Source organism: Vespula vulgaris, chromosome 21 (assembly GCF_905475345.1).
Source record: "Vespula vulgaris chromosome 21, iyVesVulg1.1, whole genome shotgun sequence".
Classification (NCBI taxonomy): Eukaryota; Metazoa; Arthropoda; class Insecta; order Hymenoptera; family Vespidae; genus Vespula; species Vespula vulgaris.
The window spans coordinates 258-122,153 of NC_066606.1; the positions used below are offsets into that span (position 1 = coordinate 258).

The 121,896-nt window shown below is 39.3% G+C and overlaps 14 protein-coding genes, 3 long non-coding RNA genes and 3 other non-coding genes across 48 annotated transcripts; 11 read left to right on the forward strand and 9 right to left on the reverse strand.

Moving 5' to 3' along the window:
• Positions 1–14,557: 14,557 nt before the first annotated feature.
• LOC127071233 (uncharacterized) lies at positions 14,558–21,892 on the reverse strand. Of its 2 annotated transcripts, XR_007784946.1 has the most exons (12): positions 21,670–21,684; positions 21,469–21,601; positions 21,206–21,288; positions 18,847–21,117; positions 18,509–18,663; positions 17,642–17,727; positions 17,319–17,469; positions 16,455–16,534; positions 15,546–16,372; positions 14,997–15,141; positions 14,738–14,817; positions 14,558–14,655 (listed from the first exon to the last, which is right to left on the reverse strand). XR_007784946.1 is itself a non-coding variant. In XM_051010275.1 (4 exons), exons 1-4 carry the CDS (start codon positions 21,875–21,877, stop codon positions 21,083–21,085), a joined length of 339 nt encoding a protein of 112 aa, XP_050866232.1. In that variant the 5' UTR covers positions 21,878–21,892; the 3' UTR covers positions 20,376–21,082. The 2 variants fall into 2 exon arrangements, 1 of the variants encoding a protein (XP_050866232.1); XM_051010275.1 differs by lacking the exons at positions 14,558–14,655; positions 14,738–14,817; positions 14,997–15,141; ... (4 more) ...; positions 18,509–18,663; positions 21,670–21,684 and adding an exon at positions 21,790–21,892 and having other exon boundaries at positions 20,376–21,117.
• Positions 20,049–24,282, forward strand: LOC127071238 (uncharacterized). The gene is made up of 3 exons (XR_007784947.1): positions 20,049–20,178; positions 21,921–21,992; positions 22,361–24,282. It is a non-coding gene; the product is annotated as an uncharacterized LOC127071238 (long non-coding RNA).
• On the reverse strand, positions 24,187–57,788 carry LOC127071224 (serine/threonine-protein kinase S6KL). Of its 3 annotated transcripts, XM_051010261.1 has the most exons (10): positions 57,593–57,771; positions 57,272–57,487; positions 57,043–57,137; positions 56,701–56,935; positions 56,506–56,590; positions 56,329–56,436; positions 56,082–56,240; positions 55,891–55,979; positions 24,613–24,837; positions 24,187–24,513 (listed from the first exon to the last, which is right to left on the reverse strand). In XM_051010261.1, exons 2-10 carry the CDS (start codon positions 57,326–57,328, stop codon positions 24,400–24,402), a joined length of 1,167 nt encoding a protein of 388 aa, XP_050866218.1. In that variant the 5' UTR covers positions 57,329–57,487; positions 57,593–57,771; the 3' UTR covers positions 24,187–24,399. The 3 variants fall into 3 exon arrangements, with proteins under 3 accessions (XP_050866218.1, XP_050866220.1, XP_050866219.1); XM_051010263.1 differs by lacking the exons at positions 24,187–24,513; positions 24,613–24,837 and adding an exon at positions 34,192–34,338 and having other exon boundaries at positions 57,593–57,785; XM_051010262.1 differs by lacking the exons at positions 24,187–24,513; positions 24,613–24,837 and adding an exon at positions 54,088–55,794 and having other exon boundaries at positions 57,593–57,788.
• Positions 33,879–39,866, forward strand: LOC127071240 (uncharacterized). 2 transcript variants are annotated; one of them, XR_007784949.1, is made up of 5 exons: positions 33,879–35,134; positions 35,487–36,195; positions 36,280–36,524; positions 36,845–36,887; positions 37,882–39,866. It is a non-coding gene; the product is annotated as an uncharacterized LOC127071240 (long non-coding RNA). The 2 variants fall into 2 exon arrangements; XR_007784950.1 differs by having other exon boundaries at positions 36,280–36,887.
• On the forward strand, positions 47,824–53,918 carry LOC127071220 (uncharacterized). 3 transcript variants are annotated; one of them, XM_051010256.1, is made up of 4 exons: positions 49,837–49,873; positions 51,145–51,217; positions 51,302–51,887; positions 51,996–53,918. In XM_051010256.1, exons 1-4 carry the CDS (start codon positions 49,852–49,854, stop codon positions 53,085–53,087), a joined length of 1,773 nt encoding a protein of 590 aa, XP_050866213.1. In that variant the 5' UTR covers positions 49,837–49,851; the 3' UTR covers positions 53,088–53,918. The 3 variants fall into 3 exon arrangements, with proteins under 3 accessions (XP_050866214.1, XP_050866213.1, XP_050866212.1); XM_051010255.1 differs by lacking the exon at positions 49,837–49,873 and adding an exon at positions 50,448–50,577; XM_051010257.1 differs by lacking the exons at positions 49,837–49,873; positions 51,145–51,217 and adding an exon at positions 47,824–48,146.
• Positions 55,234–55,307, forward strand: Trnan-guu (transfer RNA asparagine (anticodon GUU)). Its single transcript has one exon. It is a non-coding gene; the product is annotated as a tRNA-Asn (tRNA).
• Trnaw-cca (transfer RNA tryptophan (anticodon CCA)) lies at positions 55,679–55,750 on the reverse strand. Its single transcript has one exon. It is a non-coding gene; the product is annotated as a tRNA-Trp (tRNA).
• A 273-nt stretch (positions 57,789–58,061) lies between the features above and the next one.
• On the forward strand, positions 58,062–58,954 carry LOC127071234 (cytochrome c oxidase subunit 6A2, mitochondrial). Its single transcript, XM_051010276.1, has 3 exons — positions 58,062–58,221; positions 58,519–58,664; positions 58,743–58,954. Exons 1-3 carry the CDS (start codon positions 58,152–58,154, stop codon positions 58,821–58,823), a joined length of 297 nt encoding a protein of 98 aa, XP_050866233.1. The 5' UTR covers positions 58,062–58,151; the 3' UTR covers positions 58,824–58,954.
• Positions 58,955–59,392: 438 nt separating this feature from the next.
• LOC127071214 (MATH and LRR domain-containing protein PFE0570w-like) lies at positions 59,393–69,279 on the reverse strand. Of its 6 annotated transcripts, XM_051010232.1 has the most exons (5): positions 68,942–69,279; positions 68,531–68,782; positions 67,311–68,468; positions 66,039–66,136; positions 59,393–64,587 (listed from the first exon to the last, which is right to left on the reverse strand). In XM_051010232.1, exons 3-5 carry the CDS (start codon positions 67,422–67,424, stop codon positions 59,424–59,426), a joined length of 5,376 nt encoding a protein of 1,791 aa, XP_050866189.1. In that variant the 5' UTR covers positions 67,425–68,468; positions 68,531–68,782; positions 68,942–69,279; the 3' UTR covers positions 59,393–59,423. The 6 variants fall into 6 exon arrangements, with proteins under 6 accessions (XP_050866189.1, XP_050866191.1, XP_050866193.1 ...); XM_051010234.1 differs by lacking the exons at positions 67,311–68,468; positions 68,531–68,782; positions 68,942–69,279 and adding an exon at positions 66,953–67,293; XM_051010236.1 differs by lacking the exons at positions 66,039–66,136; positions 67,311–68,468; positions 68,531–68,782; positions 68,942–69,279 and adding exons at positions 64,673–64,762; positions 64,896–66,018.
• Positions 69,280–69,699: 420 nt separating this feature from the next.
• LOC127071227 (phytanoyl-CoA dioxygenase, peroxisomal-like) lies at positions 69,700–98,463 on the reverse strand. Of its 2 annotated transcripts, XM_051010266.1 has the most exons (7): positions 96,987–97,378; positions 72,336–72,534; positions 72,038–72,274; positions 71,735–71,942; positions 71,493–71,651; positions 71,243–71,408; positions 69,700–69,827 (listed from the first exon to the last, which is right to left on the reverse strand). In XM_051010266.1, the coding sequence occupies exons 2-6, from the start codon at positions 72,476–72,478 to the stop codon at positions 71,268–71,270; spliced, it is 888 nt and encodes a 295-aa protein (XP_050866223.1). In that variant the 5' UTR covers positions 72,479–72,534; positions 96,987–97,378; the 3' UTR covers positions 69,700–69,827; positions 71,243–71,267. The 2 variants fall into 2 exon arrangements, with proteins under 2 accessions (XP_050866223.1, XP_050866224.1); XM_051010267.1 differs by lacking the exons at positions 69,700–69,827; positions 96,987–97,378 and adding an exon at positions 98,321–98,463 and having other exon boundaries at positions 70,789–71,408.
• LOC127071225 (SREBP regulating gene protein) lies at positions 69,811–71,167 on the forward strand. Its single transcript, XM_051010264.1, has 5 exons — positions 69,811–69,950; positions 70,022–70,146; positions 70,233–70,478; positions 70,548–70,766; positions 70,853–71,167. Exons 1-5 carry the CDS (start codon positions 69,938–69,940, stop codon positions 71,165–71,167), a joined length of 918 nt encoding a protein of 305 aa, XP_050866221.1. The 5' UTR covers positions 69,811–69,937.
• On the forward strand, positions 72,593–92,147 carry LOC127071218 (uncharacterized). 4 transcript variants are annotated; one of them, XM_051010249.1, is made up of 11 exons: positions 72,593–73,323; positions 73,505–73,656; positions 83,095–83,378; positions 83,463–83,659; positions 84,951–85,088; positions 85,238–85,544; positions 86,608–86,856; positions 87,028–87,259; positions 87,339–87,578; positions 87,926–88,221; positions 88,711–92,147. In XM_051010249.1, the coding sequence occupies exons 3-11, from the start codon at positions 83,277–83,279 to the stop codon at positions 89,005–89,007; spliced, it is 2,058 nt and encodes a 685-aa protein (XP_050866206.1). In that variant the 5' UTR covers positions 72,593–73,323; positions 73,505–73,656; positions 83,095–83,276; the 3' UTR covers positions 89,008–92,147. The 4 variants fall into 4 exon arrangements, with proteins under 4 accessions (XP_050866206.1, XP_050866205.1, XP_050866204.1 ...); XM_051010248.1 differs by lacking the exon at positions 73,505–73,656 and having other exon boundaries at positions 72,593–72,990; positions 73,251–73,323; XM_051010247.1 differs by lacking the exon at positions 73,505–73,656.
• Positions 92,174–100,347, forward strand: LOC127071219 (scoloptoxin SSD14-like). Of its 3 annotated transcripts, none has more exons than XM_051010252.1 (10): positions 94,412–95,942; positions 96,320–96,522; positions 97,441–97,677; positions 97,866–98,089; positions 98,378–98,570; positions 98,653–98,853; positions 98,947–99,196; positions 99,322–99,515; positions 99,602–99,842; positions 99,971–100,347. In XM_051010252.1, the coding sequence occupies exons 1-10, from the start codon at positions 95,910–95,912 to the stop codon at positions 100,232–100,234; spliced, it is 2,040 nt and encodes a 679-aa protein (XP_050866209.1). In that variant the 5' UTR covers positions 94,412–95,909; the 3' UTR covers positions 100,235–100,347. The 3 variants fall into 3 exon arrangements, with proteins under 3 accessions (XP_050866210.1, XP_050866209.1, XP_050866211.1); XM_051010254.1 differs by having other exon boundaries at positions 95,605–95,942; positions 97,581–97,677; XM_051010253.1 differs by lacking the exons at positions 94,412–95,942; positions 96,320–96,522 and adding an exon at positions 92,174–94,373.
• Positions 100,348–103,299: 2,952 nt separating this feature from the next.
• LOC127071236 (nuclear protein 1) lies at positions 103,300–104,938 on the forward strand. Its single transcript, XM_051010280.1, has 2 exons — positions 103,300–103,663; positions 104,232–104,938. The coding sequence occupies exon 1, from the start codon at positions 103,441–103,443 to the stop codon at positions 103,651–103,653; it is 213 nt and encodes a 70-aa protein (XP_050866237.1). The 5' UTR covers positions 103,300–103,440; the 3' UTR covers positions 103,654–103,663; positions 104,232–104,938.
• LOC127071215 (uncharacterized) lies at positions 104,807–109,743 on the reverse strand. 4 transcript variants are annotated; one of them, XM_051010239.1, is made up of 7 exons: positions 109,598–109,743; positions 109,439–109,537; positions 109,191–109,289; positions 108,903–109,085; positions 106,080–108,816; positions 105,622–105,933; positions 104,807–105,534 (listed from the first exon to the last, which is right to left on the reverse strand). In XM_051010239.1, the coding sequence occupies exons 1-7, from the start codon at positions 109,688–109,690 to the stop codon at positions 105,323–105,325; spliced, it is 3,735 nt and encodes a 1,244-aa protein (XP_050866196.1). In that variant the 5' UTR covers positions 109,691–109,743; the 3' UTR covers positions 104,807–105,322. The 4 variants fall into 4 exon arrangements, with proteins under 4 accessions (XP_050866196.1, XP_050866195.1, XP_050866198.1 ...); XM_051010238.1 differs by having other exon boundaries at positions 109,439–109,690; XM_051010241.1 differs by having other exon boundaries at positions 106,080–109,289; positions 109,492–109,537; positions 109,598–109,695.
• Positions 109,597–113,273, reverse strand: LOC127071216 (methylcrotonoyl-CoA carboxylase subunit alpha, mitochondrial). 6 transcript variants are annotated; one of them, XM_051010243.1, is made up of 10 exons: positions 113,129–113,273; positions 113,002–113,065; positions 112,552–112,936; positions 112,152–112,486; positions 111,742–112,038; positions 111,451–111,660; positions 110,871–111,365; positions 110,609–110,794; positions 110,433–110,537; positions 109,597–110,229 (listed from the first exon to the last, which is right to left on the reverse strand). In XM_051010243.1, exons 1-9 carry the CDS (start codon positions 113,164–113,166, stop codon positions 110,436–110,438), a joined length of 2,112 nt encoding a protein of 703 aa, XP_050866200.1. In that variant the 5' UTR covers positions 113,167–113,273; the 3' UTR covers positions 109,597–110,229; positions 110,433–110,435. The 6 variants fall into 6 exon arrangements, 5 of the variants coding, with proteins under 5 accessions (XP_050866200.1, XP_050866201.1, XP_050866199.1 ...); XM_051010244.1 differs by lacking the exon at positions 109,597–110,229 and having other exon boundaries at positions 110,331–110,537; positions 111,742–111,881; positions 111,972–112,038; XM_051010242.1 differs by lacking the exon at positions 109,597–110,229 and having other exon boundaries at positions 110,331–110,537.
• Positions 113,274–113,724: 451 nt separating this feature from the next.
• Positions 113,725–113,798, reverse strand: Trnai-aau (transfer RNA isoleucine (anticodon AAU)). Its single transcript has one exon. It is a non-coding gene; the product is annotated as a tRNA-Ile (tRNA).
• Positions 113,739–115,513, forward strand: LOC127071239 (uncharacterized). The gene is made up of 2 exons (XR_007784948.1): positions 113,739–113,846; positions 115,198–115,513. It is a non-coding gene; the product is annotated as an uncharacterized LOC127071239 (long non-coding RNA).
• Positions 115,514–117,368: 1,855 nt separating this feature from the next.
• Positions 117,369–118,449, forward strand: LOC127071235 (mitochondrial import inner membrane translocase subunit Tim10). Of its 3 annotated transcripts, XM_051010278.1 has the most exons (3): positions 117,386–117,404; positions 117,560–117,668; positions 117,755–118,449. In XM_051010278.1, the coding sequence occupies exon 3, from the start codon at positions 117,928–117,930 to the stop codon at positions 118,216–118,218; it is 291 nt and encodes a 96-aa protein (XP_050866235.1). In that variant the 5' UTR covers positions 117,386–117,404; positions 117,560–117,668; positions 117,755–117,927; the 3' UTR covers positions 118,219–118,449. The 3 variants fall into 3 exon arrangements, with proteins under 3 accessions (XP_050866234.1, XP_050866235.1, XP_050866236.1); XM_051010277.1 differs by lacking the exon at positions 117,560–117,668 and having other exon boundaries at positions 117,369–117,535; XM_051010279.1 differs by lacking the exon at positions 117,386–117,404 and having other exon boundaries at positions 117,546–117,668.
• Positions 118,450–118,887: 438 nt separating this feature from the next.
• Positions 118,888–121,336, reverse strand: LOC127071222 (regulator of chromosome condensation). Of its 2 annotated transcripts, none has more exons than XM_051010260.1 (6): positions 121,209–121,336; positions 121,018–121,101; positions 120,260–120,600; positions 119,787–120,153; positions 119,407–119,679; positions 118,888–119,297 (listed from the first exon to the last, which is right to left on the reverse strand). In XM_051010260.1, coding segments are annotated over exons 1-6 (1,257 nt in total). In that variant the 5' UTR covers positions 121,210–121,336; the 3' UTR covers positions 118,888–119,106. The 2 variants fall into 2 exon arrangements, with proteins under 2 accessions (XP_050866217.1, XP_050866216.1); XM_051010259.1 differs by having other exon boundaries at positions 120,260–120,639.
• Between the last annotated feature and the right edge of the window lie 560 nt (positions 121,337–121,896).

Sequence of the window (121,896 nt, forward strand, 5' to 3'; positions counted from 1 at the left end):
CCAGACGCAACCCAGACGCAACCCAGACGCAACCCAGACGCAACCCAGACGCAACCCAGACGCAACCCAGACGCAACCCAGACGCAACCCAGACGCAACCCAGACGCAACCCAGACGCAACCCAGACGCAACCCAGACGCAACCCAGACGCAACCCAGACGCAACCCAGACGCAACCCAGACGCAACCCAGACGCAACCCAGACGCAACCCAGACGCAACCCAGACGCAACCCAGACGCAACCCAGACGCAACCCAGACGCAACCCAGACGCAACCCAGACGCAACCCAGACGCAACCCAGACGCAACCCAGACGCAACCCAGACGCAACCCAGACGCAACCCAGACGCAACCCAGACGCAACCCAGACGCAACCCAGACGCAACCCAGACGCAACCCAGACGCAACCCAGACGCAACCCAGACGCAACCCAGACGCAACCCAGACGCAACCCAGACGCAACCCAGACGCAACCCAGACGCAACCCAGACGCAACCCAGACGCAACCCAGACGCAACCCAGACGCAACCCAGACGCAACCCAGACGCAACCCAGACGCAACCCAGACGCAACCCAGACGCAACCCAGACGCAACCCAGACGCAACCCAGACGCAACCCAGACGCAACCCAGACGCAACCCAGACGCAACCCAGACGCAACCCAGACGCAACCCAGACGCAACCCAGACGCAACCCAGACGCAACCCAGACGCAACCCAGACGCAACCCAGACGCAACCCAGACGCAACCCAGACGCAACCCAGACGCAACCCAGACGCAACCCAGACGCAACCCAGACGCAACCCAGACGCAACCCAGACGCAACCCAGACGCAACCCAGACGCAACCCAGACGCAACCCAGACGCAACCCAGACGCAACCCAGACGCAACCCAGACGCAACCCAGACGCAACCCAGACGCAACCCAGACGCAACCCAGACGCAACCCAGACGCAACCCAGACGCAACCCAGACGCAACCCAGACGCAACCCAGACGCAACCCAGACGCAACCCAGACGCAACCCAGACGCAACCCAGACGCAACCCAGACGCAACCCAGACGCAACCCAGACGCAACCCAGACGCAACCCAGACGCAACCCAGACGCAACCCAGACGCAACCCAGACGCAACCCAGACGCAACCCAGACGCAACCCAGACGCAACCCAGACGCAACCCAGACGCAACCCAGACGCAACCCAGACGCAACCCAGACGCAACCCAGACGCAACCCAGACGCAACCCAGACGCAACCCAGACGCAACCCAGACGCAACCCAGACGCAACCCAGACGCAACCCAGACGCAACCCAGACGCAACCCAGACGCAACCCAGACGCAACCCAGACGCAACCCAGACGCAACCCAGACGCAACCCAGACGCAACCCAGACGCAACCCAGACGCAACCCAGACGCAACCCAGACGCAACCCAGACGCAACCCAGACGCAACCCAGACGCAACCCAGACGCAACCCAGACGCAACCCAGACGCAACCCAGACGCAACCCAGACGCAACCCAGACGCAACCCAGACGCAACCCAGACGCAACCCAGACGCAACCCAGACGCAACCCAGACGCAACCCAGACGCAACCCAGACGCAACCCAGACGCAACCCAGACGCAACCCAGACGCAACCCAGACGCAACCCAGACGCAACCCAGACGCAACCCAGACGCAACCCAGACGCAACCCAGACGCAACCCAGACGCAACCCAGACGCAACCCAGACGCAACCCAGACGCAACCCAGACGCAACCCAGACGCAACCCAGACGCAACCCAGACGCAACCCAGACGCAACCCAGACGCAACCCAGACGCAACCCAGACGCAACCCAGACGCAACCCAGACGCAACCCAGACGCAACCCAGACGCAACCCAGACGCAACCCAGACGCAACCCAGACGCAACCCAGACGCAACCCAGACGCAACCCAGACGCAACCCAGACGCAACCCAGACGCAACCCAGACGCAACCCAGACGCAACCCAGACGCAACCCAGACGCAACCCAGACGCAACCCAGACGCAACCCAGACGCAACCCACACGCAACCCAGACGCACCCCAGACGCAACCCAGACGCAACCCAGACGCACCCCAGACGCAACCCAGACGCAACCCAGACGCAACCCAGACGCAACCCAGACGCAACCCAGACGCAACCCAGACGCAACCCAGACGCAACCCAGACGCAACCCAGACGCAACCCAGACGCAACCCAGACGCAACCCAGACGCAACCCAGACGCAACCCAGACGCAACCCAGACGCAACCCAGACGCAACCCAGACGCAACCCAGACGCAACCCAGACGCAACCCAGACGCAACCCAGACGCAACCCAGACGCAACCCAGACGCAACCCAGACGCAACCCAGACGCAACCCAGACGCAACCCAGACGCAACCCAGACGCAACCCAGACGCAACCCAGACGCAACCCAGACGCAACCCAGACGCAACCCAGACGCAACCCAGACGCAACCCAGACGCAACCCAGACGCAACCCAGACGCAACCCAGACGCAACCCAGACGCAACCCAGACGCAACCCAGACGCAACCCAGACGCAACCCAGACGCAACCCAGACGCAACCCAGACGCAACCCAGACGCAACCCAGACGCAACCCAGACGCAACCCAGACGCAACCCAGACGCAACCCAGACGCAACCCAGACGCAACCCAGACGCAACCCAGACGCAACCCAGACGCAACCCAGACGCAACCCAGACGCAACCCAGACGCAACCCAGACGCAACCCAGACGCAACCCAGACGCAACCCAGACGCAACCCAGACGCAACCCAGACGCAACCCAGACGCAACCCAGACGCAACCCAGACGCAACCCAGACGCAACCCAGACGCAACCCAGACGCAACCCAGACGCAACCCAGACGCAACCCAGACGCAACCCAGACGCAACCCAGACGCAACCCAGACGCAACCCAGACGCAACCCAGACGCAACCCAGACGCAACCCAGACGCAACCCAGACGCAACCCAGACGCAACCCAGACGCAACCCAGACGCAACCCAGACGCAACCCAGACGCAACCCAGACGCAACCCAGACGCAACCCAGACGCAACCCAGACGCAACCCAGACGCAACCCAGACGCAACCCAGACGCAACCCAGACGCAACCCAGACGCAACCCAGACGCAACCCAGACGCAACCCAGACGCAACCCAGACGCAACCCAGACGCAACCCAGACGCAACCCAGACGCAACCCAGACGCAACCCAGACGCAACCCAGACGCAACCCAGACGCAACCCAGACGCAACCCAGACGCAACCCAGACGCAACCCAGACGCAACCCAGACGCAACCCAGACGCAACCCAGACGCAACCCAGACGCAACCCAGACGCAACCCAGACGCAACCCAGACGCAACCCAGACGCAACCCAGACGCAACCCAGACGCAACCCAGACGCAACCCAGACGCAACCCAGACGCAACCCAGACGCAACCCAGACGCAACCCAGACGCAACCCAGACGCAACCCAGACGCAACCCAGACGCAACCCAGACGCAACCCAGACGCAACCCAGACGCAACCCAGACGCAACCCAGACGCAACCCAGACGCAACCCAGACGCAACCCAGACGCAACCCAGACGCAACCCAGACGCAACCCAGACGCAACCCAGACGCAACCCAGACGCAACCCAGACGCAACCCAGACGCAACCCAGACGCAACCCAGACGCAACCCAGACGCAACCCAGACGCAACCCAGACGCAACCCAGACGCAACCCAGACGCAACCCAGACGCAACCCAGACGCAACCCAGACGCAACCCAGACGCAACCCAGACGCAACCCAGACGCAACCCAGACGCAACCCAGACGCAACCCAGACGCAACCCAGACGCAACCCAGACGCAACCCAGACGCAACCCAGACGCAACCCAGACGCAACCCAGACGCAACCCAGACGCAACCCAGACGCAACCCAGACGCAACCCAGACGCAACCCAGACGCAACCCAGACGCAACCCAGACGCAACCCAGACGCAACCCAGACGCAACCCAGACGCAACCCAGACGCAACCCAGACGCAACCCAGACGCAACCCAGACGCAACCCAGACGCAACCCAGACGCAACCCAGACGCAACCCAGACGCAACCCAGACGCAACCCAGACGCAACCCAGACGCAACCCAGACGCAACCCAGACGCAACCCAGACGCAACCCAGACGCAACCCAGACGCAACCCAGACGCAACCCAGACGCAACCCAGACGCAACCCAGACGCAACCCAGACGCAACCCAGACGCAACCCAGACGCAACCCAGACGCAACCCAGACGCAACCCAGACGCAACCCAGACGCAACCCAGACGCAACCCAGACGCAACCCAGACGCAACCCAGACGCAACCCAGACGCAACCCAGACGCAACCCAGACGCAACCCAGACGCAACCCAGACGCAACCCAGACGCAACCCAGACGCAACCCAGACGCAACCCAGACGCAACCCAGACGCAACCCAGACGCAACCCAGACGCAACCCAGACGCAACCCAGACGCAACCCAGACGCAACCCAGACGCAACCCAGACGCAACCCAGACGCAACCCAGACGCAACCCAGACGCAACCCAGACGCAACCCAGACGCAACCCAGACGCAACCCAGACGCAACCCAGACGCAACCCAGACGCAACCTACTCTGCAAAAAAAACCTTCAGTCACAATCTCGGACACAACCTCGGACACAACCCCGGACACAACCTTCAGACACAACCTCGGACACAACCTTCAGACACAACCTTCAGACACAACCCCGGACACAACCTTCAGACACAACCTCGGACACAACCTTCAGACACAACCTCGGACACAACCTTCAGACACAACCTTCAGACACAACCTTCAGACACAACCTTCAGACGCAACCTCGGACACAACCTTCAGACACAACCTGCAGACACAACCTTCAGACGCAACCTCAGACACAACCTTCGGACGCAACCTTCGGACACAACCTTCAGACGCAACCTCAGACCCAACCTTCAGACACTACCTTCAGACACAACCTGCAGACACAACCTCAGACCCAACCTTCGGACGCAACCTTCGGACACAACCTTCAGACGCAACCTCAGACCCAACCTTCAGACACTACCTTCAGACACAACCTGCAGACACAACCTCAGACCCAACCTTCAAACACAACCTTCAAACACAACCTTCAGACACAACCTCAGACACAACCTCAGACACAACCTTCAGATAATACTTTTTTTACAACTTTTATAGAATTTTCTCACAAGTTGTACGCACCTTTTATGTAAGTCTCACACAACTTTTACACACATTTTGGACATCTCACACAACTTTTGCACAACTCTCATACAGTTCTTATACGTCTCTTTTACAATCTTTCCACAGCTTATGCCGCATAATTTAACATGAAACAGAAGGAAGTCTGATAGAATACTGAACGCAAATCAGACGTACTGCAGGCGGAATGTCATCGAAGCTCAGTCGTGTCTCTTATTCAATAAAGACGCAGGCTTGATGTAACCGTTTTCTTTTTAGACGATTATTCAAAGGCGTCGTATAAATGATCAATCACAAACATTCAAATTCTGATGTCTACTTATAGTTTCTCCTCTGTTTAATATTATATAATAAAATCACACAAATATCATGCAATAAAATTAAACAAATAGTATATATTAAAATGAGACAAATATTATACAATAAAATCAGGCAAATAGTATACAATAAAATGAAACAAATATTAGACACTAAAATCAGTCTGAGAGTGATTACACGGATATTACGGAGGCCTGCTACCTGTTTTAGAAAATGGCCGGTAGAGGCACTCTACGCTCTCATTCGTACGTACACACTTACGTTCACACCCATATGGCGGTGCCCCTGGGATTATGCAAATATGTTGTCATTTATCGATTCTACGTAATATTTAGAAAAATAAGCTGGGCATTACAGATAAACAGGAAAAACCAATCGATTACCTAAGAGAGAGGAACATAAGAAAAATAATTACTTCATATCACTGAATGGTTTTTATGCGATTACTGTGGAATTACGTCGAACCACTGTAAACCACCATAATACGTACTAGAATTTTTGCAAAATTTGTAAGGGTTACATAGAAACGAGCTTTATGGAAATGCTGGTGGTTACGCCGATTTTTCGATAATAACGCAAACGCCCCACGGACTATGCTAATTGCTGTTTATTAAATAACTACGTTAATATCTAGGATTAGTAAGTTGGTGGATGAAGATACCGTGGAAATTACACGGACATCTAGGAATTATGCAAAATTGACAAGCATTTTGACAAGCGTTAGGTAAAAACAAATTTATTCGCTTATGCGGACACTATGACGTTACGCCTGACGCTCGGAGGCCACCTAAATACGTTCTAGGATTGACGACAAATCTATGAGGATATACAGAAATGCTGCACTTTATGAAGACGCTGGTCGTTACTTGATTCGTAGGAAATAACGAATATGCCCCTGGGATTATGCAACGATGTTGTCGTTTAAGTAACCTCTCTAGAATCTAGGGAAATAAGATGGGTACGACGGATAACCTAGAAATTACGTCGGTATATTAGTAATTATTGAAGACAGATATTACATAAGAATAAAAAATAAAGCACAAATACTTACTTCAAATCGCCAGTCGGATAAGCCAAAATCTGTAAGGGTTACCCAGAAACGATGAGCTTTATAAAGATGCTGGTAGTTCGTATAGTCTACGTAAATAATGCAACCGCCTCAGGGACTATTCAAAAATGCTATCGACTAAATAACCTCGTTAATATCTAGAATTAATAAGCTGATCGTTACAGATATCCTGGAAATTACACGGTCATCTAGGAGTTAGGAAAAATCGACATCCATTACGGAAAAACAATATACTTGAGCGAAATCACGAGATGGTTATGCGGAAAAAAATGATATTACGGAGAAAGCTCGGAGGACAAAAATATCGTTTAAGTAACCTCGCTAGTATCTAAGAAAATAACCTGGGTATTGCTGATAAACCTAGGAACTACGTCGGTACGTTAGGAATTATTGAAAAACCGAGGGATTACCTAAAAAGAAAACGGACAAATACTTCTAATCACCGGATGGTAAAGCGAAGACAGTGGGGTTATGTCCCACGCTGTAGATTGCGTACTTAGATTTTTGTAAAATCTGTAGGTTACGCAGAAATGCCGGACTTTATGAAAATGCTAGTAGTTACGCAAATTCGTCGGATATAACGAGTGCCCCGCGGATTATGCAAGAAAAAAATGCAGTCGATAAAATAACCTCGGTAATATCTTCGATTAATAAGCCGACAGTTGTAAATACACGGGAACTACACGGTCATCTACGAGTTATCGAAAACCGACAGGAATTTACACAAGTATTACGTACAAAGGCAAGTACTTACGCGAAATCACAGGGTGGTAATGCGGAAAGAATCAGATTACGCCGCATTCTCGGAGGCCACCTAAATACGCCCTATTACCGACGCCAAATCTACAAGGATTACACAGAAACGCTGCATTTCCTGAAAACCCTAGTATTTACGCAGATTCGTCGGAAATAACGCGAGTGCCCCTCAGATTATGCAAAAAAAAAAAAATGCAGTCGATCATATAACCTCGGTAATATCTTCGATTAATAAGCCGACAGTTGTAAATACACGGGAACTACACGGTCATCTACGAGTTATCGAAAACCGACAGGAATTTACACAAGTATTACGTACAAAGGCAAGTACTTACGCGAAATCACAGGGTGGTAATGCGGAAACAATCGGATTACGCCGCATTCTCCGAGGCTACCTAAATACGCCCTATTACCGACGCCAAATCTACAAGGATTACACAGAAACGCTGCATTTCCTGAAAACCCTAGTATTTACGCAGATTCTTCGGAAATAACGCGAGTGCCCCACAGATTATGCAAAAAAAAATGCAGTCGATCACATAACCTCGGTAATATCTTCGATTAATAAGCCGACAGTTGTAAATACACGGGAACTACACGGTCATCCACGAGTTATCGAAAACCGACAGGAATTTACACAAGTATTACGTATAAATGCAAGTACTTACGCGAAATCACAGGGTGGTAACGCGGAAACAATCGGATTACGCCGCATTCTCGGAGGCTACCTAATACGCCCTATTACCGACGCCAAATCTACAAGGATTGCACAGAAACGCTGCATTTCCTGAAAACCCTAGTATTTACGCAGATTCGTCGGAAATAACGCGAGTGCCCCACAGATTATGCAAAAAAAAAAATGCAGTCGATCATATAACCTCGGTAATATCTTCGATTAATAAGCCGACAGTTGTAAATACACGGGAACTACACGGTCATCCACGAGTTATCGAAAACCGACAGGAATTTACACAAGTATTACGTATAAATGCAAGTACTTACGCGAAATCACAGGGTGGTAACGCGGAAACAATCGGATTACGCCGCATTCTCGGAGGCTACCTAAATACGCCCTATTACCGACGCCAAATCTACAAGGATTACACAGAAACGCTGCATTTCCTGAAAACCCTAGTATTTACGCAGATTCTTCGGAAATAACGCGAGTGCCCCACAGATTATGCAAAATAAATGCAGTCGATCATATAACCTCGGTAATATCTTCGATTAATAAGCTGATAGTTGCAGATACACATGAAAGTACACGGTCATCTACGAGTAAAACCCTAGTATTTACGCAGATTCGTCGGATCTAACGAGTGCCCTACGAATTATAAAAAAGAAAAATGCTGTCGTTTCAATAACCTAGCTAGTATCTACGAAAATAAGCTGCTTAGAGTATTCTACGAATAACGCAGCTGTTAAGAATGTCAAAAAGAAAAACCTCCGACAAGCATTATGAAAAAAGAAAAAAGTACTTTCGACAAATCTCGGGATCGTTATGTAAAAATACGTTACGCTACGTTACACTAGGGCTTTCAAATCGTGCAAAGGTTTCGCAAAATCGCTTGGCGTTGTAAAGAAGTTGGACATTGCAACGATTCATCGGAAGTACCCCTGGGACTATGCAAATATTCTGTCGCGTAAGTAACCCATCCAGTATCATGGAAAATAAGCTAGGGCTCTAAATACCCTCCAAATTACTATATACGCGAAGAATTACGCGACGAATAGAGATCACGTTAAAAAAAAAAAAATATGGTCGATAACTAAGTGATAATGTGGAAACGTTAGAGTTAAGTAGACACGCTAAAATGAAGCTAAATACACGCCATGGTTTACACAGAGACGTTAGGCTATATAAAAACGCGGATTCTTCGGATAAAACGAAAATATCCCGAACTATGAAAAAAAAATGCCGCAGTTTAAATAACTTCGCTGGTACCTAGGAAAATGAGCTGCGGGTTGCAGATACTATGCAATTTACGCAACACGCGTAGAATTACGGAACGAACATAAAGGCATTAAGTGAGAAAAATACTTACTGCAAATCGTTGGGTCGCGTCTGGATTACACCGAAGTTAGACCACAGAAGTTCGGCTGAATACACGCAAAGGTTTACACAAAATTTGTAAGGATTATATAGATACGGTGGGCTTCATACAAAAAAAAAAAAGAAACTACTGATTACGCGCATTCGTTCAAAACGACGCAATGCCCTTAACATTATGCAAAAAAAATACCATCGCTTCAGTAATCTCGATAGTATGTAGGTAAATAAATAACTCCGAGGTTGCAGATAACCTGAAAAAGACAAAACTCTGGGTGTCCACGTCGGACGTTGCGAAAAATCGATAGGACTTACGTGTAAAAAAAACCATACCTTGCCAAATGGATACTTACGCCAAACCACGTAGTGGGCGAAATCGCTGCGTTGCGTCTGGCAGAGCCAGAGAATTTACCTAAATAAGGGTTAGGGGTTTACGCAATATTTCTAAGGGTTACGCCAATCTGTTCGGAATTACGCAACACGCTTAATTACGCACGAATGGATTCACGGTAGTTGAAACGCTCTACCATGCCCTAAAATTTCCGGTACACGCGTTGGACCGCGTTGAACCGCGCTAAACCTAGATCATTTTTATTTTTTGTCGTTTTACAATCATTTAAGCAATGTACGCTACATATGTACGCTCGGTAGTATCAAACTAATATTTACAGAATACAACCCCGCCGCTCAAGCTTTATACCGCTCGTAGTACGTAGAAAATAATTTTAATCGAACGTTTCGCAGAACAGAAATCTGCTTACATACTGCCTTCCTTTTTTTTCGACGCTTTCTTATTACAATGATAAAAATATTTTTTCTTTTTTAGTATATGAGCATTTCAATTATTCGCGAAGCTGGGGTCACGCGATATCCTAAGAATTGTCTAAAAAGATGTTTGTTGTTACGGATAAATACTGGACGACGGTTTTCGATACGCCCAACGGTGGTCTAAAATTCTCTTAACGCATCAAATTTATGTATGCTTTCTATCACTTTACAATTATTTAAACAATTTTACAATATACGTTTGTTCGGTATAAAATTATAATTAAACGATAATTCTCTCAACGCATCAGAATTTATGTATACTTTCTATTAGTTTAACTAATTATTTGAACATTCTATACTATACGTTTACTCGAGTTAAAATTATATTTAAATATTTTTCTCAACGCACCATTGTTTATATACGCTTCTTATCACTATACAATTATTTAAACGGTTTACAATATACGTTTGTTCGATATAAAATTATACTTAAATAATAGTTTTCTTAACGCACCCAAGTTTATGTATGCTTTCTATCACTTTACAATTATTTAAAGAATCTATAATATACGATTAGTCGATATAAAATAAGATTTAAACAATAATACAACCGCTTAAACGTTGCACCGCACGTAATATCTTGTGAAGTATAAAACAATTTTATGTTAACATTCCGGAAAGAAAAAATCAACTGATGTACTACCTTCCAATTGAAGTTTCATTTTTTCAACGCTCTATAAACTCCAACAATATTATAACAATGATTCTAACAAATTTGTTTCTATCTTGTAATTTTTCGTAAAACATCGCAATTATGCGCAAGACTAAAGCAGGGGAATCGTTTGAAATGCTGGTGGTTACGCAAAACGCTGAGAATTGAACAGAATACGACGTTAGGGATTGCACAGGTACGCTGAGGGTGTCGCAGAAACGCTCAGGGTATCATGCAAGATCGCTTAGGGTATCCAAGGTACGCTCAAGGTAGTGTCGCAGAAACGCTCGGGGTGTCGCAGAAACGCTCGGGGTGTCGCAGAAACGCTCGGGGTGTCGCAGAAACGCTCGGGGTGTCGCAGAAACGCTCGGGGTGTCGCAGAAACGCTCGGGGTGTCGCAGAAACGCTCGGGGTGTCGCAGAAACGCTCGGGGTGTCGCAGAAACGCTCGGGGTGTCGCAGAAACGCTCGGGGTGTCGCAGAAACGCTCGGGGTGTCGCAGAAACGCTCAGGGTGTCGCAGAAACGCTCAGGGTGTCGCAGAAACGCTCAGGGTATCGCAGAAATGCTCAGGGTATCGCAGGATCGCTTAGGGTGTCACGCAGAAACGCTTAGGGGTGCGCAAAATCGCCGAGAATTACGTAGAACGTTGGAGCTTAAGCAGATTTAAAGAAGCAATACGCACGAAGGAGAGGCGAGTCTTCTTTCGGTTCGGTAAAATGAAGGAAGCGTTGTTTTCTTGCTGATTTTAACCCAATGGAAGATTCTTCAAGATTCCATCCTTCGTTATTGCTTCCATCGCATCTTCCTGGCTCCTTTTCTTTCCTCTCTCATCTTCATATTCATGATAGATCCTAGAGGAAGGAGGCTTTCCTATTTTAGGAAAATAATAAAAATGCAGTATTGAGACCTATAATAAAGTACATGGCGATAAAAAATACTAAAATATCATTAAACAATGCTAACCGTGAGTCGCAATTTTACAAAGACCATTTCCAACTAGAGCGTTGAATTGTTCTTTTATCCGTATCCAAACAGTAGAACGAAATTACAACATAGGCTTCCTAAAAGAAAAAAAAAAAAAATTAACAAAGTTAATAAAAATAGTGTTATAATAAAAATATCAAAATGTTAAGTATTCCTCATCAGACAAGAGAATAAAGAACCATCTTGCTCTAACGAGCGTGATACTTAGGAACTGCTATCCGGGAATCCACGACCCAATTAACACATATATTTCGATTTAAGCAGTGTTCGTTCTGTCGTATACTATCGACGAAAAGCCTATCGTTTCTATTTCGCAGCGATATTTCAAGAGAGACCATATGATTCGTTGAAATAGTGTTATTTAAGACGCGTTCGCTTACATAGATTTTTTCATCGATTAAAGGAATGAAGTTACGATAACGTTATCCAACTTGAATAAACTTTGAATTATCAGCTACTCGATGTATATTAAATGAAAAATGTAATCGGAAGAAAAATATACTCCGATGTAAAAGTATCGTTAATAGAACACTGTTTAATCGAAGAATGAATGTGTAAACAGATGTCAATTCTGTTCGACTGTAACTAAATTCACCATGCTTATTTCAAGGAACACGGGCCACGATGCATTGTTAACAATAACGGACGAAATCGCAATGCCTATACCCTGAAAAAATAAATGTAGAATTAGCTAAACGTTATCGTAAAGGGTAACGTGAAAATAAATAATAATATATGTCAACTATTGCTTATCAGTTGTCGTCCTGTGTCCAATACCATTGCTTATCATAGATAAGTAAAACTGATGACGAAAATTTTGAACTTCATACTTCTTTCTTTCTATCATCGAAAATAATGATTCCTTAGCTGGTTGTTAGATCAAGGAACGCTTCCTTCCACGATTTAAGTAGCGTTCGTACTGTCAAGATGTCAATTCTGTTCGAATGTAACTAAATTCATCTTGCTTATTTTTAAGAAAACTAGCCACGATGTAATGTCAACAATAACGAAAGAAATCACGTCTACATCCTGAAAAAGTAGATATAGAATTAAGTAAACGTTCTCGAAAATATTATAGTGACAATAAATAACTATTTTTTTCAACTAACGCTTACCAGTCGTTGTGTGTCGAACACCATTTATTATTGTAAATAAGTAAAATTGATGACGAAAATCTGGACGTCATACCTCTTCCATTCTATAATTGAAAGTAACGATGACTTAGATGGTTATGTTACGTTAAGGAACGTAGTAAAATATGTTATATTTCGTAATTGAGCGTGATCGATGTTAATAAATTTACCAGCGAAAATTGTTTTCGATATTCTAGCGGTATATAACATAGGAGTGTACGTTAAATAAAATATTCCAATTACCTGCAATCAACGAGAGAAAAAAGCTTGGTCGTAACACGTGCCAATAATTATTCAAAATGGTGAATTCTGAGGCAGCAAGGGAGCTGTGGACCGCCGCACTTGCGCATTACGTCACCTTTGCAATGGCTTCCCCACGTGCTTGTAACATTTCGATCCATTTGTACGAAAATATCGGAATATTAAAAATATGATATAAATTTTTCAGTTTAATATCTCTCAAAATAAAGCTCCTAAGCGTGAAAACTATATTTTTAAGGAAAATGTACATAAGCCTGCATGCAATTACATATTTCTCCTAGATCATTACTATATAATATCTTGTAGAATTTCTTCTAAGATCATATCTAAGTAGAACGCAGGTCTGCACTATTAATGGTCGAAAAAAAGAAAAAAAAAGAATGAAATCAAGAAGATCGGTTTTCTGAGAAACCCACAATAAAATAAACTGTTGAATACAAAACGAAATACAGCTGCAGTAAAAGTATGAATAATTCAAAAATATCTTACGGCTAAAGAACTGTCAACCGCATTACAGCAATCAGGAAACGATCCGTCGAATGATACATCCACTCCGTGATTTAAGCAGTATTCGTTCTGTCATGTACTATCAACGAAAAGTCTACAATTTTTATTTCGCAGTGATATTCCAAGACGGACGACGACTCGTTAAAATAATGTAGATTAAGCGCGTTCGCGTACATAGATTTTCCCATCGATCGTCCTCGACGTGAGATCAATTAACGACATCTGAAGCAGGTCTAAAAAATAAGGAGGAGAGTAGAATGTCCTCGGTTATTTTATAATGCTGGACGAAGGCAGAGCAACCAGCGTAAATGCACAGAAAATGGTACGAGACAAATCTCGACCATAAACAAGTGCTCGATAAAAAGTGGGTTGCGTCTAGAAAGATTCAACTGCGCGGTGACGACCGTGCACAACTCCTCCCTATCCTGATGATGTCGATTATTAATCACATGACGACGATGAAGGTTGAAAGAATCCATGTAGAATCCACTAATGTAAAATTAAAGAAATAATGTTACATCAACGTTAATCAATTTGAATGAATTCCGAATTATCAACTATTCCACGTATATAAAACGCACTTCCCAAAAAATGTACAATCGAACAAAAAATATACTCTGACGGCAAATTACTAAAAGAAGTTTCGCTGAAAGAACACTGCTTAATCGAAGAATGAATGTATAAACTTAAACGGAAGACGTCTACTTTGTTGAACTCTAGCCAAATCAATCTTGCTTCTTTCTAGGAACATGGGCCACACTGTGTTGTTAACGCTGACGAACAAATTTACAGAATCTACGCCCTGAAAAGGTAAATATAGAATTAACTAAACGTTCCCAAAAAGATTACAGTGACAATAGCAATATTTTTTAACTACTGCGCACCACTCGTCGTCCTGTATCGAATATCACTTCTTATCGTACGTAAGTAAAATTGATAATCCGAACATCGTACCTCTTCCATCCTATAATCGAAAGAACGATGGCTTAGATGATTATGTTAGGTTAAGGAACGCAGTAGAATAAGTTATATTTCGCAATTGAACGTGATCGATGTTAATAAATTCACTTGTGGAAATCGCGTTTTCGACATTCGATCGGTACATAAAATTAGAGCGTACGTTAGATAAAATATTCTAATTACCTGCAAGAAAAAAGCTTGGTCATAACACGTGCCAATCATTATTCAAAATGGTGGATTCTGAGGCAGCAAGGAGGCTGTGGACCGCTGCGCTTGCGCATTACGTCACCTTTGCAATGGCTTCCCCACGTGCTTGTAACATTTCGATCTATTTGTACGAAAATATCGGAACATTAAAAATATGATATACGAATTTAAAAACTATCTAAATTGATATCAGACTACTCCATACTATGAAAATTAATCGTTTCACTTTAATATCTCTCAAAATAAAGCTCCTAAGCGTGAAAACTATATTTTTAAGGAAAATGTACATAAGCCTGCATGCAATTACATATTTCTCCTAGATCATTTCTATACAATATCTTGTAGAATTTCTTCTAAGATCATATCTAAGTAGAGTGCAGGTGTGCACTATTAATGGTTGAAAAAAAGAAAAAAAAAATGAAATTAAGAGATGGGTTTTCTGAAAAACCCACAATAAAATAAACTGTAGAATACGCAACGAAATACAGCTGCAGTAAAAGTATGAATAATTCAAAAATATCTTACGGCTAAAGAACTGTCAACCGCATTACAGCAATCAGGAAACGACCCGTCGAATGATACATCCACTCCGTGATTTAAGCAGTATTCGTTCTATCATGTACTATCAACGAAAAGTCTACAATTTTTATTTCGCAGTGATATTCCAAGACGGACGACGGCTCGTTAAAATAATGTAGATTAAGCGCGTTCGCGTACATAGATTTTCCCATCGATCGTCCTCGACGTGAGATCAATTAACGACATCTGAAGCAGGTCTAAAAAATAAGGAGGAGAGTAGAATGTCCTCGGTTATTTTATAATGCTGGACGAAGGCAGAGCAACCAGCGTAAATGCACAGAAAATGGTACGAGACAAATCTCGACCATAAACAAGTGCTCGATAAAAAGTGGGTTGCGTCTAGAAAGATTCAACTGCGCGGTGACGACCGTGCACAACTCCTCCCTATCCTGATGATGTCGATTATTAATCACATGACGACGATGAAGGTTGAAAGAATCCATGTAGAATCCACTAATGTAAAATTAAAGAAATAATGTTACATCAACGTTAATCAATTTGAATGAATTCCGAATTATCAACTATTCCACGTATATAAAACGCACTTCCCAAAAAATGTACAATCGAACAAAAAATATACTCTGACGGCAAATTACTAAAAGAAGTTTCGCTGAAAGAACACTGCTTAATCGAAGAATGAATGTATAAACTTAAACGGAAGACGTCTACTCTGTTGCTAACCTAACTCTAGCCAAATCAATCTTGCTTCTTTCTAGGAACATGGGCCACACTGTGTTGTTAACGCTGACGAACAAATTTACAGAATCTACGCCCTGAAAAGGTAAATATAGAATTAACTAAACGTTCCCAAAAAGATTACAGTGACAATAGCAATATTTTTTAACTACTGCGCACCACTCGTCGTCCTGTATCGAATATCACTTCTTATCGTACGTAAGTAAAATTGATAATCCGAACATCGTACCTCTTCCATCCTATAATCGAAAGAACGATGGCTTAGATGATTATGTTAGGTTAAGGAACGCAGTAGAATAAGTTATATTTCGCAATTGTGCGTGATCGTTATTAATAAATTCACTCGCGGAAATCGCATTTTTGGTATTCGTCGCTATATAAAATCTGAGTGAACGTTAGATAAAATATTCTAATTAACTAATAATTCTAATTAACGAGAGGACGAAGCTCGAGTGCAACGCTTGACACGAGACAATTTAGAATGGCGGATTAAGCGGCAGGAAGGAAGCTATGGACCGTCGCGCGTACGCGTTACGTCATCATTCCAATGGCTTCCCCGCGTGTTTGTTGTTTCGATCTATTTGTATGAGAATATCGAAACGTTAAAAATATGATATACGAAATTAAAAACTATCTAAACGGATATCTTGTTACACCAAACTGTAAAAATTATTCGTTTCAATTTGACGCCTGTATAACTAAACGTTCATGTAGAGACTATTGCGACGATAAAAAATAATCTTTTTCAACTAACGCTTACCAGTCGTCGTTGTGTGTCGTACACCATTTATTATTGTAAATAAGTAAAATTGATGAGGAAAATGCGAACGTCGTAGCTCTTCCGTTGTACGATCGTAAATAACGATTGCTTATATGGTTATGTTAGGTTAAGGAACGCGGTACAATTTACGATTCGCAGTTGGGCGCGACCGATGTTAACAAATTTTATCGGAAAAATCGCGTTTTCGGCATTCGATCGGTATATAAAATAATGGTGCACGTTAAATAAAATATTTTAATTACCTGCAATTAACGAGAGGACGAAGCTTGGTTGGGACACGTGCCACGAACTGATTCAGAATGGCGGATTAAGCGGCAACAAGGAAGCTGTATCGTCGAGCATGCGCGTTACGTCAGCTTTGCAATGGCTTCCCCACGTGCTTGTTGTTTCGATCTATTTGTATAGAAATATCAAAACGTTAAAAATATGATATACGAAGTTAAAAACTATCGAAACGGATATCTTGCTACATAAAATTATGAAAATTAATCGTTACGATTTGATAAAATGTTCGAGTAAGGATTACAGCGATAATAAATAAGAACCTTTTTCGACTAATGCTTACCACTCGTCGTCGTGTGTCCAACACCATTTCTCATTGTAAATAAGTAAAATTGAAGACGAAAATCCAGACGTCGTACCTCTTCCATTCTATAATCAAAAGTAACGATGGCTTGTACGGTTGTTAGGTTAAGGAACGCGGTAGAATAAGTTATATTTCGTAGTCGAGCGTGATCGATGTTAATAAATTTACCCGCGGATATCGCTTTTTCGACGTTCGATCGGTATGTAAAATAATGGTACACGTTGAATAAACTATTCTAATTAACTGCAATTAACGAACGGACGAAGCTCTGTTGCGACGCGTACCACGAAACGATTTGGAATGGCGGATTAGGCGGCAGGAAGGAAGCTATGGACCGTCGCGCGTACGCGTTACGTCATCTTTCCAATGGCTTCCCCGCGTGTTCGTTGTTTCGATCTATTTGTATGAGAATATCGAAACGTTAAAAATATGATATACGAAGTTAAAAACTATCTAAACGGATATCTTGTTACACCAAACTGTAAAAATTATTCGTTTCAATTTGACGCCTGTATAACTAAACGTTCATGTAGCGACTATTGCGACGAGAAATAATAATCTTTTTCAACTAACGCTTACCAGTCGTCGTTATATGTCGAACACCATTTATTATTGTAAATAAGTAAAATTGATGACGAAAATCCGAAAGTCGTAGCTCTTCTATTGTATAACCGCAAAGAACGATTGTTTACACGTTTATGTTAGGTTAAGGAAGGTAGGACGATAATTTACAATTCGCAGTTGAGCGCGATCGGTGTTAACAAATTTTATCCGCTCAAATCGTGTTTTCTGCATTCAATCGCTATATAAAATAATGACGCACGTTAAATAAAATATTCTAATTACCTGCAGTCAACGAGAGGACGAAGCTGGCTTGCGACAAACGCCACGAAATAATTCAGAATGGCGGAGTAAGCGGCAGCAAGAAAGATGTGGACCGTCGTACGTACATATTACGTCATCTTTCCAATGGCTTCCCCACGTGCTTGTAAAGTTTCGATCTATTTGTATGAAAATATCGGAACGTTAAAAATATGATATACGAAGTTAAAAACTATCTAAACGGATATCTTGCTATACCGAACTGTGAGAATTAATCATTTCGATTTGACGCCTGTATAACTAAACGTTCACGTAAAGATTGCAACGATAATAAATAACAATGTTTTTCAACTAATGCTTACCAGTCGTCGTTGTCGTGTGTCCAACATCATTTCTCATTGTAAATAAGTAAAATTGATGACGAAAATGCGAACGTCGTAGTTCTTCCATTGTATAATCGAAAATAACGATGGCTTGTATGGTTGTTAGGTTAAGGAACGCAGCAGAATATATTTCGTAGTTGAGCGTGATCGATGTTAATAAATTCACCCGTGGAAATAGCGTTTTCGACGTTCGATCGATATACAAAATTAGAGCGTACGTTGGATAAAATATTCTAATTAACTGCAATTAACGAGAGGACGAAGCTCGGTTGCGACGCGTGCCACGAACTAATTCGGAATGGCGGATTAAGCGGCAGGAAGGAAGCTATGGACCGTCCCGCGTACGCGTTACGTCATCTTTACAATGGCTTCCCCACGTGTTTGTTGTTTCGATCTGTTTGTATAATAATATGGAAACGTTAAAAATATGATATACGAAATTAAAAACTATCTAAACGAATATCTTGCTGCATCAAACTGTGAAAATTAATCATTTCGATTTGATATCTGTAGAAATAAAGCTCGTAAACGTGAAAATATATTTGTAAGGAAAATGTTCGTGCGCCCGCGTACGATTATTTTTCATATAAATGTGTATTATTTTCGATGTTAGTACGAGGAAAGTATTGATTTTGAAGTTTCTGCTTTTAGAAAGAGAGAGAGTAACCATCCGATTCGTTGAAAGGTCCGTTTTTGTTGACAGTCCATCGCTCGTTGTTTTATGTTGGTTTACGCCAACGATAAATACAGATATAATTTTTTAACGATTTTGACGAACGAGATCGCTTCAAAGATGAATATTCGAGTGAGAATACGATTCTTCCGAACTTTCGAATACGCGCTTCGTTTTGTTTGAAAAAATCGTGTCAAAAAATGATGTTTCCTCGACGATAATTCAGGCATAAAAGTAAAGGATAAGGTTAATTTTAAAATTAGATAGTTTAAATCGTCGTTATAGCAAAGTCTCGTTGGCTGTTTTTGAATACATACAAGAGGCTCTTTATGTAGATTCCCTTACCTATTGTTTCCGGCAAACAACGAAAGAAAAACCGGTCGAGCGTGATAAATCGTCGTTACTACGTGTGTATATATACGTCGTACGTGTATACAATTCGGAGAATTGGGGAAGTCTTGTAGTGAAAAGTATTTGTAAATAAACAAGGGACGATCGGAGAGATCAACCGTGGCACGATTTTCCCACATTCGTCGTCCTTACTAAGGCGTTGCTAGTACGCAGTATTCGTTCCTCTAAGCATCTCTCTGGACGTGTTTTATCTGGACGACGAACGAGTCTAACAACGCTTGCATCGTGTAAGTATCATATTTCTTAACTATTTCTCGTAACTTAATTTACATTGATAATCCAGTTGGCACTGGATATAGCTTCACTCGGAATGATAAAGATTATGCTAGTAATGAAATTCAAGTTGCAAGACATTCGTAACTTGGACTGTCGCATACGCGCGTACATCATCTCAAGCAATTCAAAGAGAGAGATGGAAACACGATATTGTAATTGTTAAATTTATTATCGATTTTTAATGTATAGGTTATATATAAAAATGAAAAAGCTTTTATAATGAGGATTAATTTAAAAAATACTAAATGTGCTCTGTGTAATATATTTAAATTTCATAAAAAAATGAATATTTTATCCGCTTAATTGTAATTGTGTATTCGATAAAAAGTAAAGAATAAAATATATTTAGTTTATGAATGATATTCGTGATCGTTTATCATGCACTTAAATTTCCAACTATGTCCAGTTGACAATAGAAGAATTCGTAGTTCTAGGATGCAATTTATACGATTATATAAAACTTAACATCTTCGATTTTCAGTAAATATTTATCATTGAATGATATAAAAGTCTTATGCCTCAATATTCCTTATTCCGATGATGTCGATTACTAATCACATGTCAATAATAAATATTGAAAGAATCCATATTAAATTCATTAATGCAAAATTAAAGAAATAAAGTTACAAAAATGCTGCGAGAATAGAATGAATTCAGAATCCTCAGCTATTCGATATATGTACAACATATTCAATAAAAAATGCATAACAGAAAGAAAAGTACGAAAGAAAGTTTCGATAAAAGAATATTACTTAATTGAAGAATGAATGTACAAACTTAAAGAGAAGACAATTCTGTTTAACTGTAATCAAATTCATCTTGCATATTTTCAAGTACATACGCCATACTGTACTGTTAATGATAATGAACGGAATCACGATGCACACATCCTGAAAAGATAAACATAGAATTAACTAAACATTCTCGTAAAGAATACAGCGATAACAAATAACACAATATTTGTCAATTATTGCTTACCAGTCGTCGTCGGGTGTCGAATACCATTTCTTGTTATAGACAAAACTGATGACGAAAATTCCGAACGTCGTACTTCGTTCATTCTATCATAGAAAATAACAATTGCTTATATAGTTATATTAGGTTAAGGAACGCAGTGAAATAAGTTCTATTTCGCAGTTAAGCGTGATCGATGTCAATATATTCAATTGCGAAAATGGTGTTTTCGGCAATCGATTGGTATATAAAATAAGGATGTATCTTAGATAAAATATTCCAATTACCTGTAATTAACGACGAAATAACTCAAAACGGCGGATTCAACGGCAGCAAGGAAACTAAGTTGAGCATCGTGCTGGCCTATTGAGTCATCTGTACAATGGCTCCTCCACATGTTTGTAAAGTTTCGATCTGTTTCTATGAAAATATCAAAACATTAAAAATATAATATACGAAGTTAAAAACTGTCTAAACGGATGTCTTACTAGTTCAAACTATGAAAATTAATCATTTCAATTTGAAATAAAGCTCGTAAACACATTTATAATGTTTACTATATTTATAAGGAAAATGTTCATACGACCAAATACAATTATTTTTCATACGAATATCTTCTATTCTCGAAGTTGTTACAACGAAAGTATTTATTTTGAAGTCTTCACATTTAGAAAGAGAGAGTACTCTCAAAGTCATTCAAAAGTTCGTTTTTGTTGACATCGTTTAACTACCTTCACAGTATAGATGACGCCATTCCCGTTCCAGTTTGTACCAGTCAGACACGAGATCGTATCGTCCTCGTTAATTACAGGTAATTAGTAGAATTTTTCTTACGTACACCCTATTCCTATATATCGAATAATAGCTAAGTGCACAATTTTCGTGAGGCTGCGTTTGAAAGTCGAGCCCTTAACGCGTTTAAAAGATATTCGAGAAAATAAAATCGGCCTTTCGTAGATCTCCCTGGGAAACTATTGCGTCGTATTTTTTCTTCGCTTTTACCAGTCTTGTTTTTACGATATCAATACTTCTCTCAATTTTTAACAATACTCCGATTAATAATTTTACATTAATAGTTGTGATCGATAGATATTTTGTGTTATTTTCGATTTTCATATACCACCACACGTACACGCACACTTAATCTTATCCTGCACTAGTTAATATTACATTTTCCAGATTTTCAAGAGTTCTACGAGTTAGAATAGCAGAGCCTCGAGGTGTATAAAGTCAGTGTTAGTGAATAATACATCCGTTAAGTAAATTATTTTTTAAGGATTTGTTCAATAATTGAAAAAGAAGAAAAAACATAACCTACAAAACCATAATGCGGAAGCTTGGATTTTTCGAAGAAAAATGTGTGTAATACGTAGGCATATGTATGTGTAAGAAGATCATTTATTACGAATGTACATCGCCAAATTCTACATTCGTGGGAATGTGTGCGCTGGCTGTGTATAAAAATATGAATTTTTTCGTCCTCTACAGTCTCATCGAAAACAGGTATTTTCTAAGAAATCATATAGGTCAGTATGCCAGTCCAGTTCTTGGAATTTATACAGGCTTTACATAGGTATATAGGTAGTGTCTTATATAGATATATAGATTGTCGTGTCCGAAGGATATATGACACATGAGGTTTTCGTGATTTATACCCACCGTTACATCCATTCAATATATTACTTCGCGATGTATATATTACTTGTTTCTTTTTCTTCTTTTCGATAGTCGAGCGTTTTCGATCCAATTATTATTAAATTATGATACACTTCACTTGAATTGTAAATGACGTATTATTCAATATTTATAGATAAAAATTCGACAAAATATTATTTTTTCCAAATACTTACAATAAAGTTGTAAACGATTAGCAAATTTTTTCTAACGCACATCTTCCAGTATATCAATCGATGGCAGAACGCGTGATTTTTAAGAGACCACGTTCGTAAGTTTGGTCGACCAATTCGTATCATCAAGTTTAAAAGATATACACGAAAATAAAATCGGCTTCGTAAAGCGCACGGGGAGTTATTGCGTCATATTTTTTTATGATGCTCCGATCAATAACTTTGCATTAATAGTTGCGATTGCATTATATTCAATTTTCATGTACGAGCGTATATATATATATATGCACATCCTCCCCCCTACAATAGAGAGAGAGAAAACTTTTAATCTTATTCTATGCTGATATGATCTTATATTTTTCAGATTCCCAAGAATTTCACAAACTAAAAATAACACCATCGAGAAATCAATTTTATATACATACTTCCTCTTCGTATACGGACAGATGTTCTTGTTTTAATACGTAGAGCTAGATTTTTAATAGGGAGAAATTATTAATATTCAGCATGGAGTCATCGTAATGTGTGTATTTCTGATATGAGAAATTTACCGAACGAGAATAAAACAAAAATAATCGAGCAAAAACAAAAGAGATCTTTATTGTTATACAATATTTCGTCAATTATAGATGTACGAAAGCATTGATTAATATCAATTTATCAGATCAGATGAAATTATATAAAATAATTTTTTAGAGAAATGCACTAGAAATTTGCAAAATGAAAGTTTGCAATTAATTTTCTTCTTTCGTTATTAATGACCTTTAAATTTTCGATTAGTAAACGTTCCAGATTTTTATTATTAAATATTTAAAAACGATAAGTCAAAAAAATCTACTTATCTGTTCGTATTGAAAGTTGGAACAAATTGAAAATAATACTTTTCCTTTGATAAATATTTTTTAAAGGTTACGTAAATTCAAAGTTAGGTAAATTCATTATAGTAATCATTATTAATAATATATTTAGCAGCATAAAAAGGGCTAATAAAAGAAATTTAAAAATTTAAAAGAAAAACAATGTTAAATTTATATAAAATAAAGAGAAATCAATATAAAAAGCAATAAAACGTGACGACGTGGTGGGAAGAGGTCTATGAAAGAACAGATATAAAATTTTTTATCAAAACATGTATAACGATTACCTCGCGATTATATGTACTATTGTTTCAAGATTAGTTAGATTTACTCCATACACACATACATTGTCTAAATGAATATAAAATAATTGAAATTATAAATTATTTAAGCTTAAGGCTGTTCATCATTCTTGTTTTCTAATGGTTTACGCCATAAATTTAATGGATATAGAACATAGACGCTGCATTTTTTACTATAGTGCGGATTTCTCTTTCACCATTGCTCTATACATTCAGCGGTCTCTAACGACGAAGGAGTCGAAGTCGGCGAAGTCAAAGCGCATTTGTGCATTCAAAGAATTCTTCGATGGCTCTTTCGACCTGCCCAATATCTTAAATGGAGATTCCTATGAACAAAAAATAATAATAAATAAATAAAAGAAAAAAGATATTAATAAAACCAACAATACTCATGTTATTTGTAAAAGAAGCGATCTTTCAATTACTTTTTTATACATATAACTTTGCACGTTATAGCCCATATAGAAAGCAAGCGTTTGAAGGGTTAATATCGATCGAAGTCTCAATAATGGATCCGGCTGCAATAATCGCTTGAGAAGATCTGTTGCTGCGTGAGAGAGATTTGTACCGACTGGTAAAGTTCCCGGTGGGAGGGGAGAATTCTGCTCGATGCGATCTGAGAAAAGTTCGCATGGTGCAATGGATGGATACTGAAACAAAAAAAAAAACGTATATACATATTTCTTCTGTAATTATAATTTCTTAAAAAAATTTTGAGAATGTAAAAATACGTGAAAAAAGTCAATAGAATAATCGATAGAGATATTACAATAGAATAGGATATTTATTCAGTCCAAAATGATCGAAATCGGATTTTCAATCAAACTAAGAACAGCGTGTTTGACTCTCTTTCGAGACATTCAAGGGCCAAGGTCTCTCTCTCTCTCTTTTTCCCTCTCCTTCTCCTTCTCCTTTTCTCTCTCTCTCTCTCTCTCGGTCCTCTCCTTTTGCGGGTACGTACATAAATATTTGCGCACGCGAGTTGTAGAAAAGGAGAGAGAGAGAGAGAGAATGTCGGTAAACTAGCGAAGCTATTACCAATGTGGATTCTATCGCATCTATAGAGAGGCAACGTGTACGTATGTACTTACGTTCGCTACGATATTACGCGACTAGCACATACATACGAGGAGGGTCAACGGCCACTCGCGACCCTCAACCTATTCGCACGTTCGTGTTCCTCCGGCCTCTCCTACAGTACACGCAACCTATGCTCAATCTCACGCGATCTTATGCTGGTCTACGGATTTCTTTCATTATACCACGGACCGCCATTTTTATCGAAAGCTCGCACCTTTCAAGGCGACCATTTTGAAAATAAAAATAAAATGACGATCGATCCTAATTAATCGCGGGAAATTGAATAGGTGATCGAGGAACTTAGAAACGATCGTAAATACACAGCACCAGAGTTGCGTGTAATTAAGAAGGAAATAGAAATAACGGAGTGAGTATAGTTCTTTTTTTTCCTGAAATCTCCAAGTCAATCGTAGAAAGAGAGAAGCAAAGTCATTCTTGTACATTAACCTTTTCAAGGACATTGACACATATGTGTATATGCATTTGATTTTTTTAAAATTCAATTCATTTGGACTGAAATAAGAAAAACATTCACTATAGGATCTTTCAAAAAAGGAAAATAGAAATCTGGTAGTATGTAAAATTAACCGCGATATAATTAATCCTTTGAGTTAATCGAATAATTTCAGTGTCACGGAACGTCTCTCCAACGATTCAATGAATTTTATCTTAATCTCTTCTTTTTTACATGCTACCCCGTAGTGACTATCATTTTATCTCATAACGCCATCTTAAACGGCTTGCACGAGAGAACGCGTGATATTAAAAGAAAGACCGTCGGCCATCTCGGATAAATATCATCCTAGATCTTTGAGAATACACCAGCACGCGTTCTCCTCTCGTAGTACGTTCACCGATTGCTACGAACTAATCGTTCATTAGTCACTATGACTTTATCGTCTTTTACTTCGATGTGTGTTTACAATCAACCTCAGCAACGATATAATGAGAGAGAGAGAGAGAGAGAGAAGATGAAGAAGAAAAAACGCAGGAAGGAGATTCGATCCTCTACGGTGAACGGGACATTTCAATTTCTATCTCGACGAGGACCTTGACCGAGAATAACGGTATAAGCGTACGATCGATCAGTGATTATAGATACGAATCATTTAGAACGATTTTATATTTCTTCGTATTTTTTTTCTTTTTTATTTCTTTTTTCTTTGATCTCAACGTAAATCACGAAAGAACGTAAGTTTAATGGCGTCACACTAATTTATAGATGTATCTATAATATATCTCGAAGCTATTCTCGTCTGGATGATGTTGTATGATTTGTCTATTTATCATCGAATAACATCATGCATCATATACGTATGTACGGTGTACCATGATTCCAATGAGATACTCGTGAATATGTTCATTCGCCATTTTCGATCTTTCGTGTCGAAGCGAAAAGGATGAAATACGCGAGGAACGCGATAAGGATGCTTTCTACAACGAAGAGTTATGCTCGTTGCATTGTCGCAATATGGAAAGCCACGAGAAACGAGGTAAAAACAAGAGACATACGTTAAATAGCTAATCCTAGTTGGGTTCTATTATAGAGTCAGTTGGATTGCACGTTTGTCGAAAAGACAACGAATATCAGAATACATAGTGTTGAAATCAGGATTCGAGTAGTAGAATTTAACAGGGTAAAAAGAGTTAATCCTTTGTACTCTTTATTTAATTAGTTTGAATTGTATAACTAATCTGTTCTTATACAGGATGTCCAATGTACAAAAACATATTTCTTTTATAGCCTTTATTTTAATAAAAATATGATAATATTTTGTAATAAAAAGAAGTGCTATAGAATGTCATCCTAAAAAATGTCGAGTTACGCTCGACATAAAAGTTCAAAGGTTTAACTCTTCACAAAGATTTCTATAAAAATAAATAAGTAATATTTTTTCGTCTATAAGGAATTTACATTATACTTTTAGAATGATTTGTTTGATTTTTAATCAAAATAAATTTCGTATATATCTACACGTCAATTGATTGAAAATTAATTTAACAAATTAATTTGAACGTATAAAGTTTTGACTAATAAAAGATCGGATGGATTATGAAGAATCTCTCAAAAGGATCGGCGTCTAGACGAACCAAAAGAAAGCTTCTCGAGACGCGAAAAATTCGTGTCGTCGAACTTGTCTTCTTCGAACCGATCGTTTTTTCTCTTCTTTCTATCTGTTGTTAAAAGAAAAGAAAGAAGTAGAAGTAGAGAGAGAGAGAGAGAGAGAGAGAGAGAGAGAAATAGCTAAGAGCAGCAGCTAATTGCTGAGTAAACTCAAACTCAAAGTTCAACTTCTCGGTGCGAACCGTACTGCGCGACTATCCGCGGGTCCTTTCATTAACATCAACACATCTGTACGTACAAACGTATATACATGCGTGTGTCCCTCTCATAATTGCACACAATTTGTGTGCACTAGCTAAGAGTACAACTTTACGAGAGCCCACGTGTCCTTCAGGAAGTTCTAAAGCTTGAAGCTTTCCGTTTGGCTAACTTTTCTACGTGATATATAAGGTTCTCTTCTCTGAAAAAATGAAGTTACCAGCAAGAAGTTTCCTTAGTAGAAGTTTCCTCTCATACATAGTTTCCTATGTAAAAGTGACCAAGTATTTATCGGATCTAGCTTCCTTTACGTCTATTTTGTTTGTTAGAATTTTTTAGAGAATATGAGAGTGACTGTTAAATTGTGAAAAGCAAATATGTGGTCAATAAATTGAAAGAAGACTATTATCAATTCGTAATATTCATCTTATATGATTTTTTCGAAATAAAAGATATAAATAAATTTCACTGTCATCAATTTTTATTAGAGCCTGTACAGAAGACCACCTATTATCTTTACCTTTAGTAGTCAACGTACTAATTGATTCGACTTAATCGGTCTTAATTTTGAGATAAACGATTGAAGACTTTAAAGAGACGAACGAAACGGATGTCACGAAACGAAAAGGAAGCCCCAAGATAGACTTGTGCGCTCGCTCTCGCACATTTATCGTCTGTCCGTGCCGTTTCTTCTCCACTCGCGAGGATACTCGCTCGACGATAAATGCGACAAGGATTTTAGAAGCATCTTGGTCACCACGTACGCAAATCTTCTTGGTAATTGTGTAAGATCTCTGTTTAAAAACGTAAAGATATTGAAGAAAATTTTGATATTTGTTCGTATTTCAAATATGAACGAGATTCTGTCAGATACGTGACAAGAGATAGAAGAAGAATAAGCAGAAAAAAGTCCTTGCAGTTTGTATAAAACCTCTGAAGATATATAAAGATTGAAAAAGATTATAATTCTCTCGTAATTCAAATGAAATTGTGAAACTTGATAATTCAAATATATCATCCTTTGAAATAATCCGAAAGAGATTTCTCAGGTGTATAAAAGCAGATGGAAGAATAAGAAAAAGAAGAAGAGGAAGAAGAAAAGTATAAAAAAGAAGAAGAAACGGTCGATCGGTTGTGTTACGACGTTCGCAAACTCGTTTCTTGTTGCGGTGCATCGACCAGAGAAGGCACCGTCCAGTTCTATTCCTGGCACGATGACGAGCTTTTTCAAGAAGTCGTAGGATCGACGACATCGAGCTAGAATCTACAAATAGCGATCGACGATTACGAATCCATCAACGACGTTGGCGCCGAAGGCGGAGTCCTTGTCAAGAATTCTCTCGAGCGCACGATCGATCGAACGCGAGCGAACGAAAAAGTAAAGACGAGAATGAGGCCGATGACTTCTCTATCGAGATCTGATCAACGTTAATCGAAATAACGGCAAATCTCTTGATTCATAAATTTAAGAGAATTTACAATTCAGATCATAGATAGATATCGCACGAGAGAAAGAGGGAGGGAGGGAGAGAGAGAGAGAGAGAGAGAGAGAGAGAGAGAGAGAGAGAGAGAGATTTCTTGCGAACACATAAGCTCGAACAAAATTAACAGATTCTTCCGACAGATTAGCATTGAGCTAACGAAGTGAAGTATAATAACGAGCTTGTACTTTGGACAAATTCCACGACCATCGTTACGGGATATACTTTTTCTCGAGTTAACTTCATTTAGCACGATCTATACCAACGATGAACCTTCTTCTAGAGTGGTACCATAATGATTCAATGTGCATTGATCTTTCTTTTATTTAACGACACTCGGAGGTTTCTTTTCTTAAGAAACTATAAAGTGTGTGTGTCGATTTGAATCACTATCTTCTTCTTGGATTCTATTAAATGGGAAATTTAGTATAACATAGGTACATGTTTAAGTATACGTAACTGTGTAGAAACAGAGCAAAGAAAACACAGTTTATAAGATTTCGTTGGTTAAGAGAAGGCTATTAAAAGGACGATCGAGCTATAAGGAAAGGATAAAAAGAATAAAAAGGTAAGGAAGAAGGCGTGGAAAGAGGAAGAACACTGTAGTTTGTAGCCAGCACATGGCAGATATTAACTTCCCATTAACCATAGGGTTTGCCATTAGAGAGAAGTCCGGTACAAAGAGCCGACTTTGCTGGCGCCAGTAGTAATCGCCATCGCGTATTAGCCGCTCGTGCAATCCTCAAGCTGCAACGATTCCTCCTCCTGCAGCTATTTATAAACCTGCCCTGTACCCGCAAGTAAACTCAGAATGCTGCTTCTAGCTAGGGTGAAATCCCTTTTGATATTCATTTGCCGCGATGAAATGTCCTGACCGATCTTTAATTTTTATCTTTCTTGAGAGAGATAAATCATTCAGAATCCATATTTATCATTGTGAAATATAAATATTGAGATATGGATAAAAGTAATCTACATTTTTTTTGTTAATCATCGACCGTATTCTTCTTTGATATGAAATTCTACATAGGAAGGATGATAATTGTTCAAAAGGAATTAGTACTAATCTCGGGAACATTGAAAATGATAATCTCGATCGATGTCGATGACGATGAATATAAGGCGATGACCAGAGCAACGAGGACCGTTTGTCTCGAGCAAAACCTGCAATATAATCTCGAGCTCAAGATTGATGTTGACGATTTATATCTAATATCATAAAACTCTCGTACGTATAGTAATCTAAGATATATAAATAGCTTGCTTGGATAGCTAGGTGATGAAACGAGCTCATTCGTAGCTACGTAGATACATATATCCGATGAGAGACCATAGAGAAGCAGGCTTAGGGTAATTACACCGAAGCGAAGATAGCGGTTATCTCGTGCTTCCCTCGCTAATACTGTTCGTGAGAAGATGTAACGAGCGTACCTGTTTCACGAGACACGGTATCTCGCGGTCTGAATAATATTTGAGATATATCGCATATAATCTCTCTCTCTCTCTCTCTCTCTCTCTGGAATCATCGTCACCAAGAAATTCAATTTGATTTCATGCTGTAGAAAGAGAAAAAAGAAGAAAACAAAATTGCAATTTAAGAGAGTGACGAATATGAAAAAATATCAATCAAGTAACTATCTCCAAAGATATTTCCTTTCTCTGGAGGAAACGAGGTAACAAACGTTATAGTAACTCGGTTGCTGACTATCCTGGCCCTATGGATACGCAGGAGGTGCATGGACATAGGCACGCACATTGCGATTAATGCACGCGATCTATAAATGGATCTGCTCGGAAAGGTGGTGGTAAAGAGCAGTGGCGAAGGTATTACCGAAGGGGTCTGGCGCGAGACTCGCAGCACGCGAGCAGTCTTTCGTCCCTGCGGTAGGAGGAGAGAGAAAGAGAGAGAAAGAAGAAAAAAGAAAGAAAGGAGGATGGACTGGTTCGAGTTGGATGCCTTCACGAGCATCGCCATCGAGTTTTTGCAATGTTGAAGGAGATACGCGTAGGGAATAATAGGATATTGCGCTTTTCTTGATCTTTAGATCCGATCGAATTTTAAAATATCGAAGAAAAGATCTGTTGAGAAGAAATCCGAATCGATCGACATCGGCTAAATTATGTTATTTGTTATCTATGGAGAATTTCTAAAGGTAGATCATCGAGGAGTCTTAGGAAATTTTCGAGAATTCTCTTTGATCTCTAAGCTAGAAGAATTCTGATACTAAAATAGCCTTTCAACGTCGATTACGAGAAGTTTCAAATCCGTGGACTTGGTAATCGGGTTTACTTTTTCTCTCTCTCTCCCTCTTTCTCTCACACACGTAGAAAATCTACAAAGCATGGACATAACGAGCGTAAAAAGAAACAGAGCTGGTTCGCCTTGCGAACATTATTTTCTTCTACTAAGCCTTCGATACCAAAGATGCGAACATATCACTCTCGAAATCTCGAGAACCATCTCTCTCCCTCTCTCATTTCTTCTATCCAGACAAGCCCATCCTTTTCCTCCTTTTTTTCTCCTTCTTCTTCTGCTTCTGCCTCTTCTTTTTCTGCTTCTTCTTCTCTTCCATTTCTTTGGGAGAACTTCCATTATCGTAAAGAGATCCTCAGAATCGAAGGGACGAAATTGAAACGAGACAAAGACGATCCTTCCAATCCCTACCTCGAGATAGGAACATTACGTACGTATCGAGGTTTGCACGGATTTGCGCATTCAACATACGTCCAACGTGCGTTGTTTCTTCCCTTGAAGAGTGCACGGCGCGCCTTGTCCGTAAACATCGTTACGGGAGATAGCACTTCTTGTTCCTCCACGATCGTCGGATGCCAGTTTATTTATACGTTCAATACGTGAAAAGATGAACGATTGCCTTCTTTTCGATTTCATCTTTATCGTTAGATGAGAACATTTTAGAATGTTCCGAAATGTTTCGGATCATGGCGAAAAGTCGTTTGGATAAATTTTAGAAACTTTTAATTCAAATTATATCATTACGTCTATGAAAATTTCTTTCTTTCTCTCTCCCCTTTTCTCTCTCTTTCACTTTCTCTTTTCCCCTATTCGATATGACCGACACTATCGAAGATCGAGATCTAACCGTCTAATGGCAATAACCGAGAATCCAGGCGGGCTTCTCAACAAGGATCTTTCGGAGGACTTGCAAGAACCAAGTTATATTTTTAGAGACCTAACAGCATCAGCATAAACAACAACAACAACAACGTTCGAGTCCGTGATCCCGTGCACTATATCATGGACCATCGGAGGGTTCAAGTTATTACTGGTTTAGGACCTTCTCCTCCTTCTTCTTTTTCTTCGATCGTACCTTTGGACCCCAAGGCACTAAAAACTCGTTAACTGTTCGTAGAAAGAAAGAAAGAGAAAGAATCTTGGCCAAAAGTAGATTTCTAAAAAAAAAATAAAAAGGCAGAAAGGAAGATGCAGAGTGAAGAAAGTCGAAAGAAAACACAAAAAATAAAATAAAAAAGAATCATTCCGAATATGATTAGACGTGATAAATAAATGCTCCCAGACTATTCTTAAGTAATCCTTTTTTCTGGCCGGTTGCTTCGAAGCACCTTCGTCTTCGATCGTTGCCACGAAAGGGACATAAGGAGAGAAGAGAACGAAGGGAAGCAGGGATAGGTCGGTGAACTTGGTTCGAAAGAGGCAAAACCTCGAAGGACGAAGCTCCTGGACACGCTGCTACGAGCACAATCCTCTTCTTGGTCGTCTTCGTTGTCCATTCGTTCTCCTTCCTTCCAGCCCTACCAGGCCGCTTTTAACCCATCCTCTTCTTGATCCTCTCGTCCTCTTGCACGCTTGCCTCCATATACGGGGATTCGCGCCGATACGGTTGCTGAACGCCACGCAAAAAGCCAAACCTGCTTCACCGGCCGAGAGAGGAACCTCCTCCTCCTACTTCTCTATTTTCTTCTTCTCTTTCGTCTTCTTCTTCCTTGGTCCTTTTTCCCTTCCAATGCTCTCTCGACCGGCTTCATCCTCCACAGTCTTGTCATTACCTTCCCTTACTCTCTCTTCTTCTTCTTCTTCTCCTTCTTCTTTTCCTCTTTTCCTTCTTCTTCCTCTTTTTCTTCTTCATCTTCTTAATACCATTGCTCTGGACCTTGAAAGTATGTACTTTGTGCGAACAACGTCCTTGACCCACGAAACTCATGACCCATGACCCGATGCATTTCCAGCCTACTTTGGTGGAAAATTCTTAGCTTAATCCATTCCCGTTACTTTGCCAGAATTAGTGATCGAATATTTGATGAACGGTACTTATGGATTTTTTATCAAATTTGCATATTTTTCATAATTTTCTTATTTATCATGAAAAAAAAAAGAAACAGGAATCAATGGTCTTTACCGTTCTTACTAGAAACATTGACGTACTTATGAAAATGTTAAATCAATGATAGATTAATCCCCTTGAATTTATCGAGTCAAGACTCGTGACATGCTGTCGAAGCATTAGGAGGTGGTAGAAAAGGAAGGATGAAGAAAATCGGAGAAGGGAGAAAAGATCGTCGACGTTCTCGAGACACGTCGAAGCAACTAATTTAGAGACTGGCGCCAGGTTCTTCGATCGTTCGTGAGAGCACCCGTTAATCCTGCCGGCCGCGGCAGGCCGTCCTCTTATTTTTCTTCCTATTCCTCCTTCACCGAGAAAGAGAGAAGTACACTGGCACTCCCAGTTTGTGCTCTTCGCGATTCCAGCAACGAACATGGGAAGCTCGTTCCGTATATCCACTTTAATTCCACGGGTTATTCGCTAGAAAAATGGTAAAACTCACTAAACACTTTGTTAACTTCCATTCAAATTTATAGAATTTTGTTTTGTATTACAAAAGCTATGAACAATTTCACACTATTGTTGCATCTTGCAAAAAGCATAGTTCCTTTGTCAGAACGATTCTTGTTGATCTAAATCGAAATATATTGAACGAATTTAATTGAAAAAAAAAGGAAAGAAACGAAACTTGGAGGAAAAATAACTCGATCGATCTTTTTCAAATCATTTCTTCTTTCAAAGGAATACAATAATCAATGTGAAATTCATTAAAAATAAATTCCATGAAATGCGTAATAACAACGAGGAATAAACTACTCGTAACGAGTCTCTATCCGGCTATTTTACAAACGTCCTCTCGTGTTTTACGTACCGATAGCTAGCTCGTCGTATCTTGCGCATAATAAGAACGTACATACATCTCGTTGAGAATCGACGATTGGCTTCCTCCTGACGAGTCATCGAATTCTAAGGAAAGTGAATCATGCTAAAATGCTAGAAACGAGAATAATTAAGATGAAGAGAGAAGAGAGAGAGAGAGAGAGAGAGAGAGAGAGAGAGAGAGAGAGAGAGAGTAATGCATAAGAAATATACTACGATCTGGGCAAATCAAAATTCATACATTGCATATAATATTGTAAGATATAAATAATGTTTTACTGAATGGTCTATTAGTCCCGAGAAAGCCAAAGATTTCATACAAGTATTGATAACTTTATTATAATCGGTAAAAAAAAAAATAAAGTTAAAGGAAGGAAAAGAGATAAGGAACAAATTCAATTTTTAAACTCTTCTGTTTCATCTCCATATCATCATCGTCGTCTTCTTCAAGTTCGCCGTCTCGAAACATCTCTCTCTCTCTCTCTCTCTTTCTCTCTCTCTCTCCATTTTTCTTTCTGTTGATTCTTCACGCAGGGCGACACGTTGAATAACGGCGTTAAAGGCAAATGCCGCGGGAATATCATGATAATCGTCCGAATGATGGATAATGATCGGCGCGGCTGCCTTTCGCGCCCGCTTGAGCAACCCTCTGACCCCACTCCCCCTTCGGCAACCCCTTCGCCGAGCCTCCTCATTCGTCCCACCATACGACTTCTTCTCGTCACCGACATCGTCACGCTTCGTCGAGACCATTATTCAATTGAATTCAATGCTACCTCGGACCATTACGGAATTGACTTCGAGAACTTTCTTTCGGGCATCCGTCTCGTTGGACAGACGCTACTTCCGCCGAACTCGAAGAAAGAGAAAGAGAAAAGAGAAGGTGAGAATGAAAGAAAGCCGAAAAATGTTACTTCGAGAGTATGTTTTTGGTAATAATTATGTTTTATAAGTATAATTTTAACGATTGCATATCGATTGAAATTAAATATTTATGTTCTTTATTTTTTCGAATTAATCTCTTTAATTACAAATTAAATTTGATTAACGATCGTTCACTTCAAGATAATAGTAAACACAGGTGTAAATTTATACGATTGAACGATAGTTATCGTTTTAATTAAATATGCTTTCTAATTTGTATTTATCTTTCAATTTTGCTTACGATGAATATTCTCTCTCTCTTTCTCTCTCTTTTCTATGATCAGTTCGCTCATCGTATTATTTTTCCCTAGATTGACGTACCCTCATCACGTATCATCGATAAACGAGTAGACGACAAAGACGACGAAGAAGACGATGGCGACGACGACGACGACGACGACGACGACGACGACGACGACGACGACGACGACGACGACGACTAAAACGCAGCAATCTTCGTCATTGGTGTATTTCTTTCTCTTTTTCTTTTGTTTTTTTTTTTCTTTTTCCGGCAACGTAGGAGCGTGCGCGATCACCGACATTGAAGAGAATCGTCAAGATTGGAAACATCGTCCATTGTATTTCGTACTTCGCACTTGGACTACCAATAAAGTCTTTGAGCCTAGTCGAATCTGAACTTACTACGTCGTTCATTAACGTCAATCGTTGAAAATTCCAAGGAGGAACAGAAGATTTCTAATGTGTTTAAAAGATTATAACATTCTATTAAACAAAAAATCATCTACTTGACAATCATTCAATTTGACAATTCATATTTGACAATTCATTCGGACAGTCGAGATTAGAACGTAGGCGTGAGTGATCGAACAATGAATGCATTCATGAAATGCATTCCTTTTAATAATCAATATATTTTATATTAATTGTAAGAAATACAATGAAGAGCTACGTGATACGTCCGATCTGTTGTGATCGGTGGTTCGAGAAACAAATGAAGAAGGAAAAATAAAAGATCGCTATAGACATCATGTCGTCGGTAACGTTCGTCCAGCTTCGTTCGTAAGTATTTGAAATCACTACGATTTATAATGCCACGATAGAAGATATATATAACTTATTATCGATTGTTATTATCATATATAGTGGTCAGACTATCCTTCGATAATTAAGCTTTAACAGCCGTGGGCACTCTGGTTCGTGTATAATGATCGATCGATATGAATTACGATTTCTCGAAAGAAGGACTGATTCTTTCGGGATGCTTATGAAGGAATAAAAAAGAAAGAGAGAGATGATCTTGAGTTAATCGAATGTCTAAAATCGATTATATATTTAAAGGAGGGAAGATGGAAGGAGGAAGATATAAAAAATGTATCATTTATACATTTGTAAGTAGGTATACTTATATTAACGTACGATCATTGTGATTGAACTTTTTAGAAAAGTCATACACGTGATTACGAGTATAAGAAAAAAGGAAAAAAATTAAGGATAAAAAAGGAAAAGCTATCAGAGCGAGAAACGTTTGAATTAAGTAGGAATTCTCGATCGACAAAATATTTACGTAATTAAAAATTAACAGAGAGAGAGAGAGAGAGAGAGAGAGAGAGAGAGAGAGACGCTATACGCCTTTTCGATTTTCTTAATATATCGAGAAATATCGTGGATGGTACAACTATAATAATAATGTTGCTTTTCACGTTTTTAGAAACGTCCCCGACATTGGCACTTACTACGACGTACGTAAGTAGGTACGTAATACACGCGTGTGTACGTGACTACGCTTATTCTTCATTTTCCTTTACCTCTTTTTTCTTCGTCCCTTTTTCTACATTTTTCCCCCTTTCTTCTTACAACGAGCTCTATAAGTCTTGTAAGTCTAATTGTAAATCGTTCTTAGTCGGGCGTTAGAGAAATAGGTGTTACGTAATTAGCACGCTTTTCATAATTGACACTATGCAAGGTTAAACGTTAGGAAACGAAGTCTTCGACGTTCTTCGTCGTCATTTTTTTCAATTATTATTTGACCGATGGTTGAACAACTTCGACTCTTCTCTACTCGTCTTCGATAATGACGAGTTGCTTATACAAGCGAGGAGAAAGACAAAACATTTCAATGAGATTATTTAAACAATAGATTAATAAAAGATTTGCTCGATCAATAATTATTTTTTCCAATGAAAAAGAGAAGAAAGAAAAATATACTTTTATTTATTTAGCCATGAAGATCGTACGTCGATCGGTATCGATAAATTTGAGAAACGAAGCGATACGATTTCATATACGATTCCAGATACGATCGCAAGTCCACTTATCGACCGTAACAAGCGTCCTTCGTTAAAGGACATCGCGCATGGAATATCGTTTCTCGACGACAATGATGACCTAACTCTCTTCTTCGCGTTCTCCTCGACGAGTCACACTAAAAATATTAACGATCTCGTGCGTGCGCGTACGCACGCACGTGAATCTTCGCGAGCAATCTTTTTTCACGAGAATATGCGAGAAACGTTCGCGATTATTCACGACTCGTTTTATCGAGCCACCGGTCGACAGGAAAAAGGAAAAAAAAACGATCGATGGAAATGAGAATAAAATAAAGATGATGCTAATAAGTTGCTATAATATAAGAATACGATTTTTTAATTTGAAAAAAGAAAACATTCCTATCTCCACTTATTTTTTCACGTGGAATTATCAGACACTCGATCGTAATATCAATTCTTGTTTGTCGTTGTTTGAAAGATTATGGATCCCTATTGCTTAATTTGTTGACACCACTGAGGACCCTCCCGACATCGAATAGGGATGATTACACGCGTGAGAGAGGAAAGCGACGTTATCAAAGGTTTACGTTTGTCGTGAGCGAAGGGTCTGGAGTGTCATCAATGGAACAGTACTAGAGCGATAATAAGAATGCAGAGTTTATTCCCACGAAGAGAACGACTGGGAGAGAAATTTTCCACAGAGGAAGGAACTTTTGAAAAAAAAATCTGAAAAATCTGATCAGCCCTCTCCAATAATTCTAATTATACTCAAGCGGTATACTCGAGATAACAATACACGGAGAAAAGAAAGGACTTTTTATTATTCGAACTAGACACTCGAGTTCAGTCTTCGTTGTTAAGTTTTGAGAAATAAGAATTACAAATATTACGTAAAAAGGATTCTACATATTTTTCTCCTCCCCATCGCCCTCTCTCTTCGTCTATCGGCACGATCCTTGGCAAACGTTGACGCAACGATATGCGTCGTACGAATTCGTCGTAACGTGTTCGATCGATCGTCCGTCTTCTCGCCAAGTCAGTTGACAAAACAGAGACGGACAACATGAGATCTTACTTTTGAGACTCGCGTCATTTTGCATAATACAAGACGCTTATAACGGAGAGTTAAATATTTGACGAAGTCAGTCGTCGCGGTACACTTTGTCGTACTTGCGTAATAAAACGTTGAGAGTTACGTGCATAAGGAAAAAAATGACAAACGAGAGCTCGATAAACGTACTTACATACTAAATATCTATAGAAATGTTATACATTAAAAGAAGAAGGATCGAGTTATTCAATTTCAAAGAATAATTTCAAGATCAATTTTATTCGGATTCGTCAGCTCGATTTTAACGAGATGACGTACGATCGAAGGGAACAAATAACGTCGATAAATACCTACTTAAAACCGGATATATTAATCGATCGTTCATCGGCGACATCATCGAATCACCGCCGATGACCCTGAATACAAAGAAGCCAAGTATGCGCAAGTTCGCGGTCGAGTCCGTCGCGTATTTCGTGATCGGGCAAGAGAACGAGGTTGATTACAAAGACAATCATGATGATGCTATAAACGTCTTTTTAACGTGATTCTTTTTTAAGCTAAAATCAAGAGGAATAATCTCCATAACCTTTCCGAATTACGTAATAGTAGATATCAATGAGTTAGAAAATAAATGAAATGATCGACGAATTCAAGGCAGTAAATGAAACAATGGGACAATCAATGGATGCAGCGGAAGGAAGAAGGAAGACAGGCTGGCATAATCGGTAGGACACACTCGAAGATTCCTCGAGCGATAGTGACCGCCGCCGTCAGTTGTGACGGGAAAGTATGAATGGAGCATATCGAAGCACCATCGTGTCTATCCTCGTCTTCGTTCCACCTTGTCTCGCGCGTGACGAGCATATAAATATGCTTATGTAGCATGAACGTAAGATCTGATTCCTCCTTCCCCTCCCTCTCACTCTCCTCCATCAGTCTTCCTTTTTCCATATCTTCGACCCTCGCGAGTCTCGTTCCACAAAATCTTGAAACGTTGAGACGACGTACATCTTATTGCATGTACATACTATATATTGAAATCATTCGAGTGATTAGCTCACTGTTACTTTTTCTTTTTCATATCAGACGGGTCTCCGATGTAAATCGAAACGTTTAATGAAAAAGAGAGGATCCACGCGATTAGCTCGATCGTCGATCATCGATCGCTCGAAATAGAATGAAACATACTCGAGTAAAAAAAAATAAACTTTCATACCTATCGAATGGATTGAGTTCGATTTGCGTACTAACAGAAACATCGAATATGGCAACCGGTATTCTACGAATCGTTTGGCATTGCAAATATAGACCTTGCGTGAACGGGCGCCACTAGCGATAACAACGCGTTAATCATTGATCAACAATTGATAATAAATGGCGGAAACTTGGAAGCTTCGCCCATATCTTCGTAATGATTCGAGTTATGATTTTCTCTCCTTCTCTCTTTCTCTTCCTCCCTCCCTCTCTTTTTCTCTTTCTCGATCAAGACGTAGGAAGCTAAGACTACGACGACGATAACGACTACGACGACAAGCAAAACGATCGCGACGTAATTCATCGTACAGTGTGCAACAAGTTGGTCATGCAAATCGATTTCTACAACCGGTTTCGTTAAGGTCATGCACTACATAACGAGATCATTCTCAACGCGACATCGTACTATTGGAGTTCTCAACGTAACAACGCGAGTTCTTAGGGTATCTCGATGCGCGATCAAGGCGTATCGTCCTTCTTCTCGTTCTTCTTCCTGTTCCTTTTTCTAATTCGATCTAAAATCATATTTGATGTATCATGTTTCATTTGTTTATTCATTTCTATCTCCTTCTTTCTTTTCTTCTTTCTTCCATCACATAAACCGATTCACTTTAATAATATAAGAATCAAAAGATCGATACTTTCGGAACGATCTTTCGAAAGGCATTAAAAGGAATTTCATCGGTGTGAGAGAAGCTTCAGGATGCAGAACGATCGCGCAACGCTCGTTGCACCTGTTTCGACATACGAACGAACGTGCTCGGCAGCGGACCGGTTCGTAAAGGTCGCCATTGCACGCCTTTCAGAGGGTCCTTTTTGCTATGTCGCACCTCAAGAATATCCCTTTATCTTTTTCGTCAAAGTTCCAAGAATGTCGACAACTCGTGGTAACTCTCTCTATTTTCTTATTAGTCACAAATCGTTGTGTTCAAACATATAAAACAAAAGAGGAAAGTGAAAGAAGAATAATCAACGGAATAAAAATTTAAAGGAAGAAAAAGGATGACAACTACAAAAAAAAGAGTTTATTGGTGAATACGAGGGAGGGAGGGTGGGAGGAAAAGGAAGAGCGAGAGAGAGAGGAGCGTGTAGGTTGAATTGGCGGGACAAGAGAGCCAGCCTGTTCTTTCGAGGTCGGTCACGTACGTCCGTATAATACTCGTAATACGTGTAATACAGATAATACCTGTAATACCTGTGTAACATCAGCGTACGTCCAGCCGACGACCGTTGTTCTCCACCTCGTCCTTACGATTCGCGACTCCCCCCTCTCTCCCTCCCTTTCCCCATTTCCCAACGACGACAGATTGATCCAGAGATCATCTGCTCTACGACCTTGAACGTACAAAGCTAATTATTAAAGATGTTGGCGCGACCTGTACCGTAGGCTGATAAACAAAGAAAGAAACAAACAAACAAGCTGAAACGCGCTAAAAACGATTCCGAGAACAAAGAGGCAAGAGCCTGATGGTACGGCGAATATCTTAGTTCTTTCTTTTCTATCAATCTTTTCCGAATCACCGTAACGGCCGAACCTATTACATAGCTCTTCCTTGTATTTCTTACAATTAACATAAAATATATTAATTATTAAGATGACGAATGCAGTGTGATCAATGTATTTCATACGTACAATCACCTACAACGTATAAAAAATAATGTAATTAGGTATCTTTGTCGAATAGATCTGAGCAGAGTTAAATCGCGTTGACTTGTGAAAATTGAAAGTACAAACGTAGAGACCCTGTGAAGAAGGAAAGAATAAGAAAAAGTAATGAAAAAGAAAAAGAAACAAGGGATTCTGGTTGTAAGTTTTTCTCAAAGGCTACGGTAGGCTATTTTCAGTTGGCTCGATGGGCCCGACGTCTTCCTTTTGCTTGGCCAGCAACAACGGCCGGTAGAAACGGCAGCAGAAACGGCTGCTTCAGCAACAGTCTCCGAGGGACGCTAGCTTACGAGCACAGAAAGAGAGAGAGAAAGAAAAAGAGAGAGGGGATTGTGTGCGGAGCAGGAGGTACGAACGGGTTGCCGTTCAGGTTTTGCCGCAGGGGATCGTTAAGATAATCGCTGCTATCCTCATCCTAACTTAGCTGTAGCAGCACGACGTATCCACGACTCGCTCGACTCGTCTGTTCAACCCTCTTTCCTCCACCTCCTCCTCCTCCTCTTCCTTCTTCTTCTTCTTCTTTTTCTTCTTCTTCCTCTTCTTCTTCTTCCTCTTCTTCTTCCATTTCTTCTTCTTCCACTTATTCTCTTTCTCCTTTCTTCCACCCTCTTCTTCTTTTTCCCTCCGTAGCACAGCGAAACATCGCGTTGCTATAAGCTCCCATGCCAAGAACGGCAGCCCTAAGCGTCCTCGAAAGACTAGTTGTCCGGCTCGGATTCAAGGTTCCCGACTCTGTACCAGTAAGAAAATTACTTATGCTCGTAGAAATCTCATTAGAATGGTAATTGAATGCATATTCCTCTCTTTCTTTCTTCTCTTTTGGACTCACCGGGATAAAATAAAAGGAGGCAAGCAGAGACACGCGACGCTTTCTCTTTCTATTTCTCTTCGACTAAAGAGGAATATTCTTTGACAATAATCGCAGAAAGACTGAGACAAAATGTGAAATATTTTTAATTTGCTGTAGATGTTAATAGAGATAAAGGTGGATAGATAATTTCAGTAATATATCAAATATTTCTTACTATTTAATATATATTCAACGAAACAATCAAAGTATCAAGTCGTCAATTTCTTATTTTCGTGGAAATAACTAAAGAAAAAAGAGCAAAGACTTCGTTGCGAGTAATATCGCGGTGTACGAAAAAATGTAGGATCAAAAGAACGGACACGCAGGAAAACACAGAATTTCCTGCTTTTTCGAGTTTCACCCGTGAAATTTAGTTTTGTGCACATTTTCTACAGAGTAAAATGGCGAAGAAGAGAAATGAAAAGAATGAGTCGAAGAAGGGAAGATAAAAAAAGAGAAAAGAAATCTTCTCTTCTTTCGGAGATGAATAATCTGAAAGTGGTGGTGGCGCACGCGCGTCAAACGAAAGAACAATTACCGGGCCTGGAAAGGATGAGAGAAGCGACGGACCTTGGGCTCCTTGCGAGATAATCATAACGTTACACGATCCGCGTCGTAATGCCGTGTAATGTCTACGGCACGATGTACATTGCACGAGTAGCGAGCCTATTTGCAAAGGCAAAAGAAGAGACGACTCTATTTCCCTCTTCCTCTCCCCCTCTCAGGAAAGATCTTTTCTTTCTTTCTATCCAAGAATTTTAGAATCTACGTACCTACTAATGACATTCGCTGAATCGGAGGGACAACATTTCTCGTCCTTCTTGATTTTTTTCGTTTCTTCTTTTTTTGTACTTGTAAAAACACATCGAACGAAGGAACGAAGAACCGAAAGATATCTACGCATCGTCGAATCAATCAAATTTTCCGACACTCTTCAACGATATTTACTCACGGAGCTAGCGAAGCAAAAGGTGAGGGGTATTGCTTGGTTATGGTTACTTTCTAGGAGATTCTACTACCACGGGATAGGTTTCTTCGCGCTCCAGCGTTTCGGGTCAACAAAGTTCACGACGGAGTTCGTTAACATCTCCGTCGTTGAAAAAGAAGAGATGTAAAAATTTGAACTGGTCGACATCAAAATTATAACAATACTTGACGATCAGGATAATTTCGAAAAATTCGAAAATCAAAATCAAATGGAAGAATTCCAAGGAAGAGATTCGTCGTTCAAGGGAAGAAATTCCACGTAATGATATGAGATGAAAAACGTGAAAGAAAAACTGTAAAAGAAGAAGAAGATGAAGCAGAAGAAGAAAAGGAAGAAGAAGAAAAACCTGTCGTACATAAATGATCCGGACTATTAATTATTTAATCGATTAGAGAGAGAGAGAGAGAGAGAGAGAGAGAGAGAGAGAGAGAGAGAGAGAAGCAAGAGCGGACGACTCGATCGAAGCCGGTTGCTTGGTTGCTGGCAAACCCTGACACCGAACGCATCGTGACAAAAACCGGATCCAGTTTGGGTTAAAATTAGAAGTTGAGCATTCAAGGTCGACTAGATATGCCTAAACGCCAGATCCACCTTCTTCGCCCTTTTGAATCTTCCGTCTCTCCGATTTTTTACATATTCAATACACATTTACTGAACGTGTTATTGTTCTTTATGAGAAATTGAATATTTCTTTTTTATTTCTTATCACTATATTAATCACGATTTAAAAACAAAACTTTGATAAAGACGTATACAAGTTACGACATTAACGATCGAAGGCATCTCGATTAGTACGCGAGAGACACACGTAAATAAGAAAAAGAAGAAAAAAGAAGGAAACCTTCAAACCCAAGGAGGCCACGGCTATTTTGAAAGAATCAAAGTTCTCGTTTCGCACATAATAATCTCTCATAAATTAGATAGATAGATCGTAGCTTCATTCGAAGGACAACGCTCGGCTGATCTAACGCGATGCACAGAAATATCGAATAATGATTCATCGGATGATGATTACTTGGGAGATCGATAGAGGTTAATGCCATGAGCGTTAATGCAACCTACAAGAAATGAAGTGACAAACGATACGAAGAACACTCGTTTATCGTCAAACAAAAACATATTCGATCTAAAGATCTTGATCATACTTACAATTAGTCAAATAATTAAAATGATTGACTCGAAGAATGTTGTTTGTCAATAAATCTTAATAATAATAATAATAAAGAAAACTAAATATCACAGATTATGTAACATACAAAGAAATATGTAACGTTCGCGAGCCAATTAAGTGATCGAACGAGAAAAACAAATTTAATTTCTGTAAATTTCCAACATGAGAACTAACGTGCTCGTTATTTCAAGCGGAAACGGAAAAAAGTGATAATAAGAGAGCAAAAAGATTCTTACGCGTCGATTATTCATTTACGAGATTTCCACGATACATTTCCATCGATCCTTGAAATAAAGATCTCAATCGCGAAAAGAGTAAATATTTTTGTAGCTTTGTCAGACATCTGACTGAAGAAAAACTCGGATATCTTGGAGCTCTCGTTCGCTTTTTAAACACAGCTAATTATTGTTTCCGAGAATTACATTTCGTCGCAACGTGGCACGACGACGACGATCGCGACGACGACGACGACGACGACGACGACGATCACGATCACGATCACGACTACGATGACGATGGCGATGATGACGACGACGACGCGTTTCCTTTTCACGCGCGTTAAACTTTTTATTTCGTTAACGGGGCTCGTTGAGCTCTTTCGGCCTTGATGCTGATCATGGAATACTGCGAAAAATCGTATTTAAGAGAGAGAGAGAGAGAGAGAAAAGTACGGGGATGAGGAAACGAAAAGTGCCATGGCCAATCGATTTTCCGCTAATTAAGCGCAAACTAGCTCGAGTCACCTTTATGTAACTCTAGATTGCGAGGACGCAAAATATACCTATTTATAGTATTTTGCCAATCTTCGATCATTAGAGATCACTCTTTTCTTTTCTTTTTCTTTTTTTCATTCTTTTTGCATCTGTTATTTTCTTTCAATCTCGAGGTTTTCGATAGGATACGATCGACTATGAGCAAAAAGAGAAAAAAGATATATATATATATATATATATATATATATATATATATATATATAGCAAGTAGTCAATATCGATTATGCGGCGTCTCTAACGGTACGTAACGGTTAGCAATCCTCGGTTGTAAAGCGTTTACTCGAAACAACGTAGAAGCTGAAAGAAGAACCAGGAAGAAAAGGGATACGCCAAGAAGTTGGATAAAGAAGAGGTAGAAGAAGAAGATGAAAAGGGAAAAAGAGGAAGTCTTTCCCTCAGGCAAATTCGAAGTCTATTCTTAGCTCGCAAACGTTTGTTGGTAATACTGGTCAATTTTACAGTCCAATAGACGGGCATAAGATCGAGAGAAGAATCTACAATTTCGGCAGAGGAAACGTGCTTTTCTTTTACGATTTTTCTTAGCAATGCCATCGATATGGCGTCGCTGAAAGAACGTGACATCTTCTGATGCTTCCAAATCTCCAAGTGGAAAGTTTTCTATCGGCGGTGTAATAAAAATGAAATAACCGCAGAATTTCAAAAGCATTAGATTGGAGGAGGTACGGTTAGAAAAAAACTAACAGTATACGATAATGAATAGCCTATAATATTTATATACTCGTATATCGTGTCTCGTTCGTATTGTCATTAATTATCACGATGTGTCGAAATGTACAACGAATTAGCGAAGCCTAGAAGATAGAAAATATCCTATCAACGTAGATGTGTTAGCGATGCGTCTCCAAAAAGGTAATGACTCGCTCGATAAATCATGCATAGCTTTGGTAGCTACATATAAACATACACACGAACGTTTTAGTCTCTCGGCTTTAGTCCTCGAGGAATTCGAAGAGAGAGAGAGAGAGAGAGAGAGAGAGAGAGAGAGAGAGAGAGAGAGAGAGAAAATGAGAGAGAGAAGTCAATCCGCGTAGGTACATTTTGACCGTCGGTGAGACGCGTTGGTATCGTCGACTTCGATCGACCTTCGCCCGAAGGAAAACATATATTCCTACACACATATATATATATATATATATATATATATATATATATACATACATACATACACAAACATATATATAAGGATAGAATATGTATATATCCCGATAAAATGCTTATTTTAAGTAAAATCTCTTGCATTCTCATTTTACAGTCGGTACGCGTAGGAAAGATCTCCTCGTGGAAGATGTCCCAGAACAGACGCGCAAAATCCAAGATGAGAAAAGAAAGCAAACGGTTGATACTTCATTTTGCGTGGAACGATTCGAGCGAAAGAGCTTCCTCTTCGCACGGGTTCACTCGATGTTTACGTAATGATACGACACGCGGGCGCACACGCGCGTGTAACTCGCAAATCGAGGGCGTATGCGTGAATTATGACACGTGCGTGCAAGTGCAGAAGATGAGAACCCTTCACCGACGATGAATCAAGTCGTCGTCAAAACTCGTCGACAATCCGTCCGGTCAAATTTACATTGGCTCCGAAAAATTTCTACGGGCTTTCCTGTACGGAATAAACAGATTTTCCGAACGTTGTATACAAGCACGCAAGTACGCACGTACGCACGAATGCAGATGCATAAACGTGACAGACCACGTCCGTTCGTTTCGATTCGAAAGAACGGAACAGAACTTCGTCGGAGACTTACGTAAAAGGTGAGTAGGTATGTAGATCGATGTAACAGAACGTTCGAGAAAAAATTAAAAGAAAGAGATCTATCGATATGAATCAATCGTGAAGAAATATCGATCGAGGCAAAAGTTTCCCTGTTGATTAGAATACAAGCAATATTTTTATTTCCAATACCTGTTCATTGCTACCGCTACATAAAGAAACTACACGAGATGAAGTAATAAAGATCAAGAGAAATCTTATCACCGATAACGCTTAAGCGTGAGGAGGTCCTCGTGATAGACCGTAATGACCCATAAGAGGAAACGATACTTCCCTTAACTGCTCGAATTTAGCTAATATTCAAAAGGAACCGGAGAAAGAAAAGAGACAGACACGGACACAGGCACACGCACCGGATGAGCTTAATAAATAAAAAGAAGGCGAAGAGGAGAGCGAGAAATTCATAGGGAGACACGAAAATCTTCAGAGATTGCTCTTTCTTTCGATCTTTTTTTTTTTTTTTTTTGTCGTTTACTATGACGATGGTGTGTATCTTGGTTGTCTCTTGGTAGACGGCGTGGGCCGGAGAACGGAAAGAAGTTGAATCGGAGAACACGCTGTATAATAGGGACGGAGCGGAGAGGAGGGAAGAAAAAGCTTGGGACGAAGACGAAGGAGGCGGGGGAGAAAGGAGGGAGAGTAAAAGACGCGGAAACATTGGAAGAAAGAGAGAGAAGGCAAAGGAAGGGAAGTGACGAGAAGAGCGAAGAAAGAAAAAAGAGAGACAGAGAGAGGGGGGAGAGGGAGCGAGAGAGAAAGAGAGAAAAGAGTAAGAGAGGGGCCCCTCCCTCGTGGAGGAGGATAGCAGAGGGGCCCCTGCGCGATCCTACCGGCTCGTCGAGTGGGTAAATGGGTATATAAGCAAGGCCCGGACGATTCGATCTCGACACACGACCCAACCTTCATCCCGATCACCACGATACATCGCAAACGAGCGTTATCGCACGCGCGCGACGACCATTCGCGAGTATATATTAGACAACTGAATCATATCGTAGAGAGAAAAAAAGAGAAATAAAGAGAAAAAGGGAGATACATACAATCGGTATTCTATCGGTTTTCGTGGAGTTTCTCGCGTCGAATCAAAGGAGCAAAGAGGAAGAAGACTCGCTATTGCCGTTGCTTGTTGGTGCTGCTACTACTTTTCCCCACGTCCACTGTGACGAGTTTGACGATAAAGAAAGATTAAAAGAACGTGAGTACCGAATTAAACAGTTACAGCATTTTTCTTCTCATCTAATTATCTCCCTTTCTTTCTCTCTTGTTCCATCTATCGATCTATTTTTCGAGTGATCACTAGTGTTATTTTCAATGGAAGAAACAATACTTTTAAATATGATTAAAAATGTTGCTTTCAATTATAAGGACAATGAGAGAGGGAGACAGAATGGGAGAGAGTCTGTGATTACAGTTGGATTGTTAGAACTTGCGAAAGAAATTTTGCAAGAAGACAAAATGAGAGACTGGCGATTTCGCGAGTCGTGCCACTCTTCTTTTATAAACGACAAGAGATAAAAAGAAATAGAGATAGAGATAGATAGATAAAGAGAGAGGAAGACCATATCGGGCAGTAATTCCCGAATCGCGAAATTGGAGCGAAAAGGAACGGAAGAGAATAAGTCAAACGCGTTAAAAAAATCATCGGCGAGACATATAATTAGTTTAAATTGTGCCGATTTCTCAACGCTTCTTTCGTGTAATTTTCTCTCTCGCTTACTCCTTCTCTTCGATGTAACACTCTCATCTCATTTTCCATTTCTTCACTTTTACTTCTCTCTCTCTCTCTCCCCCCCCCCTCTCTCTCTCTCTCTCTGTTTCTTGTTTTTTCTTCAAACGCGATAAACAGGAACTCGTGCGATATCTAATTATTTTCTTTCATTAATATTCTAACATAGCAATCAATGTCGGCATACGACCTGTCGCGACTTCCTCTTTTCAACACGTTTCATTTAATCATTGTTCAATGATAAACGATGTTACGACGATAAGAAAGCCGATGCGACCGAACGTCGTCAACTCTTTTTGATCCTTCGAAAATTTGCGCAGAACTCAAAGCGGAAAAGAACATAAAGAAGAACGAGAAGAACGTCAACGTCATTGACGTTGGACGCTCCCCGCATTCTTCTTTTGTAAGAGCGCTACCATTATTACAACTCTGATGATCTTGATGAGGTAATGGGTGTCCATCATCTTTCACAGGCATTTCCTCTCTCCCTATCGAGCCGATGCGTGCTCACATCGCATTTGTCCGATTCTATGATGAAAGAAAGAGAGAGAGAGAGAGAGAGAATCAACGTTCTTCCCTCGAAATCCGATAATCGAATTCAGTTCTCGAATCTCCTTTTCCAATTTACAATCAATCGTAAGATCATATAATGCTACTCTCAACTTGAAATTAATGAATGAACGAACATAGTGAACGCAAGGTGAACGATCTGAAATGAATTATGGGTTAAACGCTAGAACTATAGTAAACCTATACAAATGAAAGATTTTATATTTTGTGTTTTCATAATTATTAAGAAAACTATTTAATTGAAAACTATTTTCTGTTTATTCATTATTATACAATTGAATAAACTATTTTTTTCTTCGTCAAGTATCCGTTAAATTAACGAATATTATAATAATAGATAAACTGTCTCTAGTATTAAAGCAATTATTCATAACATAAAAAAGCAGAAGAGAAAAAGAAAACGGAAAAATATCCTTTTATCGACGAGCAACGATTTTCTACGGAATGTCGTATACGCCCTCGCTAACTGAACGTTGGCAAGATTAGATACGAAAGAGTAGGTACGAGTAAGCTTCGATCGTTGCCAATGATCTCTCCAAGTTGATCGCCTTCGCGATTGCGCGAGCGAGCCGCGGACTATTGGCGTTGTTACGTATGTGGTCAAATGCGAAATCAAGCTAGTCGAGGTAAAAACTGGACGGACCGTTGTGTGTCCTTCCCTCCCTCTCTCCTTCCCACTCTCCCTCCCTCCCTCTCTCTCTCTCTCTCTCTCTCTCTCTCTCTCTCTCTCTCTATCTTTCTATCTATCTATCTGTCTATTTATCTATCTATCTATTTATCTATCTATCCATCTATCTCTTCGTACCATACTCCGTCGCGTTCTTTCCCTTTCTCGATTCTTTCCAATCGCGAAAGTTTGCATTCCACTTCGTTTCAAACTTCGAAAGTATCTTTTCATCGAACCGTACCAAATTATCTGGATATTTCCATTTCATTTTACAATACTTATCTTACAATACAAAATCGGAGAAAATTGAATTTGATGATTCACGCATGACGGAGAGAAAGAGGAGAAGGTAGAAGGAGAGAAAGAGATTGCCTTTGTGTCGCGATCGCGTGTTTAATGCTTTTGAACGGGAGGCATATTTGCGTTCGTTTTCACGCTCTCTTGTCCGTACAATACCGTTCAAAAGTAAATGATTTTCTTGAAAATGATTATCTACCATAATAAAACATCGCATCTTATATCGTAAATCCTCAAGGACTTTCGATAAAATGATTCCTCTCCGTTTTTACACGTCGTTTCCTCGACGGAAGCTTTCCCTGAATGTTAAGAAGGTTAACGCGTTAACTATTACGAGGGGACACCGGACATTCGACTTTACCCAAGGTAAATAATACCTAAACTTGGCTGATAGTCGACACATCTTTCGATGAGAAAAAAAAGACGTCTTCTTCGATCGACGTTTATCCGTTTCCGTCCATGACAAGGATTTTATTCAAAGACACGCGTCGAATCGCGAAACGCGTGTGCGAGAAGAAATACGCAGAATGTGTATGATGAGAGAGAGAGAGAGGGGGGGGGGGGGAGAAAGAGAGTCATACGCGTAACAAGCGTGAGGGGAGTGCATCCTGTCATTAGTTCCATAACGCGCTCGCCTTATTCAATGCATTCGGCTCAATGTCATCCGTCCCTCTTCTTCCTGCCGATTCTTGCACCAGCAACGGTAGCAGCGTCAGCAGCTCTGATACTCGCCGTCGCTACCCTACGTTCCATTCAAAAGCGAAGAGAGTTACTCTATTCACTAACTATTCGTTCTTGATCCTCCTTAACTGACCATTCATACATACAAACATGTATATGCGTGTACGTATGTACGAATAGTACCTATGATCGATACTCGTCGCCACTTCGATGTTTCGAGTATTCGATTCTCTTTTCTTTTCGTTCTTCTAGTGTCTCGATCATTCTATCGGGAAATTGTCATTGAAAGCGTATATATGTACGTATGTCACAACAATTCTCAACGGTGAGAGAAATTCTAATCACGGTGATTATTATTTCTAAACGATATAGACGATCATTACGAGAGATACGTTGCGATTCGTTGCAGATCGATCAAGATGATGAAGCTCGTCCTGATATCGATGGTGTGCTTGCTGGGAGCAAGAGCTGCTCCCTTGGCGAATCATCACGAAGCTGAAGCACCTCCGACCGTGGTACCGCTCGAGAAAGTAGCCTCAGCGAATTCTGAAGAAACTGCAAATGTGCCTTCCGATACTGTCGCGTCTTCGATCACACCAGCGGAACCATCATTGGCGCCAGCTGTTGTGGAAAACGCAGAGGCTAAATCAGAACTTTCGGCCGAAGCTCAAATACCAAATCTGAAAAGCGAGACGAATCTGGAGAATTCTCCTCAACCTCAATCCTCCTCTTCGTCTCAGGAGAAGAAGGAAGATGAATCTAAGCCGGTAGCTCGCGAAGCATCATTGGAGCAAGCTAACGAAAAAAAGGAACTCCCTGAACAGAATGCCGAAGCACAAGTCGTGCCACAAACGCAGCCACAACAACAACAATCTGGCGAAGCTAAGAAGGAGGATGAAAGTCTGAAGGAAGCAGCATCCGAAGTGAAGGAAACTGTGCAAGCTACCTCACAAGAGGCACAGCCACAAGCTCCAGCTGAAGTGGCCGAGAAGAAGGTAAGTCGGAGTATTTAAACGAAAAAGAAAGAAAAAGAAAAGAGAAAATTGGGATGATCGAATACAGTTACGTGTTTAACGTTATCAATTATCGTGATACTATTTCAGGATCAAGCAGCACTGGCCGAAGGAAAGAGTACCGAATCGAGCGAGGAGTCCCAAGAGAAGAGAGATGTGTCAAAGGATGAAGAACCAACACAAGAAGAGAAAAAATCCGAGGAACAAGCGAAAAGTTCTTTGGCGAAGGCAGAAGAAGCTGTGCCAGCCCCTGTTGGAAGTCAAGCTCAAGAAGCCGAGAAGATACTTGAAAATTCGAACGAAGCTAATAAGAACGAGGAATCATTGAAAGAGGAAGTCAAGGCCGAAGAGAAGCCAGATCGTGTGACTCGGGATGCCGAGGAATCTGTACCAGCTGTACTACTCGAAAAATCTCAGACTAGCGAAGATGCAACCAACAAGGATCAAGAGAGCGAAAAGAATAATCAAACTGAGGAAAAGAAAGGTAACGTAGCATCCGAAAGAACAGCCGCAGAGATCGAAAAACCAGTAGAACCAACGAGCTCTTCTTCGTCAAATGGCAATCAAGAGGAAGATGTCAAAGACGGCGAGTCGGTCGCGTTGCCTCAAGCCGAGAAGGAAGCTAAGAGCGCTGGATCCGAGGAAGCGGTAAAGGAACAGAAACAATCAGAAGGTGATGCCGACGCTGCCGCAAAACCAGAGGAATCTAGCCAGATCAAGCGAGATGCTTCAGCGGCGGAAGAGGAGCAAGCGAAGTCGAAACCCGAGGAATCTCTGAAACAAGAGACCAAACTGGAAGTAGCCACCGTCGCTGCCACTGCTGCTGCTCCTGGCATCGCCATTGATGTTAAGGAACGCTCAAAGGAATCCTCTTCTGAAGAAGACAAGTCAGTCGAAAAGGAAGACGCTAAGAATAGCAGCGAAGAGGAAGATGACGAGGACAAGAAATCCTCTTCCGAGGAAAAATCTTCGAAAGCGATAGAGGAATCGAAGCCAGAGTTGTTGCCAAAACCGGAAGAAGTAAAGGATGCAAACGTTGACTCGTCGACCCAGTTGAAGACTCTCTCATCCTCTTCGGCACAAGAGGACAATAGTCCGGCACTCCTTCACAGCAGTAACGCCAGCCAAAAGAGCGAGGAGAACAGCAGCCAGAGTAACAGCGAGGAGAAGAGCGCCTCATAAAGGGACGACGCTCGTTGACACGATCGGCAGGAAATGCACTAGACCATCCCCGAAGGAAGATCGATCAAGAGAGGGAAAAAGAGGAAGAGAGAGGAAGAATCGCCGAGTGTAAACGACGGAATGTCAGCTCAAGATTATAGGAAAGAAAGATATTAAACGACAACAAAAAAATTACAAACTAACTAAAAAAGAAAAAGAAAAATAAAGAGTGTGCGAGCATCAATGTGGATGTGTGCGCGTGTGTGAATGTATGTATATGTCGAAAGGAAAGAGAGAGAGAGAGAGAGAGAGAGAGAGGGAGAGCGAGAGAGAGAGAGAGAGAGAGAGAGAGAGAGAGAGAGAGAAAGAGATGAGGTGGGAAGAAGAGAAAACGAGACAAGGACACAAAACACATCCGATCGACAGTGGTGTAGGGTGCATATTCCCTGGCGCGCTACGATTTCGAATATCCAAGAGACGAATTTTTTAGCGAGGAAAATAGAAAAAAGGAAGAAAGGAGGGACCAAAGAAGTAGGATGACCACGCGATGAATCGCGACCCGATTCGAAAATAAATCCGAAGTTGTGCACGTGGTCGTCCTTCTTCCTGAGGATCCGGTTCGGCGAATTTTCTCTGCACCGAGCTGCACCCTCGTTCGTCCTGACGTACAATTACAACACGGCTCTTACTTCCGGTGGATGGTACGCGAGGACGAATCTCTTCTGCTCTCCTGACTTTACTTTTTCTTTTCTTTCTTACTTTTTTTTTTTCAACATCCTCATCCCAGGACTCCCCCAATTTTATATATACATATATATATATAAAGAAATATATGTGTGTATGTCCTTTTTATTATTTCTTTTTTTTTCGAACCAACACTTGACCACACCTAACCAGACCCATTCCGATAGATTAGCAATTAGTTCTCGAGTCTGTCTTCTTAGAGTTAACGCGTCATTCTTCTCCTTCTTCTTCTCCTTCTTCTTCTTCTTCTTATTATTATTATTATTAATATTATTATTATTATTATTATTATTATTATTTTATTATTATTATTATTATTATTATTATTATTATTATTATTATTATTATTATATATTAATATTATTATTATTACGATCTAGTAGTAGTTCCACATTTTTATTATTATTATTATTATTATTATTATTTTATTATTATTTTATTACGATTTAGTACCAGTTCCACTACTATTAATAATATTATTATTTGTATTATTGCTGTCATCATCGTTATAATAATAATAATAATTATTATTACTGTCATCTCTCACGTAAACACGACGTTATTGATACCAATCCTCTGTAAAAGAAAAAAGAAAAAAAGGAGAAAAAGAGTAATCGTGTTCAACGATACTTGTCCTGCATACGACGTACCTCTTTTTGGAGATTTATCTAACATTTGGACTACTAATATCCCAAATTACAATTAGTCGTAGTTGACGACTAATCGTAAGTGAAAATAAAAATCCGTTCTTTTTCCTTAAGAAAAAAAGCCTTTCTTCGAAGGCAGCCGTCCCATGAAGAATTTCTTTGCGCAAGACGAGAACGATAGAGCGCGACATTTATTCGTAATATGCGCGAAAGCATCGACTCATCGAAGGCCGAATGAAAAGTCGATGGCGTATAAATGCAATGTGTAAACAGTGGAGATCTATAAGGTCGCTGTACTCGACGAAATGTCAAGGCGCAGAAAATTTTGCAATCTATCGCAAGATTCTTTGATGTATCAATGAATCGAGTGAGCACGGCTAAATGGAATGAATTATAGCGTATTTAAGTATGTCCTAACGCAAATGACTAATTGTTTCTTCATTTTTTATTTCTTTTTTTTTTCATCCTCTTTATTTACAATCATCAACGATTTTACTAATGTCAACGAGAAAAACAAGTTGCCTTCTAAAATACCGTGAGATCTTAAGAGGTCATATTTTATCGTAACAAGGAGAGACAAGATACGTGTCTTATAAATTGCAACAAATTCTTCTATTTTCATATTACCTAATGTTTGTGAATTATTCTTTATATATATATTTTTTTTTAGTTTATATAAAAAATTATGAAAGATTTTATTTGCCCAAAGAAATGAAAATAAGTTTAGCAGGCAAGTGGCACATACCACGCTATTCTAACAAACCACAGTTCCAATCGCCTCCGTGGCGCAATCGGCTAGCGCGTTCGGCTGTTAACCGAAAGGTTGGTGGTTCGAGCCCACCCGGGGGCGTATTTTTTGCTTTCAGTATTTCGTACATTTTAAGAACATTATACGTACATATATATTTATTTATCTATTCAATTATTTGGATATATTTTGTTAGTTTTCAAATACTTCATTTTATTGCTAACAATTCTAAAAACATGTATACATTTCTATTTTTAATATTTGCAAAATCCATGACTGTATCTATTCAATCGTTCTATTTTACTCTCTTATCTATCTATTTTACTTCTTGACATCTAAAACATACTTTTATATTTTTCGAAAAAATTTATGTAAAAAAACAATTATTTCAACAAATTACATGATAAAACTTATCATATATACGCATTATTAAGTGAAGTGAGCTTAAATAAAAAGATAAAAATAAAAGAGCTTGACCCCGACGTGATTTGAACACGCAACCTTCTGATCTGGAGTCAGACGCGCTACCGTTGCGCCACGGAGTCTTACGATCAAAGTTGCTTTTAAACCAGTTATATGTAGAATAAAACTAATTAAAAAAAATTTAAACAATTATCTACTATTAAAAAATTATCTCGACTTATATATAAATACGAATAATGAAGAATATATTTATATTACATACCCGATTAGTGAGGAGAAAGCACATCAAAACACCAAGAGACCACCAGTCGACTTCTTGTCCATAAGATTGCCTTTTTAAAATTTCTGGTGCTGAAATTCATTATAAATAAAAACATATTTGGACAATGTAGTTCAAATTTTAAATAAATATAATACGCACGCACGCACGCGCGCGCACACACACTAAATTACCCATGTACTCAGGAGTCCCACAAAAAGTATTTGTCCTTTGCGTACGATGTAACCACTTGGATAAACCAAAATCTATAATAACTGCATGCCCGTCTTCATCCAGTAAAATATTTGTTGCTTTTAAATCTCTGTGCACCACCCCAGCATTATGTAAAAAATCTTTAAACAAATAATACTTCTTATTATTTTATGATGAAACGCCGACTATTAAACGATAAAATCTGAAATACGTTTCTTAGATTTTTACCAATAGCTAAAGCGACCTCGGCAACATATATTCTAACTACTTCTTCAGGCAAACATCCATATTCCTCTACTAAAGAAAATAATTCTCCACCGCACATGTAATCTGTTACTGCAGAATGTAAATAATGTAAGATGTAGTGCCAAAAGATATTCACCGTATATCATAAAATAAACTTACATATATATAATGTTTTACTACTTTGCCATCTATGGGTAGAATTTACTATAAAGGGATGATGTCCCACCATTCTTTGTATAGCTACCTATAAAAAATAAGCAATGTTATTCCAATTACTTAATTTTATATATATATATATATATATATATATATATATATATATAATAATACACATGTGCAAAGAGATTATAATACCTCCTGTTTTGCCTGAGTAACAGCATTCTCACTGACAATTTTAGCTTTGCTAATAACTTTCAAAGCAAAAACTTGTCTATTTTCCCGATTTTGAACTTTATAAACTCTTCCGTATGCACCTTTAGCAATGACGTCGAGAAAACTATATTCTGTATTTAAAGTCATCTTTCTGACTTTAAATTCTGGTAGAAAGATAGTTTCGGACCTAGGTATTGGCCAGGCTGTTTTAGAAGAACTAAAAAAATCATGGAGTATGCTTTTGTTCCAAATGCGTGATACAGTATATTTTTTGCATTAATTTATAACTTAAAAATAAATATTAATCGTCTTGATCTTAATTACCTTCTACAAGAGGAACGTGACCATGATTTGATTTCTACTTGAGAAGATCTTGTTGACCCAGCACAACTTCCACCGATGATGTCAATGAGACTATACTATATATATATTAATTAACAAATTTAATATAGTTGTCTAATGAAACGTCATTATTTCTTTTACATTTTATGTTATGAAACAAACGAAAGAATTATTCAATATTCAGAGGTTAGAACAAGTATCACGTAAATACCTGACTAGCATATTTCTGATGGTCGTGATATTTTTTCTTTACGTTGGAATTACCCATCCAGTTAGAAAATTAATAACAATTGTCAAATTTAAAGTACAACCGATAGGGAACAAACAAATAGAATCACTTCCCCACACATCTTTGAAATTCTAATTGTGAACGCGCGCGCGCGCGCGCATGTGTATCACGATTGCATCAATATTCACTAATTATTCGCTGAAAATTCAAATTTTACAATTAGAAATATTCTACTATAAAACTTGAATATTTCTTTCATTAAAATCTAACTTGATCTATTATTATAAAATGATAAAAACGTACGATTTAATATCAATGTAATGTGACAATTGTTCGCAAACGTTGTAATAAAAACGAAAACGCGTGTTTGCTTGCGTATAAATATTGTAAAATTAAGAAGATATCAATCTGCAAAAAAATACAATACGATAATCGATATAAATGTATCCTATAATTAACGATGTGCTTGGTTTACGCAAAGATATGTCAAATATTCCAAAAAATTTTACTGCTGAAGTAATACTTGGAATGAAAAAGTAAAAATACAATTATTATTTGTCACTTTGCATCATATCATTTGAATGATCCACGTTCTATAAAAACTTTGAAGACGATGTCACGTGGAAAGATTTGTTGTATTAGAAACGCCATCTATCGAGAGATTATATTAATAAGATCTATAAAAACAAATCGACGAAATAAAATCTGTATATACGATAATAGAGTGCGCTTCAAGCACTTTCATTCGCGAAACAATCATCAACTTTACCATCTAGGAAATAATTTAATGCTTTGCCTCTAGGGAGCGCTTGATCAGTGGACTGATTACGTCAATACAAGGCAGAAGAGTAAGGTATCGGCCATGGCTTTTTCAAGCTTTAATCGTATATTTGCGAGAAATTTCGCAACTGTAGCAGAAAAGTCTGAAAAAGGTAATAAATTTAAATAATTGGAACGTTAGTCAACTCGTTATGTATAATAAACAATGTTCATAATTAAAAAAAACTTTGCTGCTAACCGTACCGTCATATTAACATTCAGATACATTTTTTCAATATAATCTTTTCCAACTTTCTTTTCTATAATCTTTTTCTTGGTATTAATATTCTTTTCTTTGGTATAAATATTTCTAAACTTATATATATATATATATATATATTAAATCAGAGATATTCCAAAATTGTTACTCGCATCACCAACGATATGTATTACATAATTATTTTTTGTAGGGGATACTACACGTTTGTGGAGAAATTTATACATATTCGTTGGCTTTCCAGCCACTTTGTTAGGTGCATTGAATTGCTATCTAAACAGCGATCATCATCCTAAATCAGAATTTATTCCTTATGAACATTTAAGAATTAGAACCAGGGTAAATATATATTTCGTTATTTACAAGACCGATATAAATAAATTTGCGTCTGTTTTATGTCATGAACTTATCATTTAGCGGTTTCCTTGGGGAGATGGACAGCACTCATTGTTTCATAATCCACATGTAAATGCCTTACCTACGGGCTATGAAGAGTAATAAGAAATTTTTTAGTATCTGCTAGTACTATTAAAATTTAGATTGTTCGTCAAAAGGTAATATATATGAATAAATAAAACCTTTGTTCCAACCTGAAAACAGTTTCAATAAATTAACAAGTTTTTCTCTTATGGGGATTTACTTTTAATTGATATCAAGTACCTAGAAAATAACATGAGAACCAAGAATCGATAAAAAGGAAAGAATCGATAAATTATTGTATCAATTAAAGTTTGTTTAAACTTCAATTTAGAATTGTATAGATATGTTAAAAAGTGTAATTCTTTATTAACAAAGATAAAACATATAAAAGATAAAAGTAAAGTCTTTATAATTATACAAGGAATCTTTATATAGCCGATCTATGTAACATACATAGCAATTGAAAATAACTAGTCTATTACTGACAGTTTATAAATATCGTTTTTATCCTTAACAAAATTATATGTTAGATAATTTATTACCAAGTAGTCTTACAAAAAGAAAAATTGTTTATATGCAAAAAATGCATAAGGATACAAAAATAATAATACTATACGGATGATTATTCTCTTATATAATTAAGACTGGTCAAAATTTTATGTTTTTGAGTCATCAGCGCTAAACTTTTTTGTCATCATTTTCTGATACCGTTACACGATGGGGCATACAATATTTATGATGTTTTTCTATCCAATGCGATGCTGCGCATTCTTTGGAACAATAATGAGCTTCTAAACAAACTTCACAGACAACTGTACTTATCTTAGAACAATTTAAACAGATTACATCTTCTGGAATTTGAATTTTTATTTCAATTCCATTCTCTTTAGTATCCTCGGTAGTAGATAATTGCAAGTCGTTCAAAGGTAAAGCCAAAACTTCTTCCATGGTATTAAACGAAGTTGGAGATATGCTTCGTACGTCTATTATATGTGGTTCAGACGAGATTGCACTTTCGGTCGAATCAACTTGCCGATGATCAATATCATCCGTAATATTCCGCTTGGGCGATAAACTTTCTTCTTTCACGTACAATTGAAACTCTTCAAGCCTTACGCCCTTATTTGTTGAAGTAGACGACAATATTTCAACCGATTCCTCTCGAGATAATGATACATTTTCTTCATTTTTAGTTTTACTTTCTAAAGTTATATCATCTATTACGTTTTTAATTCCTCCATTATGATCCATTTCATCATCGATTGAAACTGGTTTATTGTCAAATTTGTTACTGTCAATAAGCAATGAATTATTATTTTGCAAAATACTTGATATTGTGTCATTTCCAAGTATACGTTCCACTGCACTTTTTAATGAATGTAAATCGGATTGTTTTTTCAGTTCTACATTGTCTACTCTTTGTGATTTAGACTTCCTTGCTTCTGTTTTCGATGGATATTGTGTTTCTAAATTTACGGACGATACATTATTTTTACTTGTCATATCTTGAATTAAAATCTTCGTTGTATCCGATCGCTCTTGAGATTCCTGTTTTTGCAAATATAGTTGGCATATTCTCTTTTGAGTTTCTATTACTGCCGTTTTATATATATATTTAGCTAGCTTACTTTGAAGCGCTACAAACTCACCACGTTGGGATTTGTAGCGAATAAATTTATATATTTTCTCCTTCCACCCCATATGAAATAGTTTTAAAATACAAGAGCCCTTATCGTAAATCTCATGCGCTCTACAATCGAAAAAATTTTCTTCGAGACAAAATGTTACTTGATCCCATATTTGAAGTAACAATTCGCACGGAATCGTATTTATTCTTTGCTGTAAATTCTCTGAATTATTGAAATGTATCGTTGGGAGTTGCGCGGACAATGTCATGGAGCATGAAATTTGCGAGTTTTGAATATTCTGTGCCATTTGGATTGGAGGAAGCCTTTGTGGTACGTTATACGATAGAGTGATTTGTTGCGGCACTTGTTGGGTATAAGACAATTTAGACATATCTCTTGTATTGTCGATTCTTTGCGGTATATTTGATTGACCTGCCATTTGAGATGCGTATTCCGCATTGTTCCTGATAAAACCTTGTAAATTTTGATTTAAATTTAATCTTCGAGTAGTGTATTTATTATTATGTGATTGCATAACATTTGAATTAGCAGCGTTATAAAATGTAACTGCTGGCATAAATTGTTGCTGGATCGCACGTTGACCGTAATTATACATTCGATTTTCTTGTAACAATTGCACGTTTTTATACATAGACTGCACCGGCGGTGGAGCGTATAAAATCGATGTATTGGAGTTTTGCAATGTTTGTAAATTTGGTACATTGCATTCTTGATTTTGATTTGAAGCAACAGAAGCGTATACATTTTTCTTTGGTAAATCGTTGTAAATTGCTTGAACTTCTGTCGCTGCTGGGACATGTACGTTCGATAAAACGGCTTGCGCAGCGTTATTAGCACTGTTTGATATCTTGGGAACAGGTGCAATAGATGTGGATACGTTATTAGAAGTAGATGTAAACGCATTACTAAAAGCAGATGTAGATGCGTTACTAGAAGTAGATTTGGATGCATTATTAAAAGTAAACGTAAACGCATTACTTGAAATGGATGTAGGCGTATTATTAGGGGCAAATGTAAATGTTTGAGAGATTGATTTGTCGAATACTGTCATGTAATTAGAAATTTCTCGCAATGATATTGGCTTATATTTGGATGATAAGAAACATTTGTTAATAGCTGATGCTGCATATCGTGTAACTTTTTTTAAATCACTTATTTTCAATTCCTTACCTAAATTAAGTAATTCTTCGAGAAGTACTACAAAATTTGAATTAAACTGCATATCATTATTTATTATCTTTTTAACTTCGGCGGACGTATTTCGACGACCATTCGACGAGTATTTTTTTTCTAGCGCACGTATACGCATTATACGTCTATAAATAGACATTAAATAAAACTGTATATAAGACAAAGACGGGTCCTTATCTACTGCTGCATCCTTAGTCAATTGTTTAATATTGGTACACTTGGATGGCATACCGTTATCATTTATGGGCACTGTAGTTTCGTTAAGCAATACGTTAGGTTCGGTTACAGACGTGTTAACAGGAGTAGGACACCATCTAGAGCCTAATTCTGCGCTAGAAAGAACCCTTATTTTATTTTTTTGTATTGTTTTTGGTTGCACGAAATTATAAGTACAATCAAGTGAAGTGTGCTGTTTGAAATCAGTTGTATGAAACGAAGAGTCATTAATTTTTTCATTGTCATTTTGTGTAATAGACGTATTGTTATTTTCTTTAAAAATATCAATCGTTGATTTTGGCAAAGATTCCTCCGCAACTGTTTCTTCATTTGTGTTTGTAGAATTATTGGTGCTTAATTGATTTTTGTTACTCGTAACATTGCTAATGCAAATGTCCTTTACTATTGTATTCTGATTCGTATACGCTTCAAGATTTTCTTGAATGCTAATGGTATTACCAATGGATCTTATTCTGTAATTTTGATTAATATCCATTTGTAAAAGTTGACTTAAATCTTCGTTTACGTCTTGTTTACATGGTTTTAAAATATTATCATCTATGACGTTTTGCTTATATTTGTTAGGATTTTTTTGAATACTTGTAGTAGTTTCGGAATATGGTTTTACTCCAATTTGTATCTCCATACTGTGATCATTAACATTTCTTGTGCAAGATTCTGTAAAATTATTCATTGCGCTTTCTATTTTCTTTGGTGTATCAAAGGATGTATTAGCTTCTGAGGTCTTTGAACAATTATCTCTATCTCTAGACTTTTCTAAAATTTTGTCTACAGGAGCATCTGAATTAAGAATTGTATTCGAAATGGTATTTCTAATACACGAACCATCAGAATCTCTATCCGATTGCATCTCTTTGCTACAACTATTTCTTGATATATGACAGACAATTTTATCACGATCATCGTCGCCATTGTCATCATTATTATTACTATTATTATCATTATCATCATCATTACTATTTTTATTATTATTATTATTATCAATACTATCACTATTACCACCACTACTATTACTATTACTACTATTACTACTCCTACTACTACTACTACTATTACTACTACTACTACTACTACTACTACTACTACTACTACTACTACTACTACTATTGCTATTACTACTGTTACTACTGCTGCTGCTGCTGCTACTACTACTACTACTACTATTATTACTATTATTACTATTATTACTTCTTTCGCTCAGTGTTCTTATTTTAATGGCATAATTACTTAATACTTTAACATTTGTATCATTAAAATTTCGATTATAAATGTTAAAATCACGTAAGGCATCTCTTTCTAGATTAATCGACTCTGTTAATTTAGCGGACTCTTTCACGCACTTGTGCGTTGCATTATCCTCTGTCTGAATTACTGGTACTTTTGCGATATCATCCATTGCAGAAACATTAGCAGTTTTAGTAGGTAATTCATTAGAAAGGTCTATTTTAATTTGCTCTTCCACGCACTTGCGCGCAGCAGCATGATCTTCTGGCAGAATGATTGGTACTTTAGCGATGTCGTTTATTACAGAGACATTAGCAATTTTATTTGGTAATTCATTAGAAAGTTCTATTTCAATTTGCTTATTATTATCGCAAAGCAAAGGAAAATTTATAATATTTTCTTTTTGGATACTGTCATCTCCATAAAGTTTGGTTTCCACGGTAAATACATCTTTATCACAGACAGTTTGATTGTTATTAAATTCTATAACATTTGTAGCATTTAATATAGTTTCCACTAATTCAATATTTGCAATCTCACAAGTCTTTCTACAAACTATATCTTTGCATACTGCTAAATCAGATGTTATATCTTGTGTTTCTGTCTTATCCAAAAGTACGGATGATTCGATATTTGTACTAACATTCCACGATTTGTTAGAGTCCTTTCTTTGTCTCTTACGTATCCAAGCATTTATTATAGATTCTTCTTCCTCTTCCTCGCTTACCGTGAGGCATTGATCGAAGATTTCATGAAATTTGGCACGAATCTTTTTTCGTTTTCTCTTATTTGCATTTGGATACGTTTGATTAAAAATATTAGAAATATTGCAATTCTTTTTAATTTTGTCAATAATTACGGTTTCACATAATTCACACGGCCGAATTGTTTTTAATTCGGTTACATCCATGCCGTTACGTACCTTTAGATTATCTTTTTTTTTGTCATTTGAAACAGTGGAGTCAGCCTCCATGGTTTTAGGTGCAAAATAACAACTTTTATCATCGCTAAATTCTTTTTCGCGCAATTCATTAGACTCGTCTAAAATAGACCTTAAGCTTTGTCTGTTTATTTGAAGAGGCACTTGTAACGTATTTGTATCATTATTATCGGAGATTACTCCGTTTGTATTATTTTGCAGCGATACTCTTTTACCGGTTAATGCATTCGGCTTTTCATAATCACATTTAAATTTACATCTTTTTACTTTGTATTTATCCGAAGAATATTCTTTCCTTCTTTTAATTTTATGTTTAAATTTACTACCGTGTATCTTAATGCGATTATCAGCCACACGAGGTTTTCTACGATGCGACATTGGAACTATCCGCAATGTACTATCAGCGTTGGACTTGTCATTTCGTTTCTCAGAACATCTCGACGTTTTTTTAATATTTTCCGTGTTATTTAAATCTATCTTGTTCTTATCGTCCTTCTTCCGGTTGCATTCATTAGCGTGCAAAAATGGTATGAATTTGTTACGCTTGGCAAAAGCCTGTGTCCCATCCTTATCATCGACGCTGCGTACCATTTCCTTTGACCTAAAATAGACAATAGATATTAAATAAAAGAAATTGTGCGCGCAACAACCATTTAGTTCCAATCAAATTACTCGACTTCTTTTACCGTCTTGGTTGAACGAGAGAATCGTTTTAATTTGAATTATTAATGAAATCACAATTTGTTCGCACGTGATTTTAAAGGAGAAAAAAATATCTGCGAAAACACACGACATATATACAATATATATATTATACAAATTTATGTCTGTACGGACTAGTCAAATAGTGTCTCGTGAAAGATCAAAAATGAACGAGAGATTCGTACTTGGCGCGAAATCGATACTAACCAACTCGACGAAACTTTCAATTTATACGCACACACAGTATTATTAAAATTACGAATCATATATAATTTTGATTCAACGTAGCCCGTGCACGTACGAACGAACGAGGCGGCACGCAACTTGGGGGAGGGGAGGGTGTAAGGAAAAAAGAAAAAAGAAAATAAAGAATTTTTCTCTTAGGCGTAATCTCATGCTCGTTACATCATCGTTATCGCGGATGAAAAAAAGAAAGAGAGAAAAAAACCAAAACCAAAACCAAAACCAAAACAAAAACAAAATTCATGGAAAATGCCTAACGACTAGAAAATCTATCCATACGTTCGAAGGACGAAAGCTCCGCGCGTAACAATTCTTGGATAGTAGATAAAACGTATCCTCCTGGACGATTTACGGTTCGACTTGGGATCGAATCGTCCATCGATTTGGTTCACGGTCTCGTCGCATCTCGAAGGACGAAAGGAAAGGACCGGTAGTAGAACGACGGAGAAAAGAAAATTCGCGAAAGCGAGGAAGAGAAAGAATGCCAAGCACATGACACCCGAGGAGAAGTTTCGACAGACACGATACACGTGGGCAGAGAGGAGGACACGGTGTCCCTTTCGACTCGACGAACGAACGACCCGACACACGCGGCGCACAGGTACAAATAATCGCGACAGGATCGAGATCGTTTCCTCGTCGTCATTGGCCCGATCCTTTCGAATCGTTCACGCCCCCTTGTTCTTAGGAACGTAACAGAACCGGTCGATCGTTACCGCCCATGTCGTAAACGCGTACGCATAATCCGCCAATAGCGTAATACGCCTCAAAATGCGATTGCCTTTGAATTTCCTTTATACGCGTTTATAACATTAATCCACGTACAGCCACGAACGAGCCATTCCGCGCGATCCGCCGCACAGGAGATCGAGTACTCGGAGGAAATATACGAGTCACGTGTGCCGCATTTACATAGCTTTTATCGTTGGTACAGAGATGCGTAGCGTCTGGGTTGCGAGTCAACGTCGTGCCGGCGACAAAAGTAATTTATACGATCGTTAGGAGAGCTCGATCAGGGGCCATTTTCGCGAAATATCGTAGGTACCGAGCCCGAGTAAAAGTTTGGGAAGCGCGCTGTCTTATCGTCAGTACGTATACAATACTTACAATCGATCGACAACGACGTACGATTTGGTGGTCAATTGTAAGAGAGCTTGTCGTAATCCGCTTCTCGAAAGGTTAAGCTTTTCCAGATCACGTTTCAACTGTAACAAATATTGCGAAATATCCCGATTAGTTAGTCTTTTTTGCGGCTTGAGAGAGATAAGAACGAGATCAGGAAGCAAAAAATTTCCTTTGTCTGATCCCCTTGTTACGAGAGAAGAAGGCATCGGTATACGATAAAACTTGACTATCGATTACAATATACTCGAACGTCGCATAAATCTTTCGTACGGTCAGAGAGGGAAAGAGAAGAGCGAAATAAAATAAGAATCAACCGTCTTGTTACGACCCGTTGTCGTTATTGCATCGTATATTATATTTCAGTCTTCGTCAAACGTTGCGCTCGCAAGTGCGTATAACTCTGCCGTAGGCGTAAGTATGTACAAAGTCGAGCGATCGAAACGTACAATTTGCAAAGCAAACGTAACGACAAAGTAAATGTACAATTTGAAAATACATCGGAATAAGATTAGAATTTCATTCGTCTTTCTATTTGATTCGGTCCGACATGTCAGAAATTATCTATTCGTAGATAACTTGCTATGTCATGGACGCTTGACATTGATACGAACTTTATAAAGGTTATTACATATGTAAATAAAGATTAGTTGACTTTGACTTTGTAAATAAACAGATATGCGTGTGTACGATTTACATATAACACATCGTTACAACATCCAGCTGTATAATCGCGCGTTTCTAATTTACATTTTTGTCAAGTTACAATTCGAGTTTACGATTTACGTAAAACTTGGATAAAGATTCTGACTTTTCAAATTTTAGAAGGTAAGATGAAGAAGGCGTAGGCGTAATTGTAAAATCCGATCGAATCGTCGCGAACAACGATCCGTGCGTACCTTTAGTTTTCTTCTGCGAAGCGTTAAAAAAGCCTCGTCGTAGTCGCGAGTCGCTTTTCGATAACCTTTCTTTTTCTTTGAATCCATATTATGTATTTGGCATATCTAAAAGCAGCGTCACGTCCGTCGAGAGAAACAAGAGACTGTTCCGATGAAAAAAGTGACGACGCGACGCAACGCATTCGAAGATAATCGAATCGAACTTTGTGCTCGGCGAAAGGACGAATCTATATCTCCTTTCGTCCTATAATTTTCGTCGAGGAGAGAAGGTAGGAAAAGGGAGAGAGAGAGAGAGGTTAGCAAGAGAAAAAGGCGGGAAAGTAAACATGCGGACGTACGACCGAACGAGAGTACTCACCTTTTGAAGCAGCTCCTGCCGGCGAGGACCCGCGTGAAAGAGCCACCATTTTAGTTTGTAGTTGTCGAAGATGATCGGTATATCGTCTCGCGTGCGAGACTTTATCGTATTCATTGCATTCAGAATGGACGGAGTAATCGCGACGCGTTCCGGCCGATGGAATGATTTAAGATCACTGTCGTCGAAGAGCGAAATAGGAGTTTTATGTAAAGAAAAAAAACCGACTCGATCTTAGATGGCAGCGCATCGTGGACGACGAACGAACGTATTGAGAAATACTAGATACATACTAGAGTTATAAGGAGAGCCAAGCTATGCTCGAATACGCAACGAGACATCCTCCACTTCTACTCGTGTTTCATTGTTTTAAAAACGTTAATTCGGTTTATGCGATCGCTCCGCCCCTTGTTACGTGCGCTCTAGGAGCACTTCGTGGAACTAAGTGGACTATTACGACGATCCTTTGTTTACTTTTTACCTTTGTCCGAGGAGCTGCGAGAGGGAGAGAGAGATACAAGAAAAAAACGTCCTTCGTATCTCCGTCGGAACGAGCAACACGAGAAACTTTTGAACCGAAGGATCTGCGAAAAAAAAAGAACGACGAACGTTTGTCTCGTTGCGAACTTCACTCGCGTCGAATCTATCGTCGAGATGATCGGGGTCGGCCTTGTCTCTCCGCTTGAGAAGCGTCGCATCTCGATCGCATTTCGATCGCATTTTGACGTTAACTCGAAGATGATATTTCGCCGATGTTGCGTAATTCGAAATCCTAGATATCGTCCGATGCTCTTAAGCGTACGCCGAAGTGAACGCAGTGTCCTCGAAAAGAAAGAAGAAAAAGTTTTCTGCAAAAGTGCTTCCTCCTTCTAAAGAAAATATACGTAGATCAGGTTAAGGGTTCTCTCTCTCTCTCACGAACCAGATGTTTCGAACCTTTCGTCGTTTACAAAGAAATCTTTCGTCCAAAAAGTCGCGAATGAATCGAAGATATAAAAAAATTAAGAAGGGAAGAAATGTAATCGATATGCGTCATTATAATTTACATTAGTCGTACATTATTTCAACTATTCGATGATCTTTGCGTGCGTTCGATATTCGTTTTATCGGGATCAAACGACGTAGTCGCATAGTTCTTCCATAAAACTGTTCTAGTTCGTTCTGTAAAAAAAAATGACTCGTATGATTTGCAATCGAACGAACGTAGGTGTGATTTTGCTTACGTTTCCGAGGAGACGTTCGTAACCGTATCAGGATCCTTTGTAAAGCGATCTGCATTGTTTTGAGTTAAAAGATAAGGAGGAATCGTATGATTACCAGGAAGTATACGCCAAAAACCGGAACTATCGGTATATTCGATAACGCTATCGGTAGTTATGGTTTTAATCGTTACATATTCTTCTAATTCCGATTCCTTTTCGTCCTTGTGCGATATCTCTGTATCCTTTCGATCGTTCGTGTTAGTATTATTGTCGCTACGAAATGTATATTAAATCGTTTCAAAAGACGAGAGAAAAAATGATGGAATTTTTACAAGTTCGTCGCGTTTCTAAAATGGAAAGGATCGATGGTCGCGTACATACGCACGCGCGTGTACGTATATCGCGCGCGCACGCACGCACACACACACTTACCTTTCCAAAATGGTAATTTGACCAAGATGTATCGAAGCCCAAAGAAGGGTGCAGAACATTATTAAAAATACAGTCCACACTAGTAACCATTTTATGCTACTTAATGTCATATCATTCGATCGCTGATAAGTTTAAGAAAGCTGTCACGATTTTTCGATCGGTTGTTTGTAGCACACGCGCCGCCGCGTGTGTCTATTTCACTTTCGATTAATCGATATGATCGCGCTCGAGTCGTGCCTTACATAGTTTGCATTTTTTTTTTAAGTGTAAATTATACGTCAAGCTGCGTACAACGAAACTACTATGTTGAAAACAATCGATATATATTTTACGATGATGAAATATATTCCTCGTGCGTGCGCGATAAAATATACGATAAAAATATCGTAGAATTGTCTTTCAAATAATTTCATCTCGCAATTAGCATACGTTTTATCGTTACAAAACTAAAAAATAAAATACGTGTACGACGTATCGTTAAATACGATAAATGAAATCTCGATCGATTTATCGACGAGCGGCAACTGAAAATCTTGAACGCTAGATGTCGTCCGTTGAGAGTTTTGTTATCGACTGGGTATACGCGTGCGTATGTAAGCTCGCGATATACGAGCCATCTGGCGTTCGACGAAAGAAACAGAGAAATTTATTTCGCGATCTAATTTCAGGATCTCGTTAAATATTGTGTTTTTGATCGATCGTATATCCATGTCCTTGATGTTAAACGAGGTAATCGACGAGCGTTCGGAGTCGTAGAATACGATTAAGAATATATATATTTACGAATGTTGCGAAATACATGTGCATGTGTGCGTGCGTGCGCGTTTATATGTACATGCTGAAGGGTGCGATGGAAACATAACCTCCTTCCGGAATCGAAAGAAATCTGGAACAAAAAGGAAATTTTGTGACATTTCCCATTATGCGCGAATTTAATCCGTGTCGATTAATTACAAATGTTGAAGAAATTGATCTCTGAAGATATCCGGGTATACGATGAATTTGATAGGTATATAAGTACACCTAACCGATAAAAATGCACAAAGGTTCATGCAGAAAAGTTTAAAGTTTTGTGTTCAGTTACGGAATATAGAATCATGGGAGGATACACGGGATTGGTTAGAATTATTCGTCGACGTCTGGTTTTAGGACTTATATTTACGTTGTCGCTCACTTATTGCGCTTTTTCTTTATTTCGCAACGAGGTAAGCCTGTGCTTCTTCTTTTAAGGTTAGCGTTTCTTCGCGCTCGTACGATTAATACCACGATAGGATAATTATATCCGTTACAGAGAAAATCAACGGAGTTGGATAGCGATCTCGATGATATGGAGGCAATGATAATAAATGACAACAACGACGATATGATATCCGACGACGACGTTCCGTCTCAACAGCTGAAAGCATCCGGTAAGCCTCAGTCCTGGGGGATGGATGTTCCGAACGAAGGGGGCAACGAAAATGCGTTAGGTATAGACTCGCCGTCTAATTTGAACGACAGTGACACGTCCGATCGACCATGCCGCAATTCTGTACAGGTATTCGTAAAATGTTACCTCGAAACGCGTTACGTTATCGAGGCAAAAAACGATGAAATCACTTTTCAGGGCAAAGTATTAATAGTGGACGAGCACGGAGTAGTTTGCGCCAGGCACGAACTTTTGTCCAACGGTTGCTGTAGCAGGGAACAGAAGCAACCGTCCAAAGCGGAAGAGACCGTGGTTACGGCTGTGCTTAAGGAAAGATACAGTTGCAAGACGTGCAACGCTCAAGGATGCTGCGCCATTTACGAATATTGCGTTTCCTGCTGCTTACATCCTGCCAAGGTATTCCTTTGTAGGGTTAATCTTTGTATGTTGTCGTAAACGTCTTTATTTCGATACAGAAATTATTATCATCGTTATGTTGACAGCATATTAAGGGAAAGAAGGATATCGTGGAAAGTGGTAAAAATCATCAAAGGATAAAGGAAGACGATGCGGTAAAGGTGCGCCTTCGCAACATGGATCGATTTCAAACTTGCCTCGCCGCCTGTCGTACTTCCAGCGCTAGCGTGCGACACGAGAACACCTATAAAGATCCTCATTCGAAACATTGTTACGCCGTTCAACCACCTTATAATCATCAACGACATCGTCGTGATATCAAGTCATTGAATAATAATCGCGACAACGACGGTGTTGTCGTTGCATCTTCTTCTGTCGTGCAATTGATTACTCCTGACTGAGTACCGATAAATTTCCTTTCCTATCGTCGTCGAACCGTTTCAACCGAGAATCGTTATCGCTTTGAGAATAGTTACCGCATACGTAGACGAGAGAGGTCCTCTACAAGGAGGATCGAGCGCCGCGTACGAGCGTGGATTTAATTTTCCAGATATCCTTGTACGTTAAATTCCAATCAGGGTATCGTTTTTTTAAAGTCGTCAGAACCTCATTTCGAATTCGTTTCTCTATTAGATCTCTGGCCTAGACGAATGACATTGTTTCTCGTTAGTTGGATAGAAAACAAAATAGATGAAACGTAAAAAAACTCGTGACGCATCCACGTACCTCGACGTAGTAACAATCGGAGGAAGCGTAATGGCAAGAAATGGCTTTTCTCGATCCGTTGGATCGATTAACGTCGGATCCGTGTACGAGCAAAGGATGGAAGAAGACGGTATCGCCGGGTTTCATTTCGATGTAGGATTTGTCCATGGATGGTAAATTCTTAAAAACGTTAAAAAGATAGAAAAAATTACCATTACGCGAAGTATGCTGGGCGAAAATCTTACCAGGGCGGGGTCACCTACCAGAATGCCGTGATAAAACTTGTTGACCGTGTTCGGTTTCGAACCGGGAGGATAATCGTGTTCGTACAGTTTGTCGAGCGCATGACTCCCAGGGATAACGTAAAGGCAACCGTTCGAACGATAAGAAGGCTCTATCGCGGTCCACGCTGCGACCACCTTGTCGGCTGGCCGGAAAGGGAAGTAATAAAGGTCCTGATGCGGTGGATGTCTAGAAAAATTGTTGGAGTTTCGATCGGCGATGTGTGCGATACGACGAATCACATACAACGTAGGTATAAGCGACGAAGCATTAGAGATTCTTACGAGCTCGAACCCGATCCCAGGTCCGGCGGTTTCGCTATTAACATGCTGTGCATGGCCATTATGTTAGGACCCGTGAAACACTCGACTATATCCAACAGCTTGTCATGTTGGAGATATTCTTGAAAAACTTGGTCGTGATTAATGTCTTGTATCTTGTTGACCGATTTCTTATCGGTTATATCCCGCATAATCGTGATGTTTCCTGGATCGATCTTCTTGGCGATGATGTCGTCGTATCTAGAAAATAGGAACTACATCCTTTAAAAATATCCTCGATCGGTCGATCGTATTCCTTTACCTCTCGGAACACTTGTCCAATATGTATCGCGGTATGAGATCGGAGATGATTAAAAATCCATTCTTCTCGTAGAACAAGCGTTGGTTGAAAGTCAAGCGATCGTTGTTCCTGGTAAAACGGAATAGCGTCGATAAACCTGCCATTCTTTATGATCCCTTCGCTATCGGGAAAACGCAAATATCCTAAATGAGCGTCAAATCTGGAAGAAGAATAAGAAACGTTTGTTAGAGAGAGGTATATCGTACGTTCGTGCGTGCGTGCGTACAGGGAGCGCGATGGAAAAGCTCGATACGTATTCCGATGACGAAATGAATTTCTTCTTCCTATTAGGGAACTTGTGAATATATCGCCGTCGAAAATGACGATGTCAAACTCGAAGAAATTCGGAGAATCGGGAGTTTGCGCGTGAAAGCGTTGGAAAAGCGCCGACGTAGGTCGGCGTTATACGTTAGGGAGGGTGGAGGGCCGCATGTCGGATCGTAGCGACCCTCCTTCCCGTTCGGAACGTGCGCGTTTCTCGGCATCAGCACGTGGCATCGAAGGGAAGGATATACCAGGGGGGTGGCCGCAAACGGCGACGACCCTCGCTCGTCGTCGTTGCTGCTCGCGCGCGAGCGAGCGAACGGCCGTGCGAACCCGTCTCCTTCCAAAGAGAGTAAATATTTTTTCTATTTCTTCGTTTTTATAATTGGTAAATTGCTAAAAAACGCAATTGCGACGCGTCGTTATTCCTCTTCTTTCCTTTCTTTCATTTTTCTTCGTTCTCTCGCTTCTCTCTCTCTCTCTCTTTTCTTTTTAATTCTCGCTCCTCTGACTTTTTCTCTTTTTGAAAGAGAGAAAAAATCAAGATGGAAAGAAATATTTTTCCAATCTTTCTTTTTAAAATCTCGGGAGTGAAAATCCATGTGTCCGAAGGTCGGCGTTGCCTACGAAGATCGAGCCTGTAATCGACGCGATGGCGTGATCGACGTCGATGTATCCTCGTGGGGTAAGTATACGATCTTCTTCGTCGAAACGGAACAACAGGTGTTTCGTCGCTTTCGCGACCCTCGAGACCAGGATTTCTCTCTGATATCTTTCGACGTTGATTTTCATCTTGAACGATAAGATTGCGAGGGTAGAACGTACGACTTTCGCTCGCTAACGCGCTTGCTTCCGTGGTCTCATAGAATGGAAACGAGTTTACGAAGCTAGGCAGACAAAATCGATGTACATCGTGTTAATAATGAAGAGGGAAGGTCTTCAACCTTTCGAGAACCAGCCGTGCCGTAGGACCGACCACCTTTGCGATGTAGATATGCATATGTACGCGTACGTGTGTGTAAGTATATATGCATGCACCTACGCAAATACAAACATGCACGCACACACGCACGAACGAGTGTACACGCGGTTTCCTCGGCTCGACGATACTTTCGTCGTAACTTATTTCGTACATAGAATGTAGATTTCTGTCTAACGAAGAAGTTGATTAATTTTCCGATTTTTCACAAAGATCGATAACGATATCGCGTTTTATCGTCTCGAGATGTCTCGATTATCTCGTTGAAAATTAATTGGAGCTTTAGTTTCGTTTCCCTTTAATCTCTCCCAAGGATGCGTCGCGATACGAGTACGTTCTCGTGTACGATAACGGCGAGAAAAGTTTTCGAAGAAAATTACGAAAGAAAAAATGGAAGGGACGAGAAGGTAAAGGGGAGAGAATTCGTGTATACTACCCAAGATAGCCGACTTGGCTGAGATACCGAACAAACTACTTGGCTAGACATCGCGGCACCCCTGTCCTCGGCTCGATGAAGAAATGCTTCCTGGCAAGAGCATTGCTCGCGACATCTCTTTCGAAAAATTCTAACGTAGTCGGTCGTTCCAGTTCCTTAACCGAAAAATAAGCCGTTCCTTTCCTGGATATATACCTGCACGCGTATCTACGTGATGTTACTTTAAGAAGTCAAATTCGACGTAACGATTCCGTGACTTCTCACAAAAAATTCAAACCGATTTCTTCGGGTTGACTCGAAATTTAATTTCGAACGAATGACGTGATACGTACGTACGTACATCATTGGAGAATCGTTTAAATACTTTGAAAAGAAGAAAAAGGAACAAGAAAGGGAATATTTATCGATAAGAGAAAAGTTATTAGGACGTTGGTGTATTTGTTTTATTTTTCATCCAACTGCAATAAGTATAAAAAAGAATGTTTCCTTTATAGCTTGAGAACAAAAGTTGGTAAAGTTTTCGTACTTGTTCGTGGTATATACTCTTGCAAGATTTTTCCCTTTAATATCTCGAGAATGATTTAAAACGAACGATGAAAAATTTGAGGAATTTACTCGGTAGAGAATATAAAAGAAAATTCCATCGGTTCGACTCTAGAAGCTACGCATCGAAAACCAATAAAAATCGAGTCAACGCCGGTGTAACGTTTTTCATTCGGAGTTAGCTTTAAAATTGATTACCGCAATAGAGCTAAACTATCTCAAACGTTTTGTACAAAGAAAGAACGTTTTTTCGCGCAAGAGAAACTAACGTTTCTATGGTCGATCGACCGAAAGATCGGAATTCTTTCCAAATCTTCTTCGTGAACTCCTTTAGAAGTGACCTTCTCGAGAGACTCGTCGATAACTCGTCGATAACTCGCCGATATGCTACTACTTGGAATCGAGACATTTTATCACATTGTTTTGTTTTAATGGAAATTAATGGAGAAAATAAACGAAATGAAAAAAAGGAAAAATCAAATAGGGTATAAACGGAGACGTACTCGTGCGAGACGAGTATGGGCTTCGGGCAATGTAATTAGCGTAAAGTAAAGTTTGTTCCATTAAATTTAGTTCGACGGTGACTCCTCGTACGATTTTATTCGAGAAAGTTTGACGGAGTGATCGCGCATCGAAGAACGAGTTACGAGGTAACTACCGGGATCGGTGCTCGATCGAGAGAGGGAGAGTGAAAAAGAGACGAGACGTCGGAGAGAAATCTTTCGTTTTCCTTCTTTCTCCCTCCCCCCCTTTCTCTCTTTACTTATACTCTATCGTCTTCTTCGTTATATCCCCTTTGGTTTCGTTCCCTTCGCGCCTCGTGGAATAAAAGTCTACTTAAAGTCTATCCAAGGAAAAGGGAGAACGATCGAGATGAAAAGAAGGGAGATGCAAGGAAGTTAAAGGCGGTATCCTTTATGGTTGTCTTAACGAAAGTAGGACATACAGTCGAATCGATATGTCAGTCGTCGTTCAGTTTCAATTCGGTATTTGGATCGATACTCGTCGGTGTAACGTCTACCTTCGATGTTCCTGTCTATGTCCTACGTTCGTAGAAAGCGAAGCTTACGGGCGTTTAAAGAGCTACGGGAGATCAGCTGACAAGGGATGTAGATATCTATGTAAAGGGAGACGCACGGTAGGTGGGCGGGGAAAAATAGGAGGAATAGATAGAAGGGTATAATGGAAAGAAAGAGCGAACGTTAAGGAGAAATAAAGATCGACGTTGAATACAATCGATCGAGGAACGCGCGAGAATATAACGATCGCTCGTTCTTCGTTTCATCGTCGTTAAATAAAATAATTATGTAATATTTACTCAAGGGAATGATACGTACTTTGCGTCGCGAACGATGTTGGACGATTACAAATTCTATTTTTTTCTTTTTTCTTTTTTTTTTTTTTTAACATCGATACGTCATTTCGCGTAGGCGCGATCGATAGTTCACATTTGTACACTATCTCTCTAAAATCGCATCTTCAATATGTCAAACAATAGCCCGCGACGATCGTCGTGACAACTATCAAAATACAAATGCCATATGCGACCAGATGAACGGAGCAATAATAAAGAAACTCCTTCATCGCGATCTCTTCGCCCTGCACGTTAGAATCCTCTTGTTGTTGTTGTTGTTCTTGTTCTTGTTGGCGTTGTTGTTGTTGTTGTTGTTGTTGTTGTTGTTGTTGATTTTTCGTATCTTCTGAGAGGAGTTTTCGTATTAGTTTTCTTTTTTTTCTATTTTTTTTTTTTTCTATTCTTTTAACGATAGTATACACTTATATAGGCGCGAAAATTCTCCAATAACGACCTATCTCTTCTGGGCTAGGGAAAATGGTAGTCTCCTCGCCTAAGGAAAATTTCACTCGTCTGGTATCCGTCTTGTTTTTCTTTTCCGTTTTCTCCTCGCCATTCTCGGATGCGATAGCTCCTTTTCCGTCCTTAACATCGTTTCCCGTTTCATCATCGTTCATCGTCCTTTCCTCTTTACCGGGAGATTCGCTCGAGGCATGTTCCTCGGGATAATCTTTTTTAGTTCCTACTATAGAACAATTTTCGCTTGCAAGCTGTAGGAGTAAGATTTAAGTACTACGTTGAAGCGTGCTATACCATAAACGATATAATGTCAATGTTTTAACAAGAAAATGCTCGGGTAGAATCGTGTTCCTTTTGGCCAATTTTACTCGTTGAACGATCTCGAGGGGAGATATCCCGAGTCAAATTTACCGATCTCGACGGAGATTTCAGAATATTCGAGGGTGAAAAGGACAAATTTGGATGGGATACTAAACGAGAGATTAGTATCACGAAGAGACAGCGACTGAATTTGTTTTGAGGCGGGAATCGATTGGTTTCCGCGTTAGATCTTTTCCAAAATGAAACTGAGAGAAGCGTTCTGAGGCGTTGGAGTTGGCGTTGGCGTTGGCGTTGACGTTGGCGTTACCGTTGCCATTGGATCGGTAAACTCGTTAAGAGACACGTTCGTACCGTCGAGAATTTTCCTCAAAGGCAAATACTCACCTCCCTCCTCCTTCGACCGTTGTTCCGAAGGCTCGGTATAAGTCGGTCGATCCGTCATTCCCGAGATCCGATTTACCGTTTTTCTAAACGTTTAAAAGAAGAGGATAGACGAGAGGAATCCAATATACTATCATTCGACGACCTCTAGGAAGTTAACGTAATTTGTCATGAAGGTTATTTCGTTGCTCGTGACAGGACTACGTTCGACTTTCTTTTCTTTCCTTTTTTTAAACGGTCGCGTGTCGATCGAGCACACTCGTTGTCCGTACAAACAGAGAATCTTTCTACTTTCTTTTCTTTCTTTTTCGATCATATTCTATCCGGTGGCCTTGCTCTCCTTAGAACCATTCGCTATCAGCAGCACGACTACCATCGTAATATCTATCAAAGGCCAATCCTTTAGAATGTATCGATAAGGAATACATCCTTGTATCGTCATTTTTTGCGGACATTTATCGATCCATCTTTGTATCAATGAATAACGATGGAGAATTGCCCATAGATGGGAATTCGATTAAGTGAAATTTTTTGTAAAATTATTTATATTATATTTTTCTCTTTATGAGACATCAAACGACTTGGGCAGTTATTCAAATCATTTTTCTTTTACTAACTTGGATTTAATCTAGTTCGATACCGATATTTACAGAGTCCAACTCGGTTTCGATTTTCTCATAAAAACCGACGCGAACGATATTGTTTTGTCGTTCTCTCGTTCGTTTTTCTTCGGACGTCGAAGAATTCGAATCTCGTTCGAGCTTTTACGTCAACTCGAAATTCGTTGACGCACGACGGCAAGGGGATTTCATTTTTATCTGAAGAGAAAGACAGAGAGAGAGAGAGAGAGAGAGAGACGACGACGACGACGAAAGCTTCAAGCCATTGATATATCTGACAATCTACGAGTTTCAAGTGTTATTCCATCGTCGCACGTGCGTTGAATGACGACGAGTTATGGAAAACGTAGCAGAGTAGACATAGAAGGGATGTTGTTGGTTCCCGGAAAGTCGAACCATTGCGAAATCGATTATCGATTTCCCGCTTCATCCTGTCCCCGTAAATAGAGTTACTTCAATATCCTGACGTTGCCGTACGAAATACGCGCAAGCTTTTGATTTTCCTTCAAATATCCTTAGGGCTTTTCGATGATCTGACAAGGAAATCATGTAAATTTATAATCATCGATAGCACAAAAAACTTCTTCTCCGTATAGTATTCTCTTCGTGTCGAATTCTCATCGTGCAAAAATGAATATTGACGGAGGATGTGCCCTTTATTGAAAAAAATCCATATAGAAAGAGATGGGAAATAAATTTTTTCTTTTTTTTTTCTCTCTCTCCTCTCCCTCGCAAACTGGTTTTTAGCGGCATCCGTTCGATGAACGATATTTTCTGATTCTATCGATGAGAACCGAAGAAAGAGCTACGAAGGAAAACAAAAAAATAAACAATAAATATTTGTCGATATAGATTCAATTTACTATTCAACAAATTATTCGTGAAATTAAAAGCTCAGACTACGGAACGAAGCTTCGTCTTCCTTCGTCTTCCTCTTTCTCTCTCTCTCTCTCGGTTTCTCTCTCGCTTATGAATTTTGTCTGGTCGTTGCTTGTATAGAGACTCTTTATATAATGATGCTTATATAATGTTATAATATTGGCTAAGTATTGGCTAATCGTTGGCTAAAGCACACCATTACGAATGAATTAGTCCACGAGGAAACGAATAACCGAGTTGTCTGACATTTGACCGTGCACGAAACGATCTTTTACAGTCCTCGCTCCTTTCGTTTTTATTTCGTTGCAAGGGCATCTATTTTTGTTAAGACCGGTTGGACCTGTCCCTTAATCCTGTCCCTTCCTTTCTCTTCACGAATATTCGCATATGCAAACAACGTGACTTGACAAATATCGCACTGACGGACGGAGGACATCGCTTGACACTTGACATTTTGTTTTGATTCTTGGATTTTGTTCTCTCGCGGGATAAGTTACTAGAATCGAATATTTACTATCTTCGGATTGTGATCTTCGATTTTTGTATCGTACGAAACACGAAGGGAATGTAAGCAGAGAAAAATGATTTAAAGAACGTTGTAAAATGAGATTGCATGGATAACAGTAAGCGTTATCGATATTTGAGTATCTACATATGCGCGAAATATTTCCCGTCGAGATATCCCATTACTCAAGCGGATGTTTCGAGAGCGGCATTCCGCTTGATATTGAAATATCTTGGACGTTCGAGAAATCAGAGTATTGTTATACGTTCAAGCTGTCATGGTAACACGTGTCGAAAGATATAAGAAAGATATCGAAATCTTTTTGCTATAAAGATCAATTACTATTTTTACTCTTTCCGAGTAATACGTTCCTCTAATTAACTTTCGTAGATTCCTTCCAAGACTCGATCGTTCTTACATATTCGAGCATAATGACGCACCTGTTTACCTTGAAAAAGTATTTAATTAAATAATTTATAATCTGTGTCGAGAGAGAGACTTAAGCCCGCTCGCTAATTTGTTTCACTCGAGAAAGACGGCAGATTAATTCCACGGTATCGTCTTCTCCTCTACGCTTCTCGTTTCTCCTTTTTCTGTATCATTTTTCTTGTCTTGTTCTAACGAAAGATTATATCGAAAAATTGCCATAAGGAACATCGTCTTGGCAAAGATGCATTCGAACCGCTAGCTGATCACCTTTCATCGTTTTAGAATTTTATTAAGTGCCATCGAAGGAAACTAAATGTCCACGACAGAAAGCGTTCCATACAAAGTCAATTAAAAGGAGAAGAAACAGCCGATTCGTTCGAGTCGATGCTCGGACAGTTGCGGACCCTATTTATTTGTTTCTTTTTTCTTTTTTTTTTTTTATACATTTTTTGAAGGAAACGGCTAGACATCGGAAAGAGCCGGGACTACTCGTCGAAAGGGAAAAGAAGAAAATTTTAAAAAGTTGCGCGTTGTTTTAAATGATAATCGTTCGATTGTTACAGTAATGTTTATTAAATCGATAGCGAGATACGATTTTCAATATTATTTTTTCTTCTTCTCGAATAACTAGAATTCTTCTGAAGAATTTTAATAGTTCGTAGAAATCGTCGGAGAAGGTAATTTCCATCCGAGAAAACGGTAATATTCTCTAATAACAATGAAGATAGCTCGAAGATGACGACGTCAGCAAATGAGGTATAATTTCAGCGCAGTAATTACATTGGCCAGGAAATTATACATTAATATGATTTTGTTAGCGCTGCGGTTACACGCTACATCATAAAGCCACACCCGTCGACGTTGCAGTTTAACAAACTCATTTTTTTTTTTCCTTTCTTTTTTATCTTTTTTATTTTGTCGCCGAGACAGGATTCTACCTGTCCGAATGTGTAACTGGCTAAGCCGTTGAAGAATTTTCGTCGACCTGAAACGATCGAAGAAGTCGAATTTCGGAATGCAAAGTAGTCATTTGTTCGTTCAACGGTCGGAAGTTTGAGGATATACGTAGGGTGAGGCGATTATTTCTTTCTTTTTCTTCGTTATAATAAAACTAGGAAATTTTTGGTGAAAATTACATCGATGAACTAGCATTAAGACGATCGACAATTTAAGAGATTAGAATCGATCGGCTAGAAGAAATCAACGTTACCATTAAACAGCCGTGTAAAAAGGACTTTTCCGAAGAAGATCGATAATCAAGAGCAATTCGTATTTCTCCGAGTCATCGTATTCAAGGATTCTTGCGATACACCGATACGAGCACCGGTTTTATTTAATTTATCGTTATCCCTCTAAAGAAAAGACTACGGATTATGATTCTTTTTCGAAAACATTCGAGCCACGCGATCACGGGAGTAGTATATACATATACGTACCTACACTTTTTTTCCTATTCTTTTTACATCCTTTTTTAGCCCTTGAATCGTACGGACTCGTACAAAGTTTGCACAAAAATTCCATAACTCATTCGTGGGAGAGAGAAAGCTTTTTCCATTTTACTAAACCATTAATCATTAGCCATCGACCTGGTGGTAATGCACTTTGGCGTAACGATCGGATAGTACGATCTCGTCGACTTTAATAAAAAATATATTGTTTCGAGGCCAAATCGACTAGAGAGGTTGATTCGAGTAATCGTAATTCTTTTTATTTTCTTTTTTCTATGCCGACATGCGTAGACGCGTTTAGCATCGATGAGATGTATTCGTCGTTGATATCGATCAATCGATTGAAAAAATCCGACGGTTTTTCAATCTGCTGATAAAAAGGAAAGATGTCTTAGGTGAGAAAAAGAGAAAAGAAAAGTTCGTTTCTACGAATTGAGTAGATCTCGACGATTAAATCCTAGGAGAGTCCCTCGAGATAGATAGCCCCTCGGATGAGATACTTGTTGCGTTGCGCGAATGTAAAACCTTGCACGTTGTACTATTTGAATAAAAGGCAGGTGGAACGCGAGAGAAAATATCGATCGAGGGAAAAGCATTCCTCCAAGTTTCCAACTTTGCAACCACAACGATTCTAACTCGTTCGTTTCGTTACTTTCGAAGCTTAGGACATTGAATATTTTACGAGACGATTGACGCAATTCTTTGTTTTTTTTTTTTTGTTTCCTTCTTTTTTCTCGACGGATGATCGTATAAAAGTTCAGAAAGTTCAGTTCGTTTCAGAATTTCTTTGATCTCCTCCTGAAGTTATTATATCGAGTTTCTTCTTTTTAAAATGACGCACGGTACGTCGGTTTCATATCGAGCTATGATAACGATACGAAATAGAGTGAAAAAAAAGAGAACAAAAAAGTAGGGAGAAAAGGACCATTCATCGGAAGCCTAAAATCGATCAAAGCACCCTCCGATACGTCAATTCAGCGATCCCTTAATCCCATCGACGTCTTATCGATTCTTCGTCGTCCATTAAAAGGACGTCGAATTTAGGAATCTACTTACTTACGTCCCAAGTAGTAGATCGGCTTACGATTTTGATGAAACTTTCAAGACTTGTAGACGTATACGCGTTTATAGCTTCGACGCTTCGAAGTGATGTAGTTTTCTTTTTTTTTCTTAATGAAGAGGACGACGAAAGAGATAATCAATTACGTATCAAAGAAAATTGTGAGAGATAAAAGTATAAATAAAGAAAAAAAGAAAAAAAAAGGAGAAACGAAGAGCCTAAAGGGTGAGAAAAAGAACAAAATTAAGGGACGGAAAATGCGATTAAATATCGATTCGATGCCCTTTCAGCGGTTTTCAACGGAGTGCGGTTGACGTAGTACACGGCAACGTAATCCGCACCATCCGTACACTCGATTAGGAATGTGCAAACCTGATTCACCCAATTCGATTTGACCGGTACGCTGGTAACGAAGTGTACCGCACGACGCGACCAAGAGGAAAATATTTCGCGTAAGGACTCTGACGTCATTCTCTCTCTCTCTCTCGCCAGATCACGAGTTAATGATTGACCATTCAACGATTCGATTGTTTAATTCGATGCACCTATTTACGCTTCCCATATTTTCTTAGTTTCGATAAACGAGTAATAGAAATGCCGTTCGAGTCAGTGCCGCCAACTTTAGAAGAGCGTAGACTGGCGAGAGAGAACATTAATGGTCGTTAATGGAAGTACCAGAATATAGGGCCTAACCAAATTACACCGTCGGAGTATTAGTGATTACGAAAACGGTATGTGTATGCGCGTGTGCGTGCGTTTGTTTTCGCGAGAGCCCCTTTTACCATCGTCGTACTCCGTTCGTTCCCGCTCTACGTTCTGTAATGAAATTGCCAAGAGTAGCGGTGTTTTTGCCCAAATCAAATTATTCATCCTTCTGATTGGATTTTTTTCTGCTTCGTATTCATCGAAAAGGAGCGACGAATCTAGAAGATATTAATTCGACGATGCTAATTTTTCAAAGAAAGTTCTAAACAGGACATTTCGAAGAATGTAATTATTTTGAAAAAAAAAGAAAAGGAAAAAGAAAGATTATTTTCTGTAGGATCCTTTCGGACATACGTCGCAAGAACGTCCAACGACGACGATTCGCAATAATTGGTATGGACGGTACGAGAACTCGTTGAGGCGGATAGATTCGTTCGAATCTTTCTTACGTTTTCTTCCTTTCACGGAGGAAGGATTTATTCTAAGAGGAAAGAAATTCACGTAGGAGAAAGGGAAGGAATGGGCCCTTGGGCCTTTGGAGTCCCTCTCATCCTTGCCTGCGCTTTGGGCCTTCTTCTTAACGTCTACGTTCTACTCGTTGTTCTTGGTCTTGGTAAACAGGTAAAGAAAAACTGAAATGTCAAGTCGAAAGGATATTGACGGGCTTCTTCGAAGATGATAGTAAGTTCAGATATCTTTTCGTAGACGCAGCAGCAACAAACGGCGAACACGTTGTTACTGATTCATCTTGGCGCGGTAGAGGCAGCCGTGTGTCTGATATTACTGATCTTTACTACTACACCTTGGCCAGTAGCCGGCAGTTGGTGCGTATTTCACGGCTTTCTTTTAGCCCTTTTACATCCTGTCGCATTGTGGACCGTCACGGGATTGAACTGCGATCGGTGAGTCTTTAAAAATTATATATCCTTTTTATCGTCGGTTAAATCGGCCGAAGAGATCGTACGTACTCGCGCTTTGAAGTTTTTCCCATCGAAAACGATTTTCTTTTCGGTTCGTTCAAGTCAAACGCGAAGCGCATAAAAGTCTCACTTGGTCAACGTCGGAAGCTGTCACGTTCTATTTCTCTCTCTCTCTCTCTCTCTCTCTCTCTTCCATTTCTTTTCCATCATAGAGTCGTTTTGTATTATTCCACCGCGTTTTCCGATACATCGAGTTCGACGCTTTTTCGATCAAAGAGTTTCTCGTAGTAACAACAGGAAGTTTCGACGATTGTTTTGCTTTCCGTTCTCTTTTTTGCATTCCCGTATATTATTCGAAATATCAACTCAAAATCAAATATATGCGCTGTACGTTTTAACAGAATATCCGAACTTTATTTGCAATCGGTAAGGTTCCAAGAAAATATTAGAAAATAATTTGATCGTATTTTCTTTGAAAATATCATAAATCATAGCTTTTTCAATTTATCGTATGTAGTAACCTCGCTCGTAAAAGCCTTTTAATGACCGATAAATCGAGCTCCGTTTTATTCTTCAAGCACATTGGCTCGTCATACGAGACCGATATAAAGGACAACAGGCTCTTTGATACGAGATGTCAATAATGACATTCCGCACATCCGATCCTTTTGTCTTTTACGCTGTCAATCGGCACAAGAGCGGTTTGCCGTTGATACGGAGTCCTATTTTATCCAGCTTTCTTTACTTAACTCGTCGTTCCATTACAGTCAAGAAATGGGAAAGAGTGAGATCTTAAGAGGGAGGAGGGAGGGAGAGAGAGAGAGAATATGCCACCACTCGGAATAATTCTTTCGATTTCGTAGCAAAAAAAGGTCGAATGACCTATTTAAAATGACAAGAAACGCATTTTCGCTCGACTCTTTGTCGTTGGTTTGTATCTATACATTCGATTCGTATGTTAACGTTTAATAAATTTAAAATTATCTTATAAAAGTCGTAAAAGTTTCTTTGAAATTGCTGTAAAAATTTATTTACGAAGAATTCGTAATCTCGTAAAAAATATTTGTTTTTACGAAACGCTAATGAAAATCCGCTTTACCGGAAAAATTAAAATTGCTTATTAATCCGAGCGAAACTAAAAGGCATACGCGGCAAAGTGATACCTTAGACGGACGTATTGTACCGAATGAAAACAGTTATCGCACAGTATTGAATAAGCTTGGATCGGCAAACCTCGGCTTTGACTCGATATCTCGTATTCTCGTTTTAACAGATACTACGCTATCGCCGCGCCGTTGCATTACGCGGCACTGGTATCACCCAGGCGAGTGATCGTCGGTTTGATAGCTTCCTGGACGGGAGCCCTTCTTTTATCTTTACCACCGTTCTCCGGCCTGGTACCACCTTACAGGTTAGAATATTAGTATTTTTTTTCTGTTTTATACGAAACATACATATGCGTTATACAAAAAAAAAAAAAAAAAAATTCAAACTTTAAGAAACAAAATTCTTTCGATCTCTTAAAAATCTTCCTAAATCGTTCGAACGTCATTTCGACAGATACAGCCCAGGCTTAGGCTGTTGCGCGCCAGATTTTGGAAACGGAAGTTGGGGTTCCGCAGCGGCACTTTACGGTGCGGTTTACGCGATTCTCGGCCTGGCATTACCGGCGATTCTCGTGACGGTCTGCAATTTGCGAGTCCTCGGTATAGCGCGTTATCATCGACACCGTATCGCTAGTGCGATCTACGAGGTCACATTAAGCGCCCAAGTGACCATCACCCATCAACGAAATCCATTTTTCGTGCCCACGGTCACGGCACCCTCGGCCGGTGGTCCTCCTCGTTTTCATAGCGCTGCGAGCACGGTTCGTACATACGTATATTCTTGCTTATACATTTACGTATGCGTTTTTTTTTCTTTTCTTAGTTTTTCTCTTTTACATATAAGGAAATAATCGCGCGGCTTGATAAAGGCAATCGAACAATCGAATATACTTTGGTTCTTCTTTTCTTTTTATATGTTTTTTTCTCCCTTTTCTTTCTTTCTTAAATTCGTGCCGTTCGTTTATTTATTCGATTGAATAATTCGATTTAAACCTGCCGTTATTATTTTGCAATTCAAAATTACCGTATTCGCATCACCTTGGACGATAATACCAGCGCTCATTTGTGTATTAACGTTTATTAACGAAGAAGCCAGAGGTCAGAGGTAACGAGACTCCGTTATTATTACGAGCACCGAATTCGATGCTCGATGAGAAAACGTCGAGACATCTCCGTCCTCGTCTTCTCGCTGGATGTATAAATATAACTGTCCATATCGGAGGAGCGATCGATCAAAGAAATAAAGTCGTAGCGAATAAAGTTTCGTATCGAACTTGAATGCGAAATGAATATCTTCCTGTTATTCGTTCGTAGCGACTCGAGCTAGAACGAATTCGGTTAAAACGTACGAAGAGATCAGCTCGGTATATCGGTCTCCTTTCGAACTCGATAGAGGGACTATGGCGATGCCTCGAGAAAAATCACCGATTAACCGTGGTGATTCTCCTTTGAGCGATAACGCCTTCGATCGCTTTAATTTTATCGGTCTGATTAGAAAAACGGATGTTACCAGCTCACTCGTAACTTAATTATCAGATATTAGACGTTGCCTATCCGAGCGAGTCCAAGTTTCTTGGACGACGAAAGGTCGAGACGATAACGTAATTCAAGATTAATTAGCGTTTTAAAGAACGATCAATGCTCACGTTCCTTTGCGTTATTATCCATTATCAAGGATTCTCCATAGCAGTGCCTTTTTGCGTTTTGAAACGAGGATTTATGACCGCGTTCTCTACGCGATCGGAGGAAAAAAGGAGAGAAAGGAAAGAAAACAAGAAAAAGAAAGAGAAAAACGAGATGTTCGGTCGAATGAAAAACTTTTAGGTGATGCAACTAGTCGGTTCACTCTATTTCCTGTATTTTCCCTACTGCGGATTTATACTTTGGGAATCCTGCGGAGTCGGCGATCAAGATCGGCTTCAGGCGCATCCTCGTCTAGCCTCCTTGGCGTCTCTTCTTCTTGCCTGTTCTCCACCCGTCAACGGACTCCTCTACGGTCTGAAATCACAGACTCTGAGGCGATCCGTGCAAAATTATTGGCGAAAAAAGGCGACCAAGTCCGAGTTGCAACAGGTAATTCGAAAAAATATCACAGACCCTGAGGAAGATACGATCTCTCTCTCTCTCTCGTTCTCAACCAAGAATGAGAATTTCGAAATTCGCGAATGCCTTGGTAATGGGCCATAAACGTTCGATCGATTAATCTTACGATTACGGAGGTTCGAACGTATTTACGATTTTTAGGAGATACAGGCGAGAACGCCAAGCGTGGCAGGCTCGAGAAGGCCGTCGGGAAGTGGAACCGGATCCTTCTTTCCTTTTCCTCCGTTACAACGACGTCTCAGCGAAGCTCTCTTGGCGATTGGTAACTGCAGATCAGGAAATAGCATCGAACACGGGAATCTTAATTTTCATCGTACGAGATTACAACCCGCGGCTTCGTGTAACACGCTTAGAGTACCATCGGCGGAATCAGGTAAAAAATGTTGGAAATAAAAAGTTTCAAAGGACTTTCCGTTGGAAAGTGTAAAATGCAAAATCGTGATCGTTCGAAGGCGAAACTGGCAAATTGGTGAGATCCAGCGCTAGCGCGGCGAGTCTAATGGGGCCGCATTATCGAGGCGATTTCGCGGGCAACGAGATCGGGACTGGTTGTTCCATGGCTACGAACGAAACGCCCAGACGAAGTCCAAGGATTCTTATAACGCGTGCTTGCAGCGAGGAGAGCCAAGACGGTGGGAGTCCGCTTCTTCGGAAATCTTATCTTTCGAACTCGGCCCATCCACCCTGCGAAAGTACATATCGTTTCTTTCATTTTCATTTTCTTATCGTTGTCATCGAGATACGATCTGTCTGTCTGACAATCGAATAAATTCGATCTCTTTTCAAGGATTTAACTTTGTATACGCATAGCAATCCGCCAATACTATTCCATTTACTTTTCTCATAATTTTCTCACAAATAAAATGATTCGTCTTCAGCTAACGCGAAAATATACTCGCGTAACGTATCGACGTGAGTAATACATGATAATTCGTCGATTATTTATTTTCATATTTGCCGTCGAACTTATCCTATTGGCAGGCAACGGATATCTCGATATTTTTCTTTCTCAACGATCACTCCTTTTTGATTCATCAAGAACGCAGATGGAGATATTGTAGTACCGGAAGCGACAGTAGTACTGGGAGTAGCGAAACGAACGTTTGGACGACCGGCGTTGCTCAGAAAATGGGGAAGAACAATCTAAAGAATATGACGGACGTTTGGCCAGCGAGTCGACGATTGATACGCGTGAGAACGCTCGAGGAAGATTCTCTTTCGACGGGCATCAGGCCGAACAACAACAGCGAGAGTAGCGATACGACGGATACCACAGCGACGACGACGACGACGACGACGACGACAACGACCTTACCGATCAAGGCCCAAATGCTCGTAAGTAAAATATCATTCCTTGCCGTTCCGTTCGTTCTGTACAATCGATTTCGAAAGTAGAAAAAAAATGGAAAAGAAAAAAAATCCGTGTCGTACACTCGTTCGAGCAGGTAGTACGAGATACGTATACGAGAATACGAGAGCATTACGAATCCTCGGGGTCATCGATCCGGTTTCGTTTTTTCTTACGACTAGCCGGACAACTCTGCCAACTGTTTGGCCTCTTTCGCGATTCAACTTCTTCTCTTCTTTTCTTTTTTCTCTCTTTTTTTTTCCCCCCTTTCCAACGGAAAATTACAGAACGACGATACGATCCCCATATACGTACACGTATATCAATATCACGTGGTATTATTTATTGAACGGGATTCAATTTTCTGCCGGTTCAAGTTTGTCGCAAAAATTCGGCTAGCGAACTTGAAACGAATCGTTTAAATATCAAACAAATGTTCGACCGGGTCATTAAAAATCTGAATAATCTGCACGCAGGAGGATGGAGAGGAAATCGATACGAGGAGAAGAAAGGGATCGAGGAAGAACGAAGATAGGGATCGAAGCGAGAGCGAGAACAGTTGGAGCAGCGTGGAAGAGATCGAGATGAAAGAGGTGATCGAGAAAAGGGGAGAGGAAGAAATCGTTCGAAAGGACGAGGAGCGATCGAAGGAAAGGAAAAGGTCGAGAGGGTCCCGCAGGAAGAGAAGAATAACGCAGAGGGGTAATTCCGAGGGATCCGAGGATCGAGATGACGCGGCACAGCTGAGGCCACTTTTGGCTCCCTCTTCTTAGAATCGTTTCGTCCCTCTTTTTTCCTGATTCGTCCCGGAGGCACGGAGCTGAACACCGTCGTGTACCGTTAGGCTGGCCGAGTTTTATCGGAGATCGTCGAAATCGACGCCGAATCCAATAAGAAACGATACGAGGAGAACGCGTATGCGTTTAATCGCAACCCACGTACCTCCTCGCGCCCACGTACTCCTTAACGCACAAAAACGTCGCAATTCGTTTCGCCCTCGCATAACCGAAAATAATGTCGATCGGTCGATCGGTCGAGCTACGCGACCCGATTATCTTGTCTTATCTTAATGAGAGAAAAGGAAAAAGAAGCAACGAACGTTGGACGTTCGCGCAGGTTGGAGAGTCGTCTTTTTCCGTAATATCCGTTCTTGAGTTTATCCCATTTTAATGCATAGATACACAGCCGGACCGATACTTATTCTATTTATTGCGATAAAAGAGATACTGGCTTCGACCTATCCCGACGGCCTCGATTTTCTCGACCCGTTGTGCTCGAGGAAAGTACGAAAAACCGATACGAACGAACCGATATCCCCGAACCCGAAAGAAAAGAAGAACCGTGGGAGTTGCAGAGAAAGCGAACGATAGTTTCTACGTATCGTGAAGCAACTCGAGCCCTGAAAGAAGACGCTTAATCGTTAATCGATCGATCGAACCCCGTCTCTCCACGTGCACTTCGTTCGCTCTTTTATCGGGCGACGATTAATTTATTCCTTTCTTTCTTCTTCTTCTTCTTCTTCTTCTTTTCTCTTCGACGACACGACCACGCTGTCGCGACTCGAAGAAAAAAGGAAAAAAGGAAAAGCACGCGTTAAGATGCAACGCAATCGACGGATTATTAATCACGAAAGTATTCCGATCCGAGAGCTCGTAAGAGTCTATGATAGATTTTAGAATGCTACGTTAAGATCTCGGTAAAATTGTACGTAAGTGCGTCGCCTGTCGGTGCGTTTTAAGCGCCAGTAGCGAACCTTCCCTCCTTCCACGTAATCGACTCGAATCCCAGAAATAGAGACAAGACGATAGAGAAGAAACAACACCCGTTGCAAAGTCCCAAACCATCGACCGGTTCGAGTTTAGGTAACGCAGAGAGATCATTCCCTATCGACGGGTTCGAGAAGAGGAGTCATTTTTAGACGCTGTCCTCGTATTACACCGTCTGATCGATGTTCGAGGTTAATCGCTTGGCACAAGGTCAAACGATCCTTCTATCGCGTGCCATTAGTCCCTTAATAATCTTCTAATGACACCTAATATATGTATATGTACGAGTATATATGTTAACCTGATGTAACAACGTTCGTAACGACTTAAAAAATAATCATTTCGTGTTAGGCCAAAAGAGAGTTTCGTTACGATTCTGCTTGCACGGTCGATCGTTGTACGAAATGACAAGAATTTGCGAGCGAGAAACTCATGGATGTCTTCGACCTAAATTATCGGCGTAAATTATCACCGTAGCCGCGATGATATCGACTTCTTTCGTAGCTATAAATTCAACCAAAAAAAGAATCGACGCGATACCCTCGTACGTACACGTTCGTATATATCGAGTCTATGGCAAAGAACAAATAAATAAATAAATAAGCAAAGAAAAAAGGAAGAAAGATTTTACGACGGTGACATTTTCAACAAGCGCATGGTAGTTCCAAAGAGCGCTGTATAACCAATTCAATTTCTAACTATTCCGTCCGCAAAGAGTCGACGGGCGAACTTTCTCGTTTATTCCAGTTTTTTCTTTCTTTACGCTCTTTACTCGAAATTATCGATCGCAACTACCGCGAAATCAAATATCCGTCTATTAACGTCTCTCGCGTTAAAATTATTTTTAGCTTAGCTCTTTATCGAGTTCGGTCATGACGGTCGACTCTCGACACGATTTCAATTAGTATCGATAATCGAGTTTCACCTATACATCGAATCGGCGAAACTCGAGAGAGAGTCTCTTATCGGATAAATATTTACGGGTGAGCTTCGATCCATCTCGCAAGAAAAGGACAAACGCGTATCGCGTCGCGAACGTGTCCGGTCTAACTAAAAATTCGGCACATTCGATTCGTTCTTCGCGCTTCGAGGCGGAGCTAATAGGCGAAGGAACAAAGAGAATTTTAAATAAAGATGCGCGTTTTAGTGACTCGTCGTTCGACGAGCGATAGAAGCTCGACGACTAAGTAGAAGAATTTAAGCGAAAGCCCTTCAAAACTAAATGGCAGGACCAACGTCGTAGATCAGAGCGAAAAGAATTTTTCGGAAAGATCCGATAGCTAGACTGGGTGCCTGCGAGGAAAATGATAGGGACAGGACGATGATAGGTCGGTTACGTGGAAAGATCTTAGGACGTAAGGTCCGTTCCGTGTTTGTCCTAGAAGAGAAATATGTCCTGTCGTTTGGAAAACGGTCCTTCGATAGGTTTCGGATTATCCGTGTATTCGGTGCCGAGAGGCCGAGAGGCGCCAGGTTGTCGGCTAGACGGAGAGCAGATAGGACGGATTGCGATCCTGCGTTCCTGCCGAGTGAAAAAATTATCACGAGTACGGGATCTCGAGTTTGGGGATACTTCCGTCGTCCTGCGCTTATGGACGAAAGAAAACTACGTAGGGGGAAGCGACGGAGATAGAAAAATTCCGATCGTTCGTCGGTGAATACGACGATACGTTATATATGTGCATGTAAGTAGATAATAATCAATAACATTATTCTCATCGTCCAAATCGGAGATTGAATTTCCTTCTATCGGGATTTTAATTGGAACCGCCGTGTTCCTTCTAGCGCGTTCTTTCTATCGGGTTCCATTTTCGTCAAGAGTTTTCACTTAATAAAAGATTTCGAAATGAACGACGCTAAACACGATCGCTTTGTCAAATAGATGTCGTCGATGGCAACGATTCCGACCGTACGTAATCTTTCCATAAAGTCGACTGGTCCCAAAAAACGACTGGACGAAAATGGAACGTTTTCGCATTTAGAGCCGCGTAATCCCTCAAATATCTTCTTTCGCGCAGACGTTTATATTCCATTCTTATCGTCGGATAATAACGAAGCGTTTCTTAACGAAGCGACTCGAAACGAGTAGATTTTCCCTACATTTTCGAGCGAATATTTCAACTCGAAAGAAAAGGAGAAACGGAAGGAAAGAGAGAGGGTGGGAGGGAGGGGGGAGAGAGAGAGAGAGAGATAGAAAAGACATGCCCGGCAATTTCCGACGATACTGTTCTGCTGATACACGTTCCACGACGGAAGTATTATCCACTTCTTGGTCCAATTAAGCGCGACGAGAACGAACGACGATATCGCCAAAGCTGCTACCGTCGCGGTACCAGTTAGTGTTAGACGTTCGTTCCAGGGACACGACGATGATACACGATATACCCAACATGTAGGTATTCGCGAAACGCGAGATAATTCTTCCTCCTCTCGTTCAATCCCATCCAGTATTACGAATCATCGAGTTTGGCGTTTGAGAATCGACAATCGGATGGAAAGTGAGAGACGGCTCGTTGTCTGCGAATCCCCATGCGTATCCCCTCTTTCGATTGTCGTCGTTATTATTATCATCGCGATCGTTATCATCGATACTCGCATTCTCGTTGATTCGACGCGTTCCGCCGGAACCTTCCTCGTGTGTCGAAAGGACGATATAGTGATAACGACGGAAAACGTTGAAAACGCGAAACAATGTCTATATGTGTAATGTTAAAAAAAAAAGAAAACAAAACAAAAAGAAAAAAGAAAACAAAGAGAAAGAATGAGAAAAGAAGAAAATAAGAAAAGAAAAGAAACGGAATCGTATCAAATCGAAATCGTTTGATATATCTTTTTTCGTCTTCTCTTTCCTTTCCCATTCCCATTCCCCTTTGTGAAAAGCGTTACGACGAGGAGTGAGAGAGAGAGAGAGAGAGAAAAGGGATAAAAGGGTCGGGGGTATTGACTTTTTCGAAATAAGAATCAACGAAGCAACGAGGCGGTGTACTTGTATCGGACAGCGAGATAAAGCGAGAGAGAAATAGGAATTGTGTCTCGGCTATAGACGTTCTTAAGGTACCGAGACGCGTCGCAAGTGGTTCATTATTCTCGCTTCCCCTAATGGCTTCGCTCGGAGCTATTATTCGTTGCAATTATCTCGCCGTGGTCGTAGAATCGAATCCGTCGTCGGTACGTTTCCCGTTGAATCGGTGGAACGGAAGAAAAAAAAATAAAATGTCGAAAAAGAGGAAGAAGATCGACGCTCGTAAGATTTAATCGTAAATAAAATTGATGTCTATCGGATTTGTTAGTAGAAAAAAAAAAAAAAAGAAAAAAAACACATACCCGCGCGCGCAAGAAAAAAGAAAAGGGAAAAAGCAAAGGAACAAAAAAGCAAGAGGAAAGAGATCGTAAAGATCGTACGCCGGTAACGGTTGGCGTTTCTTAGCGATCTTCTTCGTGAATGAATCCTCACGAACGCGAAGCGCCGCGGCCGAGCGGTTGGTTCTCGGACTCGGAGATATTACCTGTCTGTATACGTGGCTATCCGCTGTCGCCAAACGATGAACCGGTTCAGTGTGGTGTCGACATTTGGGACGATCGTATGCATTTCGAGAAAGCTATGCTCGATCGGGCCTCGCGATCAATGCCATAAAGTCATCTCTCTCGTTTGTCCGGTAAAAAGGAGAAGGGAAATAAAAACGGTGGAAGAATTTGTTCATTTCATTTTGTTATTGCCATGTATCGTTGATTCTTTGCTTTTGCTCTCGCGAGTGTTTTTTATTTAAATCGATCGATTCGTACGACCGATCGTAAAGATAGATGAATTTGAAGGAGATCATGAACGCTTACTTATGCTTTGCTATTCGTCTACGATATAATAAAACTTAACGCGACGAATTCTAACGATACTGTTTTTCTTATTCCTTCTCTCTCTCTCTCTCTCTCTCTCTCTCTCTCTCTCTCCCCCTCCTCTCTCACTCGCTCTCTCAGACCCTTTCTCTTACGAACGGGTACACCGAGTAACCCCCGTTACTTTTATTATTTCTGCGATAATATTTCGTACTGGCTAATTAGTCGGCGCACGAAAACGAAAACGGTCCGGAAGCGTTCGAACGAGAGCGCCATGTGTAACGAAAATCATCGTTCATTCAAGTGTTGACTCGATCAACTGACACCGGCGATAAGTACGGCGAACGTTCGTCGTTCGAAAAGAGAAGCGAGGATTTTGAGAGACGATCGGACGAATTTTTTGAAGTGAACCAACCAAAGTTTTTCCGTTCGAGCAGAAAAATTTAGGAGAAGGAAAAGAAATAGAAGAAAAGGGAAAGGAAAAAAAAAATGGCAAGAAGGAGCAGTCTTATGTGCACGTTCGAACCACCGCAAGAGCCAAGGTAACGAAGCTCTAAGATATTTCTATTCTTTCACGAGCTCTACGATTCTATTTTTATTCGCGTGAACCATCGTAAATACCTGTCGAACCTATCGTTCTTCCTTTCGTTGAGTATCGTCGTTGGTCGTAAGAGGTACGAATTAAAAAGAAAAGCTATATATAGATCGATGTACTTATATAGGCGAGTGTAATATTTTCGATCGGTCAATTTGGATCAGATTCGCAAAGGAGAAAATATCGAACGAAATCGAGGGCAATAAAAGAGATATCGCGTACCCTTCTACTCGTATAGTCCCAATGACTATCTTTTCAATTATTACAAGATACGATAGGGTAACGTGCAATGATGTTACGTAAGCAATTTACGAGTGACTCGATGATAGGATATTCGTTGTAGCTCTTACGAAATGATCAAAAATTAAAAAAAAGAATCAAGAGAAAAAAGATCTTTTTACGATAAAGCAAGTAATTTCAGCGTCTAACAAAATCCAGGAGAAACGTCTATTTCTCTCGAACGTAGTCCAACCGGTTTCTTCGTAAATGAAAAGAAAAAAAAAGATGAAAGTAGCAGACGACGAGAGATCTCTTTGGTCTCTTCGGATCTTCGGAATGAGAAGGAAGAAAAAATCATTCGTCGAAGAAGGATAAATGAAACGAGAGAGAGAGAGAGAGAGAGGACATTCATTTACCAGGCTCGTCACGAGCGTAAGAGAAACGGTCGTAAAACGGTCGTGGGACGGACGGTCGTGGAACGATCGTCGAACGGCCGTGGAACGGTCGTACAGGTTGACGAACCCGCATTCTCTTTCTCCCTCTCCTTCGTTTCTCTTTTTCCCTCTCGAAGCATAGAGGCACGTACTTTAGCCGCATATAAGAGCTCGAGTGACAATGACAATGAGAAAGAATTTTGGGAACGTACGTTCGTTGGACACGTATTGATTTGCATTATTCTCGTCATTTCCGACGCGAACGACTTATACTTTTGTTAACGTCGATGAGATCATCGATCATTCGCCTCGAACTATTTCTAACTATTTAGATGTATATAATTGACCGTATCGAACAACTCCGATCTATTTGCCGATTAAAGGATCCGTCAAAATAAAAAGGAAATATAGTTGAATTTAATTAGGTTCGCTCGGCAAAGCCCTATAACTCGTCTATTAATTAGTTAGCAGACTAACGAGACTACTCGTCTTGTATAGGACGCGTGTGTTCTCTCCACGTGTCGGCGGCGTCAGTAAGCGGAGCCGAGAAACCGCAACGCGAGTTCCAGCCATACGCATGCTCGGTTCGATTTTTCACGGTCAGCTGATGTTCTCTCTCTTTCTCTCTCTCTCTCTCTCTCTCCCTCTCTCTTCTAGGTCACTAGATGCTTCTCCTGAACGTCATTGCATCCGACGTTCGTTCGGTTTCCCTTACACCTGAAATTTTCCTTCGAGTTTCGAGTGCCGAGATACATTGAATTCGTCGAAATGGAACGAAATCCTTTGACGAAACGTCAACGAACTGGATGTAAGTGAGAACGAGACCGTGAATGCAGTGCTTCGAGAGAAAACGTGCATTTCGAGTAAGTTGTCGCGTCGACGAGTAACGCAGTGACGCGACCTGATCGTCCGGTACAGTACCAGAATTTTCAACGATCGATCTTAGAAGGTTTCGTTACGATCGTTCGGATTTTCACGTCGCGAGTTCTTCCGTGGACGAGGATTTTGACGTTTACGCTGCCGTCGGAATAGCTCACACGCAGTTCTCCTTCGAAGTTTCGATCGTTCGGAGAAAGCTTTCGATGGACGAGCTTTACGTATTGGCGCGTTATTTGAAAGGGTCAACAAAATCCGAGTCGTTGCGAGAAAAGTATTTTACCGGACGGTCGATCGCTTCGTATGGAATTCTTCAGGAAATAATATTACGTAATTTTCCCTTTCTTTCCGATTTTTCGTGCAGAGAGAAACAATGACTTCCACCTCGTCGTCCAGTACTACCTCCCTTTGCATAAATGCTGACGGTACTCGACGATACTCGAACGACGGTATCGACAGATGCGATTACCAAGAAATGGAAAACGCCGGCACGGCCCGACTTCTACCCGCGTACAACGGTCCGCGTGGTAAAACGAAAGGATTCCTCGAGAACTTACGCGTTGACACGTGAGTCACGCTTTCTTTTCGAAGAATTTCTTCCTATTCTTACATCGTTTCTTTCTTCCTCACTCTCTTGCACGCGCGCACCTACGACATGCGTATACGTAGACGGATATATAAGCATCGCGTAGAGTCCTACGTTATCGATCCTGGATATGCGACGATCAAGCCGATATCGACATGTATCAAATCATTATTTCGTTGAAATAAATGCGGACAGATGGCGCAGACCGAATCTTTTTTTCTTCTTTCTTTTCTTTTGAGGTTACTCAGTTCGTTACTATGTGCGACGTACGTACGTTTCGCGATGATTTCGATCTTTCAAGATCATACAATAAAGATTCTTACGCGTCCTGATACGAAGTAAAATGAGTAACGATAACGCAACGATTGTTAATAAATGGTACAACGAGAAAATAGCGATGATTGAAATAATAATTACGAATAAGTAAAAAACAAAGATTACGTACTCTGCGAGATCCACGGAACGGTCTATTGCGCACGGTGGCTATTCCATCGAAGAACTGAAACGCTCTCTCGATTATTACTCCTTGCCGAGCTAAAGAGCTCCGATGCTAAAGTCGAAAGTATTTATTAAAACGTATCGCGCAACGCGCCGACCTTTCTAATAATTTATAGATTTTATCAATTGTTCTTGACATATCTAAGAACAGTTAATATATGTGTATTAAGATATGCGTGCATTTAAAATATTCATTTAAGATATGCTAGGAAAAACAAGAAACGAAAGAAAGAACGTTGTAACAACGATATGACGTCTTGTCGTCAACCTGAACACGATGTAAAAAAGAAAAGGAAAAAAAGAGGAAAAAGAGAAAGAAAAAAAAAAAGAGAGAGAGAAAAGACTAAACGAACCACTCGAGCTCCAACGGTCCGTCCGAATGAATGATTATAATCTTTCAGATCTCGTTTTCGCACGAAAGGTGTGATCATAATTGGTATCGTGGTTGCAGTGATCCTCAAAATAATCATTGCCATTGGTCTTTACGCCATTCATGACAGTTTAAAATATCGCGAAAATGAAGGAACTCTATTGCCACCAGATCCGGAGAACAACCAGCCACCTTCTTGGAGCAAATTGAGGGTGTTTAAACGTGGCGCTGTTTGCGCCGATGGTGCACCATGCGCCGTCATTGGCAAGTAGGTAGAACAAAAAGATATTTTCTATAACTTATACGCGATCGTACTTTTTAATAACTTTTATACGGGTCGTACGGAGGTATCGGTTTTCAACTTGTCGATATTAAAAGTTATTATCGATTGAAAGTTCGAAAAAAGGACTACGTCGGTGTCACAATAATCCTACTTTTATTTTTTCCCCATACCAGAAATATCTTGGAAAGAAATGGCTCGGCGGTAGACGCAACGATCGCCTCTATGATCTGCAACGGTCTTGTAAACATGCAGAGCTTGGGTCTGGGCGGTGGATTTCTCATGACGATTTACGATAAAGCCGCTGGTCGAGCTTACGTATTAAATGCAAGAGATAGAGCTCCGTTATTGGCCAACGCGACTATGTACGCTGGCAAACCGGAGCACGTTTCCTCGATAGGTAAATCATCTTCGATGTTTTTGTATTTTCCCTCTCTAACGTGTCGTTCGATAATTCGAGATCTGTCTTTCTAAAAAGGTGTCTTCAAACGTCCCTTACTTTTAATATAGAAAATTAAATTGGACCTTAATTTGCACGTTGATTTATACGTCGGACTTTGTCATGTAATTTACGTTTTAAATATAATCACGTTATCCTTCTCAAAAAAAAAAAGAAAAGAGAAAACAATACCTCGTCGAGAAGATTCGATAAGAAGTCGCTACGTCGTATTATCGTAAATTATTTTAGGACCTCTTTCCATCGCCGTGCCTGGTGAATTAGCCGGTTACGGGGAAGCTCATCGAAGATTTGGCAAATTACCATGGGCGGATCTGTTCGAACCAAGTATAGAACTATGCGAAAAGGGTTACACGTTATCCAAGATCCAGTACGACGGGTTTGGATATAACGAAAAGAATATTTACACGGATCCTACCTTGAGGTAAGTCATTTTCTACGTTGTCACTTTCTCTAGGCTCTTTCGATTACTCGACGATTATTTAACGATATCCTTAAATCCGCAGGAAACTGTTCGTTGATCCAAAAACAAACAAATTCATCAACGTCGGTTCGATCGTAAGGCCCAAAACGCTCTGCGAGACGTTAAGAATAATCGCTAAAGAGGGTGCTTCGGCATTGTACAACGGAACGCTCGGTGAGATCGTTGTGAAGGATCTGCAAAAAAGAGGCAGTATCATTACCATGAAGGATTTCAATGCATACGGGTACGTGTAGAAGATCTAGAAAAGAAACGAGCTGAATGAAAATTTATAACGATCGCAGATCGTAGAGTCTGTTAACGCGGAGTTCTTTCTCAGTGCTACGTGGGAGAACCCAATCGAGGCAGAGTTTTCCAACGGAATAAAGCTTTTTACCCCGGGTACACCGGGAAGCGGGAGCTTGCTCGATTTTATTCTCAACGTTTTCGATGGCTTCCGATTTACGTCGGAGAGTTTGTCGGACTTCAACTCAACGATTCTAACTTATCATAGAATGTTAGAAACTTACAAATACGCCTATGCCCTACGGGGTAACATGGGCGATAAGGATTTCGTGAATATGACGGAGGTACGCTTCTGATTCCAGATATATAACCACAACGTAACACGTTAGAGATGTCGTGCTACTTACAAAAAGGAAAACCTTTCATATACGATCCATCTAACGCTACGCGTATCTCTCGTTACTTCCAGTTAAACAATAATTTAACGTCGAAAGATTACGCGAATCAAATAAGAATGAAGATAGAAGACACAAAGACTTGGAACGATCCGGGACATTACGGGGCTTCCTTCGATAGCGGTGCCGAGGATCATGGAACGGCACATCTTTCGGTTTTAGCGCCAAACGGTGATGCGGTGTCGGTTACCAGCACGATTAATTATTAGTTCGTAATACGTCTATCGCTAACGTTTCGTTTTAAATGACTTCGAGGTAGAACGTTATATCTGAATTGTCCGAATAATTTCGTAGCTTTGGAAGCGGAGTGACGAGCGAGAGAACTGGTATTCTGTTTAACAACGCCATGGACGACTTCGGGATACCATCGAAAACGAATTACTTCGGGGTTCCACCTAGTCCCAATAATTACATCGAACCTGGAAAACGACCGATGTCATCGATGGTACCTACGATCTTGATCGATGAAAATGGTAACGTGAAGATGGTCGTTGGTGCCTCGGGTGGCACTAAAATCACGACAGCTGTCTCTCAGGTACGATAACGATCGAATTTCTTTCTTTTTCTATCTTGCCTTTTTTGCCTTTTCTTACGGTCGTCGATTTCGAAGAGAATCTTACACTTCTTTGGAAGCTCGATGGATTCACGAGATAACTTTGCTAGGTGATCGCTAAAATTCTATGGATGGGAAACACAGTTAAGGAAGCCGTTGATGCCCCAAGAATACATCATCAGCTGTTTCCGGCTGAAATGGCTTACGAGTATGGTATACCCAAACAAGTGATCGACGGTCTGAAGAATTTGGGATACAAAACGTCACGTTACAGGGAACGTGGTAGCGTGGTGTGCGTAATTTTTTGCCACAACGGTACCATCTATGCGAATGCGGATTACCGAAAGGGTGGCGACGTTTACGGAATCGATTGAACGAGCGCCGAACGAATTAACTCGTACGATACTTTTGTCATGAAAAAGAGAAAACGCACGAGTCGTTTTCTAGTAAAATTATTCCCAATTCCAATAAAGAGTTTTACACGCTATCTTCGTCATCCGTCATCCTCCCGTCGATCACAATTTGTCCTATAAATATGTCACGAGTTTCATTCGTTTGAATTAACGTTGACATAGGAGACGCCTTGTCAAAGACTCTTATCTGTCCTTAACGAACGCTTAGCGTCCGTTGAAACGAAATTTAACCGCGATCGTTGTTTCCTCTGATGCACATTAAAAGTAACCGATATACCTATATATGAAGTTGATAAAAATAAAAATGAGCTGGCAATGTGTCAACCGATATCTTATATGTATGTATGTATATAAAGAAAAAAAGAAAAAAAGAAAAAAAAGACGGATAACCCTATGGTTATTCAATCGAAGATAAACGTTCCTCTGTTCTTTCGCCGACTTCGGGGGACACGTCATTCGTTCGTTTCGTCACACGTACGGCCGGCATCCGATCGTTCGCGAACGAGCTTGGCTTTTACGGGCTAGCGCATTTTCAATATCCACCTGAAGTTTCGAGGTTGAAGCCGCTCGCGGTTTGCATAAGGTCACGGTAAACGAGGTCGTTTAATTCCGTCCCACGTCGGTTGTTTACGTCTACGTGAATTAGCTCCGTCGTAGCATCCGTCAGTCGGAGAGTTCTGTCCGAATCTTCGATAAAGTACTCGCTTACGATCTTTTATGCTTTAGAGGGACGCGTACGTTTTACAATATATGCTTAAACTTGTACACGCGTATGTCCGTCGAAATAGGGCCAAACCAGTTTCCGTAGTTTAATCGTCTTTGTTTCGATCGAAGCAGATCGATTAACGGTATTCGCTAGTCGATAACGACACAATCGTCTATCTCTTTTCTATAACGTACGTCAACGTGTATCTCCCTCTCTCCCTCTCTCCCCCCTCTCCCCCTGTCCTAGACGTTCTCCTTCCATCCGCACGCTACAATCCGTTTTAATTATGATTCACGTAGAGGGAGATTACTATCCTTTCTCGTCTCAGCGAGCCAACTACGAGTAGAGTTCGAGAAGAGAGAAGGAGAAAGGTGGACTTTGTATACCGGTCGTCTCGGGAGTTTCGCAAAGATAGCGAATTCTTACGATTAAATTTAAGCGAAAGAATCGCTCGTATTTAGCTCGTACACGAGAACGAAGATAATACTTGGAATCGAACCGGCCTTGGGCTTGAAAACGGGAATTGCGTTGTGACAGTCTTATCTCGATCTTCGAGTGTAAATAATAATATTATTATAGCATCGTTCGCGCGCGAACGACAATGGGCGATTAGTCATAGTGCTGAAATATAATAAATATCTTTTTCGCGCCTTTCGTATGTCTACGTGTATGTACATAGAGTCGACTATCTTGAGCATATTTCCACGTGCAAATGCGATAAGTTAATTTGTAAAAATGACATCTTTTATCCTCGATGCTTCTTTACGGACGAGCGTGACAATCGAATACGTTTGTTCAAGATTATTTGTATTTTCTAAGCATTATGTGGCAATTAAATAGACACGTATACCTAGTTAAATAATGTTATGTCGGAAAAAATATTTTTATGATAGTCGTTCGAAAAGGTTAGTAACGTTGACGAACGAATGTCATAAGGTAAAATTGTAACAACTACTTACGATTCTTTTTGTACATTTATATATCGACGATCGTTGTAATATCACGCTACCTTTTTTTTGTAAATATAACCTCAAACGTGTCGTTTCGAAGCTCGTAGTACGCGTAGCGAGAGCAAGCAACGTTCGAAAAGAGTTTAACTCACCTAGAGAACATTGTTCTTTGACGTCGTTTTAACGTCGAAAAGCCAGAATACTGGAGAGTATGGGATAAGCCTGCGAAATGTATATTTAATAATTACGAATATTACGAACCGATCGATCAAATTATTTAACGAAATCTAAGACGCGCGTAAATTCGAACCAGGCGGGAAGAACGAACTATCGGTAAATACGATGAATTATAGTAGTACTCGGATATTTCCTTCTTTTTTTCTTTCTTGTTTCCTTTTGATCGTTGTTGCAACTATCTCTTATCGACGTTTCCCGTACGACGTATTTATAACCTATCTTTTTCTTTTTTTAATTTAACAACGATGAACGATTTCGAGGAGAAATTTAAATGAGAAAGAAAAGCAATGCGTTCGATTTCTGGAATATTCCCAATAGCAATCGCTGGAACGTAAGTCTCGCGCGATTATCTTTGTACTTGACGATTATTGAATCGATAAAGTGTAGCAACAAGCGTAAGTGATGCAACATTTACGTTTTACTGCAGATAACAAGAAATATTTGTAAGAGACTTGTGTGATAATCGTATTCTAGAATTTTCTCTGCGTAGTACGTTCATACGCGTAGGTATATTGTTTCTTTCCGAGTTACCGTCGATACTCGATAACGATAAAAGTATCTCGACGAATGAATCCTCGAGCGTAACTTTCGAGCCTTTAACGTTTTTTAAACGATCGTACTTGGTAGAAGGAGAAAGAAGATATTTCCGAGGCGTCGAATCGAGAGGATTCGATCGAATTTCCCGTTCAAACGAACATCCTATCTCTCTCTTGCTAAGATCGCAATTAAGAGGGAACATGCGTAGTATGTACGAAACGCGATATTGTTGCGGGACGATAAATATCGCTGCGTATCCGTGCAGAAACGTCGTTAGCGACACCAGCGCACCTATTCGCAGCTATTCGCTTCAGGTGATGTGCGAATGAAGTATCGAAAAGTGTTCTCTCTCGAATGCTGCGTAAATTTCGATATATCGTTTTTTTCGCGTAATTCCAACGATTTATGTAATTTTCACAAGCCAGACGCACGTCAGTGATTCTCTGACGAACGACACGGGCATCTTCCATTCTGGTCGTTTTAGGAACGAAATGACGACGAAGAGAGGACAGGGCTCCGTTGTGACGTTATACGTTACTGCGAATTGCGCATGCGCAAAGACGGTCGAGCGTATCCTATAAAAGTACTCGCAAGAACGTCATCGAAATTAGTATCGAATCGAGCGTAGACTCGATACGATCGGCGCCGAGGACGGTTGATTTTTTTCCAGTCTCCTTGATCACCGCTACTGAGCATTTTTCAAAGTCTCTTTGTGCGATACAACAAAAGCAGAAACTATGTCCGATAACTACTACGTCGACGAGTACGAGCACTTCAACTACGATTACGACAAGCACATTTTCACCGGTCACGGTGGCAAACAACGATCGAAACGCGAAGCCGACGCTCATACCAATCATTTCGATCCGAGCGGCCATTCCAGAAAGATCTTAACGAAGCTCATGAATTCCGAACATAACAAAAGACAACAAGGAAAGACCAAAGCGTAGATAGATTCTGGTAAATATTTTATTTCGTATTCTTTGTCGTCATTTTTCCATACGTGCGTACGTGTATCACGAATCGATCGTTTTTTCCCTTTACAACACGACACGATAACGCTTCGTCTCGTTTGTTTAAACTTTTTTTCCCTTAACGTTGAAACGGTAACGCTCCATGATACGTACGTTCCGTTCCAAATCGCATTACGTCTCTCGACGTTAGTAGTCGCTTTCGAGAAATATTATGTCTGATATTAGACGCAATAACTCGTACGTCTCTACCGTCGAAAATTAATAAATCGATCCTCGCCGTGTACTGCGTCTTACTTTTCTTATCGCGGCAGCCATTTTAAATGCACTCGCTTATTCTACGCCCAACATTCCGTAAGAAAATATTTCTCCGACTTTTACGACGAATTTATCGGATTTGTTTTTCCTCTTGAACTAATTTAAAGACGCGTTAGTAAATATAAGCTAATGACAAAGGACGAGTAAATGTTGATGGTAACGAGCAACGACGTAAATACGTTTTACATATGTGTGTGTGTGTGTGGCGTATATTTTTCTTTTCTTTGTTTTCGTTGCAGGTCCTTTAACATTGGCCGTTACACCTCCGTGGAAGTATTATCTCATCTCGACTTTCTACTACCCGGAGATACGGGGACTCTCGGCTATAAATAAAAGCGTTGTCGACAAATGCATTTATTCATCGATCATGACTTCTCATTCGCAATAAAATTACTGATAAGATAGATAGCGTTATGTGATATCGGAATAGTCTTTCGATGTTCGATAGTTCATAAGTTTCTTTTTTCTCTTTTCTTATTCGGACTACTCCTAGAGAAGATATTATTAGATTATGGAGTTTCTACGATACGTCAAGACCGTCGATTATGTTCGCGCTCGGAGAAGCATGAACGATCGACGTCGTTTGCATACATGCCATTGATTCGTTCGTAAAAAAAGGATAAACCAACGACAAGAAAAAAACAAAACAAAATACGAAATAGTCGCGATTGTAAACTCGCGTGATAATACTCTCTTTTGCGGAGCAGCCATCGGGTTTGAATGTTATTAAACGAAACGACATGAGCTTTACTTTCTTGGCTCGTCATTACTTCTCGCCAAATCGTTACTTCTAGCATCGATAAGTTTTTTCACGTTTCTTTTTTTTTTTTTTCCAACTTTTACCATGAAAAATCTTTGACACTTAAGTGTGTTATATTGCGTTAAAGTCTGTGTAATAATTGACATACACGAAATAAAGACTAATAAAATATCTTTCTGAATGTTACATCGCTCTTTGCGTCATTGGATTATACATTGAATTTATTTATAAGTGTGAGCTGTGCACGATACAAAATATTACACACGTAGAAATCGTTTCTTCGTTTTTTTTTCTCCCGAACCATAAGGTAAAATCAAGATATATCGCGTCTGGTAACGAACGACGTTGATGAGCGAATACACAAATTCCATTCGCTTATTTTTATAGCGTATCTTTTGAAATATTTATTTATACACAAACATTCGTCCTTTGCGTAAGTAAAATTATCAAATGATAGCTTAAACGTTTTCATCGAAATGCTCTAGAATATACAGAAAACATCCGTATTACGTCGATAGAAAATATCGTGTTAATCGCATAGGCACCGATGATCCCATATCAATGGAAGAATTAAATTAATTTATGTCGAACGAAATCTAATTCTTGCTTTAAGATACCAATTAAGAGAAACTCTGTAGACTGTATCGTTACATTTTTAGGTACTTTCGATAACAATTTTCGAGCATTATCCAAGTCGTCCTGATGACTTATAATTATTGTTTTTTCTGACAATTTCGCAGATGGCCGTAACAAAGCTTTACCGCCACACGATGCGATCATGGCTACAAAATAGAAACGAACAAAAATTAAATGATTTGATTTATTCGTATCCTCGGTATAGTACAAGGTATAATAAAAAAAAAACTCACTTCTCAGTTCCGATATAGGCGGCGATATTATATTTGGAGTTAACAAAACTACGTAACCGTCCAACAATTTTCTTTCTCTAGCTTTGTCCAAGCTCTTCCGTAATCTGAATCCATATTTCGCTTCCATAGCTGGATCCTTCAGCATGTAATTCTCCCAATCTAAGAAACGGCCGGCTCTTTTGCTCTCGTGCAACCAATTTATAGATACTATCGGCACTGCGTTCGCTAACGCACAAAGAAATTTTATCGTCCTACGTATTTTGTCTGTAACCAATATAGTACATTTCGCAGGATCTTCCACCTTTGTACCGCCTAGAAGAAACAAAAAAGAAAAAGAAATGAAACGAAAGAGAAACCAAAACGATAATAAAATAACGATAATGACGCGATCCGACGAATTGGTTTGGTACGATACAGTGTTCGTCATAGAAACGCTAAGAAAGAAAAGTTACAAGTACCTAATACTTTTAACACTTTGGCGTATTCGTCGTCCGTTATACCGGTGAAAAGAATTTTTTCTTTTGCAGAAAATGAAGTATTCGGGCTCAAAAAGGACACGCTTCTACGCGTCGTAGGCGTCGAAGCTATCGTGGGAGTTTTTCTATTACTTTCTTCGTCCGTCGAAGTATCGTTGTTCCTTCTCCCCGTTCTCTTCGGACCATTTGCATTATTTTCATTTTTCCGTTTCTCCGTGATCGTTCGCGTCGAACGAGTCGATCGTGATCTCGCGTTGAATATCGCAAAATCATCCTCGTTATCGACGGTCGATGACGTGTCATCCGTCGTGGAATCAACGGACGATTGCGAGGAATTATTTTGAGCGAATTTGGTTCGTTTAACTCGCGATACTTCGTAGCGCGTATTGCTCGTTTGACCCTTACGGGAAACGTTACTGTCGTCGTTTAATGTACCACCGTCCGAATTGGCATTCGTCGCTTTACGTTTTCGAATATTTCTTGGCTGGACAATCGAGGAATCGTTCATAATCATTGCGACCTCTTGCGACTCCTTTCCCATGTCGACGTTGGACGTATCACCGGCTTTGGTATCTTTCATACCGCTACCGTTTCCCCTGCTCTCTTTCGCGCGACGTTCTTCGATCTCTTTTTTCGAGTCTGTCTCGGTCATGGATCGAATATTCCTTTTTGGGGCTTTGTTGGTCACGTAAGTTAAAATACTTTCGGATTCTCTTCCGACGTTTCCTTTATCCATTTTATTAGTCCTCGTTTTAACCGAAGGTTTGTTGCTCGAGTTTACATTGCTTACTTTTTTCTCCCTTTTACCCACTTTTCTCTCCATAGAACGACGACCCGATTTATTCTCTCCGTTGAAAATCAGATCTTCGGCCATCTTTCTTAGATTTTCATAATTCGCATCTTCCATCGTCTCGGATACGTTCTTAACAGTAGATCTAGTTTCCCGGATTTTAGATTCGTCAGATTTTTTACTGCCGGAACGGCGCGTAGATCTGGTTTGTTCCAACAACGGTGTCGATGCAACGGCTCGAGCGTCCGAAAGAGTGCCGCATATGTTGACTTCCGGCAGTCGAGTCAAGATATCGTCGTCTCTCTCTTCCGACAATTTTGCCCCTGTTTTCGTGCGTTCGCCGGCAGTTTCTTTCGAAGAACGCGAAGAAATCTCGAAACTATTTGATAAATCCTTCTCTATGCGATCGATAGTTTCTCCGGAACGAACGGTGCTCCCGTCCGTTTCGATTTTTTTCGCGTTTCTAACTTTGTTCGTCCCGCGGCGACTACTGGTTGCAACTTTCGAATGAATGATCTCTTGAGAATCAGCGAGAACGTTTCGTTTTCTTTTGGAAACAAGCCTACCGAAATATACTTCGGTATCCTGCGAATCCGATGTCCGTCGACTCGATTCAACCGATTTTGCATTTTTTACTGGAGCCGAGACCGCATTATCCGCCAACTTTGAGTCTTCATTCGACGTTCGATCGAGATTGTATCGAGATAACTCTAGAATATTTCTCAGAGATTGAGTCGATATCGCCGTCGCATCGGTTACCTCCTCGTCGTTAACCTCGTCGAACATATCGTTTAACTTCTGTTCGAGAGTATCGTTAAGAATGATTTTGCGCCTTTTAGCTTCATCATTTTGCATTTTTATCTTTTGCGTTTTAGATACTACTTCCATCTCTTCGATTACTTGGGTAGCTGCCGTCTCATAATCGATGTCCTCTATACTAGTATCATTACATAAATTCGATCGTACCTCCTCGGCTGACGACGGCTTGCCGTCGACCGCATAAATTGTACTTAACGGTTGCGTATTCAATAAATCGATATCAATAATGTCATCCTTTTTTTCATACGATTGCACGTTCGCAAGACTTTTGATCGCACCATGATTCGATTCCGGCAAGTCTATTATTTGCGTGTCCAACGTATCGATATCATTTTCCTTTTCTCCAGTTTTTCTTCTCTTCGCATTATTAATGAAGTCGGGCAAGCATATCAATTGAGTTTCCAAGGTATCCAAGTCGTCGATATATTCCTTTTCACTTTCTTTTGTAATCGGATCTATAGGATCCTTTCTCGATTGAATGCACTTGGTCGCCAAAGCAATATCGTTTTCTATGCTTTTTAATTCTTCGACTCGATCCTTCGAATTTGTTTTCTTTATGGGAGCACTCGATGCCGGGGCATTGCATATTTTTCGAGTCTGACTTGTGTCATCGGTATCAACGTCTTCGTCGTCGCTGTTTCTCCTCTTCGCCGGCGACGACTCTCTAACATTTGCCGAATCCAAATAAATATTAATACGTTGCGTGGCTGACTCAAATATATCTTCCGATTCGTAGCTCGTACTTCGTTCGTTCTGTTCGCACGCGCTGACGTTATATGCCGTTTCCAGAGAAAAATGGCTCGTTTCAGAAGAATACTCCGACACTTGGTTCCTTTTATCTTTATCGGATAATTGCACGATAGATTCATCACCATCTTTCGTTGTTCCGTTATCTTCCATTTTTTTACCTTCGATGTCAGTTTCTCGTCGTTCGTCGTTAACGTTCGAATCCGATAACGACGACAACGTAACGACGTTATTTTTGCCGTTACCTTTTAATACTTTTTGCGGCAGCTGATTCGTGGAAGGCCGTAAACAAATGGATTTTCTGCAACATTCTTGCGCCGCTGCACTCGTTGAGTCACCTTCGTTCGAAATTGACGAATTACTCTAAACACAAAAGAATAACTATACCTTTTGATAACAGCACCCCGTTTCTACTTCACTTTGTATCGCTACGTTACAATCATTCTCACCAATGAAGAATCTGGCGTTTCTGGAATTACAGCCGTTGCGTTTCTTTGCTTGGACTGTACGGGTGTTTCGGGGATAACGAATTCGCTTTCCAAACGGCATGTCTTATAAACCGCTTTTATCCTACCAAATTCAATAATACTATTATTCTTTAATTCGTAATAACGCGTAGGGCGTAAAACAATCTGAAACAAAAGTGTCGTTTTAAATAATTTGTATGAGATGAAATCGCGAAACAAATTTCATAAATTCGAAATTCCAACGACGAATGAAATACTCGTTCGACTTACGTTATTGAGTATCGTTTTATTGGAAGAATTCAGATCGCATATCCAAGCATTCGTCGGGCATGTATTTATTTCTATTTCTGCGTGATATTTCGATATACTCTGTAAGAGAGATATTGTTAGAAGGAAAGAAGAAAATAAAGCTGTATATCGAAACAAGTTTCCTACCGTTAAACGTGCAAAATAATTATAAATCAATCGAGTATATAAAAATTATTTATGCTACTTTTAAAGACTTAATCGAGGAATACCTGATCGTTAAAAAGAATATTACAATCTGGATGTCGTCCTATTTTATTAATACCTTTATAAATGGGATATGAAGTAGAATTGACGGTCAATACGGCAATCTGAAACATTTTCCATTGTTTATTCGACTCGATGCAAATAAGTAAATTGTCGTTGTTTACCTGTACATTCTGTTCCTTTCCTACGGGCTGTTCGATCTTTTGAGTCGGTATGTCATCATAATCGTAACAAACTTGTGTTTCCGGCAGATCCATTCCGGATACGAATTAAATTAAAAGGATTAACTTTTTAACTGCACAAGTCACACATCTTGAGCATAACAATAATAATATGTGCTTAATGTTATCAGAAAGGTGACCTTTGCTGATATGTATTAGTTCCGACACTTGAAAGCATTAATTTTAGAGCTTAATACGACGATGTCAAAGTTTATACGAGCAATATATCTTTAACGATAAGAAGATATACGTAACCCGATGAATACTTTATAACAAAAATAAATAATAAATAATAAATGAACCATATAATCGAAGCAACAGAGATCCGTTCCCGCTACTTCATTTAACTTTGCTATATAGGATTCACGTGTGCGACGACTCGTAGCATTGCCAAGGCGGAAGTGGCGCCACAAAACGATGAAATTTTTTGGACAAAAAGCTTAAGGCAACAGAATTTCTTCGGAAACCAGTGAAATTCGAGTTGTCCACTAGTTAATGTCGTTCACACTTCCATCTTTTCGCTGATTATTACGTCATCGATCAGCTGACGCAATTCCGACGTTCAAAATTGGCGCCTAATTAAAGCTTGCATTAAAATCATTTTTCACTCGCACTCGCACTCGTTCGATGTTCGAACTAATATTCGTACTCGTATGATAATTATTATATCTTCGAATAGTATCTTCAAATGGTACTTTATTAAATTTTATCGTAATAAAATATGTAATTTTTGAATTGAATTTTTTTCAAAAAATATATAAATTTTATTTTATATTACAATTTACTCCGATAGTTTCACGACCAATTCGTCCTTCGAAACTTTGTCGCCAACCGTACAGAAAACGTCCTCGACAATTCCGTCCACGGGTGCTTTAACTAGATGCTATAAAAAATGACAATGAATCGTGGGATTATAAGAGAATACTTTTATAATTTTTAATCGAATGAACTTACTTCCATTTTCATAGCAACGATAACAACTAATGCATCACCTTGTACAATTTTATCACCTCTTTTGACAAATACTTTATCTATTATACCAGACATAGGACTAACCACCGCGGAAGGTTGTAGTTCTACGTTCTTCGTGAGTTCGGATAGAAATTTAGGATTCGCTATATTCAATTGCCACTCTCGAGTCTAGAAAAATAATTTCTAGCGTCCAATCTGTATAATAACGATTATACGTTCTTTCAAAACTGATTTATCAACTTACATTAGTAAATAAGTGCAATCTATTTCCAAGCTTTGTAACCCTTGCTTTCGTAATTACTCCGTCTATCTCTGTATTTAATTCTAACGCATTATTTATTTTTTTCAATGTACCGATTACTCTCCTCCATGGTCCAATATTGTTGGTTCTCATAGAAAATACTTCTGGCTCAATATATTTTACATTCACTTCCATATTCTTATTGTCAACAGAAAAGTTGAATGTTCTATTTAAAACATGATTAAGTCTTAGTCCAGTTTCTGTAGCAAATGGACTAAAAGGATTATTTGTTTTTAAAGATATACTTAAGGCATTCATTTCCTCGTATAAAATTAGTGCCATGGCACCCTGAATTAACGTCTCGTTAGGAACACGTAAATCTGGGAATAACTTTTTGCTATTTTCTGCTATGAAACCCGTATGAACTTCTCCGTTTTGAAAATCTGGATGGAGGCATAAATCTTTAATAAATTCAATATTCGTATCAAGTCCGGTTACCTGGAAACATTTAATTTTTAACTTAAAATAGCAATAACAGTTTTGATCCATTATAATATTTTTTACCCAAAATTTGTAAACTCACGTTGTATTCGCAAAGTTTCGATCTAAGAATTCTAAGTGCTTCATTTCTATCAGATCCCCAAACCACTAATTTAGCTATCATTGGATCATAATGAACCAGCACGTCGTCATTTTGCTTAACGCCAGTTTCGACTCTAACGGTTTCCGATGTCTCGGGAGTTCTCAAATAAAACAGATTTCCTGCACCAGGTAGAAAATTATTTCTTGGAGTCTGTCACGAGATAAAAAAAAAAGAAGAAGATAAAACTTATTATTATTTAAATGTTATACGACTTAAAATTGAACATTTTACTTCCGCATAAATTCTAGCTTCAAAAGCATGTCCACGAAGATGGATTTTTTCTTGTTTGAGAGGAAGCACCCCACCAGCGGCTACTTTTAATTGCCACTCCACAAGATCTAATCCTGTAATTACTTCTGTAACAGGATGTTCTACCTGGAGACGCGTATTCATTTCCATGAAATGGAACTTATGGTTAGTTCGATCCATTATAAATTCTACAGTACCAGCTCCAATGTAACCTACAGCCTTTGCAGCACGGACAGCCGTTTCGCCTAATTCCAATCGTAGCTCTTGAGATATACCAGGCTGCATGATATATCCAAAACATGAGATTTAACTTTCTTGTTCTATTAATATAATTGTGGTTATCTAATATTTAACTAATATCGCTTCTCATAATAATACGCATCATTACATACAGCTGGAGCTTCCTCGATCACTTTTTGATGTCTCCTTTGAATGGAGCAATCTCTCTCAAATAAATAAACTGCATTGCCGTGTTTGTCCGCGAATATTTGTACTTCCACGTGCCTTGGTTTGTCAACGTATCGTTCTAAGAGAACGGCTGAATCTCCAAATGCTTTTTGTGATTCAGTTCTTGCGGATTCCAGAGCATTCAAAAATTCATTTTCATTTAAAACGATTCTCATACCTTTACCACCTCCGCCGCGTATTGCTTTTATCATTAATGGATAACCGATCTTTTTGGCTTCTGATAACAAAGTTTCATTGGATTGATCGTCTCCGTGATAGCCTGTTAATAAAACATATTATATAGTATAAAGTACTCTTCGTTTTGCTTGCGATCGTCGAATATACCTGGTATGACTGGTACACCGGCTTTGGCCATAATTTCCTTCGATTTATTTTTTATGCCCATATCTCTTATCGCATTTGCAGGAGGTCCAATAAAAATTATATTCTCTTTTTGGCAAAGTTCTGCAAATTCTACATTTTCAGAAAGGAAACCATACCCAGGATGTATCGCTTGACATTTTGCTCGTTTAGCAACAGATATTATTTTATCTTGTCTCAAGTAACTTTGACTAGACTGTGCCGGTCCGATACAATATGCTTCATCGGCAAGATCCACGTGCATCGCGTTTCTATCTACATCGCTGTACACCGCTACAGTTTTTATTCCTAATCGTTTGGCTGTCCGTGATATTCGACACGCTATTTCTCCTCTATTTGCAATGAGTATCTGTGATATAAAACAATTATGTTTTATAAATATGATTATACCAGTTGTATAACATTGAATCTTACTTTGCCGATTTTTGCCAGTTGCGTAGTTTCGCAGTACGAACGCGCCTTCGAGGTTAACAAATTTCTATAAAAAAATAATAATCACATGATAGTGTTATACAAAAAAATTGACGAAACAATCTCTTACTTTTTAAATACAAGTTGAAGTTTTTTAGAGTGATACATGATTTTGGTAGCTATACAATGCAGCGTAACATGGAACGCACTGGATATTAATTGGAAATCTCCTAATTATCGTAGTTCTTTCATTGCGTAATAACGATAAATGCTTATGTCTATTTACATGATTCGTGTTATCGTGATTTTTATATTTTATTGTCGATGCAGCCATTCGAACGAATGAAGACGCAAAACAAGATTTAGACTTGTTTGTTTTCTTATATGCTCTCGTATTATTCCTTGGCACGCATACGTACGCGCGCGCGCGAATATATATATAATTATCACTTCATCGTTTCAGTATATTATTTTTCGAAAATACAATCAAACGTATTTGTGAGAGGTTATCGAGTAATACCATTTGGGTTATCAAAGTTCATTCTAGGTAATATACTGATTTGTATGGATTGCTCGTTTATATATACCATCTGTATACTACATAATTTCATGAAGAAATATTATAATCGCATTTAATACACCAGTTACTACGTAACTGTGTTTAACAATATTTCACATTTATATTTATAGATTTTATCATCGGTTTAAGATAGCAAAAAAATAATCTGGCCCATGAGGGGATCGAACCCGCGACCTTCGCGTTATTAGCACGACGCTCTAACCAACTGAGCTAATGGGCCGGCTAGAAGGTTTTTCACAGTGGTAAAAGTCTGTCTTCGCTGTATATTGTAAGAAAAAATTTTTTATACAATCTTATCTATAATGAAAAATGATTTTTTATGAGTAATTTTTTACAATTTTTTTTCCGTTAAGTATTGTAAAATAGTGGCAAATTAAATATAAACGCAAGTAAGCATTTCCAGAAAAAAGGTTATTTTACTACACTTTACTAACACTTTTGCGTATCGATATCAAACGAAATAAATGCGTCTGCACTGTAATCATTAGATTACAACTATCTTAATCAATCCGGTTATTATAAATTTTTTACTTTGGTGTACATATAAAGGTAGGGATCAAATCGTTTACAAGAATAAAAACAATTTATTTTCTTATAAATGTATTCTTTAAGAATAATTTATAATACGATACTTTTTCTAATACTTTGAATATCTCAAAATTATATACATACAGATTGTTAGTATATTACACAAACATTTACATAATTTCAATAGCATGCGATAAGAGATTCTGATACAACTTGTAAAGCGAAACCATTGTTTTTTGAAATTTATGATAAATGAATATGCTAGAAGAGTAAAGCAGACGACAGTGCATTGTAGTTCTTAATTTTTTTTCCAATAGGTTCATAATCATATATTTCTGCTTCGGATTCAGAAAAATTTTCCGAATCCGTTATATCGTCATTCTTACATTGTACATCTAATTCCAATACCTCGTCGTACTCTCCAGAATAGATATCAACTTCCGATTCTATATCATTGTCTTGTATTTTCGAAAATGCTACCTTAGAATGATTAATATCTGGAACTTCGTTTGAATAATCTGAATCATTAAGATTATTATTTTCTTGATCGTTTGACAATTTATTACTTCCTAAAGAATCGTTTGTTTCAGATTCGTCGCTCAATGAATTATTTAATTCTAAGGGTATACTATTATCGATTACATCAATACCGTCATCGACTGTAATTTTTGGTTCTAATAACCTATAATTATTCGGAATTTTATTAACAATAACATCAGTAATTTTATCCATAATTAAACTGTTTTTTTGATGCTCCAAACATTGTAACGATTCTAAATTAGATATAGATTTGGATATATTCTCAGAATTACTATAGTTGGTTCGTTTTTCAAACGTATCCAAGAGTTGCATTCGAAAGACCGTGAAGGATTCTATCTTTTGACAACATGTTGCGCATAAAACAGCAGAACTTAGATCCTTGGGAACCTTGAAATAAATACATTTCGATGATACCCGATTAGTATGTACTATATAAAATTTATATTTATAAGCCGCATAGTATATACACATAAATAAACAAAATTAAGTTACTAACTTTATAGCCTGTTAATAATTCGATTCCATCATATAATTTAATTATTTTCTTACAGACTATTGAACCTGCATCAATATAATCTGAAGATTCAATTAATAAATCATCATTCAATATATTTTTTGCATTCTCGTTCGAAACTATTCCTTGACATCCGCAGCAAACAGAATCCTGTAAAAAAATATTAAGCGTTACAAAGAATAACAATTGTTGACTTATTATGCATGCACCATAAACACACAATCGCAAACAAGCGTACGGAAATTATTTTGTTTATATCAAGTATTTGTAAGAATAATTAACTTACCATGTTTATGTAAGAAACAGAATAGATTAATGGCAAAATATATATATATTGTATTATCACAATGAAATATTTTTCTTTTAAATAAATACTGTTATAATACGCACATTACAAGCGATACAAATATCTCGCATTTAAGGTCGTTCCTCACTTTTTGCTTCGAGAGTATGTGACTTCAGCGACAGGTACGGACAAAATATGAACTATAATGTGAGGTACAAACGCAATAGGAGAACACCGTTCCCAGTATGCACGTATCGTATGTACAGTGCGTAAGTTCTGTAGGTTATGTCTCCTTTACGCATAACCTAACAGCCAGGTATGTCTGTGACGGAAAGTAATAGCACATTTACCAAAAGCGAGCAAAGAACATACGGATTATTATTTCTTGTAAAGAATTTGTTAATTGTACGAAATTTCTATTTTTTATTTCTAGTTGAATCTATACGTATAGCTGAAATTTATTTAAATAGCCATTAGTTCGATATTAGTTGCGATACACGTTATACCGAAAGTAATATAAATAGATAAGACCCATGGAAGTTGTTGCGTGTGAAGATCCGTTTTACCCTTTTATAATATTAAATTATTATTTATCTTTATGATGAGACTGTTCGTCAAAATCGATCAAGGATTACGCCATACCTCGATGCGAACCATTGTACAATGTTGTGTTTCTTCAGGCATTGAACATTCCATTTATTTTATATATTTTATATATTATGAACTAGGCAATATTGTGTTTTTAAATGCACAGACATACGGTAATCCAACAGTAGGTTGAATCATAGAAATATTTTTTTAATCTTTTTTTAATCTTTTTTAATCTTACAGTATCTCTTTGATAATACAATAATTAACCAATATCAAGTTATTGTTGAACTTGGGAAATTTCTGATTGAGTATTAATTCTTTTTAATGGAGAATGTAACAAACCTAAAAGTATACAATCTGCTTCTAAAATAGTAGTATCCTTGGTGGAGCCTAGGAACCTCTTAGACAATTCCAGATCCTTTATCTTTAAAATTACCGATGAGCCTCTAACGTAAAATCTGAAATAAATTTTTAGTTGAAATCATCTATTTGTTTACTCTGTAATAAAATAAATATGACTTAAATACTTACTCTCCATTTTTTAAAGGTCTATGACATACGCAATGAAATTTCCATCCAAAATCTATGTACAAATCGTTGTTTACAGTTTTAAATATTTTTCCTACGACCTTTTTCCCTTCTGGATCTCCCAACTGCAATATAATTATTCGCAATAGAAAATAAATATATAACTATAGGTCTTAAAGTAATTAAATATAAATGACATACGTTCATAAACTCCGAACGACGCAGTAAGGTAGCGAATGTGAGAAGTTTTTCAGGTTCTTTAGGTTCGTCGATTTGTGAAAACTTTTTAAATGTTTCTGCAAATCCGCTCAGCTTTACTTCTGGCTGTGTTAAATCCTTGTCGGACTCCATTCTATTCGATTCGATATTGGAGATCGATATGGACGATAGATCTTCAATCGATTCGTCAGACTCATTTTTTACCTTTTCATCCGAAAATTTATTCTCAATAGCTTCGTGTGGTTTTATTTCTTTGATCTCGGTATTCACGTCCTTAGTTTTTTTTATGTTGTCGTCCGGTGGTTTCTCGGTACTGAACAATTTTATAGACGTTCGTTTCGTTCCGAAGGCATCGATCAAACGTAATTGTTTCCACAATGTTTCAACACGTTGCATCGTTTGTAATAGCGGACAAAATTTTGTCCCTTTGAATTAAGTTTTATAGGTTATATTTGATTCTACTAGAGAACTATATGGGTGTCTCTTTGTCGCCTTAAGTTCCATTCATATGAGATTATTTTGGACGCTTTACAATTCTGGTCATACTGTAACGCTGCTAGGGTTTTAATAAAAATAGAAATTGTAATTGATAACGGTTGGTAGGTGCCGGTAAAAATATGGTGAGTATTTGTTCAGTATGGTTCATGCGATCGTACGGTTGGGCTTGCGTTTCCCTGAGAGTTCGTTTCATTTTTTAAAAACCAAAACTATGAAATTAGGACCACATCAGAAAATAGCTATTGGATGGTAGGTGCGTATAAGCATTTTTTTTTAGCTTTTCCAAATATAACTTTTAATGGTGAGTCAGACGTACTGTGTCAGTTATAACCTTAAATGAACGAAAAGTTATTATAACACGAAAGAACGAACGTTTCCGTTTCCACGTGTGTATTTAAATCTTATTAACTGATATTACGAGAAATTAGGTATTTCTTATACGCTTATAATTATAATTGAATCATTGTTGCAGGGCTATAGTAGTTTCCCTAGGAATATATAGCTTTGCACTATCAAGAAAATCTATAGAATCTAAAAGGTATGAGACTATGAAAGCAAGGCAGCGTATGCGGACGACTAGTACCATAGACGAATAATTACTTAAACTATTTTATATTGATTGTCTATTTAATTGACAAAGAAAATATGGCAACTCTACCGCAACTAGACGAAGAAAAATTGAAATTGGTACAAGATTTGGAAATAGAAATGATGTCCGATATGTACAATCGTATGACATCTGCATGCCATAGAAAATGTATTCCACCAAAATACATTGAACCGGAATTGGGAAAAGGAGAATCAATCTGTCTAGATCGTTGCGTAGCGAAATATTTAGACGTTCACGAACGTATAGGAAAGAAGCTCACACAAATTTCTATGCAAGAAGATAATTTTATGAAAAACAAAGTAGCGGAACAACCAAAGACAAGTTAAATTACGTGTCACGTACTTTTCACAGAATGACGGTGCTATAATTATTTATAATTTTTACTGAATTTTCCATTCTTCTGGATGCAAACGGACGGCGCGTTGTCATACTTTAACTGTTGTTTAAGTCGGAGCATTAAGTTATTGTAGTTCATGCATATTAGGGTAAAGACAAAAAAAAGTACAACTCTGTATTTAATTACCAAATTGTTGAAATAAAGTTATACTTTAGAAATATTGATTATTAAGAAACAATAATTTTTTATCTCTCTCATTATTTTACAGATTTTAATAGAATAGAATATTTTACATTTGATTATCTGATAATTGAAAATTTATATCCCATGTATAAATTATTGATAAACACAAATTTATTTCAAAATCTGAATTGACATCATGTTTGAGATTGTTACGTAACATCACTCAATAGATTTGTAAACATAGAAATCAACGTTTTTAAAAACAATATTGTGCAGAATTTGAAGGAGAAATTATATATATATGTACATACATACACACACACGCACGCACGCACGACGCATGCACGAACATATATATATATATATATATATAAATAAATCAATAGTAGAAAAGTTTATTTCTGCAATACACATTTGTAAATAGAGAAACTAACAAAAAATCAAAGGTCAATCCAATAATTATGACAAACAATGATTTAATTTCTGACAGCAATGCATTATATATATAAATCTCAAAATTTCTCTTGTATCAACGATGAAATTTTAATGCATTGAGAAAATTATCTTAACCATATCCTCGTTTTCGTCGTAAAGTTGTTAGGCACATTTAATTTACACACATTTTTAGTCCTTCGTTGTCCGAGCTTTTATCACACATGTGTGATGATATATGCAAATATTACATTATTTTCAATTAACCCGCAGTTTTGTCTTTCACTGGGCGAGTTATCGCTAAAATTAATGTATGTTGTCCACCACCAGAAACTCGTACTACCGTTTTGCCTTCTAATTGCTTTCCTTTAACTAGTGCAGGTTCTTCTACGTCTTCTTCTTCTCCTGTGCCTAGCTGTCCGCTTGTTCCCATTCCCCACGCGTATAGTTCTCCTAAAATCGGCAGAATGTATCCCGTATGAAAAAATGGTACCTCTTATTAACATGTACGTCTTAAAATACTTTGGTGTTACAAGTGGGTTTATCATTATTATCATTATACCTAATTCCGTTACTGCAAAAGATTGTGCACTACCAGCCGAAATATCGATACATTTCATAGAACTTAAAGCAGAAACTAGAGTTAATTCTTTAGCGTCTGAACAATTAGGTCCAAGGCCGAGACGACCGTATTCTTTACGACCCATTACAAAAACTTGACCTATATCATCTAAAGCGATAGTATGATGTTGACCACTACTGATATGCCTCCATACTTTCCCACTAAAAGTTTTCGATATTCGTGGATGAAAGTGAGTAGCAGGCTCACTTAAACCTAAAAGAATTCTCTCATAAATCTCTTTGCAAATTTACAATCGTAAACTTAGGTATATACGTTATAAATCTCTGTGAGTGTAAACGTTGCCCGATACAAGCACTTACCAATTTGATAATAATTATTCAAACCAAAAACATATATGTCTCCTTTATTATATTCTTTTAAAAATGTACAATATGTACCCGCCCATATATCATCGAATTCTAATTTCTTCGTAATTTTAAATTCAACTATTCCGGGTGTTAACAAGGGCCCTATACCATGACGACTATTTCTGCTAGCCGTTCTAGCAGCTATTCGTCCTAGTTGACCTTGTTCACCGCAACCACAAGTATATACATTTCCAGATTCGCTAAGTAATACTAAATGATCAGCACCCGATGCTACTTTAACTACTTTAACATTAGGTAATAATTCTATTGGAAGTCTTTCATTTCCTTTTAGCGTCAATCCCATAGTGCCATGTGAATCCTAAAATAATCAGAAAATTTTTCTTTTATTTATTATTATTCCATTTTCTCTCTCTCTCTCTCTCCCTCTCTCCCTCTCTCCTTTAGAACAGAGATTAGAGTCTTACCCTAAAAGAACCCCACGCAAAAACTCGACCGTCTTCTAGTAATGCAGCACTATGGGAGTCACCGGCTGTTACTTGAACGGCTTTACCAGGTAAATCGACGAAACCTGGAATAGTCTCCGAGCCTTCTTTGGACGTATCTCTTCCAAGAGCTCCTTCGTCGTTACATCCAAACGTTAACACTTCCCCGGTTTGTCTCAGGCAAACATTGTGCATGCCGCCGGCTGCTATGGTTACGATATCTTGAAATCCAGGAATAGTCGCCGGACGAATCTTTTCAATGATATCTTCTCCCAGTCCAAGCTGTCCGACATCGCCTTGTCCAAACGCAAGTATATCACCGCCTGTATTAGATTGGCGTAAATTGGGTTTCAACGTTAAATCTGCCAAAGACGAGAGAAGTTTGATAGTTTGCATCTAAGTCGTTATACTGTATTTGGGAAATCCAAAGAAGAAAGGAATGAGAAGAAAAAGACAAAAAAAGAAAATAAAGAAACAAATAAAAAAGAAAAAGGAAAATTATGAATGAAAAAGGAATATTAGTGATTTTTCCATGATAAGGATTGAAATATTTTGGAAGAAACTCTCACGTGAAATACAATTAAACAGACGTGATGTAAAAAAAAAAAAAGAAAAAAAATGCGATGATACCCTAGCAGCTAAAAGAGTACATTCTATCCTTACTTCTCGAATTTTTTTATCGACGTGAATAAAAGTGAAATTTGAAATTTGCCAAGATGAAAAAAAGATGAAATGTTTACCTTGCTTTTTTTTTTGCTGCTTGGACCTCTTTTGTCCCGCCGGAGGAGCTTGGGCGGTTCGTTTAGTGGCTTTCCTTGGCGGCACTATAACATTTTTTAGGTTATGTTGATAAATGTTCTTTTAAAATATTTCTCATGACTGTTACACGTAGTCTTTAAGGCAATTTTAATATTGCCGTACTTATACATACTAATATTTTGCAGCACTTGCCGTGGAATACGATTGTACCGTGCTTTTTACTTGCTTGGCGCCAAAAGTAGCAATGCTTCCGAATCTAAACGTCCGTTGCGCAACTCGCGAAGATCGTAACGTCTGATTTTCAACGAAGAAACGATCGTAGCGCGGGCAAATCCTTTCCATATTCTCTACCACTATCTCTTTATCGTTTTATAAATATTTACCCAGAAAAGATAAAAAAATAATAAATGGCAGTAAAATTTTTTATTTCGACTTTCTCATTCGTTTATTTCTTCGAAAGAATATACATTATATATTTACATTCGACCAATATTATTCGCCATGACATTTCCGGTTGTTCGTTAGATACGCCGTTCGCGCCAATATACCGTCTGCTATCATGCGAGGAAGACTATAGGTAAGATCGAGCGATTATTACGTTTGAAAATTTCCAATCTATCGTTCGAACGTTATCAAACATTCGTTTGTTATAATTATCATAATAATCATCGCGTCGCTCTTAATTAATCAAAAAGCATCATTGAAATTCGCTTCCGTAGATAGAAAGGATGTGTCGTAACGGAACAAGCTTATCTTTCGTGATAAATCATGCGTAAGAAATTACGGATATCAGTCTTTTATCGGGATGAAAATTTACTCGATCAAATCTCGTTTCTCATTCCTTAATTATTATTTACGTA

What these genes read in the sequence shown, in the direction of transcription:
- LOC127071218 (XM_051010249.1), top strand. Translation starts at nt 83,277, where the DNA reads ATGGGCCCTTGGGCCTTTGGAGTCCCTCTCATCCTTGCCTGCGCTTTG. An exon ending in ACGGGATTGAACTGCGATCG is followed by an intron (nt 83,660 to 84,950) that starts GTGAGTCTTTAA and finishes TCGTTTTAACAG; the next exon opens with ATACTACGCTATCGCCGCGC. An exon ending in GGCCTGGTACCACCTTACAG is followed by an intron (nt 85,089 to 85,237) that starts GTTAGAATATTA and finishes TCATTTCGACAG; the next exon opens with ATACAGCCCAGGCTTAGGCT.
- LOC127071219 (XM_051010252.1), top strand. Translation starts at nt 95,910, where the DNA reads ATGCAGTGCTTCGAGAGAAAACGTGCATTTCGA. An exon ending in GGAGCACGTTTCCTCGATAG is followed by an intron (nt 98,090 to 98,377) that starts GTAAATCATCTT and finishes AAATTATTTTAG; the next exon opens with GACCTCTTTCCATCGCCGTG. An exon ending in TACACGGATCCTACCTTGAG is followed by an intron (nt 98,571 to 98,652) that starts GTAAGTCATTTT and finishes TTAAATCCGCAG; the next exon opens with GAAACTGTTCGTTGATCCAA.
- LOC127071225 (XM_051010264.1), top strand. An exon ending in CATGCCGCAATTCTGTACAG is followed by an intron (nt 70,479 to 70,547) that starts GTATTCGTAAAA and finishes ATCACTTTTCAG; the next exon opens with GGCAAAGTATTAATAGTGGA. An exon ending in GCTGCTTACATCCTGCCAAG is followed by an intron (nt 70,767 to 70,852) that starts GTATTCCTTTGT and finishes TTATGTTGACAG; the next exon opens with CATATTAAGGGAAAGAAGGA.
- LOC127071215 (XM_051010238.1), bottom strand. Translation starts at nt 109,690, where the DNA reads ATGGATCTGCCGGAAACACAAGTTTGTTACGATTATGATGACATACCG. An exon ending in ATAAAACGATACTCAATAAC is followed by an intron (nt 109,086 to 109,190) that starts GTAAGTCGAACG and finishes CTTTTGTTTCAG; the next exon opens with ATTGTTTTACGCCCTACGCG. An exon ending in GCCTATATCGGAACTGAGAA is followed by an intron (nt 105,535 to 105,621) that starts GTGAGTTTTTTT and finishes TCTATTTTGTAG; the next exon opens with CCATGATCGCATCGTGTGGC.
- LOC127071236 (XM_051010280.1), top strand. Translation starts at nt 103,441, where the DNA reads ATGTCCGATAACTACTACGTCGACGAGTACGAGCACTTCAACTACGAT.
- LOC127071214 (XM_051010231.1), bottom strand. Translation starts at nt 66,262, where the DNA reads ATGCCTTCTTCTCTCGTAACAAGGGGATCAGACAAAGGAAATTTTTTG. An exon ending in TACGTCGTTGTCGATCGATT is followed by an intron (nt 64,588 to 66,038) that starts GTAAGTATTGTA and finishes TGTCTATTTTAG; the next exon opens with GTCAAAGGAAATGGTACGCA.
- LOC127071227 (XM_051010266.1), bottom strand. Translation starts at nt 72,478, where the DNA reads ATGGCAGGTTTATCGACGCTATTCCGTTTTACCAGGAACAACGATCGC. An exon ending in CTGGGATCGGGTTCGAGCTC is followed by an intron (nt 71,943 to 72,037) that starts GTAAGAATCTCT and finishes CAATTTTTCTAG; the next exon opens with ACATCCACCGCATCAGGACC. An exon ending in CCGATTGTTACTACGTCGAG is followed by an intron (nt 71,409 to 71,492) that starts GTACGTGGATGC and finishes TCATTCGTCTAG; the next exon opens with GCCAGAGATCTAATAGAGAA.
- LOC127071224 (XM_051010261.1), bottom strand. Translation starts at nt 57,328, where the DNA reads ATGGGTAATTCCAACGTAAAGAAAAAATATCACGACCATCAGAAATAT. An exon ending in TAGTAAAACATTATATATAT is followed by an intron (nt 56,437 to 56,505) that starts GTAAGTTTATTT and finishes TACATTCTGCAG; the next exon opens with TAACAGATTACATGTGCGGT. An exon ending in TGGGACTCCTGAGTACATGG is followed by an intron (nt 55,980 to 56,081) that starts GTAATTTAGTGT and finishes AATGAATTTCAG; the next exon opens with CACCAGAAATTTTAAAAAGG.
- LOC127071216 (XM_051010243.1), bottom strand. Translation starts at nt 113,166, where the DNA reads ATGTATCACTCTAAAAAACTTCAACTTGTATTTAAAAA. An exon ending in CGGTGTACCAGTCATACCAG is followed by an intron (nt 112,487 to 112,551) that starts GTATATTCGACG and finishes TTTTATTAACAG; the next exon opens with GCTATCACGGAGACGATCAA. An exon ending in TGATCGAGGAAGCTCCAGCT is followed by an intron (nt 112,039 to 112,151) that starts GTATGTAATGAT and finishes TATATCATGCAG; the next exon opens with CCTGGTATATCTCAAGAGCT.
- LOC127071220 (XM_051010255.1), top strand. Translation starts at nt 50,463, where the DNA reads ATGATTCCTCTCCGTTTTTACACGTCGTTTCCTCGACGGAAGCTTTCC. An exon ending in GACATTCGACTTTACCCAAG is followed by an intron (nt 50,578 to 51,144) that starts GTAAATAATACC and finishes TCGTTCTTCTAG; the next exon opens with TGTCTCGATCATTCTATCGG. An exon ending in TGTCACAACAATTCTCAACG is followed by an intron (nt 51,218 to 51,301) that starts GTGAGAGAAATT and finishes GATTCGTTGCAG; the next exon opens with ATCGATCAAGATGATGAAGC.
- LOC127071233 (XM_051010275.1), bottom strand. Translation starts at nt 21,877, where the DNA reads ATGACTTTGAGAGTACTCTCTCTTTCTAAATGTGAAGACTTCAAAATA. An exon ending in TATTTCGTCGTTAATTACAG is followed by an intron (nt 21,289 to 21,468) that starts GTAATTGGAATA and finishes TTTCTATGATAG; the next exon opens with AATGAACGAAGTACGACGTT. An exon ending in TCGACACCCGACGACGACTG is followed by an intron (nt 21,118 to 21,205) that starts GTAAGCAATAAT and finishes TTATCTTTTCAG; the next exon opens with GATGTGTGCATCGTGATTCC.
- LOC127071235 (XM_051010277.1), top strand. Translation starts at nt 117,928, where the DNA reads ATGGCAACTCTACCGCAACTAGACGAAGAAAAATTGAAATTGGTACAA.
- LOC127071234 (XM_051010276.1), top strand. Translation starts at nt 58,152, where the DNA reads ATGGCTTTTTCAAGCTTTAATCGTATATTTGCGAGAAATTTCGCAACT. An exon ending in AGCAGAAAAGTCTGAAAAAG is followed by an intron (nt 58,222 to 58,518) that starts GTAATAAATTTA and finishes TATTTTTTGTAG; the next exon opens with GGGATACTACACGTTTGTGG. An exon ending in ATTTAAGAATTAGAACCAGG is followed by an intron (nt 58,665 to 58,742) that starts GTAAATATATAT and finishes CTTATCATTTAG; the next exon opens with CGGTTTCCTTGGGGAGATGG.
- LOC127071222 (XM_051010259.1), bottom strand. An exon ending in GCAGCAAAAAAAAAAGCAAG is followed by an intron (nt 120,640 to 121,017) that starts GTAAACATTTCA and finishes CGTCTTTGGCAG; the next exon opens with ATTTAACGTTGAAACCCAAT. An exon ending in GAATAATTATTATCAAATTG is followed by an intron (nt 119,680 to 119,786) that starts GTAAGTGCTTGT and finishes GAATTCTTTTAG; the next exon opens with GTTTAAGTGAGCCTGCTACT.